Source organism: Rhodamnia argentea, chromosome 2 (assembly GCF_020921035.1).
Source record: "Rhodamnia argentea isolate NSW1041297 chromosome 2, ASM2092103v1, whole genome shotgun sequence".
NCBI lineage: Eukaryota > Viridiplantae > Streptophyta > Magnoliopsida > Myrtales > Myrtaceae > Rhodamnia > Rhodamnia argentea.
This window is the reverse complement of record NC_063151.1, coordinates 8,300,872-8,412,593: the sequence shown is the minus strand read 5'-3', so window position 1 is coordinate 8,412,593 and position 111,722 is coordinate 8,300,872. Positions and strand designations below refer to the sequence as shown.

General features: G+C 39.9%; 11 protein-coding genes and 1 long non-coding RNA gene across 14 annotated transcripts in view; 7 read left to right on the top strand and 5 right to left on the bottom strand.

Annotated features, from left to right (window-relative positions):
* Positions 1–9,161: 9,161 nt before the first annotated feature.
* On the top strand, positions 9,162–11,690 carry LOC115738535 (protein SHI RELATED SEQUENCE 1-like). Its single transcript, XM_030671144.2, has 2 exons — positions 9,162–10,372; positions 10,991–11,690. Exons 1-2 carry the CDS (start codon positions 9,781–9,783, stop codon positions 11,365–11,367), a joined length of 969 nt encoding a protein of 322 aa, XP_030527004.1. The 5' UTR covers positions 9,162–9,780; the 3' UTR covers positions 11,368–11,690.
* A 9,983-nt stretch (positions 11,691–21,673) lies between these two features.
* Positions 21,674–30,455, top strand: LOC115738591 (V-type proton ATPase subunit a3-like). 2 transcript variants are annotated; one of them, XM_030671237.2, is made up of 18 exons: positions 21,674–22,033; positions 22,446–22,490; positions 23,730–23,852; positions 23,930–24,037; positions 24,335–24,445; positions 24,540–24,713; positions 24,907–25,044; positions 25,606–25,713; positions 25,791–25,898; positions 26,028–26,176; positions 27,885–28,038; positions 28,127–28,287; positions 28,374–28,580; positions 28,821–29,004; positions 29,080–29,163; positions 29,272–29,465; positions 29,652–29,711; positions 29,797–30,455. In XM_030671237.2, exons 1-18 carry the CDS (start codon positions 21,890–21,892, stop codon positions 29,999–30,001), a joined length of 2,457 nt encoding a protein of 818 aa, XP_030527097.1. In that variant the 5' UTR covers positions 21,674–21,889; the 3' UTR covers positions 30,002–30,455. The 2 variants fall into 2 exon arrangements, with proteins under 2 accessions (XP_030527097.1, XP_030527098.1); XM_030671238.2 differs by having other exon boundaries at positions 21,955–22,033; positions 23,727–23,852.
* Positions 30,445–35,129, bottom strand: LOC115738592 (cysteine proteinase 15A-like). Its single transcript, XM_030671240.2, has 4 exons — positions 34,575–35,129; positions 34,238–34,357; positions 31,181–31,427; positions 30,445–31,010 (listed from the first exon to the last, which is right to left on the bottom strand). Exons 1-4 carry the CDS (start codon positions 35,034–35,036, stop codon positions 30,733–30,735), a joined length of 1,107 nt encoding a protein of 368 aa, XP_030527100.1. The 5' UTR covers positions 35,037–35,129; the 3' UTR covers positions 30,445–30,732.
* A 16,403-nt stretch (positions 35,130–51,532) lies between these two features.
* LOC125313884 lies at positions 51,533–62,655 on the top strand. The gene is made up of 3 exons (XR_007197571.1): positions 51,533–51,543; positions 62,113–62,118; positions 62,500–62,655. It is a non-coding gene; the product is annotated as an uncharacterized LOC125313884 (long non-coding RNA).
* LOC115738624 (protein WALLS ARE THIN 1-like) lies at positions 54,261–57,202 on the top strand. The gene is made up of 6 exons (XM_030671295.2): positions 54,261–54,577; positions 54,690–54,752; positions 54,873–54,989; positions 55,094–55,511; positions 55,821–55,972; positions 56,689–57,202. The coding sequence occupies exons 1-6, from the start codon at positions 54,357–54,359 to the stop codon at positions 56,879–56,881; spliced, it is 1,164 nt and encodes a 387-aa protein (XP_030527155.1). The 5' UTR covers positions 54,261–54,356; the 3' UTR covers positions 56,882–57,202.
* Positions 62,656–63,242: 587 nt separating the features above from the next.
* On the bottom strand, positions 63,243–64,882 carry LOC115738625 (dehydration-responsive element-binding protein 2D-like). Its single transcript, XM_030671296.2, has one exon. It carries the CDS (start codon positions 63,987–63,989, stop codon positions 63,258–63,260), a length of 732 nt encoding a protein of 243 aa, XP_030527156.2. The 5' UTR covers positions 63,990–64,882; the 3' UTR covers positions 63,243–63,257.
* A 168-nt stretch (positions 64,883–65,050) lies between these two features.
* Positions 65,051–72,517, bottom strand: LOC115738623 (probable GTP-binding protein OBGC2). Its single transcript, XM_030671292.2, has 11 exons — positions 72,276–72,517; positions 71,599–72,077; positions 71,380–71,471; positions 70,946–71,029; positions 70,193–70,270; positions 68,902–69,102; positions 68,719–68,826; positions 68,066–68,140; positions 67,764–67,963; positions 65,747–66,009; positions 65,051–65,409 (listed from the first exon to the last, which is right to left on the bottom strand). Exons 1-10 carry the CDS (start codon positions 72,365–72,367, stop codon positions 65,910–65,912), a joined length of 1,509 nt encoding a protein of 502 aa, XP_030527152.1. The 5' UTR covers positions 72,368–72,517; the 3' UTR covers positions 65,051–65,409; positions 65,747–65,909.
* Positions 72,518–86,892: 14,375 nt separating this feature from the next.
* On the bottom strand, positions 86,893–89,436 carry LOC115738547 (lon protease 2-like). Of its 2 annotated transcripts, none has more exons than XM_030671164.2 (2): positions 88,476–89,430; positions 86,893–87,320 (listed from the first exon to the last, which is right to left on the bottom strand). In XM_030671164.2, the coding sequence occupies exon 1, from the start codon at positions 89,364–89,366 to the stop codon at positions 88,488–88,490; it is 879 nt and encodes a 292-aa protein (XP_030527024.1). In that variant the 5' UTR covers positions 89,367–89,430; the 3' UTR covers positions 86,893–87,320; positions 88,476–88,487. The 2 variants fall into 2 exon arrangements, with proteins under 2 accessions (XP_030527024.1, XP_048130806.1); XM_048274849.1 differs by lacking the exon at positions 86,893–87,320 and adding an exon at positions 87,360–87,540 and having other exon boundaries at positions 88,476–89,436.
* A 5,341-nt stretch (positions 89,437–94,777) lies between these two features.
* LOC115738548 (thioredoxin H-type 2-like) lies at positions 94,778–97,004 on the top strand. Its single transcript, XM_030671168.2, has 3 exons — positions 94,778–94,947; positions 96,305–96,427; positions 96,539–97,004. The coding sequence occupies exons 1-3, from the start codon at positions 94,861–94,863 to the stop codon at positions 96,683–96,685; spliced, it is 357 nt and encodes a 118-aa protein (XP_030527028.1). The 5' UTR covers positions 94,778–94,860; the 3' UTR covers positions 96,686–97,004.
* Positions 97,005–98,454: 1,450 nt separating this feature from the next.
* On the top strand, positions 98,455–101,792 carry LOC115738543 (jacalin-related lectin 3-like). Its single transcript, XM_030671161.2, is given in 8 exon segments — positions 98,455–98,702; positions 98,810–99,022; positions 99,348–99,754; positions 99,756–99,798; positions 99,885–100,112; positions 100,216–100,584; positions 100,915–101,133; positions 101,232–101,792. Coding segments are annotated over 8 exon segments (1,785 nt in total). The 5' UTR covers positions 98,455–98,699; the 3' UTR covers positions 101,535–101,792.
* A 156-nt stretch (positions 101,793–101,948) lies between these two features.
* Positions 101,949–106,603, bottom strand: LOC115738546 (ribosomal RNA small subunit methyltransferase I). Its single transcript, XM_030671163.2, has 9 exons — positions 106,331–106,603; positions 105,701–105,768; positions 105,263–105,359; positions 105,049–105,177; positions 104,608–104,716; positions 104,365–104,509; positions 104,077–104,119; positions 103,073–103,246; positions 101,949–102,485 (listed from the first exon to the last, which is right to left on the bottom strand). The coding sequence occupies exons 1-9, from the start codon at positions 106,565–106,567 to the stop codon at positions 102,384–102,386; spliced, it is 1,104 nt and encodes a 367-aa protein (XP_030527023.1). The 5' UTR covers positions 106,568–106,603; the 3' UTR covers positions 101,949–102,383.
* Positions 106,604–111,661: 5,058 nt separating this feature from the next.
* LOC115738544 overlaps positions 111,662–111,722 on the top strand; it is a 5,252-nt gene continuing 5,191 nt past the window's right edge. The window contains exon 1 of the mRNA XM_030671162.2: positions 111,662–111,722. This exon is cut by the window's right edge and continues 352 nt beyond it. The gene's annotated coding sequence lies outside the window, so the exon portion shown is untranslated.

The following is a 111,722-nucleotide window of genomic DNA, read 5'->3' as shown; positions in this document are numbered from 1 at the left end:
ATTTTAGTTTTCTAAACAGTTGACAGCAATTTCACAAAATTTTTATTTGGTATCAAAATAGGAGGTCTTGAGATTCTTTATTTTCCCATCCCTAATATGTATTTCAAATGTTTAATCTTAGGCTAAAGTTCAGTCTACTCATGAGGGCGAATACTATAACATTAAAATGCTAAATAACGCATTCATCAAATAGTTTAATTTATTAAAACAATTGATAGCGGTCCCATAAAATTTTACATAAGATAACTAATACATGGCAAGTTGAGAATAAACATACAAGAAGTCATGGGTTGCCGATATAGGTGGCTCGTAGGCATACATAATGCAATTACATGGTTAAAGCAACTCCATTAGGGTTTTCTTTTTGCTCATAGAGTAAAAGAGGAAAATTATCGTTGACGACTGCCTTTTTGCACTATGGACATTGAGAAACAGTGAACATCCAAATATTTTCGTGCCTAACTTATTCTTGAAATATTTATTGGTCTTACATTTGCTTCTCCAATTTCCTTAAATGTCGGGACGAAAACCTTGTGATCTTCGACACTTTGTAAGCATGTCGTGTCGTGGAAAGATACTTTATTACTAATAACATAATGTCAATATATATATATATATATATATATATATATATATATATATATATATATTGAGCATATTTCTCAATAGTGTTATTTCCTCAAAATCTCCTTAAACTTTGGCACAATCGCACAATTGTCCAGAATTTTAAAAATATTGTAGATTACAGCTGTGAACTTTGATATTATCGCAGTCACTGTTTTTTCTTTCTATCTAATCGTTGAGTTTTCTTGATCAAAATATGATGCATTAAATGTTATTAATCAACTTCATCAATCATGCATCCACTCTAATTTTTTTTTTATAAATTTAGTAATACAAATTATTTTGTCCAGAAAAGATTATTAATATGTCCATTTTCAGGTAGCATTTTATGATTATGTGCATATAGAACAACTGGCCACTTCAACAGGGAAAAAAAAATTTCAAAATTTAAGGGCATACGATGTAACTTCAGAAAGGGCTCTGGGTTCAACCGTGCTAATCAAAGGAAATTTTGAACAATTTTCCATATTGATTACTTTCCCTTGTAAGTCAAACCTCACAATCACATATCTAGAGAAAAGAGTTGAAAAAGTCTTAAATCTATTGTACTCATGTCAATTTAATCATAAATATTTTTTTGGTACAATTTAGTCATAAACTTTCTGACCTAGAGCCAATTCAGTCATTCAAGCTAGTTTTGGTTGGATATTGATGGCGCGAACGTCGGATGGTATATATGGCACGATTAGCACCGACGTGCACATTTTTTAAATAATATCTTAATAAATTTTATTTTTTATTCTTTTCCTTTCCTTTTTTTCCTTGCCTCTTTTTCCAGGTTCCTCCATTGGTCGGGTAGGGAAAAAAAAGAATGAAAAATACAAAATAAAAATAAAAAATTATTAGAATATTATTAAGAAAAGTTCATGTTAGCTCCATGCCATCCGACGTCCACATTAGTAATATACGGCCAAAATTAGCCGTAAGGACTGAATTGGCTTTACGTCAGAAGGTTTAGAATTGAATTGGCATCAATAAAAGGTTTAGAATTAAATTGGCACAAATGCAAGATGTTTAGGACTTTTCTAACACTTTTCCCATGTATCAATATCCAAAAAACGACAATACAAAAAGAAGAAGATCAGAACCTATATTTTAAAGCAATTTATGCAAATCGTTATTCCAAAAAGTTTAGACCGTCAGACAAAAGAAATATTTCTTTAACATTCGAAATCAACTTGGATGAGCAACAACTATATAAATACTATGCAAATTTGCTGACTCAGCGAGTAAGATAAGATTTAATAATGATAAATATTTTTCTCTCCCTTTATACAATATGTTTTTCCTATATTGAACATGCGACTATGTGGGGTGGTCAACAAGGGACCTTTTTTGCTTTTGCCTCGGGCCCCAAATATTGCCCTTTATTATAAGGTAAAGTTTAAATGATTCCCTCTTTAGCTTGACCAGACTTCGTTAGTATAATCATAATTACGAGACAAATCAGTCATCAGGCACGGGTTAATCTCAGATTTTCAAGGCCTTCGTGCGGCGGAATTATTATATATGGTAGGGAGTCCAAACAAATGTTTTAGACGTAATGACAACCCGACACATAGTTTATTGTGTCCATAATAGTTAGAGCAAGTCACGTGATTGCTTTTAGAATGAAGTTCGGCGATGATAATAATGGCTTTAATTCATTATCTAACGAAGCATCTTATCTTATAATTGCACTCCCATCGGCCAACATTTACATGTGAAGTTTTCCTTTCATATTCAAAATAACCTAGGTGGATTTTTTTATGTGACACGGGACTTTTTGATCAATTGAGTCTGTTTTTCTTGATGTGTAAACAATAGATTGCTTTAAATCCTGGCTTGGCAGGGTAGGGTGAGGCGTCGGCGGATTTCTAGCTCAAGAATTAGAGGTCGCTCGTTCAAATCTCACCAATCTTGTGCAAACTAGTATAGGAAAAAAGCCTGAATTTATTTGGTGCCCGTGAGTTAATGAAAAAAAATTAACACAATTTAACTTGTAAGACACTGTCTCATGTTAATTAGTGCCTTTAGAGCACATGTTAAAGGGTTTTTTCACACACAAAAAAAGAGGACATCAACTTTTACTGAATTAGCCTAGAAATGGGTGCATCTTTTTGCTATCTCTCATGACGACCTTTCGGTCTCGGTCTCATTGGAAAATTGAAATGTCACAAACCGCCTTTTAATCGGGGATTGAGTTTGATCCAAATATCAAGCGTAACATAAAAAATCATCCACTTTTACTCAAATTTTTCTTTTAACCCTACCTTAGTGTCATAAAAAGGCATTTACTTTTACCCAAGAGACAATTTTGGCCATCGCTGGAAATATAGTTGGATATGTGTATGTGGCAGACACGACATCTATAGATAATGAAAACATCTTTCACATATGATGAGAACAATGTACTTTACGAACCAAATATTAGGACTTCAAATCGAGAGAGAAGGGGAACGCAAATCGGGCTTGGGATTCTTAATAAAGCATATATAGAAATTTCGCGATTTCCATCTTTATTCCAATTTTGTAAAGAACCCTAAGCCCAAATTCGCGTAGGTCGCTCTCTCTCTCACACACACGAACACACTCGAAGCCAATTAATTGACTTAGAAACGATGTTGCTACGCTTGTTTGGTTGGAAAAATGTCGCTTCATGTGACTCTAATTTATCCTCGATTCAATTGGAATAACGACGTGTTCATTGTATTTGGAGATGAGGCCGCTTCGATGATTTTTGTAAGCCACTTTTGCTAACATGGCATTCGCCTTGCCATGTCAGCGTTCCTTTGCCACCTGTGTACTTACACTTTGACCGAAATTCTAATAGCGGCCAAAATTGACCCTCGGACAAAAGTTTATGCCCCTTCATGAGATACTCGAAAGTTTGGGCCAAAACTATTCCCCCATGAAATTTAGTGCCTTTTATATGCATTACTCCAAAGTTGGGGCTAAAATTCTATCTCCGAATGAAAGTTGGCTGTTTTTCTTTAAATTATTTATGAAAAGCCCTATGTTTTTCTTTTGGTCGGATCAAAAAAAGAAAAGAAAAAACCCTATGTTGACGATTCTGTAAATGTGGCCACAATGAAGGTTACCATAAGTGAGGAAAAAGAGAAAAGTTACCCAGTTGACTTAGCCAACTAGATCAAGTTGATGTTGTGATTAAATCTATCAAGCCATTCATGAAGTGAGTCTACACCCGCATTAGGGAAAAATTGTTAAAAAATCATAAACCTATTGCACTTTTGACAATTTAGTCCTAAACTTTTTAATTTTGTCAATTCAGTCCTAAACCTTTTGTATTTGTGCCAATCCAGTCCTAAATCTTTTTTTTTTGTGTCAATTCAGTCGTAAACCTTTTGCATTTGTGTCAATTCAGTTTATTCGGCCAACTTTGACCAGCCATCGTTGACGTGGATGCCGACCGGCGCCGATGGGGCAATTTTTAATAATATTTTAATACTTTTTTCTGATTTTTTATTTGTTATTTTTTTTTCTATTTTTTGCTTCATCTTCAACCTTCGGACGCTGAAGCAAATCCCCAAGGCTCTGCAATCGAAAGCCCTTCTCCACTCGAGAGAAGTGAAGAAAAGTTTCGACGACTCCTCAATCGTCGTCGACGCCGGATGAGTTCGAGCTTGCCCAGCCATGGCATCGCTAGATCCGGGTAGCTCGCCCGGCGATGGTGACACGACGCCATATGCCCGAGCAAGCTTGGCCTTGCCCGGCGACGGGGACGCCATGGACGGGCAAGCTCGAGCTCGCCTAGCCATGGCGTCGCTAGATCTATTTAGAAACTTAAGATTGCTCCTGATTTTGGTCACATTTAACCGAGCAACTGTTCAGAAACTTAAGAGTGCACCATAGTGCCCAAAATCCTTGAGCTCCTTGCATTAATTGATGAGTGTGATATGGTTTTTTGGATTGAGGGTGTGACCAAAGTCGGGTCATCCCAATTCACCACATGAGCTCGACCGAGCTTGGTTTAAGCTCGAGCTTGGTTCAAAAGAACTAGAGGTTGAAGATGAAGCAAAATTGAAAAAAAAAATCTGATAAATATTAAAATATCATTAAAAATTCCCTCATCAGTCCCAATTGGCATCCACATCAGCGCCGGCTAATCAACGTTGGCCGCATGGACTGAATTGACACAAATGCAAAATGTTTAAGACTGAATTGGCAAAGGGACAATAGGTTTAGAACTTTTTTGACAAATTTCCCCCGCATTAGGATCAGAGCCATACGTTTCGAGCTCAATTTACACAAATCCTATTATACCCCACTATTTGTTTCCCTCTTTATAAGCTTTGAAGGCAATCCGTGTAGGGTTTGCCTGCTTCGGGGTTTCTCATCCAGTCAAATTCAAAATAAGGATCGGTGCGATGCTCTGTTCATTTCGCAAAAAAATGAGTAATTTCTCAAAAAAAAATTCTAAAAAATGATCACCGATAAAAAATCAACAAACGAAAAATATTTTCACCGTCTACGCAAATGTTTAGACATATATTGTCTTGTCGGTACTGAAAAATATTTTTCATTGGTTAGTTATTTCAATTAATTTTTAGGAAAATATTTTTCAAATTCTCATTCCGAGAACATGTTTGTTCACTAGAAATGAGGAGGGGAACCTTATGCAGAAAGAGGTGAAAAAAGGAAAGAGAATTTTATAGTATATAGTTCTAATCATGTAGACTAAAGGAGAGATTTTGAACCGTTCGAATTGGAAGTATATAATCATCATTATGTTCCCGGAGTCACATTTCGTGAAGGAAAAATTCAAAGAACTCTTTATTTTAATTTTTCTGATTTCGTTTTCTTTTTTTTTTTGTGTGTGTGTGTTTTTTCCCAGAGGGAATCTTGAATGGACTTGAGATAAAGTGCATCCATCAAGAGCAGTGTGAGCATAGTAACATTGCTATTTGATGCACGGACAGTGTCGAGAGCCTCACTTTTTCACTCCTGGAGCACTTTATAGCCAGCTTATCTTTATCAATTTGTTCTAGGTTAGCATTTAAATCTCTGCAATGCTCCTTCTTATAGGTAAGTTAAGATTTGATTTTAAGACAAACCTATGTAAAAGTTCATCTCGAGAACGTGATTGAGGGGTCCGAAGAGAAAATTGTAATGCCGAACGGCTGCACCTTTGATACCATTTAGAGATCGCGAATTCGACACCCTTATGAAACAAATTGCAACTAATTACTCTATTACCAATTGATTACACCTGTCTATGTGTGGGGAACTTTCTCTTCGGTTGAGAGAACTTGAAGGTGAGCTTAATTACTTCCAAGAACAAAACATAGGGATACGTAAGCGATGACTCTAAAAATGTGCACATCATGGAGGCCATGGACGAATCTTAGTTAGAGCTTCTCTAATTAGCTTTCGGTATCCTTTAACCAAACGAAGAGAAAATTTGAGGGACAAAAAAAAAAAAAAACAGTGGAAAATCATTGGACCGTGTCTCTTTCTAATGGAAAAAAATCTCGGGTTCATGCTCGATTTAGTATGGGGTGCGAAACCATGGTGATGAACCTTGAGAATGCACGAGATTAGGCACTTCTATAAGAATTCAACCTATGCTACGTAAAGTACCATCAATTTAGTAAAATACACCTACGTCCATCGATGACCATCATCGACTCATGATGTACGTTACGTCGATCACTGTTCAATCAATCTCCATCGCGCAACTGAGCCACAAGATTCACCCTTGCGACGAGACGAGTCTTCTTGTTATCGCAGCGTTCCAATTTTCTAAAATTTCTTTTTAGTTAGAGACTAGGGTTTGCCAACCAACCAGTTCTGGAAACGTGACCTATAAACCCTAAAACCCCAGATTGACAAAGAAGAGAGCCTCGTCTTCCATTCAACTTGAGAACGACTGCGGAAAGCATTTTCTTTTGAAGATGACGAGACTATGGTTAGGTTTAACGTGGACATGTCACCAGGGAAAAAAACAAAAAAAAAATGAAGACAGCCATAATACTGCGTCCCCGCCGATTTCGTAGTCAGGTCTTTTATCAGGTTTGGTGCTCTTCATTCTCTCCATTCATTCATTGAGGATATGGTCACGACTCATGACATTTAATATTTCTCTGGTCCTCCATGGATCGATCTCATGGTTCATTAATGAGATTTGCTAAATTCAAACGGCCTCGACGCAGTCTATCTTTTCCACATATATAGAGCTTACGAGGGTTCCTCGGCCGACGACCCGCATCATAAGTCTGGATCAGCAAGGCAGCTAGAACGTAAGAACGGCGGAAAACTGAATAACTGCAATTTTAGGGGGCCAAAAAGTTCATTGCTGTGCCCTAAGAAAACCTGTTCTTCGAGGTGCACTCGAACTCATAAAACTGTCTCGAAAATGAGTTCTTTGAGGCTTTTTTTTTCGCTGAAACAATTGAAGCTAGCTGATTTAGTTCCGGCCTAAAGAAGAGATAGCTGGTTCAAAAAAACTATGATGTGCCTCTATAAAGCAAAGCATATTCATTGATTTTTGGCTGTATCCTTTGGGTACCCATTTCGAAAATGATTGTAACGCTTCTAGCGTAGAAGTAGCCTCAACGCCGACGTGTGGTGGGATGATCTGTTCAAGTGAGATCATTTGGTCGAGCTTGTGTCCGAATCGACTAGCAACTCAAATTTCCATGTCGAACTCTCGTCTTTTATCGCGTCAACTCGATTATATCTCCAATATTCAGTACATGCTACTATATGCATATCCAAATTGAGACGCATAAACGTTTGTTTCATGAAAAGTTCAACGACATATAAAAAGGAAAAGAGAAATGATTATTTGACCGTCCTTTACCCACCGTGAGATAAATAACATGTTCTAGGCCACGAAAAGATAAATAAAAAATAATTAGAAATTTTTGTGGGGTCCACTTTTTCAAGAATTTGTAGCCTACAACATAATGTTACTCTCATAGTCACCCAAAGACTATTATGCTAGCAAAGCCCAAAGGAAAAACTTAGAACTGCCTCTCTTTTCTCTCTCTGAGAACCAAATAGAGTCTGGAATGATCAAATACCGAAGGCAATCAATCGGTGTTTGTCCTCATGCTCATTTGTCTCTTGTCACCAGCGACACCGCCTATCACTGCCGGTTCTAACGTTGAGGCCGCTTCCAACGTCGCTGCCTATTATGATGGTGATCGCTTCTGCCTTTATCGCTAGCTCTTGAAGTATGACCATCTTACCATTGTCCTTCTCTCTATTTGATGCGCGGATGAGTATGATATTGTAGATATGAGTACATTGACCTCATATCGGGTCAAAGGCCTCATTGTGGGATTCGTATGGGTGAGTGATTTCAGGATTGATCAAGGTTTCATCTAAAACCCGAAACCTACCTTTCAAAATTGATACTCTAATTTTTGACCCTGGAACCTACCTTTCATACTATGCATATCCATGGTCTATTTAGATTTCACCTATATTCTTAATTGAACGATTGCAATGAATCATCACCTCTAATGACTACTATTTGTTACTACAATTCACTTACCAAAACTCATATTCGAAGAATATGAAACAACAATAAAGTAAAAGTCTCAGTCATGGATATCACCGGAAATAGAAGAACAGACTAATGGTTCCGGATTATACACCCATCATCATCGGACGACATAGAATGCCGCGGGAATGTGAGAAGGCACATAACAAAAAAGCACAAAGACTTGTTGCGGGTTCTACGTTTCAAGTTCCCATGTCCGTAGAAATCGGTTCCCGAATTTTTGAAACTTGAAATCCACTATGCATACCATAGAACCTAAAAATCGTACATGTTCTCGTCGGTCCGGTTCTCCCGTTCTCGCTTATACTCTAAAACCATGTTCATCCTTAGAGACTCGGGTTGGTGACGGTGGCCAAGCATTGGTGGCGACAGAAGCATGGCTATGTACTCGACAAATGGGATCGTGACAACGGTTCCAGGTGAATAGTTTCGGGAAAGAGAAATTGTGATTTTTGTTGAAATCTTTTAAGATGATCGAGTAAGAGAAAACAACCGAGATGAAAATTATTTTCCTCTTTTGAGGATGAGGTATTCATCTTTCCCATCTTAGGAATAAAGATTTACTCGGCCTAGAAAATCCTTTCTCGGCTCTCTTATTTCAGCATTCCAACAGCATAAACATGTGAAAAGTTCCCCTCTTTTTTTATATATATATTTTTTCCGGAAACGGATTTCAGCAAAACAAGCGAACCATAGATTTCCAAGCCAAATAGAATTCCGAAATGCGCGGTCAAGCATCTTTACATTAACCTTAGGTTTTATATTGGACGGTAGAGTAAAATTCTGCGTGCCAAAAGAGCCGATAGTAACGTTAAGGTCGCTGTTGATAATACTAATTCTAATGGCCATTCTCGATGATACCCGCAGCACAAATTCATGTGCGTACGATCCACATCGAAGCGTCCATCCATTCATAAGAATACTGAATTCGCATGGTCCGAGGCATGCAAGGGAATTTTCCTCCATTTAGCCACTCACTGTTCATCCCCCCACCCAAACTTTTTCTTCCTCAACCCCCCCTCACATGCTTCCGATTGTCTCGTTCTGCAACTTTTTCAACGCGGAGAGAAGAGAGAGAGAGAGAGAGAGAGGGAGGAGAGAGAGAGAGTCTGGAGTCGCAATAAATGAGAGTGTGCGGAGAGAGGGAGCGAAGAGTGGGGCTGCGAGAGTCGCCATGGCGGCGTTTGCAGGCTGTGATTCCGTGCCATAATTGCATCGATCCCCTCCCCTTCTTCTTCTTCTTCATCGTCCCCTCTCTCTCGTTCTCTCTCTAAAGTCAAATTCTCTCTCTCTCTCTCTCTCCACCTTAAAAAAACCCTCCCATGTCCCAACAGGGGCCATCACTCGCCCAAAAAGCTGCAACAGCAAAAAGCACTCCCAACCCCAAGGACAACAACCACCACCACCACCACAACCAGATCGATCCCACAACAAACCAGCGAAAACGAAAACTAAACCAAGCTGAACAACAACCTAAGAAGCTTCATAAGATCATCCCTCTTCTTTAGTCACGGACTCAAGCACAACCATTTACTCTCTCTCTCTCTCTCTCTGAGCGTGTATGTCATGGATCACATCTCACTTCTGAGGGCATCATCTTCATCGTCATCGCTCTCAGCTTCTGTCCTCGCCAGTACGTGCAAGACATGGCTGGGGTTTTCTATTTAAGCCAACTAGCCCCGCCGTCAGCTCACCAGGATCAAGAACCCGTGGAGGATACAAGCGCCCTCTTGCACAGACCATCCAACCACCATCCCGAGGCGGAGGCGGAGGAGGAGATCTTGCAGCTATGGCCGCAGAGCCAGTGGTTTACTCACCACCAACACCACCATCAAGGACATCAAAGCGCGGACGGCTACTTTTCTCTCGGAGCAGGCCCTAGTTCGCGATCTCCGGAACTACTGACGGTGATGATGAGGCCCGGAGGAGGAGGAGGAGGAGGAGGAGGTATAAATTGCCAAGATTGTGGGAACCAAGCCAAGAAAGACTGTGTCCACTTGAGGTGCAGGACTTGCTGCAAGAGCCGAGGGTTCGAATGCCCCACCCACGTCAAGAGCACGTGGGTCCCTGCCGCCAAGCGCCGCGAGCGGCAGCAGCAGCTCGCCGCCGCCGCCGTCATGCACCACCAGCAGCAGCAGCCGCTGCGGCAAGAGCAGCCGTTTCAGCTCGACCATTATTCCAAGAGGCACAGAGAGGGTGAAGTTGCCGCAGCCCCGCCGTTCCCTGCCGCTACCTCGGGTAATTCTACTATTTTCAAACGGGAAACATAGATTTTTGTGGGATTTTTTTCCCCAAGCAAGAGCTTCATCTTTTTCTTTTCTTTTTTCCGATTTGAAACAATTTGTGATCTGTGAACATATACACATTTTGCAATACCTTTATCTGAGGTCTTGATAGATAATGTGCACTTCAAGAAGCATCGCAACCGATACTAGGGAAAGGCATATTTCAAAATATTGATTTTGCAGTTTGTTCAATGCCCATTTCAGATTTGCTGATCAAGGAAGATATAACACCATGCTTTATTTAAGGATTTTGGGATTAGATCTCTGGAGGATCCTTGAAGAAATTAAACTTCCAGTACTGTTTGATGGGTAAAAAAATAAAAAATTAAATGCTCATGTCAGTGTTTGAAGAATTTTCAGACTTTTTAGCTTTACCTTGGTGTTCATCATGTAACCCTACTTGCATGTGAACCTGTGGAATCATTGTTCTCAGCTTCTCCTACTGTTTGCTGGTAAAACTTTCGAGAAAAGTTCGAACAAGGATCATAGTGATCGACCCTTGTTCTTATCATGGTCGATCCTACGAATTTCTAACTGATTGACACCATGCTCGAATGTGTGCGATGATTAGGGTTGGAAGTGGGACAGCCGTACCCTCCGGAAATCAATTCGCCTGCCGTTTTCCGATGCGTAAGAGTAAGCGCAATGGACGACACCGACCAGGAGTTTGCGTACCAGACGGCTGTCAATATTGGAGGGCATGTGTTTAGGGGGATTCTCTATGATCAAGGGCCCGAGAGCCGCTTTGGTACGGCGGGGGAGAGCTCTTCTGGTGGCGGCGGGGGAGCTCATCAACCTCTTAATCTGATAACCGCCGCGCCAGGTGCTGCCGCCGCGACCGCCGCCGCCACCGGCAACCTAGCCACCACATTGCTGGACCCTTCCATGTATGCTACTCCGCTGAACGCCTTCATAGCCGGCACGCAGTTCTTCCCGCCCCCAAGGTAAATTATTAGAAAGTTTCGTCCCCCAGTGTCATCGACCATTTTTCCATCTAAAAGTTTCAAGATTTTAGACGCATCGACAACGAAAATTGCAGAAACTCGACTCTCTTTTATCTTCTATCTATGAGTTTGAACATGATTAGACGAGGAAAACTTCTCGAAATTCAAGAATAAATTTTTCGAAATCCGATTGTTATATGACGCATCTGTCTTTGTCCGGACTCCATTGTATCCTTCTTAGTTAAGCAGCTCCGAGTTTGACTTTCTAGTAGTGTAATCTCTTCATTTCATGCTTTAAATATGGACGATGATCCAAATTTTCTTTGCTTAAAGCGCCTTTAATTTTACCACTAATTCGTTCCGTGGTGCCAAAAGCCGATCGGTGCATTATATATCTGTCATCTTTATGGTCAATTTTTTTCCTTTCGTGGGTAATCGATAATTAAGTTTTGCTTTCTGGTTGGTGTTGAACTCGAAGCCACTTTATCCCAGTTTCTCCGTTGGTTTGCCGGATGAGAACGAGATGTGTTTTTTGCGTTAGGTCTTGTGCTTAACCACGCAATAAATTCCAAATTCTTTCACCAATTCTTCAATTAAAATCCTTGTTAATTAGGTGATTAAGAAAAATAATCACGTGTTTAACCATTAACCTTTCTCTCTTGATCTCTTTCTCGAACGTTAATTTGGATGCAAGTGAGAATGTTAAATTGGAATTCGAGAGCAGGGGGTGAGAGAGAAGAGCCAGGAGGAGGGTAGGATCTTTAATGTCTCCTTCCTAGATTGCTACAATTAGAACGTGGATAGATACGTGAAGGTTGTGGAAACGATCCTTAACGCTGCAATGTCTGTGTCAATACATTTACTTTCAACCTCAAACCGATGAAGACGTCGCCCCTTTAGTATGAACCAACTCGCTTTCTCTGCACTTATTTCCTTGTGCTGCATCGGAAGCAGCACGTCATTTTTGCCGTGCCTGAATTTTTTTCGATTTCGTTTCCGATGTCATTTGGGGGGACTTTCATTAGCTCAGCTAATTCAATTGCCGGTCAGGAGTCTATCCTTTGCGTGCGCGTTTGTCAGAGCTGGCCCTGGCTGCTGCGCCCGGGGAAAGGTCGGCGGGGTTTGGATCGGTGCGGCTGTGGGCGGTTGCGGGTAAAAGGCAAAGAGAGGAGAAAGCAAAAGGAGTTAGGATTCGGGTTGTTTCTACGGACGGGTAAATTTCTTTAGGTTAAGTTTCCATGGGCGTTATCGAACGATTGGTTTTACGAGAACCTTAAACTGTCAGGAAAGTTGTCGTGAATGTTTTTGTGCCATGTCTGTTTATTAGCACTCCCTCCGGTGCGAACTCGGGTCCTCCTCACCTGCATAACACAAGGTGTGGATGTCATCACGTTAAACAGATGAATGAACATAGTTGACTGATGCTGAATAATGCGAATGATAGACACGAGAAAGATGAGAGGTTGTGTCAGGATCTGAACCCTTTTACACCATGTCGCACTGCAATTCCATGTTAGGTAAGTCATTTTCCTAGAAAAACTTAAACCGTTAGGAAACGTGCTATAAATACCAGCAACACCAATGCCCATCTCTCTCTCTCTCTCTCTCTCTCTCTCTCTCTCTACCAGCACAGGCGCACCCCGCCTCGCCATGCAATTGCTCATAGCTAGTCTCATCCTCGGTCTCGCCACATAGAGAGAACGGGTTGACATGGGCCAACCAGTTGTGCCTACTTGAGCCCCTCCAACCCTCGAGCTAGATCGAGACCGCAGCGTTTGTCACACGATGACCGGGGACAAACCCAAGAGAGAAAGGTTTAGAGACGGATGTAAAGTGCACGAGCAGTAGCTCCAGGTCCTGGTGGGGTCGTTCGCCGGAGGCAAGTATGCAACCCCTCCCCCTCGTACATCCGATGGGAGGGAGTACTCACGGCTAGATCCATACACTTGACCTACCTTGAACCTTGACCATCTGGAGGGATCACATTCCATTACTTCTTGTGGGGGAACTTGGTCCATAGAATGGGTCATCTCGTTACAAAGAGTATCAGAACAACACATCGGCGGAAGCGTGGGTATTAGCTAGGGACCACGCCGAACAAAGCCCGGCGGCGGCGTGGGATCGATATCGGGAACTCATTTGGGATGAAGGGCAGGGGGTCACCTCTAGAATTCTACTTGCATGGTGCGTTCTTGGACTACGAGGTCGACATTGATGCGATATTCAATGCTTTAAGCGTAGAAGTGTGAGACGCCCCAATTAACACATGAGTAAACCCGTAAAAATGATTTTTAGACCCATTCTTAACTCATATATGATAGGCTGAGTTGTTATATGGGTTAGTCGTAGTCAATAGATGGGCCATAAATGGGTTTAAACATAATATAAATGTTAAATGGGTCGTAAATGGATCTACAACTTACTTAGGCCCAACCCACCTCTATGATTCTACCTTCCTTCTCTTTCGCTCTAACTCAAACTCGTGCTTGCTCGCTCCGCACTCTCACCACAGTTTGGGTTTGAGTTTTCTTAGATTTGACTAAATATAGAATTGTTTTAGGAATATGGGTCAAGTTGGGTATGGATCATAGATTTGCATTACATGAAAATGGATCAAAATATTGTAAACAAGTCTATTTAAATTGGACCATTTTCTAGCCGATCTAAATCCGATCTAACCCACCCATTTGATAGATCTACACATGAGATAGAAGAGAACTTCGGATAATGATGCCTTTCGATATTGTTTATTTGTGCCGGAGTGTTTTGGAGGGTTAGGGTTGGAACTTCATTTTTGATTTACTTTATTTATGTTAGTTTCACCTGTAGTATATATTTACGCATGTAAACTACCAATTAAAGAGTGACAAAGTTAGACCGAGAAAAAAAAAGGAGTGACAAGGAAATTCTTTCTAATCGTGATTGGGCGAAAACACATTACAATTCTAGCTCGTTGCCCACCATAACTTTCTTAGGATAGAAATGATATAAACAATCCTTGAACTTTGGTCCAATATACAATGTAGTTCATGAATTTTTGATTTGTTCAAAATGGTCCCTAATTAAACGATATATGTTAATGATTCCAACAAATAGTATGGTAACTGATTGTACTTTTAGCTACAAGTTTAACCTGTACAGTGATTAAATATTCTAAAACTTCTTCTCTTGCTTCAAAATCTGGTGGGCAAGGCTTTGGAGTATATGTTTGCATGAAGTTTATCATTTCCATTTATCAGCCAACAACAACCAGTTAGATCTATGTACGCATTTTCTCATAGTCTAATATCATACCTAGGTCTATTCATTTTTTCTTTTTATTTTCTCTATTCATCGTCGATCAGAGTCGGTGCAAAAATGAATACTATAGAGCATGTCCGTGCAGTCAACGGGTAAATGCCCGTTCTCAAATTTAGACCCAAAAAAATGGTGAGACTTTCAAAATTATAGATTCGTCGAGTATGATTGATTTTCCCTTTTGATAGCGGACCACATTGCTAGCTAAATCATGTTTTAGAGGCTTCCATAAGGAGATTATTAAAAAAAAAATCCAAAACTTATTATAATTGTGTCAATTTAATTCTAAACTTTTTTCATTTGTGCCAATTCAATCCATCCGGCCAGCTTTGGTTGACGGACGCTAACATAGATGCCGGTTGGCACCGACATGGTTGCCGCCGCCGACGTCTCCAATTTCTTACTAATATTGTGATGATTTTTTTTTCATTTTTTATATAATTTTTTTCTGTTTTTCTTCTTTACTTTTTTTTCCTCGGACTTAACGGCCAGCGAAGGTCGGAACACCCACCCCGGCACTAGGCCAGGGCTGCGACGCCCTCGCCAAATCTGGCTAGGCGAGGGTGCCGCGGCCCTCACTAGGCCTAAAGTTAAAGGAAAGAAAAGGAAAAAAAAACATTATAAAAAAATTAAACAATATCAACATATATTAAAAGCTGTCTACGTCGGTGCGGACGTCCACGTTAGCACCGGCCTAGCAAAGTTGGCCGGATGGACTGAATTGACATAATTACAATAAGTTTAGGACTTTTTTGGTAATTTTCCCGACTTCGATATATTAGGGTTTGTAGGCTTAGCTTGTGAACTAGAAAATGGTGAGAACACGGTAGCTTTGAGTGCTTAAGGCTTTGCATTTAGCTTAAAACTCTGTATTTTCTTCTTATTTACGACGAGGAAGCGGGCTCATAATTTAACCTACTTATGAGAATGATATAGTGTCAGTGGAGCATTTCATGAGTCTGGGGTTTAACCTATTTGAGATTGGCCGGATCATCATTAAAAAAAAATAGAAATTACAACTCCTTACTATATTATTCTCCTGGAACGTAAGATTCCTTCTACGAAATTATGGACCTAGGCACCTAGAAACAGGAACATAGATAAGCAGGGAAAGCTATGCTACATTAGTATAGACCAAATTAGGTATGCGAATGTTATTATTTAGTTCTTATATAGTAACCTCGAGATGGTAGTTACACAAGCTTCGTCCCAAAAAAAAAAAAGATGCAAGTGGTAGCCAGCCAAGTTGCTCTCCTTTCTCTTCCTTGAAAATATGACAAAAAAAGTCATAAATTTATAGTGATTGTGCCAATTCAGTCATAAACTTTTTTTTTTAATCAAGTGAGTTATAAATCTTTTGCATTTGTGCTAATTTAATCTATTTAGCAAATTTTGAACAGGAATCGCTGATGTGGCGCTATTGTGGCACAACCAGTACTAACGTGGACAATTTGCAATAATTTTTAATATTTTTTTTAGTTTCTTATTATTTTAATATTATACTTTATATTTTCTTTCTCTTTTTTTTCCTTCCCTTCCTTCTTCCTCCAGCTAGTTGGCAAACCTCGGTGATTGGCTAGAGGTGAGACCTCGACCTCGCCGAAGCCTCACTCAGCCACTGGTGAGGCTATCCTTGCTGGATGAGGGCAAGGCCGACCTTGTCATCCTTCATCGTCGGGGACCAGCTGGAGGAAGAAGGAGAGAGAGAGAGAGAGAAGAAAAGAATAAAGAAATAAAAAATCATATGAAAATATTAGCAGATTATTAAAAATTATTTATGTCAGTGCCGACCATACCATTATAGCGATTTTTGATCAAAATTGCCCGAATGGACTGAATTGACACAATATAAAAGACTTATGACTCAATTGATAAACAAAAAGATATATGACTGAATTGACATAATTGCAATAGATTTATGATTTTTTTTAATATAATTCTCCTCTCTAGATTGCTTATGCGAAGAGTTTTTGTCAAGATATATTAAGTAAACCCTTACACGACTTAGGGTAAAGAAACTCGTCTATAAGTTTAATTGGATTCTTGAGCAAATTTCCCTCGATATACCCTTGACATATAGTGAAGAAAATCAATTCAATTCAATCTCGAGGGTTGGCACACTTAGTTTAGGACAAGACTATTTCCAACTAGAAGTCGGAAGTCGCCCGTTTAACTTCTGCAAATTGCGTGCTAACCGCTCCGAATCAGGATCACTGTTCGGATAACTGGATTTCCATGCCCATACTCATGGATTATCAAAAAGAAAGAAAAAAAAAAGGATGAAAGCAATTCAATAAAAAGTACTAATTTCATTAATATTTCGAATTACAAGTTAATGCATGTTGATCATCGTTGAGTCTTACATTGTTGGAAAATAATTGACTCACTTCACAAGAACATAAAGACAACTTTCTCCAGATGTGAAAAGAGGTCAAAGTGATTAGGAGAGAACTTTTCTAGAGAGAGCTTTTTGACGTTTATAGGAGCTCCATAGAAGCTAGACTTCAACCGGCTTATAGGGCTTGTAAGGCACTTCACAAGCTTCTAGCCTTCGGATTGTTAGCCGGCAGCCTCTGTGGCCGTGCCATTAAACCCTAGAATAATGAGAAGCGGAATCGAATTTAACCCACTATTCAAACTAGCATCATGCGCTTCACTTAGCGTTAAAGAGGAGGCATTTTTTGGTCAATGAAAGCAAAAGTTAGTCAAATTCTGATAATAATGTCACCTATGATATGATTCAAGACTCCTAGGCATTAGAAGTCTATCACATTGAGAACTGTAAAAGAAGAAGAGAACTAGGCAGTAGGCAGGTACAATTAGTACGCGGTCGGTTGGCTGCATTTGCCTTCCGGCCGACGAAGGCGGACCGAGAGTTTGAGATTAGGGGGCAACCCACAAATTATGTAGCTCGCATGATGCCATATCACTCACTTGGATCTTATGTAACTAAGTTATCGCTGTAGAAGGAAGAGCTGAACGAACTCCTACTCACTTTGTTCATCTTGCTTCTACATCATGTCTCTCGATTACATTCACTGAGTATCTCATAAGTTGGAAACTGTATTGTTTGCTCGATGGGCCACGACCTAAACTCGAAATACGTAGGCATAATAGTAGAAATATCTTTCACTTTACACACTCTCAAACTCTAAATCATTTGTCAGTGTGAACACATGTCCATTTGAAATTCAGAGGTTATTTTATCAAAGAAAAATGAGAAGATTGTTGAATAAATCCCCTCTATGCTATTTTGAAAACAACAAAAGATAATCGAATCCTACTAATGTGTGCATTGTTTGTGTAGAACCACAAGTTTGTAGATTCACGGACAAATATGCAAATGGAGTTTGGAACTAGAACGTCTGAAGACTGCCAATGTTTTGCTTCCACAAAAAGGTGAACGAGATATTGGATGTAAAAGGTGTCTAGGGGTGGGTGGATGGACCTGTGTAAAAGGTTAACAAATTGTAGAAAGACGGTCCGTTAAGTCTTTGATGGACTAATAGAAGGTGACAATACTGGAGGGGCCGTATGCAGAAGCAACTCCCGTTGCAGACTGAGTAGAGAACGCGATACGTGCCTCTACATTCCTAGATAAGAAGACTCGTGACAGTTTTCCAATTTGATGTGAATTGAAATCAGTGTCTAATAGCTACATTCAAACTCTAGAATTAACAGAAAGAAGCATGGAGAATGCAAGAGCAGTTTTTCCATTTTTGTTGAAAGCAAAACGAAGAGTCAGACAGGCTGTAGAAGCAGAAGGCTCTATTTCTGAAAGATTAAAAATAATAATAATAAATGAACTTTTGCTTTGCCAATAGAGTGCACACTGATCGCGTACAAAGAAGATTTGTTGGCTAGAGAAGGAAGTCCTATGGTTCTTTCGACGTTTGTATGGTTTCCAACGGTTGCTTTGAACATTGGAGGGCCATTTAAACACATCGAGGGTGGCTGGGGAAGTTGGCACAAATTTCTTCAAAAAGTCCTACATGTATTGTACTTTTGCCAGTTTAGTCCTAGACTTTTTAATTTCGCCAGTTCAATCTTGACTATTTTTACGTTTTTGCCAATTGAGTCCACCAACTAATTTTTTGCCCTAAATGGCTGACGTAGACAATTTTAATAATATTTTTAAATTTTTAAATTTTTTTATTTATTATTTTCTTATATTCTTCACTTTTTCTTCACTGTGGCCGGTGAGGGCCGCCTGGCTTTCGCCAGCCAATAGGCAAGGGTCACCAAGCCCTCACTAGGCCGCAGGTGAGATCGCCTTACCTAAATCTAGGCAAGGCCGAGCGACCCTTGCCTGCGGCCGGCGAGTGCTGGGCAACACTCGCCCGCCACAACAAAAAAAGTGAAGAAAAAGTGAGGAAGAAAATTTTAAAATTTTAAAATTTTAAAAAATAATTAAAATATTATTGCGAGTTGTCCACGTCAGCTCCGGCAAGTGGCCGACATCCCATGAGCTATTCCGACCAAGATTGTCCAATTGATAAAACTTGAAAAGGTTTAATATTAAATTGGCAAAAATACAATAGATTTATGATTTTTTGCACAATTTTTCCCAGATTCAAAACTTTTGTTCTCTCTTTGTCAGTCAAACTCCAAAGTCTTTACTAGTGATTATTTATTTTCCGATTGCAATTCTCTATAATAGCTATATTTCTTGTAGGGATATATTCACTAAAATTCCTAAAACTTATGACAAAAGTGCAATTAAGTCATAAAACTTGCAAAAAGCGTAATTAAGTCCTAAAACTTGATAAATTGGTGTAATCGAGTCCTACTGTTAACTTCGTCCAATTTGCCTAACGAAAAATGCTGATGTAGCTTATTTTAATATTTTCTCTCTCATATGTGACGATGACGTGACTAAAACGGCGTCATTTTGATCCAAATCTGATTTTTAAATAAATTTTATTTAAATTAATTTAAAAAGCTAAAGTTTTAAAAAATAAAAATAAATAAAAAAGAAACCAACGCATAAACAGAATCAGTGATGAGGGCCCTCGTCGTCGCCGCCCCACCACCGTTGGAAAGGGGTGGTAATGGTGGGCAAGGGGGTCGGCGGGGCCCGGCCTAAGGATTGCCAACCCTCACCCAAATATGGGCCAAGGCTAGTCGGCCTTCACTTGCGATCAGGTCCCAACGACCCCCAACGGTGGCGAAGGCCCTCGCTAGTGATTCTTCTTTTGCATTGGTTTCTTTTTCTTTTCCTTTTTTCAATTTTAGCGTATTTTTAAAATAATTTAAATAAAAGTTATTTAAAATCATATTTAGATCAAAACGACGTCGTTTTCGCCACGTCATCGCCATGTAGGAGAGAAAAACTATTAATAAAATTCAAATCAGCATTTTTCGTTCGCCAAATCGGTTGAAGTTAACAAAAGGACTTGATTATACCAATTTGACAAGTTTTTTAGAATTTGATTGCATCTTTTGCAAGTTTTAGAATATAATTGTACTTTTATGGCAAGTTTTACGACTTGTAGTGAACATATCCCTTTGTTGTAATCAAGGAAGCTACAGGGAATTATAATGTTTAAAGACGTGCTTGTGTTTTTAGAGTTCTCTACGGCCGTTTAGATATCCTAACATCTCGAAGATTACTAATAGATTCCAGCCTTGTCCATAAATGTTAGTTCCGGGAGAGGGGACGCAAGCAAAGTAGAAAGTTGAACCACTGTAAATCTATCTTGCAATATCTTCTATCTGTTGACTCTTTTATTGTCCGTTTGGTAAAAAATCTACGACATCTGCATAATTGTGTTCCTTCTAAGAAAGCATTTTTCTCATTTATCATGTGAAAAAGTTGTAATATTCTTAAAATTGTTGATTCCCATTTCTTAATTGCTGTGTTAGTCATTTCACCTAGTTATCACTATTGCGTAGCTTGAACTCAGCCAGAGTATCACCGGCAAAGTTGACACACTTAGGGGTCCAAGTTTACACTTCGTTTGTTTCATAAAAATTGAATAATTTAAAAAAATATTATCTTAAAATTTATCGATTTTATCGATTAAAATAATTAGTCAATAAAAATAGATTCAATATTGACAATAATTTATGTATTCATATTTTCGTGTTTGATTAAAAAAAATCATTTATTTATTTTTGGAAGCGATACAAGACGATCATTTAAAAAAAAAACTTTTGATTCAAATAATAATTTTTAATCAACCGAAGCACATTTTCCCCTTTTAATGGCTGGATCTGAAGGGCTCGGTTGGGCCATCGATAGTCCACAAGCTCTCTTATTTTTGCAATTTTTCTCGTCTTCGGACCTCTTATTTAACATTTAAGAAAACTTTTGATTAACATAGTAAACTTTTCAAATTTACCGGAAAAAGTACAGAAAAAAAAAAAAAAAGAGAAGGAGAACTCGGCCGGCCGTAATTTCGATTTTCAGGTTTTTCGATGACCCAACCATTTGATCCCGATTTTTGCACCATTGATCAAACCCGATCAAAAAACCGAGCAGCATGCTCCTCAAAATCCTATGTAGTATCGACAAGACACCCATCACGCGATACGATACGATATGACACGACGACATGTGATTTCTCAAAAAACAATGAATTTTGATACATTTGGACATGTTGTACATTAAATATATTTTTTATATATACATGATAAATTATCGTGTATGTATAAAAATATCAATGATGAGTTTCTTCTTCTTCATATATTAGGGATTCATGATTATTATATTATTTTGGTTGGTTGGGTATATTAATTTTGGGGTGTCTGAATATATGACTTAGTATATATATTTTTAATATATTTTGACTCCTAATTTATTGAGAATGCTTAAGATTGATTCCATGCTTGTCGTAATGCTGGATTCACATGCCGTTAGCCTGTTTGGGGTGTTGATCATGTATTGGTCGCATGTCGGATAATGTCGAAGTGTCGGAGAGTTTCGGACACGACATGTATGCCTTCGGAGAGTGTGAGTGCTAGGTAGTTAAAAAACTAATAAAAGATTTAGCTGGTTCGATCGAAAAAACAGAGAGAATTCAAAATAAACCAGAAATTCGCCCTTTCGTTGAACGGTCGACGTCCCAGAGTCCATAAATGTATTTTAGGCACGCTGTTGATGACCGCCGATCGACCATCTCTTTCACCGGCGACGTTGCTCCGATCTCCGCCCTGCACATATCCCCTGCGATCTGTTCCTTCGTCATTCCCACGCAAACGGCGTTCACAAGTACATCCGAGAGAGAATGAGGAGGAATGGAGGTGGTTGGCCGACGATGGATCTGCTCCGGTCCGAGCCAATGCAACTGGCTCAGCTCATCATTCCCATCGAATCGGCTCGTCCGACCATCTCCTATCTCGGCGATCTCGGCCTCTTCCAGTTCAAAGACGTAAGCGACACCAACTCTCGCGTTTGTCTTCGTTGAGAACTCTCTGCTCGATTCGCATTTGTCCGATTCTGGTCGATATATGGTGATAGTCTTGAGCTGTTCCGTCAATTGTCTCTCGCTTATTGGTTGACATCGATTCTTGGTTGCCTCCGCGGCTGAGTGAATTCCTGCTTATGTTAGGGGAAATGGAACTCCTGTTTTTGAAGTCCTAGATGTTAGCTTCGAGACAAAGATTTGACTGTTGTGGATTTGGAAGTGATCCACCGTTTTAAAGTGTTCTCTTGTAAGGTTGTAATGTATGTAGGCCTTTGTCAGTTTTCTTGTTGGACATTCGAATTATATGGGTCTTGCATTTTGAGTCATCAGCTTGTTTTTCCAATTGATTTGAGCTGTTCGTCTTTACCTGCTGCAGCTTAATGCAGACAAGAGCCCCTTCCAGAGGACATATGCTGCCCAGGTGTGATTCTCTCTTTTATCCCACCTTCTTTACAGCTGTGCCTGCCTGCAATACGAAATTCATAATGTCGATTGAAGTAGTATGTGCACTTTGCGAAGAGTATAGTAGTACATATCCAAAAACTATCAAGAAAAAGAAACAGAAAATAAGGTTTGGATTTTTTTGGGTTTCCTTTGTTAATAGCACATTAAATTTGGAAGATATAGTTTTTCCCTGAACCATGCTGTGATTGCAGTATCATGCATGCATATATTTTTGAATTCCCATTTCGAGTAAGGATATTTTATGTGAGGTTTGCACCACCATGTGGCAGTGACACATGGTGTAACAAATTAACCAAACATGAAATTCATAATGCACATTACGCCAAGTAGGATGAAATCCATAGAATGTGGACAATGGTGATGAGTTGTTTACATCACTTCATCTTTGTCTCATGGTATAATTATCACATAAATACTTTTTCCTGTTTTGTGGGTACATAAATGAGCGAGTGTCTATAAAATATTGATACTATCTAAGGAGCCAAATTTCCGGCATTTTATAAGTTTCTTGAATTGAGATATTATCTGCGAGTGTTAATGTACGCAATTCATCAATCAATGTCGAAAGGTATCATGGTAATGGGACTCATCTCCATTTGGTCACACGTCCCATGATATGGAGTCATAAACACAGAGAGGACCTTGGTAGTTTCTCAGACACATTGTTAGTTACGGAGAATTATGACAGATTACAAGCTAGCTTTGCAACTCAGATATTCTCATGGACGTTCTCAATGAAAATAGACACTGGATTCTTAAGACTTAGCACTGTCAACGTTAAAATGCAAAAAATTAGATGCTTAACTGGATTGCGTACTTAGTTGTCCAATCTCTTAGAGAGATGATCCCAGATTAGATTATGAGGTAGCAGGTAAACAAGAGTAGCCATGTTCTCTGAGCCAGAAAGATTAACTTATGTCTATTGGGATGATTTTGCAGTTTCTCTCTATCAAGTGTTTTCCATGTTCTTAACTCACAAAATGAACATTTAGATGCTTGCAAAGATTAAATGGACTACACAGTCAATCTATAATGCACCTCTATCATCAGAACCCCAAGATTATTGTAGCTCAAATGAATTAAGATGAATTACTCATTATTTCCTTTTGTTAATATTTTATTTAGTATTAGTTTCTAGGGACTGGTACTGTAACTGCAAATCTTTTTCTCCACATAATTCTATTTAAATTAGTAGATGAAAAGGTGTGGAGAGATGGCACGCAAGCTACGGTTTCTAAGGGAGCAAATGATAAAGGCTGGTTTGTCGACATCAACAAGGCCTTCGGCAGGCACTGATGTAGATGTGGAAAAGTTGGAGGTTAGATGGATGCCACATTTGGTTTGGTATTGATTTTCTTTCTGTGCAAATTAACAAACTTGCTCAGAAATGGTTAGGTGAAACTCGGAGAACTTGAAGCAGAAATTATCGAAATGAATGCAAACAACGAACAGTTACAACGCACCTATGCTGAATTAGCGGAATACAAGCTTGTTCTTCAGAAGGTATGCATAACTCAGGGTGTCGTCGATGGTTGTGCATTATGTTGTACACCCTCAGCACTTGGCCCCCCTCCACCTCCCAAACCCCACGTAAACCCAACACATGCACCTGCTCCCACACCCACATGCAAAGATGGAGAGATAAGAAGCACACGTATTCACTGAACATTGGCATATTGGATTTGTAAGTTGGAAGCTGGGATCACATCACCTTTGGTCCTGGATTTTTCTTGGAGGGGGAAATCATGGAAGTGCTTCACAACTTGTGGTGTTTTCTTCTGTGCATCTTTCTGGCTGCAGGCTGGTGAGTTTTTTCATTCAACTAAAAGCATTGCTGCCATTCAACAAAGAGAACTCAAAGCTCAGTCTCTTGGTGAAGGATCAATCGACAGTCCCTTATTATTGGAGCAAGTAGGACTCGTGCTTTTTCCCTATCCATTTTTGAAATGATCAACTCTCTCATAATTCTAATAGTTAAAGTTCGTTATGGATTGGATTTGACTAGGAAATGGTGACGGATCCTTCAAAGCAAGTTAAGTTGGGTTTTGTCAGTGGCCTGCTGCAGAGAGATAAATCAACAGCTTTCGAAAGAATTTTGTTCCGTGCGACAAGGGGAAATGTGTTTTTGAAGCAAGCCGTTGTTGAGGAGCCCATTAGAGATCCTTCCTCTGGAGAAAAGGTCAATAACTGTGATTACTTCTGCTTTTTATCAGATAAAGTTCTTGTTCACTTCGTGTTGAATTATTGACCATTGTTAATTTACTTATCCGTAATATTCATGCCTTGTTTTTATTACGGAGGTGCTTCCCCCTTTTGCAATTTTCAATTTTATGATTCCTTTTACTTGTGAACTGATAGGTAATTGCTTACAGGTTGAGAAAAATGTATTTGTTATCTTCTACAGTGGAGAGAGAGCAAAGAACAAAATCGTGAAAATATGTGAAGCATTTGCAGCAAATCGGTATCCATTTGCAGATGATACAAGCAAGCAATTTCAAATGATAACAGAGGTATGTTAATCCTTTGGGACATTTATTTGCATGCATTTTGAGGGAATAGAAGCTTCAAATTATGATGACTTGACAGAAATTGAATTCTCTAGGTTCCACTACCCCAGAGTTATTCTTGTTCTTTGACCAATGAACGCAGGCAAGTACAGTGATAGATAACATGAACTAAACTTACAGGTTGCATAGCCAGTTCCTTTATTTGACTAGGGAAACTGTTTGCAAGTGATAAAAGCTGTGACGCAGGATGAATCTTTAAATCTTTTTTAAATCTACTGAGAGAATCTATAATTTCATTTTGGTTGTTCCAAAAGGTATAGAAAGTCTATCTCATTTGGTTAGGTCTGAAAGCATGTCTCATTAAGTAGTCAGTGAAGCTTCTGTCCGTATACACTCATATAGATGACTTTCCAGTGCACTTAATATGTCGTGTTTTTATCAGGATGAAGGTAAGTACAAATTGAAAACTGTTTCCTTTTTACCTGATACTTGAACATGCTCGATCCCTTTGGTGCCCAGTAACTGTTTCATTTAATCTGATTCTTTCACTTTTCAATCATTTAGGTGTCTGGAAGACTCTCGGAGTTGAAGACAACTATCGATGTGGGGCTATTACACCAAGCAAGTCTACTTCAGGACATTGCTCATCAATTTGAGCACTGGAACCTTCTGGTGTGTTTGAGTTGCTTAATTTTTATTGGGATGAACCGTATGATGAAGCTTCACATGCTCTCTCACAACTTGCATAGGTGAAGAAGGAAAAATCCATATACCATACACTAAATATGCTAAGCATTGATGTGACCAAGAAATGTCTTGTTGCAGAAGGTTGGTGTCCAGTTTCTGCAACCACTCAGGTTTGCATACCATGTCATGTCCCCCTTTTTTGCTTTTTGAATAGCTTTTTCGTTGAATCTTGTCTGACTACAAGTAGGTCCAGTCTATGATTTCGAGGCTGGCTTACTTACTGAGGCTTACCCTTGCAGATTCAAAATGTGCTGCAAAGGGCGACCTTAGACTGCAACTCACAAGTGGGAGCAATATTTCATGTTCTGCATACCGAGGAATCACCACCTACTTACTTCTGTACAAATAAGTTCACTACTGCTTTTCAAGAAATCGTTGATGCATATGGGTTAGTCATGTTGTCATAGTCCTTCTGAAGCCTAGTTCTTTAAATTTTGACATTAGCAGCTCCAGAGTTTCAAATATATGCTTCTATTACTATTTGTAGTTCTGAAGATCTGATTTGATGTTCGTGTATGGCTAAGAAAGGCAGAAAGCAGGGTGGTCCTGTAAAAACTAGCTGGGTTAGTCCCTTCATTATGCAGAAGCCTCATTGGAGGATAAGTCTTCATAAAAACTGTCAGACCTGATATCCATGCCAGCTTTTATCGTATCACCTAATTATTTTAACTTGAAAAAAGCAATCAGCAAATTGAAGTTTCTTCTGTACCTCTTTAAATCTTTTTCTATCTCACATTCTTGCGGGTAGTTCAACCGTCGAGTAGATTCATTTCTCATCCTATCCCTTTCTCATGTGCCCGCAACATTTGACAAAGCATTTTGATTCCTTAACAATCCTTTCGCACATGTTGGTGCTTAACTGCCTAGCATTCTGTCCTATTAAGCATCACTAGCCTTATCCACATAGAATTCCCCTTCAAGATTAAGTGGTGTTTGACCATCGCATAAAACACTCATGCATTTATTCACCCTCTCCATCTTGCTTGTACTCTGTGGGTGGTGTATCCATCTTTCTCCGTCCTTTTCAGAATAGATCCAAGAGATAGGAAGCTTTCACTCCTATGGAATTTCCTGGTCTCCAATCTGCTCATGTGTAATTGGAACATTCTGCCAATACTGAGCTTACATTCCGCGTATTTTGTCTTTGAACAACTTAGAAGTGTCCAATGTTTCCCTCCAAAACTCAAGTTTCTCGTTTACTCTTGCTTGGGATTCATCTACCACGATTGTATCATTTGCAAAAATAGTACATCAAGGTATATCATGTTCGATATAGGTAGAGAGACTATTCTGTTTTCCGTTTACATGGGGACCGCGAACACAGAACTCTTTACATAGATTTGCCAGCACATGAATCTGCTTACTTCCATTATGACTTCAGAGAATCCTTGAATTTTCAAAGAAATGGTGACAGTAATATACAACAACACTCTCATTGGTGAAATATGCCTTTCAGTGGTTAGGTTGTTTAGTTATGACTCAGTTCAGAGTATATTTTCAAATCAAAGTAACTATAGTGATTTAGAATAGCTCTAAAAAGCAAGCAATATAGGGCCAAGGAGCAACACTCAGGGTATTGAGCCTAGTACTTTGGCTGGTTGAGCTTGGATTGTTCAGCTTTTATTCATGACTTGTTTATGTCTCCACTGTGACACCGTCCAAGCACAAAATGTGCTGAATTTGGAAGTAAGCCTCCTTTTCTCTATAAACATAATTTTATCATATTCCTAAGTAAACATACATGCATCTCATGTGTGAGATATTCTGTACACCAAAACACATGAACCTGTAAATGAACTTCCATTTGATACAAACATATGAACATGTAACTTAATTAGAAGTTGCTGTGTTGTTATTCCAGTTTCTTTTGTGCTTTTGATGCTGTTTGGTTAATTTTTGAAACTCACTGATTGATCACCTTCAAAGTTCTGACCTTGAAATCCAAATTGATAACCGAGAGAGTGTACTTTCTAATTCCATTTGATGATTTTGGTCTCATATGCCCTGTGGGATGTAAACCTGAATTTGTCTCTTCCTTTACATTAAGTTCTTGAATTTCCTTCAAAACAACCGAGGAACTTTTGTCTTGATTGCAGAGTAGCCAAATATCAGGAAGCAAATCCCGGAGTTTATACGATTATCACCTTTCCTTTCCTTTTTGCTGTAATGTTCGGTGATTGGGGCCATGGCATATGCTTGTTGATGGCAACTTTGTACTTTATCTTCAGAGAAAAAAGCCTTTCTAATCAGGTAACTTTCACGTGCCCTTCATTAGCTGATAGTTCTATTTTCTTACATAAGTTCTCATCACTTTCGTTTGGTTGATCCTGTTGAACAGAAACTTGGGGACATCACAGGCATGATATTTGGTGGTCGTTATGTCATCTTGATGATGGCCCTGTTCTCAATCTATACTGGACTGATATACAATGAATTCTTTTCTGTCCCATTTGACATATTTGGGCCCTCTGCCTATGCTTGTCGAGATCTCTCTTGCAGGTATTAAAGTTTTAAACACAGTATATGCATTATGAACCATTGGCATTTTCCCATGCAAGTTATGAAACTCATAGTTTTACTTTCAGGGATGCATCTACCCAGGGATTAATAAAGGTCCATTCTACTTATCCATTTGGTGTTGATCCAGTGTGGCATGGTACTCGAAGTGAGTTACCCTTTCTCAACTCACTGAAGATGAAGATGTCTATTTTACTGGGAGTTGCCCAGATGAATCTGGGAATTGTGCTGAGCTACTTCAATGCTAGATTCTTTGCAAATGATCTGAACATCCGGTGAGATATCGTAGGGGTAGCTAACTCTTGTTCTTTTGGTGCATCTTCTCTTTCCTTTCTCCCTTCAAGAGGGCAATGATGATATTCAAACTTTCTCCCATTGCCTACTGAAATTTGGCTACTACCATCCAGTCAACCTTTTATCATTTAGATTTTCGATGTTGTGTGGTTGTTATGCACGTGGAACTTAGGCCTCATAAGTGACTGATAGATGACTGCATTTGCAACGCCTTGCTTCAGGTACCAATTCGTTCCCCAAATAATATTCTTGAATAGCCTGTTTGGCTACCTGTCACTCCTTATAATAGTCAAATGGTGCACCGGATCACAAGCCGATCTGTACCATGTAATGATATATATGTTCTTGAGTCCTATGGAGGACCTAGGCGAAAATCAGCTTTTTGTTGGCCAAAAATTTCTACAGGTTTGTGTACTTCTTTATAATTCACTTTCTTGAGCAAAATATGAACATGCAACGATAATCCTTTGTCGCTGCCAGGTTATGTTACTTTTGTTGGCCCTAGCTGCAGTTCCATGGATGTTATTCCCCAAGCCTTTTATCTTGAAGAAGCAACATGAGGAAGTAAGCTTAATTTTGGATGCCTTTTTCTTCCTACAGTGTACCTTTCACATCATTCGTGTTGCTGTCTTTTCATCATTTTGTCACTTGATATCTTAATTGTTGTCATAGAGGCACCGAGGGCAATCATATGCAATCCTTCACAGTGTCGATGACCCTCTCGAGATGGATCTCCATCCCAATTCCCACGGCCATGAGGAATTTGAGTTTAGTGAGGTCTTTGTCCACCAACTTATACATACCATAGAGTTCGTACTTGGAGCAGTTTCTAATACAGCATCTTACCTCCGATTATGGGCTCTCAGGTAAGGAATTGCACATCTTCAATTGGTTTTCCACAAGGCATATGAGCTGATATAGGCACACCACTCTTGTTTATTTCCGTTAATAATCTATTAAATTCAATAAAGATTTTGCAAAACACAATAGGTCCTCAGGTTCGAAAAGTATTGCATTTTCCTGCTGATCATCTGGTTGTTGAATTTGTTCAGTCTGGCCCATTCGGAGCTGTCCAGTGTATTCTATGACAAAGTTTTACTTCTTGCATGGGGGTAAGTACTCTTTCTCACAGGATCTCTTGCATGTGGTTTGTTATCTGGCAATAGAGAAAATAGTGATGCATTGCGACTCCTACAGGTTCAATAACACCCTCGTGCTCATCATTGGCATCATCGTCTTTATCTCTGCCACTGTCGGTGTGCTACTAGTGATGGAAACTTTAAGCGCATTCTTGCATGCTTTGCGACTTCACTGGGTGGAGTTCCAAAACAAGTTCTATGAGGGAGATGGTTATAAGTTCCAGCCCTTTTCATTCACATCACTTAGCGAGGAGGATGAATGACACACCGGGCACAGGTTTGGGCAGACAGGAGATGAAACCTTGTTGTATTGTATTCGTCTTGTGGATATCCATTGATCCATTCTTTTAATGAAGTTCACCCAGAAGCTTAAAAGCAAGTGCCAGGGGACGAAGAACGCGATGGAGCGAACTTGGTAGACCTTGGCCTCTTCACTCTCCACTTCATTGTGGGTTATACAGGCTACCGAACTTGTCAATCCAGCTACTGGAAGTCCTTGAGGTTTGTGGCTAATCATTCAATATTCATCGTAGGTATTTTAGCTTTGCTATGTTTCCTACCGTCAAATAGGAGACATAATATAACTATGGTCGATCCCTTTGTGTCTAAGCACAGTATTATTTTTTTTTTTAAATTCTCGAAAACGATGTATGTTTTCATAGCATGTTCTTTGTAAGGTGAAAGATTGACATAATAAGAATCCAGCTGAATTCAAGAGCACACATAGATACATTATGATTTCAGTGTTGGCCACATAAGTATGTATGACCACGAGAAGTTAGCTTACGCAAGCCAGTAACCACGGTCGCGGTATCATCTTATAATTTACAGATACAACAGCAGTAGCATTTTATGTGTTCTTCAACTGTGTGCCCAATGTCTTCAAAAGCTACAGACACCTAAAAACAATACCATAACATGCTCTCACCAGGGGCGATCATGAAGGAAACCATATGATGCCTGGCACAGAATTTCTTGTGTAATTCCCCGTGACCTAATGAGCTGTGGTGTGAATAGCAGCCACGGTGGAAACCATCGAGTCGACGCCACAGATGTTACGGCCCCTGCAGATCTTGTAATATCCATTCTCGCCCCAGTTCTGTCCCCACGAGTTCTTGATTATCCAGAATGGCTTCTCTTTGAACCGGATGGGAGCGTAACCGGCAGATCCGTACCCAACCAAGAGCACCCCATGATCTAGATTCTTAGAGCAAATATATGGGCACGACACTCCTCCTATGTATGTCTGCATATACACTGCGTTGATCCCGACTGCACAGCAAAAAGCCACAAAAAGAATTCACAATATGTTAAGTTTCGTTGCCGAAAGTAGCTAATTCTATTCAACAGGACTTAAATCTTTCGATTTATATTAAGACTATTAAGCTGACAACCATTCAAACAATAAAGCACCCAAAAAAAAAAAAATAGTGGCCAATTACCAGCCAAGGGACCGTTCTTAACAAGATTGGCTGCAATCTGTTCCTCGTCCAGGGAAACAACACTGAAGTTCGAAACTGATGCGGCAATCTTGCTCTTGTCAAATTTGCACGAGCCACGATCAGTCGCGGTGTAAGGATAGTCTTCCTCTCGCTCTAGCCCACCAGCTTTAAGCGTGTATTCAAAGGCAGTTGTCATCAGCCCGCCACTGCATCCTGAGTCACATGCACCTCGTTCTTCAGGGTCACACTGCAAGGAAAGTTAAATTTCAATACTCAATAGTGTTGGAAACACCATACCTTATGGAAGCATAACCATGCAAGTAACAGCCACTACTAGATTTCGTGATAACCAAGCTGATTGGTAAAAAGCAAGAATTATCATGCAAGACTCGATATTGTGTGGGACCAATAAATTAATACAAGCCAAAGAAGAGCTGCTATCATGACTGACTGACCCAAATGGGAGACAAATAGGCAAAAAAAAATTTCCAATGTGATTTACTCTTCAAAGCTATCTCATCCATATGCTTTAAGTGCAGCAGAGCTTCTTGAGCCAGCTCAAAATTATGGTCGCAATCCCCGTGCTTCAAGTAAAAGAGGCAAGGCTGGATCAACAATCCAAACTACACCAACAAATCAAGCATTCGCTTTCCTTTGGCAATCAAATTGGTTGAGGTCATGGACACTCTAGCCAGGACATTAGATGCTGATTTGGTAGCTTCACTTGAGTCAAACTTCGAAACCATCGCATGACATAATACGATTGTAGAAACTTAACTGGAATGAAGCGACCTTCCAGTCTAATCAGCCAATAAGAGTAGAATGTAGTAGATTTCGCTTGGGTTGGCAAAAGACTTGACGAGGTTTTTTTTAATAGAAGAATATTTTATTGGAAACATAATATGACAGAACCGGATAAAAAGCTGTGCAAATAAATGGAAAGCAAGCTACAAGCAACACAAATTTCACGACTTTTGATAACCATATAAGAGCATACAAGCTGATAAAACTTGAAATGAAGGTGCTATATCCATGTGCCCGTCCTATCAAGAAAACCCAGCAGAGGTCTCGATCCAGACTTTTGCCATATAAGTTCAAGGTCAAATTATTTAGTAAACGATTACATTACGAGCAAATCACAAAGCTTCATACAAGATGTCACTCAAAAATCACAATCATAAAGGTAACTATATGTGCAAACTACAAGTAGTTTAAATGGGGAAAAAATAACTTATATGTGAGACCTGTGAGACCCATACAAACCTCTAAAAGGACAATATGAGATATTTTAACACATCTTCTTAAGCACAAAGGCGGACCGCGAACAACCAATGCAACCGAGGACTCGGCCAGACGAAAAATAAATCTATGGCTCAAACTATCTCAACTGTCATAAGAAAAATCAGCCCCAAAGATTAAGCTACTAGGTAAAGGAAGAGTATGGTCTACGTGTATACAAAGTTTATATCAACCCATTGTACAAGTTATGTGTGATTTTTAAATATGACTATAAAATGGCCACTGGGCATACCTTCATGTACATACCTGCATGTCCGCCCATGAGATTGGACCCGTTACACCAAAACTTACACGAATCTTTACTTGCATGAGATAACTTAGGTATATTTTTAATATTCTTTCTGTGATATTCCCATTTACTAGTTCAAAATGCGGCCTCCTTGTTTTTGAAAGTATTGAACGAAGCGAGAGATGAAACAAAAAAAAAAAATAGTTAGTCTGTTGTAGTAAAACAAGGTTGAGAGGAGAATTACAGAGCAAGACTTGGATTCCTGCCACAAAAGCCTCTCACAAGTCACAACTACCTTGTCTTTTTTTTCTTTTTCTTTTTTTTGCGGAAGCATAAGATAGCAATTAAAAGGAACAATCGAAGGTAGATTTTGTATGCCCCCATCTTGAGGTAGAGAACATCTAAGGTCATGGCGGGTACGCTGCTGAATAGCGCAGAAGTCGAGGTTTGGAAATCTAAACTAATTTCGGCCAAAAACCTAATGGATTCCGTTTATTCGGTTCACTCTTAAAAGCAGAGATTATTGACATTTCTGTCGGTGAGAGGAAAAAGGATATTGCAGAAACTAGAAATGCTGGAAGATGGTACTTCTGGATGGTAGAGATAACAATGGTCGTGCAGCTTGTGCTTCAAAAAGGTCAGTCACGCTCACTTCCGATACGACAAAAAATTATAAATAATGATGTTTGATAAATATTTGTTTGAGTTGGGTTACCACTTTGACTGTTGAAAACAGGAAAAACCTGACTACCTGATCACCTCGTCTGACTGTTCAGCTGAACCAAAAAATAAAGACAGTTCTTAGGCCTGGGAAGGCAATCAGGGATTAGCAGCTAACATCGACAATTAGATCTTTACTTTTAGACATCAAATGATACGCACTCAATGTTCTACTATCGAGTCCCCTATGTTTACAGAAAACCCTCCCTTGCAAATGCAGATTCATGATCTCAACCTTTACCTATTCACACAATCTCGAACATCATAGTTTAAGAGCAAAAATATGCTTCATCTGAGGTGTAAAGGAAAGCCTATATTTTGCACTCGATATAGATTGCTGAACATAAAACAAGATAGTGACTTAAAAGCAGACGCTACAGCAAACAGGCAGAAAGTCAAAAGCATAAAATATACGGCCATTGTCTGAAACAGACTGACCATCCAAAGATATACACACACCAATGATTTCAGACAGACCATACAACGAACTGCGAGATTTTTCGTTTTAATATCTCTTAAGACCAGCAAGTGCTGCCACTCAAATTGAGTGGTGGTGGAACGACCATCCATATAAAAGAACAACAGGAAGATCACGAATCCCGGATATCAGCAGGTAAGTTCACAAAAGAGATAGTAGAATCAGATTCCTAGAGAATTATATCAAAACACATAATAGTACTTCAAGTTTACGCAGGATATACTCAACATCTACCCCTTTCTCTAAACTATTTAACACCACCAAAGGCTGTTGAGGAAATCTAATGCTGATCGCTGACTCAAATTGACAGAAGAAAGCAAAAATCACAAACCTCGTGGTCACAGTCCACAAGTTGCTGCTCACTCAAGCTCACAAGCTCTCCAGTGGACAGAAAATGAGCTCCTTCCAGAGCTCCGGCCGCACTAAAAGACCAGCACGACCCACACGCCCCCTGCGATGATCAACAAACCCATGTTTACATATCTTACAACAACCTAAACCGCACAGTTAGTCGCACTCGTACCATACTTCGATTTATAAAATGGTTTCAACTAAGTCGATTGCCAATTAAACGTTACGAATAGCGCAGTAGCAGGACAGGATGCTTAAAAAGTAAACATCAAAGAACATAAAAGTAATTCAAACCTGACGAATAGGGAACAATTTACCTGGTCTTTGACGCCGGTGACGGCACCACGATCGCGCCAGTCGAAATCCGTCGGGAGATCCTCGGTAGGCAGAACGGGCGCCTTGTTGGCGTCGGCCGGGAGGCGGAGCCGCTTCAGGCCGAGGAACTTCCGGCGGAACTCCTCCGGAGAGAGGTCGGAGAACTTGGTGACGCCGTGCACCGCCGAGGGGTCGAGCTGCTGGTGGAGCTTCGCGCGAAGGAGGTTTTCCTTGAAGACGCCGAGCCGGTAGTCGTGCTCCTCCGGCGTGGCGTAGGCCTTGCCGAACCGGAGCTTGAAGTCGGAGAAGTGGCGCTCCGCGCCGAGGACCAAGTCATCCTCGCGGCTTTCTTCCGACACGACTTGCCTGATCAGCGTATCGTCGCGCTCGACGGGCTTCGCCGGAGCGATCCCGACCGTCGCCGCGGCGATGATGGAGAAGAGGACGAGAGGGAGACGGTACATGACTGTAGAGGGAGCGAGGGAAGTAAATTGTTGGTGTGCGAGATACGGTGGCGTTCAATGTTCATAGATATGGAAGGAGAATTAGAGAGTGGTTCCGAGATGATGGTGGTAGGCGTGATGAGTTTCGCCACTGTGATCTCGCCACGTGGCTTTTGTGTGTAAAACATGGAATATCTCGCCACTCGAGACCTTATTTTATTTTTCTTTTTATTTTTTAGCCTTCACGACAGTGACTTCTTTTCATACGTGTATATACTAATTTGGAAAATAAAAATTGACAGAAATATCAAACACGTATCTCGCCGTTCACCCAATAACTATTTTTGTACTTTTACTTTTTTTTTAATATCACAAAAACCTTAAATTGGTATACTTACGATAAATTTATCTTAAATTATTTTTTTTAATTACGTAAAATCCCAAACCGATACATCTATAACAAATTTATCTCAAACTATTTTTGTGACCGTGTAAAATCCCAAACTACTACAAATATGAAAAATTTACCCCGAACTATTTTTGTGACCATATAAAATCTCAAATTGGTGCACATGTGATAAATTTATCCCATATTATTTTTTTCCACCAAAAACCCTAAACTAGTATATTTGTGATAAATTTATCCCAAACCGATATACTTGCGATAAATTAACCATCCGTTAGTTTCCGTTAAATTGAGTTAATATTACGAAAAATTTCAAATTGATACATCCGTATCAAACAAAGGGTAAAAACCCAAAATGGATACACCGATCTATCGCTACGTGTCATCTAACTCAATAACGTCTCGTGATTTTCAATTAATTCTACGCTTCAATATAATTACCAAGAGTGAGAGCTCTATCCTATAGAGGTATTCAAATTAGATTAGTGATTGATTTCTAGGGTTCATCGTAAATCTAGTATACCATAATTTTTTTTTATTTTTAAGAGATATCAATTATCATTAACAATATATCTTTTTCATTACGTCAAAAATCGATTTTACGATATAGACGCTGATGACCTCCCCTTCTATGGCTTGCGGTTTGAATTTTGGATTACTAATTGATGGAAAACTATGCAGTTCGATTTTTTTTTTTTTACTTTTTGTGATTAAAAAAACAGTTTTGAATAAATTTTGTCACAAGTGTACTAGTTTGAGATTTTTCGTTGTATAAATCCTTCTTCTTTTTTTTCACGGACCACTTCGCACCTCTACATCAATTATCCCCGTTTTCTTATGCAAGGGAATATCATTTTCTTCTTTAAAACATGTCATCTTCTATCACCCGAAAATCCCAAGATTTTGTTATATCATATCCGTTATATGGTGAATTGCATTAATAAAGTATGATATTTTCATATCATATCATACCTACTGTTTGAAATGTATACCATATCAATGTAAAACGAACTTGAAAATTCACAAATAAAGATGATAAAAATCCCTCCGAGAATGAACAAGCGGAAATATCCTCTACCATTTAGTCTATTCTTATTGTACGACCAAATCTTAAACATCGAAAGATTTGACTATAACAAGAAATGCGAATGAGACACTGTAGCATCAACACGGTAGATCGGCTAATGAATGACAAATCTAGTAAAAGAGAGAACACGTGATCATTTGCCTTTGCAATTTTGAAAAGTATAATGCTTTGATTTTCTCGTATATTTTATTTTTATTTACTTGTTTTATTCGTTTTCTTATTTATTTTATTTTTTATTCTATATTCCATCCCATCATTTCTAAAAAAAACGTTTATTAAACAATAAACTACGTCAATATACCTAAACTAGAAAGAAATTCAAATATATAAGCAAAAATGAGTTTTTTTTTTTTGCTGTTTTTTATTTTTTATTTTATATTAGAATTCGAATGTTATTTATATCTAATTATTATTTATCCCTATTAATTTTTATTTTAAAAAGAATTACTTTTATACCATGAATATAAGAAATCATATCCATCTTTACACCATCTCCCTCATGAGATGTTTTTATCTAGACTATATCCCTTTTTTATCTGATTTTATTATGTCATGGGTAGAAACCAAATACAGGATGTGATCATGAATTTTATCATGGCCACCAAATGTAACCTTAAACCTTAAGCAAAATTGCCCAAACAAGTTTGCCATAAGGGCATAATTTGGCCTTTTAATTAAGTGATTTTCGCTCAGAGGAATGTGAATGCTATTTGCAATATTAAAGATACGCGAGTAGTCATTGGGGCAGTAGAGAGGTATACTCGTTATATTTCATTTTAAAATGATCGTTGTGCTTAATAAGTATAAGGCTTTTTGTAAGACCACTTGGAAATTTAAAACAAGAACAAAAGGTTAAAAAAAACTTCCTCTGGTAATTAGATAGTTGTTTTAAATTTTTTTATGAGTGAACAATCTCAATATTTTAAACCTTATAAATATTTGTTTTACTTCGAAATTACTGATTATGATTGCTCCCCCATTATTACAAAAAAAATCAATTTACTCCAAATTGGTACACTTATGTAAATATATCTCAGATTTTTTTTTACCATAACAAACTCCAAACCGATACCTTTATGAAAAATTTATCTCAAATTATTTTTTTACCACAGTAAACCGCAAATTGGTATATACTTGTGACAAATTCACCCAAACTATTTTAACCACAAAAAATTTCAAGCTAATACATTGGTGATAAATTTACCCAAACTAATTTTTTGACTACCAAAAATCTCAAATTGGTATATCTATGATAAATTCACCCTCCGTTAGTTTCTGTTAAATTGAATTAATATAACAAAAAACCCTAAATTGATAGACACGTGATAAACAGAAGATAAAAATCCTAAATTGATTGATGTATCATCCAAGACAGTAATTTGAAGTTAAAATTCAAGAAAAATTAGCTGAGGGTAAACTTGTCACGTATATACCGGTTTATGATTTTTGGTGATCAAAAAAATTAGTTTGGATAAACTTATTACAGGTGTATCAATTTGAAATTTGTTGTGGTCGAAAAAGCGATTTTGGATAAGTTTATCATAGGTATATCAATTTAGGAATTTTTGTGTTCAAAAAAATAATTTTGGATATATTTATTATATGTATATCAGTTTGCTGTTTTTCGTGATATTAATTTAAAAAAATTATGTTTCATCATTCGGAAAGAAATAAGTTTAAAGACAGAAAAAAAAAAGTAGCGTAAAAAAAAAAAAGGTAGCGTGAACTCTTTAGAAAAGCGGGTATGATGGGGAAGGAGGACAACACCGAAAGTTCCTTTCACAACGATAATTCAACAAAAGGAGGTAATTACCAATTTCACCCTGTCTCGTCGTACTCAACTGACAACTACGAGGAAAATGACCCGGACAAGCCATCGCGACTACATTCGACCGAGATCGAGGCTCTCGCCTAAACGAATTCAAGCCCGTGCAACATCGCTTCAATGAACAAGGTATCTCGGATGCTATTTTGACTTCACTTAAATTACCAACTCGCCCTCTATCGTCATCCTCAATCGGCAACTACAAGGAAGACGATCCGGACAAAATTCGGCCATCGCCGAAGTTCTCGCCCAAAACGAACTTGAGCGCGTTCGACGATATTTACGAGCCGATAAGTCGCCCCAACAAACAAGATATCTCGACGTGTGATTTCGATTTGTTTTGCCTTTTTTTTTTTTTTTTATGTGGGTACGGGACAAATTCGATGATGCAATTGCTAATGCAAATGGCGTGGACTAATCTGCTCGTTCTCTTTTTGATGGCGGCCTTGCCCATTTTGTCCGCACCTCCATTGTCCCGATACTTGTTATGAATCTTCACATACTTATGGACAAAAGGGTCAAAGGTAATTATCGCGAGGTGTTCGAATTGAGGACGCAAGTATGATTGCACCCTCGCCGACCCCACACGAGCTTTAAAGCTATGGGCCACAGATTCCTCTCAATATTTGTGGCTTGGCTGAGATAATTATGGCTTAGTGATTGCCTCTTAACCGCAGATGTGTACCCTTCCTTTGCCGTACTTGCTATCTTCCATAAGTTTACTATAAGTTTCCTAGACACATCTTGCCCGAACCCCCAAGATTGTCGCGTTCAAACTGCTCTTGATTAGGTCCACACGTGCAGGACAACACAGGGATGGACGTCTCGGCTTAACCGATTCCTGAAGCTTGTATGATATTTCATAAAGCTTCAACTGGAAGAATTACCAAAAAAAAAAATCATAAATACGTTAAACTTCAACCAATTCGGTCCTAAACATTTCAATTGTGCCAATTATATCCTAAGAATTTTACACATGTTGTTAATTGAGTCCATCCGACCAATTTCAACTGAAAATCACTGTCGTGGATGATAGATGTCCTACGTGGCACGGATGGCTCTGGTGTGGATATTTTTCAATGATATTTTAATATTTTTAGATTTTGAACTTTTTTTTCTTTTCGTTTCTTGTCCCTTTTTTTTTAGCTTGTTTCAACTTAGGCCTGGGACGCCCTCCCAAGCACTAGGCGAGGGCATCACGGGCCCTCGGTTTGGTTGATGAGGGCGAGGGCTGCAACACCCTTGCCAAATTTAGGCAAGGTCACATATGATAGCCGCTATCCAAGTCAGAGATTTTCAATCAAAATTGGCCGGATGGAGTTAATTGGAAAAACGTAAACATATTTAGGACTCAATTGGTTATGACTGAATTAATACAAGTGCAATAGATTTATAACTTTTTTGGTGTTTTTTTTTTCTTCAACTAGGAGCCCTGGAGGGATAAATGGATCGGGTTCAACCGCACGAGCATGGGCTTGCATAGAAGCCGGAGAGCCCATAAGTTGTAATTACATATGGGCACAAAAATAAAGAAGAAGAAGTTTGGTTCATCTATCCATTGGGCCTAGTAGAGAACTCAACATTGATCAATGTCTTCAAACGGGCCCGATCAACCCTCAATGGCAAAACGGGGCTCTTACCTGAATTTCCTCTTTTAGCCGCTATTTGTTCTATTCGTGCATCTTTTAATTTTGGTCACCTTCATTCGTGTCTACAATCTCCATGCTCCTTCATGTTTTGATGAACCAGGGTCTCCTCACAGCAATACCTATCTTTGGCCTTTCATGGTTATCGAGAGTCGAAAGCCGTCACGAAAAGCTGTAATCTATTCGTTAACGAAATAGCAGGAGCGAAATGGAATGTCGTCGAACATGATGCTTAGCTGGAGCACTAATCAAATTGAATTTTGCCGGTTGTTTAATTTCACGAGAATGGCCGGCCATGGGATGAGGAAAGTGCGCTAACCTTTCCACGGACGAATGATGGGCGGTCGCCGAATTTCTATTCTTGCGTATCATGATTACCCCGAATCAATGAGGCAGCACATGCAAACTTTATGTCATGCATATGGACATTAGAATCTTCATACCTTCGGCCACATCCTGCTATGAACCCCACATTGGACATCCGTGTCAAAGTTGATTCCAAGATAGCCCAGGATTGTTTCCTAGCTTTAGACTCCTGAAAAGGTGAGATCGGCGTTGATCAGTTTGATACTACAGGCTAGGAAAAACGATCAAGCAAAGCCAGGGTGGATCTTTTCCAGGGCTGTATTCATCGTAGATGAAGTCTTAGTTACCTTGTCTGAAGCAGTCGATTCGATTTACCATTGTCATAAAGATGTTCGACCCAAGTATCTTGCAAATTTTCCGATGACAAGACCGTTCGTGAAAGGAAACCCTAGCTGACTCGGCCTGAACGAGACTCGCTGATGGAAAATGATGTCAACCGTCCAATGAGTGGGACGTTGACAGGAACGGGAACTTGCAGAGCATTGCATGCCTGGAACGAGTCTCTCTTCGTGAGCAGGGAGAGCCACCATGCTCAATGAATGTGCCGCCCCCTGAAATCTTTCAACCATTGCTGAGGAATCGCCGTGGAACAAAACATCATGAGGATCTTGAAAACGACCAACTAGGAATCTTCTTTTTCTTATGAATTTCTCCCTTTTTTCCGCTCACTCAGAGAACGCATTTCCGAGCACCCTTTCTTTTCTGCTCAAAGATTCCGATACCATCTTGGACTAAAGCGAAGATATGAGAGATGCGGTTCAAATTGGGCTTGTTGATGCTTTTTTCAGCCGTAGTTCTTGGTGGCCCTTTTGCTTTTCAATGGGAAATGCTTGGTTTTGAAGGGTAAGTTGGTGATGGAGACATCGGCCACTCCCACGACCGTGGGCGGCAAAAGTGGTTTAGAACCAATAAATGGAGATCGAAAGTGAAGTCCATGAAGATAATGATTGGCGATTTTGTAGGGATCTGTATACATGGCGATCCTAGGTTTTTCATTTAGAAAAACCTATTTGTACTAAGAAATCTTATTAGGACTCCTTTACAAAATGATGTGACCATTCTTTATTAGTTGTCAACTTATTTAATGCATGAGTTTCGCTTGTTTTGGCACCCGATAAAGAACCGTCACAGTATTTTGTAAAAGAGTTATTTAGTGATATGGTGAATTTAGTATGAGATTTATTCGAATAGACAGATATGATATTGTTTAATTGAAAGAATTTTTCCACAACTAACAAGTGGATTTGTTTGATAAAACCGTGACAAAATTCACGAAATTGATGGCCCCTCTTAGATGAACTACTTGTTCGATTCCTTTTCTTGGTATAACTCTTATTGATTGAACTAGTTCAGTTTGATATAGCTGGAGAACTTTCATCCCATGCTAGCCAACCAATAGGAGCCTACCTTCTGCAATATTTTCGTTGGAGACCTTTGTATCCATGTACATATCGACACAGACTAGCTATTAGCTACGTACTACGTATCCGCTCCTGAAAAAAGTTGGCTCCAAACTTTGTACTTCATCTGGATTTACTCACCTCGTACGTGAAATCAGAATCAGTCAAAATCCCATTACTAATGTGAACATGGAAAAATTTGACCCGACAAAATTTGAACATGGGAAAAGAGTCTCGTATAGAAAATTGGAAAGAAACCATTCAATATATGTATAAAAACACTCATACACATGTTATTTGAAAGTACGAGCACTCAAGCGAACATTGTGTATTGGATAGACCTGATTATATTTAATCTTGATTGTGCACTTCCACTTGGGCCCTCTTGGGCTTGAATTGTCCCATGAAGCTCCTTGCTTTTATTTATGAGGAACTCCGAAATTCATGAAAAGTTATGATTAAGAATTTTTACTTATAGTAAAATGTTGAGTTTTCGTATAGACATGTCCGTTGAAAGCTCACCGTTCTATCCAATCCAATGGTTGTGTCTGTTCACGAGAAACATTGCTTCGTTGTTCTCATATAAACGTATTCCTTCGTTCGAAAATACTATTTCAAATTTTGTGGCTTCAGGTCGAGAGAGTTTGGAGAAGCTAAGTTGTACTGTGGGGGCGTTATCGCCTAAACAAAAATTGATTTCCCACGCCTCTTGGAACGAACAGTTCTGTTTCATATTCTACTTTTCTTTCAAATCCCACATGTAGCAGCCGAGTACCATGTTGTTTCCCATAGTAATTATCTTGCTAATTGATTTTTGGTTTCCATAACACATGCTCAAAGTAAAATAATAATTGATAGAGATGGGTTTTGGCTTTTTTTTTTTTTCGATTCTTCATGCCAATTAATGTGAATGTAATCCATATTGAAAGTCCACACATTCTCAAATCTTGACTTACAACTAGAATTACTATGTTAAACAAAATCTGGAGAAAGTGACACAAGTGGTCCCCAAATCTTGGCTCAATGTGCAATGTCGTCCATGAACTTTTAAATTATGCAATGTGCTCATTAGGCTTTTTTATACATGTTCAATTTAGTTATCGAACTATATGAAAATATTCAGTGTTGTCCTTGCACTTGAATCAATGGAAGGACAACACTGAATATTTTTTTATATCATAGGGTCATAATTGAACTTGTAATAAAAGTTCAAGGACTACATTGAAAAAATTAAAAGTTCATGGATCTCATTGCACATTGGGTTAAAGTTCATGGACCATTTATGTCATCATTGTTGGAGTTTGTTTGCAAACAAAAAAAAAAAAAATTAAATGTGCCCCTTTTTAATCCCACATAGGAGGGAAGGAAGAGTGTAAGTTTGTTTGTTAGTTAGAGGGATACTATGATCTTTCAAAATAAAGAAATGACTAAGTGGGTTAGACCCCACTTTACCCTCATGTGGGCGCGCGCACTTTCGGACTAGACAGTTTTCAAACAAAGAAGACTCTTTTCGGACAACGAAAAGTTGTGTATGAATTAACAGTTTTGAGACATGATTTCAGAACTTTAATCTCATCAACATTGTTGTATCCTGGACACTTTATTCTCATCAAGACCTCGAGACTTGGTTGTATCTTGGACGATATTTGCCAAAAATCATTGGCAAGATTGTGGGGCAAAATCCTTAAAAAGAGTGTTATCACATTCCAAAGCCCATTTCATGCCATTCCAATCGAAATTTCCCAACAATCATCCCCAAAATCTAAGCCAGAATAAGGACATTTATATACCGTATGCAAGGTAATCACCAAAGGCATGCATGAAACCCATGTGAATGTAGACCCACACACCCCAAATTATCATAAAGAAAAGGCAAAGCAGACCCTTGTGCAAATATAAAGCACGACTTTACGGCTAACGATCGCGTAATCGGCAAGAAAAATCTTTAATGCTCCAAGTCAAACGACGAAGAGAAGCTATCGGCATCAAAAGAGGGACGATCGGTCATCAAATCATCTCTTAGTATAGATTAGTCCAGACGCAATTTGAGGAATTGCATGAACCGATCTTATCATCATGTTGGGTGTGGACCGGACCTTAGCAAAAAGCATGTGGAAGTAGTTGGATCACCACCAAATCTCTGCGTCTGCTTTTGCTCACCCTCTTGCAATGGCGATGGGGATGGAATTCGTCCCTTTCTCGTGTGCCAAAAGAGCCGAGCCAAAAGCAAGTAAAAGGAGCCACCCTTGTGCGTTCAGCTACTGCCCCTTCCAAAAGCTTTGAATGGAGGCAAACCACGTTAAGTTACAAGGATCTTTCCAAAGGAAGGGACTTGGCCATTCCTTTTTCTTTTTCTTCATCTTCTTCTTTTTCCAATCCCCAGTGCTGTGCATGAATGACGAGTCTAGGGCTTGATTTACTCTAAGCACAACACTGCGTTCTTCTCTTCACAAATCGATATGTTTGGAGCGCCCGAATACATAAGATCTCGTATGGTATTCCAAATCTACTCACGGTAAATCTCACTAGTCAGTCGGCCTAATAGTTAAAGGGGCGATGATGCGAATATAATGCGAGGACTTACAACCCTTCCTTCGATCGGAAAAATTTAACTAGAAGACTTGTTTACGCGCTCATTCACATTTGCACCCAAAATTTTGGGTTATAATCGGGCGAAAATCCGAGACCTCTAAGAGTGTAGCATCACGGAGCGTAAGAAGTACAGGTGTGGTGCCTTATAGATAAGGTGTTTCAGCTTGATTTGATAGACATACCCACAATCACTTAATGTTTTCATGATTAATCGCAACGGTTGATTCCGACCCGTTACATCGCTCCATTTCAATTAGGTGACACGAAATGGGCCCTTTGCACAATATATAACAGTTCGACACGCCGGGCCCATATATTGATTCACGTTTCACTCTTCGAATGCTTTCAAATTACACATTTTTTGGCTAATACACTCGATTAGAGATTAAGTACTTATCCTACATGCTTCGCACACAAGCTTACTGGAAAAATGATACTAGCCTGAGCTCGCACCAGATGAAGCTTCACCAGAAATAAACAATGAGATGTTCATGAGCAGTGCTCGAACTCTAGCGAAAACCAAAACCCTAATGGGTCCACCCAAAGTTCCAGCTGAATGGAGATCCTTGAGACGTTACATTACTACGTTCACTCAAGCGGAGATAGTGATGGCTGTTCACTAAAACAGAGACACAGCCATTCTCAGTGCTCCTCCGAGTCTTGATTTGGACTTTTTCCCACTTGGTCTTCATGACCCATCATAAGAATCTTGGACCGTAATCCCCCAAAAACCTTTAGTTTGGTCTTTGCATGTGTTGTCTAATTGATCCCGGACAATGAAGGTGACTTAACATGAGCACTCAATTTCTGCGGGCTAATAATAAAAAATGTTATAAACTTATTACAATTGTGTCAATTTGATCATGAACATTTTCATTTTTTTTGTCAATTGAGTCATAAATTTTTTGTATTTGTGCTAATTCATCGTTCCAGCCAACTTTGGGCGGCCGACGCTGGCGTGGCGCCACCGGGACTAACATGCAATTTTCAATAATATCTTGATATTTTTCAATATTTATATTTAATTTTTATTTTTTTATTTAGTTTGTTTTTCTATTTTGTTTCTTTTGTCCGGGAGGTCGATTGGTGACCGGCCAAAGGTTGGGGCCGGCGAGGCTCGGCCTTGCCTAGATCTAGCAAGGTCGAGCCTTGTCGGCCTTCATCTTTGAACCCGATGATCCGTTGAAGGAAGAAGGAGAAGAAAAAAAGAGAAAAAAAAAAATAAAAAGCATCATGTCAACGCCACTTGGCCAAAGTTCGTCGAATGGATTGAATTGACACAAATGTAAAATGTTTAGGACTCAATTGGTTAAAAAATATTTAGAACTGAATTGATACAATTACAATAGGTTTTATGATTTTTTTGGTAATTTTTCCGGATTTTTGCAAAACTGCTAGCGCTCGTTCGATGATTGGAAGAAAAGAAAAGCAAAAAGGAAAACAACCAAAGCCCACGAGGACTCGACGATGTCTCAAAAAGGGTTAACCATTCTGTGGAGGCGTGAGGAAAGAAGCTTAATGAGATGGTGCCACTAATCAATAGATGCTTTATTAACGTTAATCAGCTGAACCATGTTCTGCCGAGAGTGACTGAGTTGGGTCATCTCACGCGATCGGTGGGGCTCGATCGATTGGTCATAATAGGAACTCAAATCGATCGCCAAAGAGTACGAGGACATTCTTATTCGGTGAAGAAGCAATGATCACCAAGTTGAAAAAATGCGATGACTAGTTCTTTTCTCATGCATGCCATGGGATGGGCATAACATGGAATAGAGATTATTTCGATGTGCAAGAATCATTCAAAATATTAAAATCACGTCTTCATTTAATAATTTAAATTTTTTAAAATAATTGACAATGATTTTATAAATTCACACATGATGAGTGCTTGAGTCTTTTTAATCATAATCACATTCGAGGTATGAGTTGACTCTCGTGATGATATACGGAGACGAATGAAGAATTCTCGCGTTGTGCATGAATTCGACTTGTGTATTATTGTACGTTGCGTGGAAAAGATAGACCAGCCAGTTGTACGAGTCCGAACCACTTCCCCAATGTCAATAAGCCACGTGCTGGTAGGGGCAACATGTTTGGCAGTCGTGCCGCCATTGACTATACTGCGAATTGTCGTACATTGGGTCGGGATGGAAAGTCTTGTAAGACAGCGCATCGGAGGATTGTGCACTAGAATTTGCGAAACTAATTGCAGGACAGCATATCAATGTTAGATTCGTGAAGTGTAGGTATATGGTTAGATCCCGTAGACTCTTCCCTTTTCCTCTATTTTAACTTTCTACTCATCTCGATAGAAAAAATTACCAAAAAAATCTTAAACTTATTGCTTTTATATCGATTTAGTCGTAGACTTTTAAATTGTGTCAATTTAGACTTAAACATTTTCACATTTTGTCAATGTAGCTTGTCCGGCCAATTTTGGCCGAAAATCGCCGACCCGAAATCCGGTCATCCTAATTGACACAAGCCAGAGTGACATAGACAAATTTTATTAATCTTTTAATAGTTTATAATAAAATTTTATTTAATTTTTCTTTCATTTTTTTTTCTTTCTTCCTCTGCTGGGTCTCAGCAATGGCCGGCAACTGGCCAAAGGCAACTACTAGCGAGGGTTGCCCTCACTAGAGACCTACAAGGGTCGGCCTCGCCAGTTTTTTAGTGAGGCTAGACCTCACCCGAGGCCAACAAGATCCCCTCTTACCAGATTTCGACGAGGGTGATCTCGCCTATGGACGGTGATGGCGACCCCTATCGATTGCAGCTTATAGCCTGTTGCCGGCCATCAATCCACACTTCTCGCCACCTCGATTGACTTAATTGAGCTTTGTTTCGTCTGAATTTCTCTCGTGACGAAATCCTTTCATCGAAAGTAGTTTTTTTGCTTTTAAATGAGTGAGACGGGTCCTATGGCAATTCCAGATAGGGGTGATCTAGAAAATCAAGAAATTAGTAGATGAAACCTCAATAAAATTATACAAATGTAAACCGATTCAAAGTTTAACTCGACGAGAAGCCTTAGAAAGTATAATTTTTACAAACGAACCAACATAAACAAGTTTTGACGGAGTTTGACCGAAGGACAAGGTCCGATTACACTTCGACACTATACTGGAGTTTGACTTGATGGCAGAATGTCTAGGATAAAGATAAATGTCGGAGTTTAACTCAATGACGAGAATTTGAAAACTACATCTAATGAATTTAAAGTGTAATACAGGAATTAAACATAAAGATAAATTGTTTGATTTGTTGGAGGGGCCTTCCTAGTTGATGCTTGGTGGTATTTATAATGGTCGAATGGTTAACTGCTCTTTGACGATTGCAGCTTCTAAAGGATCCATATCAATTACTTCCAAGTTCGCCCGACCACGTCCTTGGGCAATGACCATCGATAGACCTCTAATGGCTTACAGCAACTCAAATTTTCTCTTTGTTGCCCTTATCAATCATGCCTATGTCTCTCACTCATCATGATTCCCACGACCAGGTTAGGTGGTTGTATACGGCTTACATAATTGCCGATGGGTATTCCTTCGCCGGATGTTCAAACGATGATTATCCATCATTTCTAACGTGTATCTCAAAAGATGTTTCAAATTTTTGGCGGTATCACTTGTTGTTGGCGCTAGAATCAATTAATTATCTCAATTCCATTGTCGTATTTTATGACTGGACACGTGGCATTAATATATGCCCATCGAATATTGGCATATGAACATCCTCTAGCAGACTAGCCACTGCGTGATCTTATCCACGTGCCGTGCACATGACCTTCTAGGGTATTTTGCGTTGATTCCTACGCTCGTGCTTCAGGCACTTGTGTCCACAAACGACCTCAAACGAACTAACCTTTTTTTCCAACAAACTCCATCCGAGATTACTGAAGCCCCGAACCTGTTTTAAGTGCTTCAACATCCTCTCGCTGATGTGCTTTCATTTTTGAAGTTTTATCAAACATGTCCTAAGATTTAAAATTGATTCTGAAAGAGCCATGTCAGACTATAAATGAGAATCTAAACAAGTGAATCATGTCTAGTACATAAAAATAACTTGCCATATCACTTTATGAGTTAATTCTATAGTATATTGATTTTTTTTAGCATTATCGAAGACAAAGTTTCATGAACAGACTTACCAAAAAAAAAAAAAGTTTCATGAACAGTGACAATTGTCTAAATAACGACTGATTTTAATAAATAAAAAAAGAAGAAGTTTAAACACGATTGGAATATTCTTTTTTTTTTTTGTGGCGATGTTGTGGCCAAAAAGATGCCGTTTTGGTCCAAATCTGATTGTTAGACAAAATTTATTTAAAATTAAATTAAAAACAATAACTTAGAGCTCCCGAACATTTGGAGATCTCATATGGGCAATAAGCCAAAAAAAAAAAAAGTTGGAAACTTGGCGCCGCTTGATTCTAACTCTCCCTAATTTTTTTTTTAATTTAGCTTACTTTTTATTTAATTTAAAGTAAATTTGTATAAAAAAATAATATTTGAATCAAGATGACGTCATTTTGGCCTTATGTTTCATGTTTTATCCACGTGATCGTTACGTAGGAGAGAAAAATATTTTTCTTAAAACAATCACATTAACATTTTTCATCGGCCAAGTTGGATGGAGTTAACATAAAGAATTGATTGCATCAATTTGATAAATTTTAGGACTTGATTGTACTTTTTGTAAATTTCAAGACTCATTATGCTTTCGTGATAAGTTTTAAATTTTCCGGTGTACATATCTATTTTTGTAGTTAATAGTTGATTTTAGCGTTCCTCTTTCTGAAAGGTAGGGGATCAGGTTTGACTCCCGCTAAAGGGATCAGGTTTAGAGGCGGATGCAGAATTTTAATCTAAGGGGAGGGGGGCGATTGTGAAACAATTTGTAAAAGCATAGGGTCGAGAACAAATCCATTGGCAAGAAATTTCTAGAATATAATACACAGTTGATTAAAATTGCAACAAATACCAGACGGTCATAGGGCGACAATACCCACTAGCCCCTAAGGCTGCGTTTGGTCGTCGGGATTTCTGGTCGGGATAGGATTGGATAGGATATGATAAGAAATCTAGGGATTTGACCATATCCTATCCATTGTTTGGTAAACTATGGATTTAAAGTCGGATATTCTCATATCCTATCATATTCTGCATTTGGTAGAAACTATATATCAATGTAAAGGACATATATGCCCCTACGTGATGCTCATGAAATATTCCGACCTTATTACTATAAAAATAACATTCTCATACACACACAAAAATTGAAAATATATACATTTTATTAGATTTTCAAACCTCTTTGCAAAAAAAAAAAAAAAATAAAAGGAAAATAGAAACGACAAGAAAGTTGTCATCATTTTAAAAGTTAGCTTTTATATGACGCATAAGAGAAATCCTATCCGATCTTATCCTACCCCCTCCCCTTGTATTTTTTTATCCGGGTTATATCCCATCTATATCCGATATTATACTATCCGGGACACCTACCAAACACGGGATAGGATAAAACATATCCTATCCCGAGTTTTATACGGACGACCAAACGCAGCCTAAGAATACGTTTGATTCGGCTTTGGAAATAGATTTTCGGAAAATGTAAATACCTTTAGTCTAAGGGGTTTTGAGAAAATGCAAGTGGCGTTTGGTAAAAAAAAAAGTTTTGAAAAGCAACTTTGGATTAACTAGTGTTTGGCAAAAAAAAAATTGAAAAGGAGCTTTCCTATAATAATTCCTTTTTAAAAGGAAAATCAAACCTTAGTTTTAAGGCCATCGGAGGTAGTCGGGCGACCCTCAACGATGGTTGCACGGGCCGAGTGACCCCAAGCGGGCATTGCTTGGGTCACCCGATCCCAAGTGGCCTTACTTGACGTTCACCGGCGCCAAATCTGGCTCGCCAACGGCCTTAGCTATAGGTTTTGATTTTGATTTTTTTAGCAAAGAAATGAGGGGCAAAATCGAAATTTGAAAGAATTCACAAGGGTAGCTTTAGAAGAAAAACTCTAGGTCAACATTTGGCCTACCGAAAAGATCAATGCCGATTCCTACTAGCATTGAGCTTTTAGCCTTCTCAAGATCAGCTTTCATATCAAAGCCTCTTGAAAATAGCCGCCAAACGCTCTACATATTTCCTAGGCGGCCTCTAATTGGGTTCTTGCAGTTGACACCTTATAACTTATAAGTAAACATGGGGAATTTGGGGGATTAGATAGACTTCTCATTGGAGTTGTCCCCTGCTGGTCAACTGTGACAAGGAAATCGGTGCTATACGAGGGGATTTTTTGTCCAAAAATTCCATATATAGATGTAGAAAAAGGCTGCGTGTTATACAAGTAGCGCGGGTCATCTCCAAATAAATACTAGGGATGTGCATTTGTCCCGATTCAACCCAAAAATCGGACTAGGTCGGACGACTGGGCGAGCCGATTTCGGATGGTTCTTGGTTCCACATGAGAAAATGGACAGGCGAACCGACCAATATTTCCTAATTTTGTGTTTTTATTTTTATTCTTATTTTGAAGCTAAACCTAATTAGGAAATCATTTTTTTAATATCGAGAAGCTTGTACTTGTAGATGATACAAGAAATTGAAAAAGAATAAGAAGAAATCATCGGTTCCGAGACTGGTCATGAAACTGGAGCATGTGGACAGATGTTCAATTTCATAAATTGGAAATCGATCATGTCCGATTTGATATTAAAATTTATGATAAGATGGGAATCAATCCACCCCGAAATCGATCAATCACTTGAGCTTGGTTCAAATGAAACAGATCGGAGTCATCGTCCCCAAAGTTAGGGAAAAATTCAAAAAAGGGTCCCAAGTGCCATTATTTTCTCAAATGAGGGCTTAAAGTAGACTTTATTTTAAATAAGAGCTAAAGTGTCATTATTGTCTCAAAGAAGGGCCTGAAGTGGTTATAGTTGTTTCAAATAAGGGCCACATCTTGCCGGCTGATCGACCGGCCAAATTTTTCGATCGATCAAGGATATTTTTGTAAAATTGTAAATTTAATCTAATTTTTTTTGTTAAATTAAATTAAAACAAAAAAAGGAAAAAACATAGGCGAGAGGACGATGATGGGGCGGCGGCTATTGCCGTCGAGATCCCTGCTCCTCGGCGGGGGCCGGGGATCCCGCCGACCATTGGCAAGAGCTAGTAGGCCCTCGCCTCGGTCAAGAGAGTGTCGCAACCCTCTCCCGGATTTGGGCGAGGGTCGAGATCGGATTGGGGTAGACAGCGCCCTCCGACCCACCCCCGATCCTTGCCGATGGTCGCAGCCCACGATTGGGACCGGGCGAAGGCCGCCGACCCTCGCCCGGATCCGGGAGAGGGTCACGCCCCTCTCTCGGTTGAGGCGAGGGCTAGCACCTGCCGGCCCTCGCCGATGGTCAACGGGGTCGCTAGTGACCCCAACGGCCGTAGTGGCCCCACCGATGGTGGGGCGGTCGCCACAAGCGGGAGTTCAATCCTCCCGCCCGGGTGTTTCCTTTTTTTTTTTTTTTACTTTTTTTTCAAAATCTTAAAAAAATAGAAAAAGCTAAAAGTAAGTTAAAATAATAAATGACCAAAATACCCATAATTAAAGTAACTCAGGCCCTTATTGAAATAATATGCATTTCATGCCTTTTTTTGATATAATGAAGATAATTCATGCCCTTATTTGAAATAATATCTATTTCAAACCCTTATTCGAGAAAATAATTCAAGAAAATAAAGACACCTCATGTACTATTTTGGAATTTTCTCCCAAAGTTATAATTGAGGAGAGTCAAAGGAATCGTTCAAGAAAGCTTTCGCTTTTTATCCTCCTCCCCTTTGCCTTTTTGCAATATATTTCTTCAGACAGGAGCTCGACCAGAGACCCTGGTCTGCCCCCTCCGAGATTCGCTCGTGCGCGCGAGATCTATCGTAGCTGTCAGACCCCCCCATGGCGTAGTTATGCGCAACCAGACGAGCAACATGAAAGCTCAAACCGCAATCGAGATCACAACTGTGCTGGTCAGGGCGGTGTCCGACCGGTTCACGCAGGCCGGGTCAGTCTCCCCAAAAGCATTTGCTGTCAGATGCAAGAACCCAACTTTATATGTACACAATTCACGTATACCTATAAAGGGAAAAAGGGAAAAAAAAAAGTTTCTTTTCTTTCTTTTTTTTTCTGAATTTTAGAATGATGATGGTCTCAATTGAGGGGGGGCAACATGTACCTTAAAGCGGAGGAGTGCATGTCAGAACCCAACCCTTGGAAACCTTAGTGGGTATTAACTATTGATTAGTGTTAAAGAGGACAAAAAAAAAATGCTAATAAATCTAAATTGAGTTGATTAAGAAAACTCCCTCAAAGTAAGTATCGCCTAATCTGTGTTGAGAATTCTGTTAAAAGTTTCCTAGAAAGAAGGATATTCCTCGCGCGCTCGCCTCCTGCTCTCGTAATCTCCACCATTAGAAAAGCGGGATCAACGACTAAGCAGCTTGCTATCTTCTACTAGACCAATACCTCGTGGACCCTACTATCGTGAAAGGAAAATGGGAATAGGATCGCAGCGCCCTTTTCGCTCGCTTGTCAATTTCGCATTCCCTCTCTTTCAGAACTCTCAAAATCGAGTCGTAAAGACGGGAAAGGCATGTTCCGAGAAAATGGAATTGCTATTCCTCTATGATAGCAACCGTTCGCCACGTCGGCCGAGGCTCGATGCCGTCAGTCGTTCTCGCCGATGCTGGCACCCTACCCCCTACCTCCCTCCTTTGCTTCGATAAGAATTTCCCGACGAGCTGTCGAACGACATCGAGATTTCGAAAGATTGTAGTCAGAATTTACCTTAAGTTTGAAATTCACATTTGGAAAAGAAAATTAACATCAACATATAAAATCTACTCGCAATTGAGCACATCCATTGTTGAAGAATATATTTTTTTTATTTTTTTTCTTTGGGTGGGTATAATTACTGAGGCAAAAGGATAAAATTATGTGGACAAGAAAAATATATCTATACATGTATAGATGTAAAGTCCAATATATCGTAATTACATATATATATATGTGTGTGTGTGTGTGTGTATAGATCTGTGTATGTGTGTGGAGGATGTGAAGCCATGGGACGTGGGGGCATGGGGGGCTTCCCCACATCCCCCCTCGTGTGCGCGCTATCCATCGATGGCGGCTTCACTCACCTCCATTATCATCATTATGAGCATGCCGCCAAAACAGAAGCTTTTTTCCTCTCTTCCTTTTTATTTTCTCAAAGCCCAATAAAGATGCCCTTAAATTCAATTAATCCTTTCGACCAAAAAAAAAAATAAATCAATTATCCCGTGATATTATCTAGAGTCATTATATAATTAGGGTTATTGCTAGCCTAACAGTCTAACAAGACTACTAATTACTTCTGACGGTACGATCTCCCAATCAATAAATATTTTATGCAAAACATGCGATGATAACGTGTGAATCTATGATTGAGATTGTACTGTCACTAATAATATCGTCATGAAAGTATTTTTGGATAATTAATTACTCGGCTGTCAAAAAAATATAGATTTGAACTGTATCTTTCGAAAAAGATGTATAATATATATATATATATATATATATATATATATATATTGCTTTCTATATTACGAACTTATTTTATCGTTAAAATTAAGCGTACGGTAGCAGTGTGAAACCTTAGATATTTTTATTTTAACGTCAAGTGCGATCGGGGGTTGTCATGTCAGGCTTAGAGAAAAGGCAGTGAATGTGGGAGACAACCCAAAACATTTGAAGGGGGTGGGGGCCCCACCATCCACAGTGGACACAAACATCTCCCTTTCTCTCTTTTCCTCATCTCCTTCTCCATTAACACTCATTAATTAACCCACTGCCTGCCACTTTCCTCTATATTTATATCCCTCAGCCCCTCAAGCCTTACCACTCCATCAACCCTACCTTTCCTTCCTCCTCCTCCTCCTCCGACGACTGCTTCTTTGAATTTACCCTTCTTTCTTGCGGTGCAATTATGGCCGACGCCGGCGCGGGATCGGCTAGGAGGATGTGGTGCTCGGTGCCGGAGCGGGTCCAGCTGCACCTGGCCATGCTGGCCTTGCAGTTCGGCTACGCAGGGTTCCACGTCGTCTCCAGGGCGGCGCTCAACATGGGCATCAGCAAGATAGTGTTCATCGTCTACCGGAACGTCATCGCCTTCCTCTTGCTCGCTCCCTTCGCCTACTTCCTCGAGAAGTGCGTTTCAAACGTCGTCTCGGTGCCGTCTTAAGCTGTTTCGCGACTCGCGACGATGTTTTCATGAGTAATGACATTTCCTTTCTTTCCCTCTTGTTTTTCCTTGGTCCAGGAAAGAGAGGCCGGCGATCACTCTGAACTTCCTGGTTCAGTTCTTCCTTCTAGCGCTCGTTGGGTATGATTTTTAATCAGATGATATAACGACGCTCGCAGTTTTGATTTGCTTAGCACCTTAGGTCTTGCATGTATCTCGGCAAGTGCTTATCAGGAGGTTTTCTGTACGTAACATTGGCAGGATCACAGCGAACCAAGGGTTCTACTTGTTGGGACTTGACAACACTTCGCCAACTTTCGCATCCGCGATTCAGAACTCAGTCCCGGCCATTACTTTTCTCATGGCCGCCTTACTCAGGCAAGCTCAAAACTTACAACATTAAACGCAATTCACGATTTCACTACGCTTGTCTCAAAGCCTTATCAGCCAAGTATGATTTAGAATCTCTTCCCGACTTTCAGGATAGAGAAAGTGCGGTTGGACCGGAAGGACGGCATCGCCAAGGTCCTGGGGACCGTGTTCTGCGTGGCGGGGGCGTCGGTGATCACGCTGTACAAGGGCCCCACCATATACAGCCCGCAGCCGCCGCTGCACGCGGCGGGCCCGGCGTGGCGTCCATCGTTGGCGGCGCTCGGGGACGCGGCTGGCAAGAACTGGACGCTGGGGTGCGTGTACCTGATCGGCCACTGCCTGTCGTGGTCCGGGTGGCTGGTGCTGCAAGCGCCGGTGCTGAAGAAGTACCCGGCCCGCCTCTCCGTCACGTCCTACACCTGCTTCTTCGGCCTCCTCCAGTTCCTCGTCATCTCGGCCTTCATCGAGCGGAACTCCAGCGCTTGGCTCGTCCACACCGGGGCCGAGGTCTTCAGCATCTTCTACGCGGTGAGATGTTCGAATCCTCAGCGCTGTTATCTTTCCTGAACCGTTCTTGGTGGAGGGGGGCTTCGGGTGAAGAAGACTAAAGCAAAAGCGCTTTCAATCCCATCTTTGTTGCCTTTCCTTTTCCTCCCTCGTGGCTTCGTTCTAGTTGGGACGTAGTAATAATGTTGGGAGGTGGTGGTGGGGGCTAAGTACATAAAAATTTACAGGCTGAGTAAAAAGCCTTCAATTTAAGATACAGAACTCAATTCATGGACATGATGATCTTGATCTGTAACGTTGCGTGCTTTTGTTGTATAAATTCGTGCGCAGGGAGTGGTCGCGTCGGGGATCGCGTTCGCCGTGCAGATATGGTGCATCGACAGAGGCGGCCCGGTGTTCGTGGCCGTGTATCAGCCCGTCCAGACCCTCGTCGTCGCCATCATGGCCTCCATTGCTCTCGGCGAGCAGTTCTACTTGGGCGGGTACGTCATGCTCACTCTCACTCTCACTCTCTCCGAAACCTCATTACACCGGCGTGACATGCGCATTGCCTGATTAATCCGCCCGAACTAACAAAAACCCGAGGGAACCTTATGTACGCGTCCCATAGGTAAATTAACCGGTTGATTCCTTTATGAATATTCAGATCCTCATAATTAAAACCGGCAATTGATATGGCCCCAGCCTTCAAAAATACCCATTTGAGAGAAATTTTCGGGTGTTTCTTGAGCCACCGACTGAAATGCTCTTCGTAAGAGGAAGAAGTTTGTCATGATTGATTTGAGTGGACAGAACAACAGTACTCAGACCGGAGCATCTAAAATTTCTCCTAGGGCTTTCTCGGGCTCCACTAATTTACCTCGCTTTTGTCCGAGGGTACCCCCAAAGGCACCGTCATCTTTTTCTCGACACGACCCTTCTTAATGCCTCCACCATCATCAATCACCACTAGCCAGGCCCGACATGTTCTTCCTCCCTCATTCATCCAAATTGAAGGTACAACTCAGTCGATTTCGGTCAAATTAAGGCACGATATAACACCAAGAAACGTTGTCCCACAACAATTTTTGCAGGGCACGACCATGGCCTATACAAGATTGTTTTTTTGTTTGGTTTTTTTGGTCGGATCGGAACACTTGGAAAATGGGACCTGAGTAAACTTTTTTTTTTTTTTTTTCGGGTCGGGTGCGGTGCGCAGGATCATAGGAGCGGTTCTGATCATAGCCGGGCTCTACTTGGTCCTGTGGGGGAAGAACGAGGAGCGCAAGTTGGCAATGGAGAAAGCCGCGATCCAGTCCGCCCCGGAGCACGGCAACAGCCGCCCGCCCGCCCACCTCAAGGCGCCATCCCTCACTCAGCCCCTCCTCCCGCCCTCCACCGAGAACGTTTGACCGCGGTGCCGCTGACCCTTTGACCAACCACAGGAGCTAATAAGCTTGTTGTGCTTGTGCTGTGTAATGTATTGGAGTCGCTTGTCCTTTTTTTTTTTTTTAAATAATTTTCTTTCGTAATTTTTTCCTTTTCCTTTTTTATTATGTTTCTTTTACTTTTGGGTTTGCTAGTAGGAAGCGTGAAAAAGGGAGGAATGAACATGGGCGATATTGGTACCCGAATGTGGGATTACCAAAAGGACTGATTTTAATGTTGCATATGGTTTTCATGTCTTGGTTCATCATGGTTTTGATCAATCAACTAAAGGAAGTTGCACCTTATTATTATGGAGTTTTGATGTGTTGTATCTTTCTTGCCTAAAGGCTTAGTCCGTATAAAGCATATTCTTATGAACTAACGAAAAGCTGATTTGTAGAATTCAAGCAGACCTTGTTCTATTTTGCCATTGTGTATGAGAAAGTTCAAATCTTTATAGTTAAAAAAAAAGGGTCAATGACCAATTCAATCGACGTCAGATCAGATCGGTGGGTGGGTCCAAAATTTGCCAGCAATCTATTTCCTCAGCCGAGCCCCCACAATTTGGTGGGTGGACGGGCTCATGGACCGCCAGATTCATGATCAAGTCTATCTATATCTGAATTCCCGTTGTATGCTACAACAATCAACTAGTAAGTGCTTTCCTATCTAGAGGTGAAAATGAGCCAAACGTCAATATATTTAGCTTATTCAAATTTGCTAGTCTATTGCTTCAAATATCATGCTAGACAATTCGAGAGCAAGTCTAATAATGGAGAATTTATCGATCGCTAATTTAAGTGTCAAAGTGCCCACGCCAAGGCATATCATAAAGGTTTTTGGAGAGCCTTGGCACATATAATATATCCAACCAAAGAACCATAGTCGAATCAATATATCACATAGCCAATCTAGGAATCAATATTTGTGCCAATCCCTTCAATCAAGTATTCGTCGCCAAATGTGCAATTCCTTCTAGCTCCCATTCTACGTAAACGCCATGTTTTCGAATCGGGGAAACTCCATTTGATAACACCTCAAATTATTGAGCTATAAGTATATATTTATATATATACCCACATTTGATTTTTATTAAGTTTACATGTGGGTAATATCCGTAACTCGATTCGACAAATATATGTATATATCCCTAACTCGTAAGCCACCCATCAAAGGCATGACCCAGTTGGACAAAAAGAAATGTTCAAAAAGAGACATCGAGGGCAAGTGTTTGAAAAGCAAATTCCTTGATGCTAAATAAGTAAGTTTCAAACTAACCTTTCTTTTGGCCAACCTAATCTCTTGGCATTGGAAAGCAAGAAATAAGTCAGATGCTTTTTGATTAGCCGACTCTTGTCGAGCCACAAAGTGGGTTGGTGTAATTAAATTAGCTTCTTTACTATTCCCGATACTAATTCCAGGTCACTGATCCAAATCATAAGATAAGAAAAGTCAAAACACTAGTGAAAATTTATTTTTAAAAAAATCATCCTAAATTTGTAGCACTTTAATCAATTCAATTTTAAATCTTTTAATTTTGTCCATTAACCATCTTTTCACGTTTTGCTAACTGACTTGAGTCAATCAATTTTGAAATCGTTGATGCGGATACCGATCGTTCTACGCCGATCGTTCTACACGACATGGCCCTCACCCGGGAAAGGGGGGGTCATGTTTCATATTCAATGGAGCTCGATCACATTAGTAGATCGGTCTTAATATGCTTGATATCATCTAAACAAAAGAAGAAAACAAAAACTAGCCAAATTCTCTTCGAATCCCGAGATTCATCATTAGAAAGTGACCTAAATCATTAGCGTCCACGGAGATCACCCTAGTTCCCTTTACTCTATCTCCCCCCTCGAAATAAAAAGAAGTTGTCTAGTTCTCAAGATCAGATGCTTTTCCTTTCGCTCTTCAATCATATCAACCCGCACTCGCAGCGATCTTTTTGCAAAGAACACACCGATCAGAACACGTTCATCATGGGTCTTAGCCTTTCTCGTTAAGCCTTTGGGCCCCGCGGTGATGGTGGGACGTGTGCAGAAAAATCTTTTGCTCGATCGGTCTCGAGTTTCAAGCTCTTCCTTTAGATGACCACCAACACGTAATCAGCAGTTAAAAAAACAGGCACAGGTCGCCTATGCCATAGGACTGGACTGCAATGGTGCTAAAGTTTTTGTTTGGAGCGACACCCTTTTTTTTTTTTTTTGGGAGGGGGTGTGTTTGGGGGGGCCACCTTGTAGAGTTAAAGGCCCGAAATATATGGGCTTAGGCCCAAGAAGGATACCACGTGGCCACGGCCCAAATGAAAGTTAATGGAGCATGAAGGTTTTGCTAATTTGGACGCTTCCGATGAGTTGACAGCTCTTGGGTTGCTGCACATGTTCCCGACTTGTAAACTTTTTTCTTTTGGAGGTGTAAGATTTAAAGGATGATGAGGTGCAAGCAATTCGAAAAGGGGGAAAAGAAGAAAGGAATTACAACTGCAAAATTTATCCTGTAATGTTGCAAGATGCAAAGTAAAGGTGATCGGTTTCGGGATGGACGGATTCCAGATTGAGAATCCAAAATCTACCAGATCGGGGAGTTTTAGGATTTTAGAACTAGGGACACAATCTGGATAAATGCAAATTCTTCTACAATGTCACATCATACATACTCGAGGTGATCGGGTTCAGAGTGTGCGGATTGTCGACCAAGAATCCATAATTTAGCCGGTCGGGGCATTCCAGGATTTTGGAATGGAGAATCGAATCGGGACCCTTAAAAACCGATCTGGCCAATTTCAAGGTAGATCCAATATTTGAAACCTATCATTTCTTTTCTTCGTTTTTCATTCTGCAGCATGAGTTTTCAATCATTGAATATGTGTAGTGAATCGCATATTCTATACATGTACGACATCAAGATGGAGCGATAACAGATTGGCACGAGAGAGATACAAGATTGATTTCGTCAAACGTATAAAGAGAGAGTAGATAAGTGAAGAGGCGTAGGTTTATAACTATTTTGTGTTGGCAAGTGTTTTTTGCTTTATCAAAATTTTATTTTCGACATTATATACATAGTAAATACCCCTAGCATTCGATAAAAAAAAAAAATACCCCTGGCTTAATAAGTACCTGAAGGTCTCCTTGGGGGGCCCTGGATCAAAATTCTTACTTTAGCAATTTACAGATATAGTTATTACAAGATGCACATCAATTCACGGGTGAACCGGTCTTGAATTGTTTAGTTCGGTTCGATTCGATTCGATTCCCGACTATTGAATTGAGAGCGATTCACGCCCTCAAGACAAACGTTTCAAATGCTAATTATATGAGCGGGTGACTTCAATAATCCCTGTGCCAATCATCCGATCAATTATACATGAAGATAATTGAATTTTCCCGACAGGGCAGAGAGACGAATGGCGAAACAGCTTTTTCTTGATTCTAGATCTGAAAATGATGCTACTATTACGAACATTAACTTGAAAAACGAAAAATAGACTCGATGTTTCTTTTGGATAAGAAAATATGTTGTAGATACACTGACGACACAGTTGCTCATAAGATGAACTTTCTCGTCACACTTTCTAAGCTAATATCATAACGCAGGTCAAGGGTTCAAATCCTTACGCACTCTATTTTTCACTTCCATCATCTACTCGCTTCCTTGGCTTTACAATTATCTTGTTGACTTATTTCGTCCATATCGTGTTACGCGTTTAAGATACCGGGTTACGAGTTTAAGAGTGTTGGGAAAAAGACGGGTATGCGGAAGCGTTTCCTTTTTCCCACTTTGCGTGATCAAGATGGGAAAGAAAACATAAAGAAATGTAAAGGCAAAGACACACGAATTTTACGTGGAAAACCCCTCGAAAACGAAAAGGGAAAAACCACGAAAATCTTCCACTATAATAGTAGGATTACAACAATGTTTCCTCACCGAATTTGGTGGATCGCCCTCACTAGTTCAAGAGGATAATACTCTCTCAAACTCTTCACTCAATGGTGGCTTTCTTGCTCTCTCTCTCTCGGAGGATCTCTCTTGTCGAACTTGTCGAACACTTCTTTCTTTGATGCAGAAAGGATTGCTTCAACCCATCTCTTCATCCCCTATTTATAGATGGCCATGGGACGTCTCTTCCATGCTCTAGAATCTTCACCAATTAATAAAGGTGGATTTACGAAGATGACAAGCATCTTTCCAATACATGGAGCCACAAGAATCTATATTTCCCATGCGAGGTTGTTGCATTGGGATTACGTAGTCAACAAAGCTTTAATGCTTTGATTAACCCAACTAATTAAGGAGAATCCCAATCCCAACAAAGAGACTGGGTTACAGGCATCAAGACTATCGAGAAATATGCTATTAATAATACATTGTTGACAAGTTTCAGACAATTTGAAACTTCAAATGAAACAGTAGCTAGGGCAACACTTTCATTCAGTTGTTTATGTCCACAGCCATGGCCAAGGGACAGGTAAGGACTCTCTCCAACCTAAGCTCTGTTTGTCGGTGATTCCTGGTTCTAGTTTCGGATGAGTTTATTAGGTACAAGCGTAAACCAACGGAACTCAAGTGAAATAATCTAAATTAAATTTCACGCATCCAACACAAATATAGGTGAATGAAAAATGATCGCGGGTTCCATCGAAGCACAGATGTCGAATTACTATGCAAAAGAATGAAAAGTGGATGGAAGAAAGAGCCTTTTTTCCTTCGAGTTTCCATCTCCGCTTAGGAATTTCGCGATACATTAAACTTTGATTTTTACATAAATTTTTCTATTTCTACTCTGGTTCCAAATCACGTCACCCCCGATTTGGTTTTCATTTATTCCGAAATATATAAAATCTTGTTAGAATGTGCTAAGGGAAAATTGTCTAAAAATTCATAACCCTATTATATTTTTATCAATTCAGTCATAAATCTTTTAATTTTAGAATTACATACAATCATATTGAGACGCGCACGTATGTGATTCTTCGTACTGTTTTCTTTTTCTGTTAATCTTTATTTGTTTGTCAGAATTTTCTTTTTCCTCAGATGACAGAGCGCTTTTTTTACATGCGAGAGAGCTACAGGGTCGATACCCGACATCTCGATTCCTTTCACTCAATGTTTCTGTCAATCTAAACAACTACTTTTTGTTGTTTTGACCCGAAAACCAATACCTTTAAGAAGTCAAAAGACCCTGGACAAATTGCTTTCAGAATTCAAGGAAGGGGTCAGACCCAAAAAGAAGAAAGGGAATTTAAGGAAGGGGAAGATAGAGAGAAACATCACGCTCGAAAGTTTGCATTATGTTTTTCTTTTATTTTAATCTAGGACACCGTCCTAGAAACCCAACCGTCGAAAGACCTAAAAATTCGACCAAAAAAAAAAAAAAAAAAATACTTCAAAATCCTACAAACCCACGAACAGGTGAAGTTTGCATTGTGTTTTTCCACTCCTTCCCCTAAATTTGTCTTCAGAATTTTCGACTGCACGAGGTTTGCAATTTCCGCACTCTCGAATCCGAAAACCCTAGTCTCCTTCTCACGCTTCTCTTTTCGATCTGAGAATCTCTTTGCTCCTTTCGTCTCGTCAGCGGAGGATCGAGAGGGAGAGTGTGCGGCGATGGCGGAGACGGAGACATTCGCTTTCCAGGCTGAGATCAACCAGCTTCTGAGTCTGATCATCAACACCTTCTACAGCAACAAGGAGATCTTCCTCCGCGAGCTCGTCAGCAACGCTTCGGATGCTCTTGACAAAATTCGCTTTGGATCATGTCAGTTTCTGATCATCGCATATACAGATATATAAAGCCGTGTAATTTACGCTTCCAAGGATTCAAACGAAGATCAAAGAGAAAAATCAAAGCCTGCGTAAACGACAAAGGAGGAACTTCGCCCAAGTTATTTTGCTGCTGACGCAACTCGCAAGGTATCCCACAATCATCTACGGAGAAACGACTAACATCTCCGTCATTCATGTCCGTACGTAGATATACGAACATGACACGTATTTATATACATACACGTATTTGTGGGGATAACACGGTACGCTTAATTATATACAGTAAAAATACCTGCAAACGCATACTAATACCACTAATGGAATACACGATACGGGCTTCATTATGTGCAATATAAGACGAATATGAAATACATAATTTGAAATGATTTTCAATTTACATGTAAATTGGCCACGGCAAAAGCTCAGAAATACCAGGACCTTTTCGTGACCATCCCCATGCATGCTCCTATATATCTATATATGTTTCTATATATTGTTATATAGAGTTTTTATATAATAGTATATGCAGACATATATAACAATATACATCTATATGTTAACGACCCAGAGGCCCTTTTATTTTTTTTGTCACACGCACCAAGGAGACGGTAAAGAAGACTCCCAGGTGTTGCCATCCATGAAATTCCCGGCAAAGTTGACAGGATCCTCCAAAACGGGGAAGTCCACTGACATTGCAGCCTCTTGCCATATTGACTCGTCCAAGAACGGCAAGTTCACGTTCAGGTTCCCCCACACGTCATTTTCCTCAATGTTATGTTCAAATTTGAGGTTGTCCTGGACCGGATTGACCGGATCGTTACTGTGAGCTGGAAAGCCGTCGTTGGAGATGGGCATGGGTTGGGTGTTCTCGAGTTTGGGCGTCACCTGAGCAGTCACGGGAACAGGGGGTGCGCTAGGGGTATTAGGGACCAAGTTATGAAAGATTTGAGCTTGGTTTCCCACAGGATGAACAGTAATAGTCGGAACCGGGACAGAAGGCTGCAGATTGGAGGTAGAGGTAGCACCGGCATACAACTCGGGCAGGTTCAGCTTTGCCTCCAACCCGTACAGCTTCCGGGCAGCTGCGTCGTAGGCTACTGCGGCGTCGTGGGACGTGTCGAAGGTCCCGAGCCAGAGGCGGGCCCCGCGATTGGGCTCACGGATCTCAGCGACCCACTTGCCCCACGTCCTCTGCCGCACCCCCTTGTAGGTGCAAGAAGCATTCTCAGGACCGCCTTTGCCTCTCATGCACCCCTTTCTGGAGCTCGCCTGAGCGGGCTTCCTGCCCTGCTTTCTCTCTCCCATCCCAGGCTTCAACATTCACTCCCACTCCCTCTCCCTGACCCCAAAAGCCTCAAGAGAAAAAAATAAGGACAAGAGAAAACAAGAGAAAACAAGAAAAAAGGAAAGGAAAAAAAAACACCAGAACCAACACCCAAGAAAAAGGAACAGACAGTAGGACAGATACTGAGAGGACTTAGCAGTAAAGCTCACGATCCAAAAGGGCGTGCGCTATTTATATACTCGCCAAGTAAGACAGAAAGTCCGAGGGCGAAGAGCAGATTAGGACCAACTGTAACGTGTCTGTGCAGTGACACAGCAGAAGATACTTGGCATGAGGAACAGATTGGTCGTGTCAAGGAGGAGGTCTTGTGTTCATGTGGCCTGGGCACACTTGGCTTGGGTGGGAAAAAAACAAGGAAGCAAATTCCGAATTTGCTCATTTCTTTTTCCTTTCTCCATGGTAAGGGATTGGATAATCGTCATTTATCTTCGGGATGGGAGCGCTCAGAAGAAACGGCGGTTAAAAGATAAGCTCGTGCGGGAGTTCCCATAAAATAAAATAAAAATACAAGAAGAAAATGAGAAAAGAAAAAGATTATGCCTATGACAAGATTTTTCCAGTGATCCCTAAATACGTGGGGACGCACAGAAGCAAATTTCATTTCGTGAAGGACCAAGAAGCTTTGTACTTGGAAATGCGTGAAAACCTCTGGAAATCCTAATGTTGTTTTTCGGCACCTCCAGGGTGGGGTCCTGCCTGGTGCCCGCGGACCTAGGCGGGGCCCACAAAACAGAGGGAGACTTCGAAGGAAGATCCCCTTCGCATCGAATTATAGCTTATCTCTTTTTTGGTCGACAACAAAATTTTAACTTATTTCAAAGGCCGACGTCATCGCATCTGCCTCTTTTTGCACAGTTCACATGTAATTATTTTTTAGACCACAAAAAAAATGTAATTATTTTAAAAAAAAAAAAAAAAAAAGCAGGGCGACCCAAACGTAGTACAACTCCCCTCCCCCACTACGTCCCAACAGTCACTTGCCTCACTAGGTTTACAAAAGAAATTAAAAAAAAAAAAAAACTTGAGCAAAAGAGTATAGTGCATTGTCAAATCTCTTCTAGTCACAACGCTATCAATGTAGAAGAAAATTAAGCACCAGGTAAAGAAAAGCTACTTCAAGCTGCTGATGAGCATTCTATAGAGTGAGCCGAGTACAAATTGTGCAGGGATAAAACCGATTAAAGGAGGACGCTAGACGCTAGACAAGTCGAGAAAAGATCAAACTGGAGTTACCGTGTTATGCGTTGGGGTGACGGCATCGTTGACGCGATGTGAATAAATTCCTCAACCACCTCGTCTGCCACTGTTGATTGACGAAAAACTCCTCGAGATCACGACCGATCTAAATAGTCCCATGACACGTCTCGAGCAAACGACAATGGACTAAACCGGTTCCTGCATGCATTGACATTTGCCGAACCCCATGCATGAGATCTCATAATAAATTCCAGATCTCACAATCTATATGAGATTATTTAGGTAAGGATGTCTTTAATGCCGCATTTAGCTAGACACGCCAGTCTGTTGTTTCGAAAACTTTATCGCCGACTCGGAAAATGCGGGTTATTAACCTCAACAAAAGGGATACGACATGACTAGACAAATTACAACGATAATGTCACAACAAAATCAGATCTTCATTGACTATGAGAAGATTAGAGAGATAGCTCGCATTTTGACTTACAAACAAGCAGATATATACAAGGAACCACAAGAGGGTGACAGCAAGCACCTGATTTTCATCGAGCCGTAGCTGGCTCAGTTGTTGCTAGATGTGGCATCCCAATTTTACCGTGTCTGCAGGTACAGATGGCCAAAAAAGCCTACCACCTTAATGCATTCTAGCTCAAAACACGGTTAAAGAAACACCTGTAGGATTGGCAACCCCATTACCCTCATGATCTCAAAGCTAGTTCCAAGGGTTCATTGAGCTCATTGCACTTCCTTAAAGCCGCCCTTATCTCATCCAACATCTCACCTATTCTGATGGCTTTGCTGCATCAACCAACAGAAGGACAATAATTTCAGCTGTTGGAAGATAATCTTCTAAGGAATTGAAAGGTGAAACCTTGCAAATTAAATTTTGGGACATGAGCATGGGAATTTCATAAAAAAAAAAAATCCAAATAAAAAGCAAAGACATAAATAAGGTAAATTTATTTTGTGGTCATAGACATGAGAAAGCAAATCCACCTCTAAAGAAAACATAAAGCAGAGTTTCAATTTTCTCAGGTAGACAGTCTAAAGCTGCATACCCATATTCATCAATAAACTAAACAATCGGTCCCACATGCTCCAACTGAGAGACCGAGAAGGAAGAAGTCTGTCATAGAGAATAATATTGCATCATAACTTCATAGTTTTCATTTCGACCCAAAAAACAAAAAAAAATTCGTAGCTTTCATTAAGTCAAAATTGAGTACACTATGGTCTCACTTAAATCGTGTCTGCATTAAAGCATGAGTGCTATGAGACTGTAACATATCTGCGATCCAAGAAGAGCCTTGAGTTTAAAAATATGTCTCTGTTTCAGTAATCTTATTTTTATCCATGTACAAACAGACCTCCATCTATGCCTGCTCACTTGCAGAGATTGACATTATATTTGAAAGGCTAAGGCTCTATTTGGGAAGTCTTGGGGGTTGGTTTTTTTTTTTTTTTTTTGGGGGTGTTGTTGTCGTTGGGGGTGTGGGGTGGGGGTTAGAATTTATTCCATTTAAAGTTTTTGCAAGAATAAAAAGGAGATTAAATTTAAAATTGTGGGAATGTTCCTTGCATATTCCCTTAGCTCATGCTTCCAGACATAACATAAAGGAAAGGTGGGGAAAGAAAAAACAATTTCCCTCTCTTCCTCACAAAAGTTTGAATCTGTCATTTTCCACCTCAAATTTCATCTCCTCTCTCATTTCTCTAGCTTTCCAAACAGAGTGGAGTTTTTTAGTTTTTATACAGGGGAGACCCAGTAGACTACTGCTAAATTCAGTGAATCATAACTTCGATATAACCATATAAGCAGAAGCAGAAGAAAAATATAAATAACAGAATCATTGTATAACTCATATGAAGCGGGTAAAAACTTTCAATACATCCACAAAGAGAGATTGGGTAATCAAGCAAGCCAAAAAGGAGGACATTTTAGCCCAGGCAGCTGAACAACAGTACCCAATAAAAATTTCCACCTCGTATCCGGCAAATGGTAAACCACTTTTGGCATAGTCGTCATAGAATTAAAAAATTGGAAAGTTAGTATTCAGATAGGAGCTCGAAGGAAGTTCAAGATGAAATGCTAATCATTAAAAGAGGGTCGACCAATAGCCAAAGTGAAAGAAACCACCCACAATATTGCAAGTAACGTTCCAAATTTGACTAAATATTTGCAGCCTACTCTATTGCAGTCTGCACTGAACAAGTTACAATGAAACAAAATCTATGATCACCAGCATTTCCATCGCAACCAATGCTTCTTTCTTCAATAGAATGAAAACTCCATGCGTGTTCCATAAATGTGCACAACGTGTTTGTGAGCACATGCACATGTTACATTAGTTAGTTAAATTTTAAGACTCCATCTAGAACGGTGCATGTATGCTTGGAAATTAAAAGAATTGCAGACGAAAAGAATGGAAATTGCTACATTGGTGCAGGAAGAAAAAGAAAGTTAAGGATCTAGGACTAACTCAAAGAGAAGCCACAACCCCCAAAACCATATAGATTCAATGAAGTGAAATGAGAATGAGAACTGGTCTTACAGGACACTGATGGCTACAACAGCAAGAGGGCCTGGATAGTCCTCAATTTCTCTATCCCTTCTGACATCAGAAACTTGTGAAGAAAGACTTTCCTCGTTTACATTGTCAGAAGAGCTAGACCTCATTTCTGACTTGGGTGGCTTCCTTTCAGAACCAATTTCTAGTATCTTTTGAGTCAAATATGAAACTCTATCCCCAGCCTGTAATATAAGAAACCAGAGTATAATTAGTGATTGCGTATCCCGAAAACAAGGAAGAAAGGACATTATTTGAGAGAGGACATACAACTAAAAACCTCATACCTCAGGAAGGTCAATTTTATTTAAAACCACAATATATGGTCGTTCCAGGTAGTCAGGATTGTACATCCGCAATTCCTGCAAAGTCATTGTTAGGAGAACTTGGGCCACAACAGAGAAAAGCTGCTTAAAAAAACGTTAATGTCATAATAAATGCTTCACACACTACATAACAAAGATGCATGAACTAAAAAGAAGCACATATAATGAACAAAAAGAGTGGATATTGCCAACAGAGACTGTTTTCTTGAATCTTTGAACCTCAGGTTTCTGTCTGAACATGAGTCCCTAGGGGTAAACCGAGTTCTTTAGAGAACCGTCTGAAAAGGCAAGAGGATGCATTGTATAAATGATCCATGAATTGGTTACCCCTAACAACTTTTAATTTACGCAATTGGTGGCCCCTAGTCATTGCTTGTTCTATGTATATGAAAAGGCATTAAGAAAAGACTGAGGAGTAATTAATAGCATTAGTGAGCTAAAGAGTAGCTCCTACACCGAAAAAAGAATCAGATGGTTGATCTTGAGTAAATAAATATGAAAAACTAACCCAGTGCATCACATCAATTTAGTTTGAACAGATGCTAAAAGAAACAAAACTTAATGAATTTCAAGATGGGTAACTCTTGTTGGAATAGAAGCTCAATCAGATCTACCTCTTTGACAGTTCTGTAGTCATTCACCGGGTCCTCAGCTGCTGCATCAACTACATGGACTAGTAGCCGAGTTCTCCTGAGATGCCTTAAGAAGTTGCGACCGAGTCCCTACTGAGAAGATAAACTTAGCAGATTCATGGCTGAAGAAAGCTACATTATATTGTGAAGAAGATAGAGTACTACCTTCCCAAGGTGGGCCCCTTCTATAAGCCCGGGCAGATCTGCCAATGTTGCTTCAGATGAATATTTCCCAGCACCTAAATTGGGGTCACCATCGAGGCGCCCAAGGTTTGGCATCAAAGTTGTGAATGGGTAATCAGCAATATCAGGTTTTGCACGTGTTATGGCTGCCAAGAGAGTTGATTTGCCAGCATTCGGAAGACCCTATGCAAAACCAAAACAATTTGAGGCAATTCAATATACAATATAGCCTCCACATACATGCTACATCTACATGAGAGGCTGGTAAACATGTACCAAAGGCTCTTTTCCATGATTAGGGTTGGCCCAATTGTCAAAGACCCTTTCCAAGCCACTAACACTCGGTTCTAGCCTCACCAACCCCTTCCCACCTTGTTTAACCTAGAAGAAAGATCAACCTCAAATCCTTTCTTCATCTTTCTCTATTTATCTTATATTGGAGTCCCCTCAACCATGAGTTTGTCAAATACATACTGATGGCTGCAATTCATAGTCATTCAAATTATTTATCCTCACAACAACTAAGTCAAATGCAGCTGCCTGAAGTATAGTAGAAACTCATGTTTCTCTATTCGTGCAAGACGAAGAAGAAGGAGGAGGTAATAATCCAAAGGTAAACATTCAACATTGTGGCTCAGGTATCTTTTACCAACCGCAAATCCATGATTTGAAGATTCAAAGCTGCAAGTAAGACCAATTTCCACCGAAGTCTCGAATTGAACCGGGTAAAAGCAACCAAACCGTATGAACTATGGAAGAAAACACAAATAGGTGGAAACAGCAGATGAAAAGGGTTTTCCATTAATGTGGTTCTCAAGTTCAAGTCCATGGAGTCACCCACACAGACACGCAACTGAACACACATGTGCAAATCAAAAATAGGCTTCAGTTTTCTGTTTCTGGTGGATGGTTCCAAGGTTCCATATAAAGAAGTCTAAACTAAAAGTCTACAGATCACTGCTTCAGCCACTAGGCTTGTAGCCTAGCGTTTACACACCCCTTTAGTTATGTGGGAGGGGAAATTTTCGAATCCCATCTCTCGAACAATGACCATAATGGATGCCCACTCAGTCCAAAGGAAATTATGTGGAAGACCTAGGTCTAGGGGGGATGCATAGCCTAGGCTAGGTGGGGCTGCATGACGAAAATATATACAAATAACTGCTTCAGAGTACAACTAAAAGGCTAACACCAGAATGAAAGCTGAAATTATGATTTCACTACTAGTTTAATTGTCCTTGTTAGCTTTGCCCAATGGAAGAGTAAAACTCACCACCAGACCAACATCTGCTACAACACGTAGAATCAACTCCAAACTAACCTCTTCCCCAGGCTGACCAAGAACTAAAACCTGAAATAAGATAAAAATGGTAAAGAATGACATAAAGAAACAAATAATGCAGAAGAAGAAAATGACACGACTTGCCAGCAGAATCACATGAAAGTCAAACAATGGAATCAAATTCTGCAAAAGCTCATGAGATCCATTAGAGTAGACTAAAATTAGATGAAATCAAATTGGAAGAAATTCGATGAACTGACACAATATCAACAGTTGATGTCTTCAGGTGACATTACCGCTGGCATATAGTAGCAAGCCTAAGGTCATATATTTTCAGCATGCTTCAAGCTTAAGTAGCGTGAAGATTTCACAGTTAGATGATGCCCAAGACACAAAAGGAGTGTCATGTAAACCTAGTATCAACTCCAAGTACATGTCATTCCCATGTCAAGATGCCCGTCTACCAAACGAAATGCAACTCAATGGCAGGGTAAGAAGGGGTTCAGCTAATGGAGATAAGCTGTAGTCAGCCTCGAGATTCAGTAATATACCAAATTATATCAAAGCAACTTAAACAAAAAAAATTCAAAAAAAAAGAAAGCTGGTGCTACTCAAGGACCGGCCTCCACCAGAAAATATGAGACAGAATCAATGACAGAAAGAAGGTCATGTGAATCTCGAATATAGTTAATGCAAGATGATTATCAGCAGTTAATCTTGAGGATGGAGAGGCATTATTTATACCTTATCACTGTCATCTCTCATGACATTGGTCGTCAGCATCATCAATTTCTTCCTTCTATGTTCAGGCATTTCTAACAGGCTAATCTGCCAACATACCAGCTTATGTGAGAAGCGAATTTACAAAGATATCAGGCATAATAGAAAGCTCAACAGAATTCCTGCTTATGTTATGGGCATGCAACTAACAAAACTCAAAATTAAAATCACGTAACATTGTGTGACCTTTCGAATTACGTAGATTCCTACCTTACAGCTGCCAGCAGTTGCGATTCAAATTGCATTTGGGAAAATGCAAATGCAAACCACGTTAAAAAAAAAAGGAGAAAGAAGCAATAGAATAACAGGAATATGCCACAGCATTCATAGAAAGAAACACACAAATGCTTTTGACCACCAATTGACGTATCTAGTCTTATTAAACTGAATTGACTCACCCCTCCTTGTCCACCTCTTGCGACAAGAACTTCATCGCCTGGATTTGCCAAATCCGCCAACAACTTCCCCCGTTTACGTTTGACAACTGTTCCTGGGGTAGGATCACAGGAGTACACCAAAAAGACATGAAACTTGTTAGCTTGAGTATGTATAGTAATAATATCTGCTTCAAGAGACCAGAAATACTCCGTCAAACCTAAATCAACATTTCCACCAACCTACAGGCACGGGAATGCGTAGAGTAGGAGCAGCAAATCCATTGTGCAATTGAGACGTCAAAACACCCATCGCATCGACATTCCCGCCGCGCTTCGCATTGTGCCGGCTCTTCCCGTGAAACTCCAGCAGCGAATCTTTGGCTTCGTCCGCGTAGATCACCACGTCGCCTCCGTGTCCACCCACCGGGAGCATGAGCGAGCCATCGAAGTCCCTCTTAAACGAGCCGCGCCTCTTCGCCTTATCCTTCTCACGCTGCTTGCCGGAGCCCCTCTCCTGGCCAGGCATGCCTAGAATCGCGCCGTGACCTCCATCCCCCGACCTCACGGCGATGACCGCCTGATCGAAGTACTTGTGAGGCTCCCGCGTCAGCGAGGCCGGGCTCGGGGACGGCGATTCCTTTGCCCTAGCGACTCCGCGCTCGATCGAGCAGTATCCGACGGAACGTGAGAAATCGCTTCCCCCCGCCCTCCGGTCGCAACTGCACGCGTGAAGGTCGAATCAGGGAACGGCGTTTTTCCCGAAGGAAGAATGGCACTCGGTCGCTCAAAACGAAGCAAGCTCTCAAGGAGTTCTCTCGTGCCATGGGCGTGACGTAGCGAGCTTCGACAGGAGACTGCATGTGGACCGAGGAATGGACAAAGAGGGATGGGCGACAGAGAGAACAGAAGAGAAGTACCTGAAGGGAAGGGAATGGCCGAAGAAGAGCGACGTGGCGCGAGAGGGCATGCAGCGGAAGAAGGAAGGTGGTGACTGAACCAGAGACGCCATTATCTGAAGAAGGCAGAAGCAGAGTGGAGGATGAGAGCGAGAGACAGAGAGACAGAGAGAGACAGAGAGAGAGATGGGGGTTCGTGATTTAGGCGGGGTTGCTTAGAAGAAGGCCCGATGTTCATTGATAGTCCATAGCCCGGCCCGATGTTCAAGAACGAATGGGCCTTGGTGGGTTTTCCTTAGGAGTGAGCACCCGGATCGATCCGGTCTGATTTTAAACCGGGAATACTGACCACTTCAAGGCCGGTTCTAGATAAAATCGGTCGGGTTCCCTCCCTCTCCTTCCACACCCACCCCCCGGGATACCAAAGCCGGAACAGCCGGCTCTACCTGGGAACACTATTGTATTGGCTTTGAAATCCTATGTAGCACGGACACGACACGGGACACGGGACACGATACGACACGACACGCCGACACGTCCTTTCTCAAAAAATAGAGAATTCCGACACGTTGGGACACGTTGTATATTAAATATATTTTTATATATACATGATGTATTATTATTTTTATAATTTTTTAGAAAATAGAAAATTTACCAAAAGAGTTCTTATAATCAAAAGAAAGCTCATGTCATGAATACTTCCGTAATTTGATCCCAACCAGCCTAGAAAATAAATAAAAAATAAAAAAATAAATCCAGTTATCTGCACGCTTCCTCTCCTCTCTCACGTCTCCTCCCCTTCTCGCTTTACTTTTTAAAAAATCTCTGACACCTTTCTCCTCCTCTCTCTCTCTCTCCCCCTCTTCTCTGTTTTGAAAACACCACCGAAAACCTCACTCTCCTCTCTGTTGCCCCCCTTTCTGTCTCTTCATTTCCTGAAAAAATCTCACCCCCCTCTCTCTGTCGGTCCTCTCCGTCTCGCGAAACCAACCGCGGCGTCGACCACCATGATTTTTGCTACTCGTTACGTCCTCCGGCGCTCTCTCGCTCTGTCTTCCGGCTCGTTCGCTCTCTACATTCCGGCGTACACGAAGGTCATTCTCTGCTTGGGCGCTCGCGTCTCCGGTTCCCTCTCTCATCTCTCTCATGGCCTGAAACGCTCTTACTCCTTCCCCCACCGTTCTCCGCCCTTCGGATCTACTTTTTCCCCGCCCTCTTTCCTCACCGACTCGCGTGTCCCCCGACGTGTCGCCGGCGTTGACTACGTGTCGGACCTCCGACACGTGTTGACCGCGTGTCGAACGCGAGTCGGAGCGTATCGGACGCGTGTCCGAGTCCGATGCGTGTCCGACACCGACACGCCGAGGGTTTGGGCGTGTCGGTGCTTCATAGTTGAAATCTCTTTGAAAAGTAAAAATTTTGCATCTATTGAGGAATTATGACATTCTCTTCAACAGGAACAAACAACACAATAACATGATCGGCGAATACTTGTACAAGTAAATGGTACAGCTTGTATATTTTATTGCAAAAATTTGGCCCAAAACTTAAAATGGGCTAGTTCCCCGTTTCAATCTTTTTGAATCGAGGTCATAGAACTGATCACCCCTAAATCAATAATGATATCACGGATACGATGCTTCCTTTGCGCTTTATTTGAAGGGTGTGTTTAGCAAAGGCTTTACCAAGGGGCTTTGGGCCAAAGCCTAGGTGTTTGGAAAAATTTTCAAAACATCATTAAGTGAAAGTGAGCAAATAAAAGGCCGAAAGCCCAAGGTCGCCTTGGCTTTCCAGCATTCTCGGCATCTTGCCGAGAATGAATAAACTTGTATTTTGCTTTCATTGTCCTCACATATTTATTAAGATTTCAAGTTTAGCCCTTTCAAAATAGAAACCCTATATATGGCCTATCATTTTTTTTCTATCGTCTCTTCTATTCGGAGGTTACGAGCTCTCTCCGAAATCTCGAAGTTCGCCTCTCACATTGCAAATATATGCCATGCAAATCAGATTTTTTTTTTCCTGGTATTAGAGTATAATTGGATAAGGTTTTCAAGCAAACAAGAAAAAGGAGATATACGGCAATCAAATTCTTTTTCCTATTATGTATAGGAGTTACACCCAAGAATTGAAAGTCCAATATTGACTTTGACTTGGCTTTTGCAATTTCCTTTTTCACGGATCGAAGTCAGACTCCTTTTGACGGTGCTACCCAATATATATTATTCTTTAAGGGCTTATTTCGGCATGTCAAGCTTGCATGTGTTTTGCAAGTGACGCCGTTGTAGAGTAGGTTTTTTCAGAAAGTTCATTCACAAAGAGTTTTATATCAAGAATTCAAGTATCGAAACCAATTAAATATTGTGGTAAGATTTATGTAATTCTTTTGTGAAATTAAGAGATTATTTTGTAAGAAATTACGAGGCTAAACACTTGTGGGTTATTGAATGTAATTGGAGTTGAGAAACATTAAGAGTGTTTGAGTGAATCGAATGTGGTTTGTAATCTCGGTGTATCGCTTGATCTATAGTGGAATTCGCTGCTACTCTTCTCGTGGACGTAGGTCTCTATGATCGAACCACATACATCTAGTGCCGATTTATTTTTTCTTGTGTTGTCTATTTATTATCCGATGGCTTGTTTCGCGTAATAATTGGTATTAGAGCAAGGCTTGCTTAAGTTGAAGCAAATCGATAGCAACAGAAAAAATTAAAGTGAAAATCAACAATTGATGGGATAGATATTGGTTTTAGAAAGATACGACTTGAGAACTATCTATATTAGATGAAACCGCACTTGCCTTTATCCGGGAAGAAGCCGGAGACAATGAAACAAGATAACCGAGAATTGCTGGGTAGACGAGCGATGAGTGTTATTCGGTTGACGTTGGCCCGTAACGTTGCGTTTAACATTGTGGAAGAGAAGACCACTACATGTTTGATAAAAATCCTATCGGATATATACGAGAAGACATCTGCGATCAACAAGATCTATTTGGTGAGATGTCTATTTAACTTAAAAATGAGCAAAGGTGCATCGATTGCTAATTATATCAATGAATTCAATGTGATCGTTAGTCAATTGAGTTTAGTTGATATTGACTTTGAAGATGAGGTGTGTACTTTGATTCTATTATTTTCATTACCCGATTATTGAGATACTACTGTTACTACTGTTAATAATTCCTTTGAATCAACAAGTTTAACATTTAAAGGGATTCGTGATTTAATTCTAAGTGAGTATATTTGTAGAAGAGAATTTGGCGAATCTGTATTTACTACTTTAGTGGGTGAAAATAGAGGAAGAACCGGTACTCATGTTAGCAGAAATAATATCAACTCAAATAAACGTAACCAGTCTAGGACTAGTAGTGTTGTCTATTGAAATTGTGGCAAGAGAGGTATCTTAGAAAGGATTGCTTTAAGTTGAAGAATGAGAAAGGTAAGGGAATTAGAGTTAAATCTGCGAATAATGTTGCACTTATAGGTGACGATAATTTGGATAATGTTGATTATGTCTTGTCCATCACTGATGATTTGTCATTTGGTAAATGGATTATGGATTCTAATTGGTCGTTTCATGCTACACCAAATAGGAACTTGTTTACTAATTATCGGTGCACGGATAATAATAAAGTGTAGTTGGCGAACAATGCTGAATGCGATATTGTAGGTATTGGTGATGTTAGAATCATAATGCATGATGGTATTGTGAGGATATTGACTAAAGTTAGGCATCTTCCATAGTTGAAGAAAAATCTGATTTCCTTGAGTACCCTCGATTCAGTTAGGAGTTAGTATTCTTTGAAATACAGAGTTCTGAACATTATTCAAGGTACCTTGGCGATAATGAAAGGAATAAAGCACAATGGCATGTATAAGCTTCAAGGTGAGATAGTGACGGAATTTGCTGCGAAGAAGTCTAATGCATCCGTTTGAGAGTCAGAATTGTGGCATATGCATTTAGGGCACATTATCGAGAGAAGCCCGGAGGTTCTAAGTGGAAGGAATCAGTGTGTGGTTATGTAGCTAATGAACTGAATGTAGGCAAGTGATGTGATTTAGATCAACGGTAGAAAGTGTAATTAGTACGATTGTTAGAGAAACCACCAAAATTACAGAATTACTCCACTTGGTTGTTCGTAGGTTTTCGTAGTTTCCTTCGATGAGTGCTAGATTTATGCTAACAGTTATTGATGACTACTCAAGAAAGACCTAGGCGTTTGTGCTTATGCACAAGTTTGATGCTACTGTCGGGATTAGTCGGTTGAGAGCTTTGATCGAAATAGAGACTGCTAAAATGATCAAGCATATGTGGACCGACAAAAGTATAGAGTTTTTTTTGGAGTTGTCAAATGACTTATGCATGAATGAAGGCATAGTGAGATATTATACTAATGTCGGTGAACCATAATATATCGCAGAGTTGATGAGCAAAACATTACTGAAGACGACCTATAAATTGCTCTCTAGTGCTGATATGGTTAGGAGATTCCTAGCGAATGCCCTTAGTGTGTCGAGCTACCTGGATCTCTGTCGATTGTGATTGAATGTCGGGCTCCCGAAGAAGTGTGGTCAGGTAATGTTGCTGATTATTCTGTTATCAGAATATTTAACTGCCTATGTTATGTTCGAGTTAGTGATGGTAAGCTTGACGGAAGGGAAAGAAAGTGCATATTCCTAGGCTATACACAAGGTGAACAAAGTTATCGGTTATAGTACCCGGAATTAAATTCACCTATTATCAGCAGAGAAGTTACGTTTGATGAGTTTCCAATACTTCTGGCTACGAGTGATTATAGCATTGTTCATATAGATTTGAATGGTATTCAGCTTGAGGTAGAGTTGCAACTAGAAACTCCTAATGTAGCTTGTACTAGCGAAGTAATCGACATATATATTACTTGTAGCGAGGTGGAGCCTATAAAGCCCACAAATGCTATAACCGTTGAATTTGACATTGTATGTATTCGGTCTCCTGCTATATATGGGTGGAACAATGGTTTTGCTTTATCTGTGGTAGAAGAGCTTGTATCGAAAAGTTCTTGTTGAGCAGTTAAAGGTGCATGTGCGATTGGTGTTCCGAGAAGGTCAACAATTATAGCGAAATTTAAGCGCGACTTAAACTTGGAAGACTTCTGTGGCGATTGAGTCCATTGGGGCTGTTGAGAGAGTAGTAGCGAAGTTTGAAGTTCTAGTGAAGCGATTGCGATTTGGCTCAAACGTAGAGTCAAGATGGATATTGTTAAAATATGACACAATTTTGAGCTTGCGAACGAAACTTGACCGAAGATAAAGTAATTATTTATGGAAGCCGAATATATGCCATGCAAATTAGATTTGTTATTTTTTTCTAGCAATGGATAAGGTTTTCAATCAAACAAGAAAAAGAAGCTATACGGAAATCATATCCCTTCCTATTGTGTATAGGAGTTGCACCCAAGAAACGAAAGTCCAATATTGACTCTAACTTAGCTTCTGCAATTTCCTATTTCACGGATTGGAGTCGGACTCCTTTTGGCGGTGCTACCCAATATATATTATTCATTAGGGGTTTATTTCGACGTGTCAAGCTTGCATGTGTTTTGCAAGTGATGTCGTTGCAGAGTAGGTTTTTTCGGGAAGTTCGTTTACAAAGAGTTTTACATCAAGAAGTCAAATGTCAAAATCAATGAAATCTATGGTAAGATTTGTGTAATTCCTTTATGAAATTGAGAAATTATTTCGTGAAACATTACGAGGCTAAATACTTATGGGTTATTGGATGTAATTGAGGCTAAAAAATACTGAGAGTGATTGAGTAATTCGAGTGTGATTTGTAATTTCCGTATATTACTTAATCTATAGTGAAATTAAATTCTTTGCTCTTCTCGTGAACGCATGTCTCTACGATTGAACCGCGTACATCCGGCGTTCGATTCATTTTTCTTGTTCTGTCTATTTATTATTCGATTGATTGTTCAGCGCAACATGCATGCTCTCCTCTCGAGCTTGAATTTTGCGTGCTCACGTCTTCTTTGCTCAGTCCGCAGTTGCTCGTCTTAACCGGAATCCAGGTTCTCAAGTGTCGCTTTCTCCAAAATCCTAAAGCTCACTTCTCGAGCTTGAATCTCACATGGTAGCCTCTCGCGTACTCGAGTCTTCTTCGCTCTGTCCGCAGTTCCTCGTCTCAACCGGAATCTAGGCTCTTTCACTTTGATTATTTCTTGTTATGCTTTTTCTAGTTGTGATTCTAGCAAATGGTGAATTGTTCAAGAATAAAATGGCCAATTTTGTTTGAAAATGGGGATCGTGTCTTTCTCTTGCTTTAGTGTGAAGTGTTGTTGGTTTGGTCATCCGCTTTATGTCTTCTTTTCTTAGTGTTTTTGAAGTAACATTATTGTTGCATTTCGATGTCGGTTTTTGTGCTTATTCTTCAAAGCACACTACTAGAAATTAGATACCCATGCAAACACCCATGCAAACATAAGTGATTACCTAAGGACTTGAAGCATTGAACCTTGTGTTCCCCGCTTAGTGAAGTACTTTTCTTCTTGTCATGTGAAGAATCTGTTAAACTTTCGTGTATCCTCTTGCCCGCCATTGACAATCGTATATTTTTAATGATCAGAGCATGTTTACTTTGACATTTGCATTACTTGTCTAACTGTGGAAAGGCCTTTGAGTGGATTTGCTCTCTATTTCTTGTGGCACGTGAGGTTTTTATCCTACAGATCTACGAAAGTATATAGGGATTGATCGTGTTCCAATTATTTGCATGGTTAATCTAATTTTTTTGCATCTCTCAAATGTTTATCTTCATTTTACTAGAAGATGGCAAGTTCATCAAAAGAAAAGGCATATTGGGGTCCAGAAGGTGTAGAAACTTTTTGTAAGTTGTACATTGAACAAATTGAAATAGGCAATTGTCCCGCATGCAACAAAAAAGATACACGAACAATCATAATTAACAAGTTTGAGGAGCTGAGGGGCAAAAAGTATGATAAAAATTAAATGAAGAGTAAATAGGATAATCTTAAGAAAAATACAAAAAATGGAGGAAATTGCTTCTAAATGAAACGGGACTAAGATGGGATGCAAGGAAGAAGAACCTTGGTGCAAGTGATGAATGATAAGAGCGAAAAATTAAGGTGTTTATCTCTTATTTTGTTACTTTTTTTAAGTTCATTTTTTATGATACAACTCACAAAAATGTTCTATTATAACAAGATAATCATAAGTTTAAGGTTTTTAGAAAGAAAGGCGTACATCCGAATCTTGAAGTTTTATTGGATAGAATATTCATGGGTACAGTTGCTACTGGAAGTATCATGAAATCATGCATAAGATTTAATCAATAATGAGGATATTGAGGCCCCACAAGCTAATATGGGTGATAGTGCGTATCTACTAATGATAATTTCAATGGTAATGTCGGTCAAGATATTGTTCAACCAAGTCTAAATAAGAGCCATAAAAGAGTGGCGCACAAGCAAAATGGAGGAAAGAAAGAAAAAAATTGACTGGACTTGCTAAATTAGCATCGCTAATTGACAGACTTTGTTCAGCTATTGAAAGCGGGAGCAGTGAAACATCTCTTACATGGGAGTTTGATCCTTACAAGGAAATTACGCAAACATTGAAAGCCATACCTGAGATTAAGTAAGATAAAAAGTTATGCTTTTTTGCACTATCACTTTGTTTAAAAGGAAGACAATCGCCAAATTTATATGAACTTGAATGGAGATAAACAAAAAGTCGAGTAGCTCAAGTTTAAGTTGGATGAGCATAATAGTCATCACTAGGATGTTAACTACTTCTTTGAACTCTTTTATATGCTATATTGTTGTAATGCGAGAACTATTTTTAGTTGGTATGATTTGCACTCTATTTGCACTATGAATGAACTCTATTCATATTTATGTTCTAATGTAATACCTGTTTTCAATTGGTATTCTTTTGATTGGGCGAAGTTTGCATATATATGATGGATGATTCCTATTTATGGATGATTTAGATTATTTATCTATTTTCTGATTATAACTTTATATTTTGCTACATTAACCAGTTATGGATGATTCTCTTGAAGGGGAAAATCATGACAAAGAGAAAGAATGTTGACAAATTGTGGGAGTCGCTCAGGCAGCGGTGGCTTAATACAATTACAAACAACCATATATGGTATCTTCATATACAGGAAATGAATGATTAGAAGAGTTGATAGGCAAAGATGCTAATCCGATAAAGTGCTATCAAATATTTAGAATAGATAGGATCGTATTTAATAGTTTAATGCATGATTTAGTAACAGGCTAGGTTTTCAAGGGACTAGGAATATTGATGTAACAGAAATTCTTGGAACTTTCCTTCTCATTTTAGGATATGGTGTGGGTAATGGGCTAGTACAAGTGCACTTTCAGCTCTCCGGGGAAACCATAAGCAGGTACTTTGGCTTAGTATTAGATAAAATATGTGCAATGGAAAAAGATTTTATCCAATCATATGATCGGCAATTTAGGGAAATTCCAGAGAAAATCAAGAATAATTGAAGATTTTATCCATATTTTAAGGTACGTTTCGCTTATAGAATATAAATGTAGAACTAAACATATATTTTGATTGTATTGGCATACATATTCTAGTAGTGGTATGTACGCATTATCAGATTCGTTTTATTGATCGAAAAGGAACATCGACTCAAAATGTATTGGCGGTATGCAATTTTAACATGGAATTTATTTATGTTTAGACGGGTTGGGAAGGACAAACTCATGATACTCATATCTTCTATGAAGCCATTGTGAGACATGATGTACAATTTCCTCCTCCTCCTCCAAGTTTACGAATTAATGATTTTTGTAGAGTAATATATATACATGTGTCAATGTTGATTGAATTTACATTATATTTGCGTAAGTAAATATTATTTAGTAGATGCCGGATATTCAAATCGAACAGGTTATTTGGGGCCATACAAAGAAATTAGATATCATTTGCCAGAATTTTGACAAGGTCTCACACATACAGGTTATCGAAAGGTATTCAACCGTGCTCATTCCTCGCTGCGATCAAAAATTGAGTGAGCCTTTGGTGTGTTAAAAAAAAAAGAGGCAGATTCTAAAGCAAATGCCAAGTTACCTATCCGAAAAACAAGTAAAATTGTGATAGTAGCAATGACTTTGCACAATTATGTACAGAGAAACGTCGTCAACGATACATATTTTGCAAGAGCTGATTTTGATCTTGATTATGGATATTCAGTTAACCTTAATGATGTAAACAATGGGACTAGTGCTTCAAATGATAATTTATCATTTGACATGGAACGTTTACGTGATCGAATAACCATGAGTTTAGTAAATATTTAAGAATGCTTATAATTTTTAAATGATAAAGTAAATCTTGTATTGATGCATATGTGACTATATTTATTATAATGAAAGTACTTTTTTTTTAATTGCGAAAGAAGTCCACTTTGATATGATTTTTTCATTTGTGAATTTGTTGGTACATCTCTTTTACGTTGTTCTCAATGCAAACATATAAACATGGTTGTCATTGTTTTCTTTTTCCAATTTTAAACAAATTAAAATAAAAAATATAAATATGTCATGTTAAATAACTTTTATATATTTACCAAACAGCATTTCCCAAACTTTCTTCCCAAGGAACTTTTTAATTACTGTTTACCAAATAATTTTTGTATTTCACCAAATCCTTTCGGACTAAAGACATTTCTATTTTTCCAAAAACTTTCCCCAAAAGCCTTTTCAAATGCAGCCGAAAGCAAAAAGTGACCAGTGAAAAAATTGTGGGTGAAGTAAGATTTTGAGTCCTAAATTTGATTTTTTGCGAAAAGAGAAAGAAATTGAGGGGAAATGAAATATTTATGTGTTAAATTATGGGATGATAAAAGAAAATTCTAAATATATCGCCATTATACCAATTCAGTCCTAAATTTTTTTTTGTCGATTCAATTCTAAACCTTTTATATTTGTGTCAATTTAGTCCAAATCGGCCATGGTGTGGACTTTTTTAATATTATTTTAAAATTTTTATAGTTTCTTTCTTTTTCTTTTCTTTTCTCTAGTTTTTCTGGACATGGGGCCAAGATGCCCTCGCTGGCACCGGGCGAGGGTGAGAGCCACGGCGCCCTCACCAGGTCTAGCCAGGTGAGGGGGGCCTCGACCCTCACCGACTGTCCCGAAAAAAAAAAAAAAAAGAACAACTAAAGAAAGGAAAAAATTATTCAACAAAAAATTAAAATATCATTTCAAAAAACTCATGTTAGTGTCGGCTAGCCAAATGGGCTGAATTGGCATAAATGCAAAAGGTTTATGATTGATTTGGCAAAAATAAAAAAAAGATTTGGGATTATATTGGGACAATTGCAATAGGTTTAAGACTTTTTTGTAGTTTTTCAATTAAATGTCATTTTCATGTTTGTGAATAAGGAATGCTTTTTTTTTTGTCGAAAAGAAGTTGCATTTCATTCATCCATAGTCAGAATTAGAGTCGTTAGCAGAATAAGATTCGCAATAGATTAAATCCCAAAGTGGTTGGGGGAAGTTGATGAGTCAATTTGATGGCGGCGCTTTTCTTCTATGTGTCTTGGCAATCCAATCAGCCACACCAATCAACGCTTTTGAATAAGAAATGCTTTAAATAAATAATCTCGCCCCATTTTTCTGAAATATCCGCTTTAATTATTACGGACTATTTATCGTAGTGCATGCGAAGAAGGCAGGGAAAGAAGGTGTAAAATTGAAGGAGTACGATAACAATTGGCCCACTAATTCCTCAATTTTTTAATTAATGGTAATTTTTTTAGTATAAACCCCAAATATATCAGCAAGACTAAGACTTCTTTTCTTTTACAGAAAGTGAATAATTTAAAAATATTTTCCTAAAAATGAATACCTATATCGCTTATCAAAATGAATAGATTAAAAATATTTTTATTGTTGCTAATGTTTTAAACTTAAATCGTTATCGATTATGAAAATATTATTTATCGGTTAATTACTTCAAGTGATTCAAATGATCGTTTTTACGAAAATATTTTTCAAATTTCTTATTTTTCACGAAACAAAGTATTACTTTACTTATGGGGTGAACAAAAATGATGGGACGGGCACCAAAGTGCTCATTTTGCGTCCCATACCTTCACCTAATTGTTCCTAAGCCCTTTCGAACATGGCATTTCCATTCTCCACCCCCACTTTTCTTTTTATTCTCATTCCATTCCATTCCATTTCCCGGGATTTCAAACTTTCCAAAGCACAGGTTTGAAGTTTCGATGTTACCTGGTCTCGATGAAGTGTTGCTCCTCTCCGTTCGAAGTGTTCTTTTTTTCCCTTCTGCATTTCGTGTGTAATTTTTACGTAACACCATACATTTAAAATAAAAAAGTAGGATCTCTACAAATCACCGAGATGCTCTTTTTTATATTTTTTTATTAATGGAAAAACGTTTGTCCAATGGGAAAGTTAACAACTCGTAGCTAATGAGACTAAGCCGGACCAAATAGATCTGGTGTCGCATTCAAATTTTGGGTGCGAAAAAGGTTATTATTTAGCAACGAACAACCTCGATTGTTTTTAAGTAAGTACTAAGATTTGGAATCATCATAATACTTTTCAAAATTCTTGATTATTTTTGTTCGGAAGCAAATCCCTCTTTTTCGCAATTTGAATATAAAAATTATTTTAAATGTGTAAGAACTAGTAAAATATATAAATATATACATGTATCTTTTGGTGAAAAATTCAAACCGCCTTTTTTATTATCATTTAGGTCCCTTGCTTTTACGGGTATAGCCGAAAGCTAACTTGGGTTGTGCCCGGAAGGAATCATACATTAGGGGAAAAATTTTAAATAAGGGCTTGAAGTGCCTTTATTTTCTCAAATAAGGAGTTGAAATGAAACTTGTTTTAAATAATGATCCGAAGTGCCATCATTTTCTCAAATAATGGCATGAAGTAAACTTTATTTAAAATAAGGGCCTAAAATTGTCTTGAAATCTCAAAAAAGGGCCTAGTTTCGAGTGCTTTTTTTGTCATTTTTTTTCCTTTTTTATTTGTTTTTTTTAATAATTAAACAAATAAAAAAATACACACACGGGCCCAGGTACATTCCGTCACCGTCCTCCACTTGCAGGCTCACTTCCCTTACCCGCATCGCATCCCCTCTCCCTCCTCCTTCGCCCAAGCCCTGCACGTCACCGCCACTTCGCACTGCACCGCCTTTATCACCGACCTCACCTTCCTCACCGATCTTCTCTCCCCAGCCTCCACCACCATTCCGAACCTCGCGTGCAACTACCTTGTTAGCTAGTGCCGCTACACTGACGCCGACGGGTGGCTTGACAGGTCCATTGCCCGCCAATCCGCCAGGTCAATCAGGACCCAGCTCAACCAGAGCATGTCCCCAAGCTCGTGTCACGCATGCTCGGCGTCCGGAAAACATATGGTCGTCCGGAGAGCGTCCTTCGAGTCTAGGGAGCATTGAAACCACCTGCAGTCGAAGTTGGTCTCCACGGCTCTACTGAAGACGAGGTCCCCACAGTAGCGAATATCAACGGTGGAGATCAGTTGCGACGAGCGAGGGCCCGTAGTCGTTGGTGGGGACTCGACAACAATGAGGAGAGAGTAGGAGTCGGAGAAGGAGCGGGAACCATCAAGGAAGGTGGAGATGACTTAGGAGATGAGCGGTGAGCGGCAGATGTTGGCCCAGTGGTCATGCTGCGAGGAGAGGGAGTGGAACTGGGAGGAGGCGAGGGCGGGGCCGTCGAGCCGCGTTAAGATGTGGGCTCTCAGGATGTCCTCGTGGATGGTGGAGACCGTAACCACAACAGAGGAAGGCGGCAGCGACTAGCGGGGATGGAGCCAACGATCGCTGAATTTTTCAGAATTTGTGGAGGAGTCGTGGATGGAGCCGAGACCCTGCATAGGATTTAGGAGAAAAGGCCCGACCCTCTCCCAATTCTGAGTCGGCAAGGTCGCCGGCCTTCACCGACTCTCACGACGGTAGGGCGGCAGCCACAGCCGACGATCTGTGTTTGTTTCTCTTTTTTTCAATTTTTTTAATTACAAAAAAAAAGGAAAAAAAAGTTAAAAAATCAAAAAGAGAAAATGATGAAAACGCCTTTAGACCATGCCCTTTTTTTTTTTATACACTTTATGGCCACTTCAAACCCTTATTTGAACTACTATGCCACTTTAGGCCCTTTTTTGAAACAAAATTCACTTTATACCCTTATTTTGAATTGTCCCCACATCAAGAGATGTAAAAACTAAAAAGTAGCTGCTTCTCTCACTTGGTTACCGAAACAAGAAGCTGTCGGTTCTTCCGAAAGGATGCACAAGTACGCAATCAACTTAAGAAAATCCACAAAATGCCTAATCACGTAATTAAGTTGGGGTTAGTAACAAAGAGGTGTCAAACCGGTGGGTCGGGTGGGGTTTGGATTGGGTAAAATATGATCCGATCCATATTGACCCATTTAATCCGTTTTGACCCATTTTTACATAGTACAAATTTAATGACCCATACCGACCCTGGTCCATACCCGACCTATACCCAACCCATTTTCTTAAACATTTCTATATTTAACTAAATCATATAATACTTGTTGTAATAATTTGATAAAAAAATAATATAGCTAAACATTTTTATGAAATACAAATTTAGTAAAATTTTAATTTTTTAAAGATATTTTAATTTTAATTTTTTCTTTTCTTTTCTTTTATTTATTTATTTATTTTCTCCTTCTCCCTCCTCCCTCCTTCATATGCAACTCGTCCCTTGACACCTAGCTTGTTGTACTTCCAGCTCAACAAGAAGCTCTCCCTCCTCCCTCTTCATCTGCAACTCGTCCCTTGACACCTAGCTTGTTGTACTTCCAGCTCAACAAGAAGCTCTTCAAAGATGGCCAGTAGCAGAACACAAGACGGTGCTTAGTGGCCAGTGCCCATGTCCCTCACGCCGAGTCATCCACTTCCCAGCTCTCGACCCGCCTCACCATCTCATCATTCATCCATCAGAGCACGCAGATCTTCACGCAGCCCCACGAAAGGAGGAGCCGCGACAAGTGCCCGAGGTTACAACTCGTAGTAGCGTACAGATTTAGTACAGATTGGAGGCTGGAGTGCTGTGACGACAGATCGGCCGCCATCTTCTGGTGGTTTGATAATGCAGAGTGTTGATCGACCATGACACCGCCACCTTCGGCTCCAGAAGCGAAGATCTTCGTCTCGGGATCCTCGATGGGGAGGTCAAGGTTAATCATGCGAACGATGGGGCGAATGTGGGCACAGTGGAAAGAATGGCATTAGGGTTTTGCGGCGGTAGATATGGTCATGACGAGCAAGCAGAGGGACGATCGTGAGAGATGAAAGAGAGAGAAACGAAGAGACTCATCTGTTTTGCTGGGCTAAATGGATCAAATATGGGTCAGAAGCAAATCGATATTTGACCTGTTTTTCAGGTTTTCATTTTCTTCTTAATCCACTTTGGCCCATTTTCTAAAAAACAAGTTACCCATATAGCGTTGGGCCTCTTAAAACTGGGTTACAAAATGGGTACATGACCCATTTTGCCGGCTCTAAGTAACATGAATAGATCATATTATGACTGGCAGAAACAGTGGATCCGCAGGGTTGCTGATGAATATGTAAACCGATTACCGCAAAAATAAACAGGACTTCATCGACCGGACTTGTTGAAGTTCAGCTCTTGGAAGAATTCAACTGTGTAACGCAAAACAGAAACATATACACAGGGAGCTCTCACCTTACACAGATCAACCTGGATAAAGAACAGTGATCTACCTCTACTCATGTACCCGCTTGAGATCGGCGAAGCTCCATGATTGCTTAATTGGCCTGCACTTCTCTGAACTTGAAATTCCGTTCCTGCTTATTTTGTTGGTCCAGAGTTGGACAGCCAAATAAAGGGCAGTCGGCTTTCTCAGATCCCCATCCTTTGCTTTTGGACAAGGAATTTGACCGTGTGGACAAACTGTCACGGTGATAATGATGATTGATACAACATTGCCAGAATCCCACAATCTCCTCGAGAAGCTAGGCTGAAAAAATTGGAAAAAGTCAACAAAGTCAACAAAGGTCGATAAAATAAACTGTGCTTCCAAATACTAGCACCGCCAAATTCGGGTTTTTTTCATTTTGCAAGCTCATATCATGAAACGTTTTAGAGTTAACCTTATCATAAACTCACAGTGAGATGCAATTTCACAGGCCCTTCTGCAAACAAATATCTCAATAGATTGGAAACATATAAATCAACCCCTGCGAATGGATGGAAAAATGCTCAGAAAGCCAACTTAGGTCCCTAATTGATCTGCTGAGCTATTTAAGAAGCAAGCCAAGTACAAGGTCTAGCATCCATATATAGCAACTAGCATTCTCTTCATAGATTTCGCTTCAAACCATCAGTTTTGACGAACAGTAAAATATACATTTCAAACATCGGAGAACACATGGTAATGCATGTGGATCACAAAACATGCTCGTCACAGGAAACAGCAAATAAGCAGTCCCAGATGGCCAGAGAAGAATAAGCTCGTCTTATATGATTCAAAATAGACCACATTCACATGATGATAGGCAGTAGGCGTAGTTCATTTCAAACAACCAAGGGGGAAGATCAAGTGACCAAGTTCTCTTTTCTTTCCCAGGGCTAAATGGAAGACGAGAATACGCCAGTAGAAACAGAGAAGGCTATGCCTTAATCGACCACCTACAAGCTTAATTTCTTGAACCAGATTCACAACTAGAATCTACATGGAAGATTTATAGTATCTTTGTTTCTTTACTTTTTTTTCACCAGAAGCTTTACAATTTCAATTGTAAACAAAGAATCTTATTTAGCTCAATGAAAATTACAAATGGGACTTTTGCTAATTTACAATTTCAATGGCAACGCCATCGGTAGCAAGAGTAAAGAATGTTCTGCTAGGTATGAAACTGCATCTATCCTAAACATTCAACATGCCCACAGTGCTCAACATCAATATGAGTGAACTTATCTTCCAATTCGAGGACTGTGCTTCACTTCTGCACTCAAATCCGAATTCTAGGAGCAAAAGCAAATAAGCCAATCACCCCAAGCAACGAGTGCAGATTCCATTGCTACCCAATCAACTTATTGCATTGACCAATCACCAGTCGTTTCGAACAAATAAAGGAAATCTATACACTTGTGAAGCGAAACCATAACCAACCTCTGGAATTAATCACGACGAAGGGAACACGTCCTTAACCGCGGATGCAGCGGTCAAGTAATTGAGCGTGTTCCTCAACGTCTCCTTCTCTTTCCTCAGCCTGGCCGCCGTGTCCTCCAATTCCAGCAACGCCTGCTGCTCCCTAGGAGCGCCCTCGAACGTGCTTCCGACAAAGAACGAGAACGGCGTTGGGAACTGATTCTTCCTGAGGTCCTGAGCTTCCTTCTCTCCCTTCCCGTTCAATCGGTTCGATAGCCTGATCACGTCCTTCATGTGAGCCTCCACTTCGCCCGCCAACGACTCCAGATCGTCGCCTCCATCGCTAGATGGCCTGTCCTCCAGCCAATCGACTTGCGCGACCAGGTAGGGCTTCGCGCGGACGATGCCAGTGACTCGGAACCGCTCCTGCCCCTTGCAGATGAGGAAGAACCGGTCGTCGGCGAGGCGCTCGTGCTTGACGACCTCCCCGACGCAGCCGACGCCGGCCGTGCCGGAGGCGGAGTCGGCGTACACGACGCCGAAGCGGAGGTCGGTCTGGAGGAGCGTGTGCATCATCATCCGGTAACGGAACTCGAAGATCTGGAGGGGGAGGATCGCGCCGGGGAAGAGGACGAGGGGGAGGGGGAAGAGCGGTAGCTCGGCGGCGTCGGAGGAGGACGCGGAGCCGGCGCGGCGGTTCTCCGGGAAGGAGGAGGCTGAGCACCGGATAGCGTCCGGTTTTCGGCGGCGACGCCGGTGGCGGGAGAGGCCGAGGGGAGGAGGAGCCGGGGAGGAAAGACTGGGGCTGGGGTTTGGGTAGGAGGAGACGGCGGTGGTTATGGCGAAGGAGGCGGGAGGGGAGGAGGTTTTGAGAAGAGGAGACAGTGGAGGGCAGTGAAGAGGGAAGGCCATTGTTGATGGGTTTGTTGATAGAACCTCGTATCATCCACTACCACTCTTAATCAAACTTTTGAATTGGACCTGTTCATGGGCCCGACCGACCGAGCAAGGGATCGGAGACTAGAGGTGAGCACGGGTTCCAATCCAACCAGAAAATCGGACTGAATCGGATCGAGTTGGCCCGATTCTTGAATCCCAAAGTTTGGAACCGATTGCCCTAAAAGACTATTTGGGTACTCGAGCGAATAGACAGTAATTTCTCTTCAATTCTTCATCTTATTCAATATAGATTGTTAGAGTGGCGGCTCTATCAACAGCAAATCTCATGTCTCTCATCAATTCTTCATTTTTTGGCCTTTTCTTTAGTTTTCGGTTGCATTGGCAAACCTCTTCTTCTGGGGCTATAATTAAACAGGGGAGGGAGTATCTAGGCTGGGGTCGGGGCTGGGATTGGGGCTGGGGCTATCGTTAGGACTAACAGGTGCGGTCTGATTCCTAGATGGATCGAGTCGGTCCCGGTTCCACGATTCGGGAATCAAGAATCGACCCTACTGGATCCAATTTCCAATTCAAGGGTAATAACCAATTCACCTCATAATCGATCACCCTTATTAAAGATAACCTTAGACGAGCTTTGTCATAGCAAATAGCGAGAACCTTAGACGAGCTTTGTCATAGCAAAAAGTGATAAGCTCATTCTGACTCAATTGGGCCCAAGCCAAGCCCAATTCAACCAGATTTGTAAATATTTCGTGATGTAATAATTGGGTTAAATACCGAGTCTCGACGTTAAAGCCCAATCTGGCCTAGCCTAACCCCGCTCGATGATCACCTCTACTCTTGTCTAGTCGGTAGAGCCTATTGTGTACTCCAATCTAATAGGGCAAGCAGGTCTTAATCTGATAAGGAATGATGCGTCATCTCGCCACGAAGAAGTAAAATTCAATGCCCAATTCGGTGTACTAAATTCTAACACTTCATTATAATATCATTTTTAGATTGGCTTGATTCGAGTTGAGTCTTGCTGTGACTCAGCAATAATCATGCAACTTTTTAAATATATAAATAGGGTTAATAGTACCACACACACAAAAAAACCTCAAACTAGCATACAAATGCCACATTTACCTAAAATTAATCTGCCTCAAAAATTTCCAACTTGGTACTCACATACCACATTTACTCCAAACTATTTTTTATATAACAAAAAATCCTAAACTAATAAACTAGTACCACATTTACCCCAAATTGATATACTCATACTATATTTACCTCAAATTGTGGTTAATACGAGGTTTTTTCAGAAAATGTGGCACGTGTATACTAATTCGGAGTAAATGTGACATAAAAATTAATTTGAGGTAAACATGGTACATATGCACCAATTGACGGTAAATGTGACACGGATATATCAATTTTACAGTTTATGATAAATATGGTACTGATGTACCAATTTGGACTTAATAAATATGATCCCTACACAGGTGTCGGGTGCGTGATTACTTATGTACTTCTTTTTGCACGGTATAGGAAGTTACGAGCAAATGCTATGGTTGAATACACAAGAATATAATTAAATAGTTATAAGCACCGATAAAGCAGAAACAGGCATTAGTGACTATGAAGTTAAAGTTTTCGAAAACCCATTAGAGAGTAACCACATAGAGATCAAAGGTTCATACTTTTTTTTTTTTTACTTTTTAAGGAGAAAAAAAAGTATATACAGAGACACATGGAAAGAACAATAGGACCCACTGAAAATTAAAGGAAAAATAACACATATATTTCATGAATTTTGACCCAATATGTAATGTGATCACCGAACTTTTATTTTGTTCGATGTGGTCCTTGAACTTTAGCCCCACCGTGCAATATCGTTTCCGAACTTTTACTTTGTTTAACATGGTTCAAGAGTTTTCAATATATGTTCAATTCATTCTCTAAACCATATAAAATGTCCAGTGTTATCCCATAATATGAATTAATGGAAGGTTAATATTGGATGTTTTCATAGTCCAAGGACTAAATTGAACATTTACTAAAAGTTTAGGGACTATATTGAACAAATTAAAAGATCACGGACTACATTATACATTGGGCTAAATTTCATAAATCATATTGAATAAATTTAAATTTTAAAAACGATATTGCACCTTAAATCAAAATTCAAGGATCTTTTTTGTAATTATTCCACGGTTAAAATAAAAAATTCTTTAACAAAAATTAGGGTGCTTGGTTCTCGATCCTATCCAGCTCCACGAGAGCCGGTCCAATTCCCGAGTGGTCTTCTACAACCAGCAGCATAACAACATAGTGCTTCCATCTATGTAGCACGGACACGCCTTTGCGCGCATTTTTCGCATGTCGGACACGTGTCGGTATCCGACACGGGCCGGACACGCAGTCAACGCGTGTCCGAGCTCCGACTTGCAGTCAACGGAACGGAACTTGTGTGTCCGGAGATAAGGTAGGAAAGTTTTGATCTTTTAAGGGCAAAAAATGAAGTCAAAATAAGAAACACGACTTCCTCTTTTTGTTTCTGCTGTCGAGGCCTCTCCTCTACCTCTCTCGCGTCGTCACTCGCTACTCTCGGCTCCGTCGCTCCCCTCAAGGCCTGGCGATGAAATGATGGTGGTGAAAGCAAGATTACAGGAGCAAATAATAGGGTTTTACAGAGATGCCCATGTCTAGCATAACATTTGTTGAAATATAACGTGCGGAAACTAACTCAGATCTTGCAAATAAATCAATGCGAAAAGCCTAGAGAAATAACGATGAACAATAAAAGACACTAGAGATTACGTGGTTACGTCCGAATATCGATACCTACATCCACGGGAGAGCAAGTAAGAACAATCCACTATAATCGGAGAATCGAAATTACAATCGCTCAATACGCTCGTGTTTCCCGCACCTAAATTATACCCAAACCCAAATTGTTCACAAATAAAAAACTTAATTGGATATAATAAAAATTACGTACAAATCCCTTCACGGTCGAAACCCTTAATACAGCCCGAAACCAAGAATGCGCAGGATTCTCGGTTTTCTTTCTTCTTCGTACGAGGGCTACTGTGCAGCGTCCCTTTTTTTCCTGATTTGCGCGGCTTCTTTTTTTTTTTTTTCTTCTTTTTCTTTGTGCGATGAGAAGCCCAAAGGAACGCCTTCGCGGCACGGCTCTTCTAATACAAGGAGTTTCACCGTACAGCAAAAAGAAAGAAATAGTACATATGCGTGGGTCCCTCTCTTGGTCAAACCCTTGACCTAGCAACTCCTTTTGATTTCCTTTTACCCTTTTTACCCCTCAAGATAGCCGCACACAGTTACATGTGCTGCCGTTTCCCACTTTGGTTGCGTTTTTGTCTTCCATGAGAATGCCGTAACCCGTAAGCTTGTCGCACACAGTTACTTGTGCCCTTATATTTCCATTGATGACCCCGATACAAAAGGAGCGGATACAAAAACATTATCAATGAGTTGTTATATTTGACGGTGAATGTAGTTGAATTTTTCAATTCAAAATGTTGATATTAATAAACGGTGAATCCTTATTTTTAGCGTAAATTCATTCTAGAACTCTTTTTTTATTATTTACTTTTATGTGAATCATAAAAATTCATAATTTTTCATGTATATATAAAAATATATATATTTAATATACAACGTGTCTCAACATGTCGGAATTCTCTATTTTTTGAAAAATCGCATGTCGGCGTGTCGTGTCGTGTCCCGTGTTGCGTGTCGTGTCGGTGCTACATAAGCTTCCATCATCAACAAAAAGAGCAAATCCATTCGAACTAACTAAGACGTATAATCAAACAAGGAAAGTGCTCTCAACCGAGAAATGAGATGAGGTGCCGGTGGACTCGGATTAAAGGCTAGACTCGTACAAAATCGATTCGGGACGTTGGAAATCGACGGAAAAGAAAACTCTAGCATAAGCGAAATTGATTCAAACAAAGGAGAAAACAACTCGGTTTCTTCTTTATCTGGACAAAGCAAAGTAGAGCATCGAGTGTAACCCTGTTAGCTAAGCCAATCAAAGCTGCGATTGGCGATGATCTAATTAGCGAAAGGAGCCGCATGAGGTGTCGAGAACTTAAATCGGAGTTGGCGTAAGAGTTTGAAATGATATTTGAGCAGTTCGGGATCCTTGGCTCGAAAACAGGGGCAAACGAGGGAGGAAGGCGGGGCTCCAGAATGGCGGACGATGATAGCTAATGGCATTAAAAAGTTGATGGAGATGGATAATTGTGAGTCGTGAGAGGAGAAAGACCGAAAGAGTGAGCTTTGAGAGAAAGGAAAGAGCTTATGTGATTAGGTTAGAGTTTTTTCAAATATTTTATAAAAAATGTAATAATAATAATCATCCGATCGAGGCGATTTGGATGGGCGGTTTCGCTTTTGAAATCAGGAACCAAATCGAAAATCATTGACTATGGAACCAGGAGCTGGCCAAAATTGACAGTTCGATTCGGATGATTTGTGTTGCTCACTTCTAGCCAAAATAAAAGACAAAACCTCATTGACGGGGAGATGTCTGAATTGTCCAACGAGAAAAAGGAAAATGCACTCAAGTAAATTTAAAAAGGAGGAAAGGGAGATGTATAGGGACATGGGACGTGACAGCATCGTCCGTATCAAATGAGGGAATCGCCAACAACTCCGAGAGAGAAAGGACAAAATGTGGGAATTTCTTTCGATTGGAAGAAAGTGTGGGAATTAATTATATATATCTATATATATCTATATGGGTCAAATCTTAGTCAATTCTCGGTTAGTCTTAGGTAAAAAATTTTGACATTTTTTTTTTAATGGGAGGAAAATTTGAATTGTGAGTAGATCTGACTACCCACGCCGGTAAAAATCGACTAGGAAGAGAAAAGATATGGCAGGAAGATTGGCCGAAAACATTTTATAAGGTAGAGCGACTTTTTCGGATTAAACGCACAATATTTTTAAATGAGGGGTAGGTCGCCGACAAGTCGGTTCAAAAATACAATGCGAAATACTGATTGACGATGCAGGAATCGAAGCTTTGATGATTCACCCTAAGTGTAGGACTCTACTGTACGATCCCACCCAGCGGTAGTCATTCGAAGATAACGTGGAGTTTATCTTCTTCATCATCGCCATCTAAATTGAGAGAAAATATTTTTTTTTTCTTCATTTTAGAGAATACTTTCGAATTTTACGATTCGGAATTTAGACGAAGCAGTTTAAGGATTTTTAATCTGATCTATACTTTGAGGAAGAGAAGACATGGCAGAAAGATTAGCCGAAAACATTTTATGAGGTGAGACCGTGAGAATGACGTTTTTGGATTAAACGCAAGGGTGGCAATACAGGCAATAACTCGCGGAAGAAGGTGCGTTTTAGTAAATTCAGCCGAATTGTCCGGCTATAAATTAGAGAAGCCGTCTCATCCGAGCAGCAGAAGCTCCCGAGCCATTTTCAAACACGCGACATTTTTACCCCGAGAGACAGAGAGAGATAGAGAGAGAAAATGGCGGAGGAGGGACAGGTGATCGGCTGCCACACCGTCGAGAGCTGGAAGGAGCAGTTGAAGAAGGGGATCGACGCCAAGAAATTGGTATTGCCGTTGATCTCTCCGACTCTGTGATTCTTCTTTTTTCCTGTCTTTTGCAACTTAAACTCTGATGTGGGTTTGTGGAGGTGGGTGGATCTGGTTTCGTTTGACCATTTGTCTCAGTCGCAGAGATTTTCTCTTGCGTAGTGAGATGCTGTTATGTCTCGCATTTGATGCTAGCGTAGCTCTTTAGCCGCTCAGGTTTGATGGTGGTGAAGTGCTGATTTTGCTGAGACCATGCTCATCTCATTTCCCCTTTGTCTTTACACGCATAAATTTTTACAAACGGGTTACTACATGTTAGCTCAGATTACGTGTGGTTTGTCTTGTTTTGTTGTTTTTTGGCCCCCTTTGTGCCGGTTAGGTTTTGTGGAAGCTTAAGGAAAAAGGGCTGGCTGAGGGTTGTTTCTCTTGTTGTGGTTGCTCTTCGTTAGAACAGAAAAGTGTATACAGATGAGGGTTTTTCATCTTTTTTTTTAAGATTATGTGGGGGTCAGCCTTAGCATATGAGTAGGAGACATTGCAAACTAGAAAGCAATGACAGGAAATTATCTGCTTGCATTGACTTTCACTTTCCTTAAGTAGTTAAAGAATTGGTGGTCTAAGATGGACAAGCCCACAGATGAGGGTTTTCATCTTTTTTTAAGATTATGAGGGGGCTCAGCCTTAGCATATGAGTAGGAGACATTGCAAACTAGAAAGCAATGAGGGGAAATTATCTAAACACCTGTGCCTGCTTGCATTGACTTTCAGTTTCCCTTAAGTAGTTAAAGAATTGGTGGCCTAAGATGGACAAGCCCACAGTTGAGGGGGTTTTCATCTTTTTTTAAGGGTATGTGGGGGCTCAGCCTTAGCATATGAGTAGGAGACATTGCAAACTAGAAAGCAATGAGGGGAAATTAGCTAAACACCCGTACCTGCTTGCATTGACTTTCAGTTTTCCTTAAGTAGTTAAAGAATTGGTGGTCTCAGATGGACAAGCCCTTAGCAGAAGTTCTCTCCGCAATTCCAATCGAAGAGGTATCTGCTATTACGGAGCCAAATTCGTATAAGTTCAATCTGTATCCGTAGCTCTTGAATTAGTTCCATGCTCTTCTTCTCTTAAAACAACTCACTTGATAAGGAGCATACCTTCTGCTCGATCTGTTCTTGCTGAAGTCGATCTCAGCCTCTTCATGCCAGTGACCTTGAAAGGGTTTTTTCTGTGTAAGGCTATCCATTAGAGAACTTGTTCAAATGATCACTACTTTCACGTTTCGAGCTTACTAGACCCGAGTCTTCAAACTGGGGACGTTGCACATTGCCTTGCATTCCTATGTGACTGTTTCCAGTGTTCACTGAAAGAAAAGATATTTGCTAGGTGGTGGTGGATTTCACGGCTTCATGGTGCCCGCCATGCCGTATGATGGCCCCAATTTTTGTTGAGTTGGCCAAGAAGATGCCCCATGTTTTGTTCCTGAAGGTGGATGTGGATGAACTGCAGGTAAGCGCGTGCCCAAATCTTTTCTGGCTCTATGGTTTACTGCAAGTAGCATGGCTAGGCTTCATTCGACTGAATATTTGGATTATTGCCGCTATTTTTTTCTGTCCACAGTCTGTTAGTGTGGAGTGGGAAGTGGAGGCAATGCCCACTTTTTTACTCTTGAAAGAAGGCCAGGTCGTGGACAAGGTCGTGGGTGCACACAAAGAGAAATTGGAGCCATTGATAGCCAAACATGCAACTGATGCAGTCACCGCTTGACTGTAAATTTAAGCAAATTTAGCGCTCCCGTGAGATAAATAACCAGCTTTGTTGGGTACTGTGCCATCTGTGTGCTCAGTGTGTTCTTATCGAGCTTCCTTGGATCTTCTCTTCCTAATGTTACTAGTGTGAGAAGAAGCTACTTGCTTGTATTGTGTGGTTGATGTAATGTCATCAATTGGAGTCTATGATATCTCTTATTTCATGGAATGACCTAAGGTTCAGTTGTGCGGTTCGCCATGCCAAAGTTTGAGTTGGCGGTTTCTTGATTGCATTGCCAAAAGCATCTTTCGTGCAGAAGTTCAAAGTGTTGGTTACTGGATCGAATTGAAAACGAAAAAAAAAAAAACTCACTCGGTCTGTATTAGTGGTTTTATACTTCTCTCATCCGATGATGTTGGGAAAAATTCACCGGAAGACTTGGCCATGGAAGCTTACTGGTATGATTACAGGTTTTCAAACATCTGATGTGCACTGATCGAGCGTGCCTATAATTTAGTCTGTCTTAATCGTTGGCCACTGACTGGTGCACGATTAGTTAGAGCTGCGAAAGTTATTGATCACATTGTCGTGCAGTTTTAACGTCGGTTGGCGGCTGATCATTCCAATAAATGCATGTGAAATTCGTAATGTGATGTAGATGGCGAGAGTCTCTCGTGTACATACGATCAGTGGTGTTGTGATGGGTTTTTGATTCAGAACTTTAGTACTAGGATCGAGTTGTATATGGATAAAATTGTTCAAATATTCACCCGAACTTGACGGGACTGACCCGTTTGACAGATCTGGTGAAGGCTAGCTTGATTCTTTAGGTCGGTGATGACGACTCGGATGACAAGGAGCCCTTGGAGCCCCTGTTGGACCATTGCCGTGGCACCGTAGCCAGCGGAGATATTCAAAATTGCGCGGGAGAGGATCATGGAATTGTGGCATCAAACGTGTCAAATTTTCTATCTTTCGTGCCTCCATCTAAATTGTCTGCCGGTTAACTGAAGGCTTGATGGTGCTCTCTCTCGGCACTCGGAACTTAACGATATTTAAAAGAAACTGAACTCAAACCAGGAAAGGCCAAGTACCAAGTGTACCTGCAATATATCATGCTCAGAAGGCAAAAGACAGAGCTAATCACCATCACGAGGATGAGAGCAGCTTTCGAAACGGATTTTCCCTTCTTTAACACATGTCATCGATGCTTATCATTGTCGATTCCTTCAGATCATTTCATACTCGAGGATGGTTCCGTTTACTGCTTGCATTGACAAATGAATACTTGACCGACGAGTTCGACTCCGAAATGAACCCGAGTCGGGATACCATCTATCGAGTGGGAAAAGACGGGTAAACCCTTCGTCCCCCATTAAAGGTTGATATGCTTATGCAAAACAGAGCACCATGAAGTGCATCTACAGTCATCCATGCAAGCTCAGTCAAAGGAAAAGGGTTGTTAGAGCATGATACCAGTATTTCCAGAAGAAAGCCGTGCAAGGTTGATATTCCGAGACAAAAGAAAGAGGCGAATACTTGATCGGCGTATGATGGTTCAGTTGCGAAGAGACTTGTCTTCTGCCGTGGCTTTTGTATCTCGGCGATGCGCGCGATGTGTCATAATCTGCCACGGAATGATAGCTCAGTACTAAAAAACAAGAGGTGCTAAAGCAAAGTGCTTGCATTCGGTGATGGGAGTGCTGTCGTAATCTAACGGGGAAAGATTGAGCTGTCCATGAGCAAAAACCATGAAGCGAGAAAAGATTCAATGGAGAAATTTTCATTCTGGCAGCAACTGGCATCTGGTTCTCTTCCTTTCAATCCTTTCCCTCCTGAGTGGAAAGCGGAATAAGCTTCTTCTACATGGTCCTTAAGCTATTTCATAACAAAACTGCACAAAAAAAATGACCTTTTTAAGCTCATAAAATTCAAGCCCGAGCTGCATCGTGACTCCGTGCAACGTTGGAGAACTCCCATCTTCGAAGTTCGCCACCACCTTTCTCCGCCCTCCCATCCCATCACGACTAGAATGGTAAGAATTTGTACAGATCGATATTTCACAGGCACATGGTTTCAAAATCCTACCATTGGCAATCACGATTCGGGTGTTTTTTTTTTTTTTTTCCTCATGCCCTATAGAGCTTTGAGGGGAGCGGAAAGAAGACTGTATCAGTCGGGCCATGGGGCAGTGAAGATGGGTTCCGCTGGGACGATGGAGTCTATTCGACAGTGAGGCAGCTGGTGATAGCTCACGGAGCCGGCATTGACTCTATCCAGATCGAGTACAACTTGAAAGGGAACTCAATTTGGACGGAAAAGCACGGTGGTAACGGAGGTTGCAAAGTGGACAAGGTTTGGTAATCTCTGTCTTGATTTGAATCGCCATTATCCATACACAAAAAGGACTTTAGTGCTGATTCTTTGAAGCTATGACAGTTGCAATTGGATCAATCTACCAGCTCTCAGTAAAAGAGTCAAAGCAAGTTGACACTTTTCAAACTTTATTCCAACGAGGGACTAGAGTCTCTCTTAACACAACTAGATTCATCTGAATCTGATTGGAACTTTGCTGTTCCACAACAGAATCATCGCTGCGTTTTTTCCCTATGTAAATCATTCTTTACCGGATCATCCCAGTTAACTCACTAAGCCGCATGATCTTACTGATTGTTCACAGGTCAAGCTTGATTGCCCGGATGAGTTTCTAACCTCTGTTCATGGACACTATGGGAAAATCAATGAATGGGGACCGGTTCTTGTTCGGTCGCTCACCTTTGAGAGCAATCGGAAGACTTACGGACCATACGGAGTCGAACAAGGGACCTATTTCTCTTTCCCAGCAATCGTCGGCAAGATTGTTGGGTTTCACGGCAAATCCGGCTGGTACCTGGATGCAATTGGGGTTTATCTGAAGCCGTATCGGAAAGAAAAGGCATCTGGAGCTCTGATTCAGGCTCAAAACGGGGTTGGTACTGGAAGCAACAGGGTTGGCTACTCAATCGTACAAGGGAGCATCGGGCAGAATTTTGACATAGTGCTTGCCGTGAGGCAGAAGGAAGTCCAAGGCAAAGTTCTCGAGACAAAGTTCTAGTTCCGACGAGTCCAGGGACGAAGAAGCCAAAGAGAAGGTAAGCTCTCTCACTTATGTAGGAGGTACATCTTTTTGGTAAAGTAGGCAGAATGACAAATTTCGCTAAACTTCGAGTCTTTCCAGATGCCCAAGGCAGAAAAGGTGCCCCGGACGGTTGAAGGGCAATTGACGGTCGGACCATGGGGGGGTTCCGGAGGGTCTGCATATGATGATGGGATCTACACCGGCATCAGACAGATCAATCTATCTCGGAATGTCGCAATTGTATCGATGAAGGTGCTATATGATTGGAACGGGGAGGCAATATGGGGAAGCAAGCGTGGGGGAACTGGAGGATTCAGGAGCGATAAGGTCTAACATCGATGTCCGGTTCAGTGCTAAGCTACATTCAAGAGAATAATGAGAATATACTTGCAATTTCATCCTTCCTTTTTCTTCTCTGTACTTCTCACAGATAGTATTCGACTACCCGGACGAAGTTTTAACGCGCATAACAGGCACCTGCGGGCCTCTAATGTATATGGGACCAATTATCATCAGATCTATTACCTTCCATACCAACAGAGGAAAGCACGGACCTTTCGGAGAAGAGCAGGGACCTTCTTTTACCTCAAAGTCAAAAGAAGGGAAGATCGTAGGCTTTCATGGTAGAAGCGGGCTGTTTATAGATGCTATTGGCATCCATATGATAGAAGGGAAAGTACCGTCGGCCATTCTTCCTCCAGCAAACAAGAATAACAAGACTGAAGCAGATCTGGCTGATGTGGAGTATCCTCCATGGTCAAATAAATTGGTCCTTGCAAAGCAAGGGTCGGCAGAAGAGGTACTGTTCTTTGTATTATAAACGCATCCATCCAATTGGCCGAATCCTATGGCACATATGTCAATAGAATGTTCATGGTAACCTAAAATGTTCGAGTCTGAGCTGGGAGGGTAGATGGGTGACTGTGAAGCTACTGACCTTAGTTGAGATACTTCAGCTGTAGCAACACTCAGACGCGCTACAATAAGGGGGATATACAACGGGCCTGCTTTACATAGCATGGCACTATCTTTTATTCCGATTTAACCAGGACAAACATCGAGCATACTGAGAGGAACTCACTGATAGCCCAAGGGATCATTTAAGTTTGTTCTCTGTTGGATGTCCCAGGTTGCTTGCGGAGTTGTCAAAGAGCCAGCTCCATGTGGACCAGGCCCCTGGGGAGGGGAATTCGGGCGACTGTGGGATGATGGTGTTTTTTCTGGGATCAGACAGATAATTCTGACCAGAAACGAAGCTACCTGCTCCATACAGATAGAGTATGATAGAAATGGACAATCTGTCTGGTCAGTCAAACATGGAGGCAACGGAGGAATCACCACGCATCGGGTAATCCAAACATACATCTCAATTTCGAAGACAAGTTACTCCTGCTAATCTACTATTTCCCACAAGACGCTGAACTTTTGATAATTTTCTATCATCAGATCAAGCTGGACTATCCAAATGAAGTCCTAATATGCATCTCTGGCTATTATGGCCCCATCAGCAAAGATGAGTGGCCTCAGCATCAGTTCATAAGGTCGCTCACATTCCACACGAGCCGAGGGAAATATGGTCCATTTGGAGAAGAAGTGGGGACCTTTTTCACTTCAACCACGACTGAAGGAAAGGTCGTGGGATTTCATGGGAGAAGCAGCCTGTACTTGGACGCCATTGGGGTCCACATGCAGCACTGGCTAGGACACAACAGGCCGGTGAAGTCCTCCCTCATGAGAATGTTCTACTGATCCACCGTATCAAATCCAGAGATTATTATGTATTGACTCTTTATAATCTATATCACCGGTTGAACAAAAAAACACGTTCGAATATCATCGTCTTGCTATGGGGAATGACATCACGTAAGTTTTCTGGAAGTTAGGCTTCTAAATGTAAAAACATGAAGGATCTTGAAAGCAATGTAACCGCGTTATTACATGCAGTTTTGAGACAATGAAGGAAGATGAAAAGATTGAAGTATAATCTGAGGCCTCCTATCAATTTAACCAAGGGAGCCGAACTTAAATATCAATCTCTGAAGCTTCACATTAAGAAATTTTCCTTGTGGGCCCATCTCCCAACAATTTAAACTTTTGGGAAAAGTGGTTGACTCATAACTTAAAATCAAGACAGAGAAGAAAGAGACTAAAAACCAAAATTCCTAATATGGGTCAAATACATGCAGACATCATTCATTATGTAAATGACCAATCTTTCAAGAGACGGTCAACTGCTCAGCATAGATAATAATAATTGCTAACAGAGCCATGGCAATTGCAGGAATGCCAATGGACAAAGTAAAACTAGCAGTTCCTTCAAGTAGAGACACTACAAGGCAAAAGGAAATCTAAGGCTGCCATGTCAGTCATTGACTCAATTTCTACATGTAAGGGATGGCGAATTACTCTGCCTCGGTGCCCAAGTTCTGTCTCCCGAAAATGTTGATGCATGAATTGACTAGAGATCTCTCCACTGGCAGAAAAGTTCTTTTTGCCTTTTCACTTGCCGATACAGTCTGACAGCCAGAAGCACATAGGCTCAAGAGCCTTAGCAGAAACTACAGCATAATATGTTCCAGGCCACAGCAAAATGTAAAGTCAGTCATCTCCACCCTCGCGTTGCTGTCCAAATTTCCGCAATGCAAGTGAATACACTGCCTTCCTACTAGCAGATGTTCCTTCAGCAACCACTTTGACAGCCTGAATAGAACCAAACCACATCATGCATCAAGAATGCCGACCTCATGTTACAAGGATTTGAAATAGCCATTTATATTAGAAACTGGGGCCTAAATGGCTAAGCTCTTCCAAAAAAACAAGTTTTTGAAAAGTACAGTGATGGGCAGACTAAACAACAACCAAAGCATTTCCATCAATGTCCCTGGAAGGAAACTTACAGCATTTTTTAATGCACTTTGTTCCTCTCTTTTAACATACATTTGCATTGTCAAACAGTGATACATTCTTGCCATAAGGTCCATAATCATCTCTACAAGGTTTAATTGGCTTGGGCATGTGGTAAGCTCCACATTGAGCCATTTGAAACACTAGAAACTAAAGTGCAACCAGTACATGCCTGGAAGGAAACTTACAGCATGTTTTAATGCACTTTGTTCCTCTCTTTTAACATGCAGTTGCATTGTTGAACAGTGATACATTCTCGCCATAAGGTCCATAATCATCTATACAAGGTTTAATTGGCTCGTGCATGTGGTAAGCTCCACATTGAGCCGTTTGAAACACTAGAAACTAATGTGCAACCAGTACATTCACAATGAGATCAATACCGCAGAAAGGCTGTGCCCACTGGACATCAAGTGTCTTAGTTCATTTTCAAGCTGGTCCTCTGATGGCATCTCAACAGAACAGTCTGTCTTGCCTTCAATTAACAGAGTAATTTCTCCCTTCGCTTGACGTGTCAAAAATGCTTCTTTAGCTTCCCCCAACGAACCCCGCCAGAACTGATGAGGCATAGAACATTTAAATAGTTTTATGAGGAAAATATATAGAGAGATCTCCTGAAGCTTCAGATGAAAAAGGACAATGAAGGTTGTGGTAGGATCCATAAAACAAAATTGAGACAACAAACTACTTAATAACTCTGTAGTCACATGAAATACACTCGGAGGAATGTGCATTTTTCTCACTCAAAGATGACTAAAGAGAAACTATCGATGAACTTAGAGATTACGTTGAATTTCTTGAATTGCCAAAGGTTACTAGCATCACTTTGTAACTCAAGCTCGAGTTATATAGATCATCGATTCAATTACCAAAAGTAGCTCTTACAATATTATCTGAGGTTTCAACCTCCGCCTTTACAGTACATTTTGATATGATACACTATGGTATTAAATTTATATATGAGCACATGTTTACAGATATTGTAACTGTAGCTTTTGACTAGGTCTTCTCATGTGAATTCGATAATACTTGAATTTCAAGTAGTAAGTGAGCCGAGCTCGTATAGGGCCTATATGCCCATCTAGCGGAGGGAAGAGAGAGAGAGAAGGCCACAGATGTAACGTAAAACTGGAATGTAGGGAGACTAATGCGTAATTGACTAACAGCACGTTTTCACTTATATTAGAACAGCAATAGAAGTCAAGCGGACATACTAACAGCATCTGAAAAAATTCAGTATGAACTGAGAGACAGATATTCCAGATAACCTAGAAATTCTTCTAATAAAGGAAAATCACATCAAATTTCAGCAATTTAAATTCATATATATTCAATGGAGAAGCAATAGCAAACATAGCAATGAATTGACTTGCGTAAGATATCCTACCTCTTCATGAATCTTAGTAATTTCCCGAGCTACAACGCATCTTCTGCAAGACATCAAGGTACATCATCCCTTGCAGAAATGAAGCACATACCAGGTGCATATGAAAAGAGTAAGTTATTAAGAAGTCTCTGTCAGTTGGAGCTTGGACATGCATTTAGAAAGGATGCACTGACTTCATAGAGCATTTTTCACTGCCTTCAAATTACATGGAAATTAATAAATTATACTTAGAAATCAATATGTAAAGATAAACAGACAAATTTTATGCACATACTATATCTTCTGTACCTTGACTCGCTGAAAATGGTTGAGGCTTCCTCAAGAAATTGATGAAGCTTATGAGGAGGAACATAGAATATCTGAGTCTTTGCTTCATTTACAGAAATTAATAGCCTCTCTCTCCTTGCTCCAGAGTGTTTTGGCAGAAATCCAACTTAAGAAGTGCAATAAAATGTTAGCTTTCAAGATCAATAATAACAAAGGGTACTTACTGACTTATACTTGAATGGCCCAATCTCCTTCTGAACTTACCAAATGTAAACTCTTCTGTTGACAATCCCGAGGCAGAGAGAGCAGCTACCAAAGCAGAAGGTCCAGGAATAGGAATAACAGGAATATTTTCTTCCACGCATGATTTTGCCTGGGAAAACTCGCATGTAAGGGACTAGATCAATGAAAGAAGAGAAAATGGATGCTTTATCCCAACGCCAAGACCACTGGCGCTTTAACTTCGATAGTAGTTCGTTATCTTTGAAGCAGTGTATCTCACATTAGAATCAGCTAGTTATTGAAGTGCTTCCCCATCCCAATAAGACTGCTCAGATTAGTAACTCGCAACTAACATCTTTGCATAAAGCACCCAATGTTGCATAGTGAATAAGATGTTTTAAATAAAAAAAATTCTGTTCCAGCTCCTTTACCAGCAAAAAGTCCCAAACAGATGTAGAAGCTTGAAGAAGAGCATCAACTTACCAATTCCATGCCTGGATCACTGATGCCTGGTGTTCCAGCATCACTGATCACTGCCACTATTTCACCCTGCTTCAACCTTTTTAGCACCGTTTGCTCTCTTTGACGCTCATTGAATTTATGATAACTCAGCTGAAAATCTAAAGCACGCAATTAGAATCACATAACAACTTCTATCAATTAAGAAACAGCGTACAGTATTTCTACAGAAACTTACGAGAGGGGTTTTAATATCGTAATGCTGAAGCAACTTCCCCGAGTGCCTTGTATCTTCTGAAAGTATTACATTGGCTGACCTCAACACGCGAAGCGCACTGCATTGATGATTCCAAGATTCCAAGCATCAGAATCATAGTGTGTGTGCTATGTAGAACTGTTTGCTAGGCCATCAAACTAGATATTGGATGCGAAAGATAGGCCAACATGCAGCAAAAGGAGGGGAAATGGCGTTTTAAGACACAGAGATCAGTTTAACTTCCAACTGGATGTAAGCAGCATGAGAAGCGCAGGTGAAAAGTGATCACAAATTCTAAGGCATACTAAATCAACAGAGAGCATCAAGATATATACATAAGAACACGCAAAGATGTATGTAAGGCATGCGCAAGGGAAGAACAAAGGCTTTAGATCCAGCAATTATCTGAAAATCAAGTACCGCAAAGTGATATCCTCAAGATTGCCAATAGGTGTTCCCACGAGATAGAGGCCAGGCTTCAGAGGAGCCTGTGCAATCAATTAAGGCAACATTGTGAGACAGCATCAGAGAAACAGTTACCGAAGCAAGTGCGAGAGAATTCAACACAAGAGCACGCATCAAGAGGCATCAAGAGCTCATTTTGCTTCTGCGAAAACTTAAAAAGAAAACAGCAAGCATTTCAAGCGAGCTCGACACACTACTGACTGCATTATTACACCACGACATCCATCTAGGAGCTCATCTTCACAAAGTTCAAGTGTTGATGAAAAAACACACGGCAACATGCTAGTTTTAGCATAATATCCCAAACTATCTATTACAACAGCAGATCGCAGAGTCTCTTCGAGCGCTCGGTAAATCACCAGCCGGTGATGAACCAAGCTGTCTAATCCGATAATCACACGGCGAAGTCTATCGCACCAACAAGAACAAGATGATTTCTCAAAGCATTCAGTAAACTACCACCGACGGCGAACCATCTCTGTTACGCTTTACTTCGCGACAACAGATACACACAAACGAAAGCGTTTTCCATATCGACGAGCTCGCAGACGATTCAACGAAAAATTCGGAGGCGAGAATGATTACGCGTTTCGAGGATTCCTCGGGCGCTGCCGCGGAGGACTCGGAGAACGGCCGCGAGGTCGAGTTGGAACAGAAAGAGCGAGAGCACAGTGAGAGCGAACGTGATAGGGAGGGAGGCGAAGTAAGGGTGCGGATGAAGCGAAACGGTCTTGGACGCCATGAATGAGAAGGAGCGGCGCAGAGAGAGGAGGCTGCAGAAGGCGGAAGCTGAAGCTGAAGCTGAAGCTGCCGCAACCTCATCTCCGTCGCTCTCCGGAAATTCCGTCGACGAGGAGTGAGGAGTCTACCCTTGATTTTGGCCGGAGTTACTTACATATATATTGGATGGTTATTATTATTTTTTTCGCTCCTAATTATTAATAGGACAAATTGCACAAATGCTCCTAGATTTTTAGTCCAATGTTTTGACAGAATATTTTTTTTTACTTCAATATGTAATGTCATCTTTAAATTTGAATATGACATATAAATCTAATAAATAATGTCGTCTCTTAACTCGCACGATGTGCCAAAATTTCATAATCACATTGAACGAATTTACATTGAATTAAAGTCATACATCCTTTTAAAAGGTGGTTTAACTTCATTTACAAAACCCTTTTTCTATGTCTAAAGACAAAAATAACTTTTACATGAAATACCATTTGGATGGTGGTCAACGAAATTAATTTACATTTAAAACAAGAATTAACTTAATCAATCAACTTTAAATAATTATTATGCGTAGTTTAATAATTTGAGAAGTGAATCCGATTATTTTGATACTAATTCGAGATTAATGGAAGAAATCGACTGAAGATCTCTTATATGCAAGGACTTACATTTCTCTCTTCACTACAAAATATTCGCACGATTTTTTAAAAGACTTAAAAATATTTTATGAGGAATGAAACTAAAAATTATCAGTACAATTAAATGTAGCCCTGACTTATATGTCATAAGAACTATTAGCCTCTTCATAATTCTCGTTTGTCTTTTAATAACAGAAATATTCTTGCGCTTGATTCTAAATCGAAAGTAGTTCTTCTAATGTCAGAAAGGAAATAAAATTGCTACTTTTGTTAAGTCTACCTCATTCGTAATTATTTGTTAACGAAAGTAATTATGGAGTGATGCGACTGAGATGCGATAAACAAAGCAATTATGGAGTAATATAAATAAACAAAAAAATTATTTGATTGACATTGAGGCATGATAAACATTGTTCAATGAAGATGATATTACATGGCATTATTATTTGGCGTAAATATAACTTCCCTTTTTACCGAGAAAAGTTTAAATAAATAAGGAAGTCAAATGATTTTAAGGGCACGTATGCTTAGAAAACATATTTACTTTATCTTCTAACTTTTTCCAAAAATAAATAGTAGTTCATCTAAAATTCGAAAAAAAAAAATATATACGAACACTTTAAATTTAGAAGATACAAGAAACTCTAAGCAATTGAAAATATTGAAAGTTTTATACTTCCGACATCAATTGAAAGTCAGCATTTCGTAGAACATGGTTTGATTCCCCAGAAGTCACATATTTTTCTTTTGACGAATTATTTCACGAATTAATATTAATGCGATAAGACCGTGGCAAAGTATAATTCATTGGTCAATTTGTAAGCTTCTGTTTTTAGTTTAAAAGTATAAGTTGTGCTTCAATTCTATCCATTAATTTGGGCATAAGATAGAATGATCTCGAATGACCGATCTCATCGAACTAAGCTCAATCGAGCACGGCTTGAAATTTTGGACGCATAAACTAAATATGCAAGCGTGAAATAGTAGTGGCATTTTATGATGTAATTTGTTAACAAGTGGCTCAAGGACATTAATTAATATCATTAAAAATTAAACGAACACAGTTTTGAAAATGGAACCAAAATAATACTTTTTGAACAGTCACATGCTTCGTATGAATCTTCTAATCCGCTTTGATTTTTTTTTCTTTAGAGTTTTGCTATTTATAGACTTTAAAGAAAATAAAATATAAAATTTTCTTTTTCCTAAAGAGAAAACACGATAGATCTAAAATATAAAGAAAAATTCAAATAAGAATTTGAAGTGTCATTATTTTTTTTCAAATAAGGACTTAAAGTAGCTTTATTATTTCAAAGAAGAGCATCACTACAAGATATTTTCATCATCTATAATTTTTTTTATTTTTTCCCTTCCTTTTTGTCGATGGCCACCAACAATGAGGGTTGGGTGAGCTCGGCGCCACGAGGCAAGGGCCTCGCCTAGAGGTGGCCAAGGTTCGAAATTGGCCGATTTCGATTCATGAACCGGCGTTTCCGGTTCATGACCACCCTTGAACCGGAACTAGCCCCTTAAGGGGCGGTCTTGGTTCTAAGCCGATTCCGGTTTCTATTTTTATATTTAATTTTTAATTAATAAATTATTAAATGAAAAAATAAATTATTAAATATAAATTATCATCTAATTATACATTGTAATCAAATTTTGAGGGGGAAGGGAGGGAGAAGGGGGCTTGAACTTAATGAATTATCATTAAGTGCCTACATATCTTCTTGAAGATAGAAGAATCAAAATTCTTGTAATTCTTTTACCTTTGATAATCTCAATTTACCTCATCGCCAATCATCGCTACCCATTTTGGTAGTCGCGGCGGTGGTATTTCCATCATCATCGTTGAAAAATTCGACTTATGTGTTGCGATCCATTTCTTGTTGTCGAAATTGAGCCTTTATCCAATCATCGAGACAAGCTTGAGCTTCTATCGAATTCGGATATAATCTTGAACGTCGATCATCCAAAATTAATCCTCCAGCACTAAATGCTTGTTCAACCGCAACCGTTGAACAAGGGGTTGTTAAAATCCGTTTTGTGTTGAGAGCGAAGGTTGGGAATTGAGTTGAATGCCTCTTCTACCACTTTAGAATTGAAAAATCTGTGCTTTCGGATTCATCAAACTCGAAAGAAATGGTTAAATATGTCTCTATTTCAGAAATATTACATGTTGCTCCATTTTATATTTTTTGCCTGCTTATCACCATCTTGTACCCTCTCCTAATTCTACTATTCTCCCCGCTTTATACGTCACTAGGTTAGAAAGATCCACTATCACCTAAACTATATGTACTACAAAATTCACTATACAATTCTACTATTGCATCTTTAACCGCTGCTTGTATAATTATAACATTTATTGTTTCATTCAAATGTAAACATTTATAATAGCTATTCGGATAACCACTTGAACCATCTAATTTCATATGTGAATCGAAAACAAAAGCAACCAAATAGATAAGAGGAATTTCGGTATAATAAAACAACCATTTTCCTCGCATTGCTATAATAGTCGGAGCTAATTGATCATCTTTTTCATATTCTTCATAAACACCACCAATATTAACACATTCTATTAAAAATAAATGCGTAGTAGGATAATAAATACCAGATAAACTACAAGTTGCATTGTTAAAAACTTTTAAAAAATCTTTTTTTTGTTGTTGCAAATATCCCAATCTTGTGGTAATAAATTAATTTCGGAAACATTATTTGAAATAAACGTACATAATAAATATTTATAAGCAAAAGATTGATTAAGCAACTTGTAGGTAGAATTCTAACAAATCGGAATATCTTTTGGAAATTTTTTTGGTGTTCTTCTATTTGCTTTATAAAATCTACCACATTCTTTCGTAATTTTGGGATATTTCCATAAAAAGTGAATTGCTTTCTTTATTGGGCTGAAAAAAGTATCAAGAGTTCGTAAACCATCTTGTACATATAAATTTAAAACATGACAAGCACATTTAATATGAAAAAATTATCCACCAAAAGTAGGTTTACAAATCTTTTCTAAATCGGGAATAGAAGCGGTATTTGTCATGGCATTATCAAAACCAACTGAAAATTTTTTATTAATCAAATTATATTCTTCTAAAACTTATCTAATTACTCTATAAATATTATTGGCTGTATGCCTATCATCAAAAACTCGAAATGCAATAACTCTTTTTTGAACGTTCCAATCATCGCCTATCCAATGACATGTGATACCCTTATAAAAATAAGTTTGATAAGGATCATTCCAAATGCCGTTACCTATATGCACACGTCCATTGAAATTCGTAAAAAAAAATTTCAAATATTTTTTTTCCTTTTCTATAAAGCCCAAAAATTTCTCGTTTAAGAGTATTTCTCGGAAGCGGGTTTTACTTGCGAGTACATGCGGTGTTTATAAAAAATTAAAATCAAAATTTTCACCAATATTAAACGGTAAACGATCAATGGTAGTATATTGAGCTAATGTTTGTTTATAAATTTTTTCATTGTAACGAAATAAAGGAAAAGTGTTAAGATTGGTATACCCGAAAATTTGTTGTTGGCTGGTGTCAATCCTTACTTGCCTTGCATGTTTTGACCTCAGATGCCTTTTAAATGTTCCATAGCCGCCTCCACCTATAAAACTGTATGTTGTTCCACAATATTTACATTTTACTTGATACTTGTTTTCACCTAAATGTTCATTCATGAAGTGTTTTCATATGTTGGATATATCCTCCCATTCCGGCTCCCGTGTTGTCGACGTTTCTTCAACACCGGTAGGAGGATGAAGATTTTCTTGCATTTGGACATGCTTGACGTTGGGAATAACGTTGATATTATCATTCTCGTTTACCTAATATGCAAATTCACGAGGATCATATTCATGAGGATGAGAATAATTAGATTCCCCCATCCGTATCGCGCTCTTTCCCCCGTTACGAGATCTGCTTCCACTCGCCATTTTTTTTTTTAGAGAATAGAGCGGAAAATGGACTCGAAAAATTAAGAAAATTGAGCCGGAATTGAGAGAATTGAGAGAATTTGTCAGAAAAAATGAAAGGGGGGATATTTATAGAGATTATTTAGGATAGTTTTAATAAATTAAGGGAAAAAAAAAACATCCGTCCGTTGCATTGCAACGGCCAAATTGGGCCCGTTGGCTCTTTCCCTTTTTTTTTTTTTTATGCTTAGCCATTGGGCCAAACCCAACGGCTAATTGGCGATTCGAAATCGGCAGACCCGGTCAACATGTCGGTTACGGTTGGTCAACGGGCCGGTTCCGGGCCGTGGCCACCCTTAGCCTCGCCCTACTCGGGCGAGGCCAATCATAGCTTGAGATGGGCCACCGGCAAAAAGGAAGACGGAAAAAAAAGAATAAAAAAGAAATTGAAAAGAATAAAAAAATATAAATAACAAAAAAAAAATATTTGATGCGGTTTTTCTAGAAATAGTGGGGGCAGCTCGAATCTTTATTTAAAATAAATAGCAGTTTATATTATTGTTTGAGAAAATGAAGTGCTTGGAATTTACCACTGATGCTTTTATGTAGAATATGTTTAACTGGCTCTCTCTTCTGGCCAAAGATGGAGGAAGTTGCAGCTTGCCTCGAG

Bases quoted from the DNA above. Each gene is read 5' to 3' on its own strand.
- LOC115738546 (XM_030671163.2), bottom strand. From the start codon at position 106,567: ATGAGGTTGCGGCAGCTTCAGCTTCAGCTTCAGCTTCCGCCTTCTGCA. The intron at 105,769-106,330 runs GTAATCATTCTC...TTGATTGCACAG, and splicing joins CCGAGGAATCCTCGAAACGC to GCTCCTCTGAAGCCTGGCCT. The intron at 102,486-103,072 runs GTATTGATCTCA...GGTTCTATTCAG, and splicing joins GTGGGCACAGCCTTTCTGCG to GCTGTCAAAGTGGTTGCTGA.
- LOC115738623 (XM_030671292.2), bottom strand. From the start codon at position 72,367: ATGGCGTCTCTGGTTCAGTCACCACCTTCCTTCTTCCGCTGCATGCCC. The intron at 70,271-70,945 runs GTATAAATAATG...ATCTTATTTCAG, and splicing joins TGAGAGATGACAGTGATAAG to GTTTTAGTTCTTGGTCAGCC. The intron at 69,103-70,192 runs GTGAGTTTTACT...GGTTTTGCATAG, and splicing joins TAGCAGATGTTGGTCTGGTG to GGTCTTCCGAATGCTGGCAA.
- LOC115738548 (XM_030671168.2), top strand. From the start codon at position 94,861: ATGGCGGAGGAGGGACAGGTGATCGGCTGCCACACCGTCGAGAGCTGG. The intron at 94,948-96,304 runs GTATTGCCGTTG...GATATTTGCTAG, and splicing joins GGATCGACGCCAAGAAATTG to GTGGTGGTGGATTTCACGGC. The intron at 96,428-96,538 runs GTAAGCGCGTGC...TTCTGTCCACAG, and splicing joins TGGATGTGGATGAACTGCAG to TCTGTTAGTGTGGAGTGGGA.
- LOC115738591 (XM_030671237.2), top strand. From the start codon at position 21,890: ATGAGGAGGAATGGAGGTGGTTGGCCGACGATGGATCTGCTCCGGTCC. The intron at 22,034-22,445 runs GTAAGCGACACC...TACCTGCTGCAG, and splicing joins GCCTCTTCCAGTTCAAAGAC to CTTAATGCAGACAAGAGCCC. The intron at 28,288-28,373 runs GTATTAAAGTTT...TTTTACTTTCAG, and splicing joins TGTCGAGATCTCTCTTGCAG to GGATGCATCTACCCAGGGAT.
- LOC115738535 (XM_030671144.2), top strand. From the start codon at position 9,781: ATGGCTGGGGTTTTCTATTTAAGCCAACTAGCCCCGCCGTCAGCTCAC. The intron at 10,373-10,990 runs GTAATTCTACTA...TGCGATGATTAG, and splicing joins GTTCCCTGCCGCTACCTCGG to GGTTGGAAGTGGGACAGCCG.
- LOC115738624 (XM_030671295.2), top strand. From the start codon at position 54,357: ATGGCCGACGCCGGCGCGGGATCGGCTAGGAGGATGTGGTGCTCGGTG. The intron at 54,990-55,093 runs GCAAGCTCAAAA...CCCGACTTTCAG, and splicing joins CTCATGGCCGCCTTACTCAG to GATAGAGAAAGTGCGGTTGG. The intron at 55,512-55,820 runs GTGAGATGTTCG...ATTCGTGCGCAG, and splicing joins TCTTCAGCATCTTCTACGCG to GGAGTGGTCGCGTCGGGGAT.
- LOC115738592 (XM_030671240.2), bottom strand. From the start codon at position 35,036: ATGTACCGTCTCCCTCTCGTCCTCTTCTCCATCATCGCCGCGGCGACG. The intron at 34,358-34,574 runs GTAAATTGTTCC...TGATCATCGCAG, and splicing joins TCACCGGCGTCAAAGACCAG to GGGGCGTGTGGGTCGTGCTG. The intron at 31,011-31,180 runs GTAATTGGCCAC...TTTGCTGTGCAG, and splicing joins TAAGAACGGTCCCTTGGCTG to TCGGGATCAACGCAGTGTAT.
- LOC115738625 (XM_030671296.2), bottom strand. From the start codon at position 63,989: ATGTTGAAGCCTGGGATGGGAGAGAGAAAGCAGGGCAGGAAGCCCGCT.
- LOC115738547 (XM_048274849.1), bottom strand. From the start codon at position 89,366: ATGGCCTTCCCTCTTCACTGCCCTCCACTGTCTCCTCTTCTCAAAACC.